This window comes from Pinus tabuliformis, chromosome 4_2 (assembly GCF_031772625.1).
Source record: "Pinus tabuliformis cultivar Carrire ecotype Pingquan chromosome 4_2, CPIR1, whole genome shotgun sequence".
NCBI lineage: Eukaryota > Viridiplantae > Streptophyta > Pinopsida > Pinales > Pinaceae > Pinus > Pinus tabuliformis.
In genome coordinates this window covers 644,831,640-644,975,818 of record NC_142304.1, presented here as the reverse complement: position 1 = coordinate 644,975,818, position 144,179 = coordinate 644,831,640, and positions in this window count along the sequence as shown.

Genomic DNA, 144,179 nt, shown 5'->3' with positions numbered 1-144,179 from the left:
TCCTCAAACTTGTACCTAGTTTTCCTCCCTTATCGCTCTCTTGACCTTCATTGCCTTGGTTTCCTAAGAAATATTTGATGTTGGAGATATTTAGCAGAATTGGATTCCCTTCCAGACCTAACCCCCAATGTAGCTCCAATTGACAATAAAACACAAAACAAAGTTGGAAATGCATAAAACAGAAAGTGGGAAGAACCCAACTTGGTTCTAGGAAAGGACATTAAGCTAAATGACATTCACATGATGGAGGGTTTTACAGTTGTTGGTAGGTTTGATAGCAAATATATATCCATGGGCATTCTCAAGAAATGGACAAAGACAAATTTCTCCTCTCTTAGAATACTCCGCTCACTACTTGATAGTGGCTAAAGGATAGATAGGTTGGATTGTTGACTCTGTAGAGGATGTGGGAAAGATCCTTCAAGGCTGCTAGTCAAAGGGCTCATAGGCACTATTTATGAACAATGGACCATTACTTTCAATGCCCACTCTTTAAAAGAAGATGAAACTGCACAATCACTTATATGATATTCTACTAAATTGTCTTTTCCAGGATGGATTCTAATACCTTATTGGTGACCTTCGTTTGTCCATTCATTTGTGGATGGTGAGGAGTGAACATTAGGTGTTTGATCTTGAGTTGTTCAATGATGGACTTAATAAGTCGAGAAATTCATTGGGTTCCCTAGTCTATAATAATTTTTCGCGGAATGCCATAATGGACGAAGATCTCTTCATAAAAAATTCAACCACTGCTTGTTTTGTTTCTTTTCAGAAGTCATTTGCTTCAACCCTCTTAATTACATAGTCCATGCATACCAAAAAGTACATCGTTTGTCTTGATGGTGGGTTTATGGGTCCTATAAAATCAAGGGCCCGTTTCTTAAAAGGCTCCATCATAACCTTGGGTTGCAATGAAATCTCATCTGTTTATACAGGTCTTCCCATCCATTGACACATTGCAATTGTGGACATACCTCTCGACATCCCTAAAACTAGTGGGCCAATAGTATCCCATGCTATTGGGCCATTAATGCTTACCCCCATCTTATGCCTATAGCATGGGATTCATGGCTTGCCATCGTATGCAGCACCATACCCCGCCCCCATGGCATCCTCCGGCAGTAAATGCAATGCTGCGAATGGATCTGATGTATAGATCCGACCGAGATTTCCGGCTTACCCCAATAGATTTGCGGCTGGCATTTACGACCGGATCGCCGCGTATCTACCAATTTATAATTTTCCCGCCGTCTGATAGCTGAATTCCGCCTTTTAAATAACAGCGGAAGGGCGAAATCGACGTATCCATTTATGCGTCTGCGTTTTGAAACCAGTCTTTCTCAGAGCTGAAGCTGCGTACTCCGACCGCGTACTCAGACCTACTGCTGCGTGCTCAGCCCTGACAGGTAAGTTTATTCTGCTAACATTACGTTTATTCTGCTAACATTACGATTTCGCATAGCCCAATAGCATGGATTCGCAGATCAAATTCCATAGCTCGCCGCCTTTTCAATTTCTTTTTTTCCATGATGAATCTAGCTCGCTGCCTTTTCAATTTCTTTTTTTCCATGATGAATCTAGCTCGCCGCCTTTTCAATTTCTTTTTTTCCATGATGAATCTATTACTTTTGATAGATTATTTTGTTAATTTTGTTTGAAACATAGTTATAAAATAAGAATATGATAGCATATAGTTTACAGTGCTCAAAGGGTTTTTCATAATGCTAAATTCACCTTTAAATTGAAAAATACAACAAAAACATAATATTGAAATTGGAACATCCTATTCTACAGTTTCAAAAACTACAGCTGCTCATACACTCATTACAACAACTGGTTCATCTAACAACAAATTCTGTATTGGCTACTGGGATGGATAAAGCGGCCAATAAAATGTTGTGTATGCAAGGAAGGGCTATTGAAGTGCACTATTGATTGTTTTATAATCTACATGGTTTGTCTCATAGCTTCAGTTTCTTCAAGAAGAAGAAACCGAGTGACCTGTGGGTTTCGTTCTTTGGGGTTGATCCACTGTTGCACTTTAATAAATATGCAAACGACCAAACGAATTATAAAAGTCTACGATGCACAATTTAATCATTTCAGGGTTTATCAACGTTATATATTGACATTTCTGGAAAAGCAAATTAGCACAAATATGTTTGGTTTCAATAGCACAAATACGTTTGGTTTCAAGAACCTTTCGTGCGTAATTTATATATGTTTCGATGTGCTTCGGTTAAAAAATACTTAAGTTTTAAGGGTCAGGATAAGTCGAATAAAGTCATATGTGAAGTTTTTTTGATGATGCGAAGTTTTTGATATTGTTGTTTATCGAGTGTTTAATTTTAGTTTACTAATTTATCATTAACGAAATCTGTTGAAGTATTCCAAGTTTCTGTGCTTTCATTATATATATGAAGTATATTTATAATAATAATATAAGGAGATAAAGTTATAAGTTAATGACTTACAAATATATGTAGAGTAATAGATTTTTTTTGGTGGACTATCAATAAATTATTTTTTTAGTATCCAAATTTTATCTACCCATAATGATGTAAGCTAAACCAATAACCCTAAGTAATGTAAGTTTTTACTTATTCAAGATATAATTTTGTTTATTTAATTGAACACTACATATTTGTGAATGAAAGTTTATAGCTAGCCTCTTAAGAGAAACGAAGTGTGACATCGTTTTTAATTTGTTTTTTTTTTTTTCACAAGTCACATAACTTAATTAGTAAAGGAGTAAGTGGTCCATAATCCACACATATTTTTTTACTAACCAAAGCATTTTTACTTCATTAGCAGTGGGACTTTGAACAAAGGGCATCAAGTTTCAAGAGCTTTTGTTCATAGTTTATTTGAGCTTACTTTTTCACACCATAAGTGAAGGAAGACACCTAAAAGCAATCATAACTTGAACAAACTAAATTTCCCCACAGGGGCCATAAAATAATTTATTTTGTACAAATTGAAATATGTTCCGAAAATACTCTTGTTAATATCTAAATGGAAATTTTGTTATACTAAAATGGAAATAATTCACGTATTTGTCATTGAGATTTTGAAATTTGTTACCAAATGATATAGAACCGGTTATGGTTTATTAAGTTTTATGTCTTAGGAGCCAAATCAATGTTCTTAACATTTATTTATAAGTGGAGAAAGAAATACAACTAACACATTTTAATAAAAGCACACACATATTGAATAAATAAATAACCTACCGAGTTCATCAAATGTACTGACAAAAGTAGGATTCTAATTCTTACAACTAGCCGCAAAGTTTATATCAATATATATCAAAGTAAAAAAAATTACTTCCAAAGCTTGTGTTTTTGAAAAACAATATGTTTGATTAGAAAAGTTCAATGAAACTACTGCAACCATATAAATTAGATGACTAGTAAATAATAGATATCAATTCATAATCAATAACAATAGACACTACTTTAGTATATCTCATTTTATTAAGATTTAAAAAAACATAAAACCCAACTAATCTATAATTGTATTTCCTTCGACCCCTTCCACCTTAACCACTCATCACAAGTTGTACCATGAGACCAACATGGTGACACCACCTCCACAAAGACATCATATGTCATACATGGTTAGTCTAAATTTGTATGAAATCTATAAGTTGATTAATGACCCAAATATTACCTTTACCAAAGTGGTTTACCTGAAAAGTATAAAATAGTTACCTAAAAATGTGATTGCTATTCTTAGTGATATGCATTAATCAAGACCATAATATCTACTCAAACCAAATTATTTTCGATGCAATTTTTATAGGTATTTGAAGAATGAAAAAGTGGGAGAGGATTAATGAGTTGGAAGTTGAATTTTCAGCAGAAGATTTAACATGGACAGAGATTAATGGGGACCAAGTTGCAATTATTCCATATTGTCGACTTGATGATTTTATAAGAGGAGAGGAATCGAGTGAACGGGCACCCACTCAATTTCTTCTTGCTTCTCAACGAAGTAAAAAAGCAGAGGATATCAGACAAACATATTTTTCAACATATCTGGAGTACATGATGTGAGTCTTTATATCTTTTTTCAATATATGTATAATTCTTTTCAATATGCATAAATTTTATATCTAATTTGTTGTAAATGTTTTATATATAGTTATTGGTGTGCATATGGTCCGAAGTGCAACAACAGAATTATGAGTGCATCCTCAGATCAAAACAAAAAACACAATCAACATGAAAGTATTAAAGTTGGTTGCCAATGTCACTTCATTGTGCGGTGACTTCAACTTAGACCAGATGATGCTATAATAATATATACTGCATGTAGGCATATTGATAAATCCAATGTTGTTTGTCATGGAAAATATGCAATTGGTAGGCCTATGAGATTCAGTCATGCACCACATTTAACAAGGGATATGCGATCTATTGTCCAACATTTAATCCAAAGAGGTTTTAATGTTACAATGATATGGGATAAGTTCATCTCTGATGTGAAGGATGGATTCGGTGAGTTATACACAGGGACATCTCGAGATACATACATGACAAGACAAGATATATTAAACATTTACAATGATACCATAAGGCTAGAGTATGTTAAAGATCAAAGTGATCCAATCAGTGTAGAATGTTGGTATAAGGAACACGCTGAGAGCTTTTTCTTCTACCAGAAACAAGATCTTGCTGAAAACATCCCTTTTATCATAGGCATACAGACAAAGTGGATGCGTTCAATGATGCTAAAGTATTCTCACAACAATATAATCTCAATGGATTCAACATTTGGTACAAATAAGTACGGGGTGAGTACAAAATTAGCCTAAATCTAATTCATTTATTCAACACCATTTTAATGCTTGTATCTTATATAAATATAATTATGTACTTTGTTTGTAATGTGGTATCAACTTTACACTTTAATGGTCTTCGACAAACATCACAATGGGGTTCCAGTAGCTTGGGTGATATCATCACGCAACACTATAGTTGATATTTGTAAATGGATGTCAACTCTCTTTGCCATTGGGAAGAAAGAGCAACCAGATTGACATGTTAAAGCCTTCATTATAGATGATGCTACTGCTGAAATTGAAGCATTAAGGTGATGTGTTTATTCTTTTTATAAGAGACATAAAAATATTCTTAATGTATATTCTCTCTAAAAATTATGTTATTCCAGGTCTTCAATCAACTGTACAATATTATTATGTGTGTGGCATGTTCATCGTGCATGGTTGAAGAATGTTGGAAACAAAGTCCAAGGAAGGGAAAACCAAATCCGAATTTTCCGTGCTTTAGGAGAAATCATGCACACATGTGCAGATGATGAATCTGTAAAAAAGGCAGTTGAAAATTTATTTGAAGGATTCAGTGACCATACAAAGTTTTTGGAATATTTTAAAGCAACTTGGTTAGCCAACAACAAAATATGTAAGTTTCTTATAAGTGGCTTTAATGACTCTTTTTTGCATGTCATATGTATAGTTATTAATTCATAACCAATAAATTTCTTTCTACAGATATGTGGGCAAAAGCGTACAGAAATTTTCCACATTCCAATCAAAATACAAATAATGCAATTGAGTCTTACCATCGGTATATCAAGCAGAGGTACCTAAGTGAGAAAAACAATGCATGCCATAGGCGGGTTGATTGGTTGATTTATGTGTTGTTGACAAAGGTTGTATTATATTACAATCATATGCAACATTTAAAAGAAGCTGGTTTTGTACGACCCAGAAAAATTGAGGAACAGTTGAATTCATCCAGGTGTAGAGCTAACCAAATCCCAAATGAAGATTGTGTGCCTGATGAAAAGAGTAACAACGATTATTGGGTTCGTAGCCAAAATAACAATACTCGTGATATTTGGTACAATGTCATATATAAAGATTCCACTCTACACTTTTGTAATTGCAAGTGGGCCTTAAATGGAAACATCTGTAAACATGTATTAAAAGTTGAGATGTTGGCAAGTAACATTAGCTTGGGTGAAAATGTATTCCCTAATGTCACTAATCCTACTACAAAAATTCCTAGAATTTTATTTGATTTGAATGAGTCACCTATATTGGGCCCAGAAATCCAAACAGAGCTTCTACCATGCTTTGATTCTCCTCCCATTCTAAATTATCATAATGAAACAAGCAATGATGATTTAGATAATTTCTCATATAATGTTGAAACGACCAATGTACGACCAGATAGTGCATTATTTGAAGATGATGAGATGAAACGTGTTAACTCATCAACTCATGAGAAATTGAGATCCATAATACCTACAAATTTGGAACAGGCATATGCATTAAACAACTTGGTAGACAAAGTATGTCAAGAATACAACAAAATGTTTTTCAATACTATAACTCCATCCAAGATCACTACCAAGAGAAAACATAGTTTCTTGAGCCCAGTCAATAAGAAAAGGTGTTGTCGTCACAAGTCAAATGCAGGGAAAGATAAACTACAATTTGAAAGGGTTGGACGAGTTCGTGCAAAAAAAAAGAGCATGAATGAACAACTGGAGTTGTCTTCTCAACGACAAAGAACTGTGGACCACGTGCCTGAGTTAGTGCAACATTCTATTATACACAAAAATGGTAAATCTGATGTTATGCATTTTTTCATGTGAAATATGATATACTATCATTTGCAATGCATAGGCATAACTATATGAACTTTTTTTGTTGTTACAGTTGACGGGCCAACTTGTCGACTCCAATTATTTGATGAGCATGTCGATGAAAGAAACTATAGCATTGGGAGCACTTCTCCAATCAGTACTATCCCAATTCCCTCCCCGAGGGTGCTTGCCCCTATTATACAACCAATGGGGATGTATTGTCGGCCACACCCACCACCTTTTTCCTTCATAAATTCTCCCATGCCTATAACCGACTCCCCAAACCCTTCCCAATTCCCACCCCTCCCTTTAACCATCCGCCCTTCTCATTGTTCCAATCATCCACCCTTAACATTCCAATTTCCCCCCCTAGGGTGATCGCTCGCCCTAGGGTTATTCCCACTATCGTACAACCAATGGGGATGTATCATCGCCCCAACCCACTACATTTTTCCAATTTTTCTCCCACCATGCCTTTATCCATCACCCCTGAACCATGCCTATATCCATCACCAAGTGCTCCACCATCTACCCAGGAAGGGCAGTCTTCTCCATTGCCTTAGATCTTCATGGTGAGAATGAGTAGTTGATCAAAAACTTATCATTAATTAACGAAATTGATTATATGCATTTTGGATTTTACAACTAATTGGTTATTGAATTTTTGCAGCAATATCACTTTGGAAATGCACTTGGGAGTGCCAAGAGTGGCGATGGTGACTTATACACCCAATTTCTAGATCAGTCGTGAGGCGGCATTTCCATAATGTCATTCATGGGCATGAACTTCCATTATCTATGTTGGGAATGAAGTTCCATTTTGTAGAAAAGAAAAATGTATAACTAGACAAATTTGGAATACAAATACATGAATTTGAACTTGTGTGTATGACAATGTCTTCATTGACTTTTAAATTCATGATGTGGATTTGATGTTATATTCTATCAATGTTACATTAATTTTGAGGAATGTAGTTAGAATGGATTTATTTGTTTCATGTACAAGTTATCAAGTTTGCAAGTTAAGTTACTTTTATATTTATATCTTACTTAATGTTGCACGCATGAAAAAACATATCATTACCAAGGAACTTTGCTTAGTTATAATAATAGATGTATCATGTACATGAAGAGAGCATATATATGGATTTAGATTTATTTTAATTTTTTATTTATGAAAAAGAAAACTAAAGTTGAATTTATGAAAAAGAAAAGTACACTATACATGCCATATAAGAAAATCTGCAAAAATAGATAATGATTTGAGCCTTTACCACTTAACTACTAACATTTAGAGATGAAAACTTTATTGATAAGTGGTGTAGTATTATTTAAGTTATATATATATATATATATATATATATATATATATATATATTAACAATTCCTTTATTTATCTTTGGAGCCCTGTAACATAATGTACACAACTCAATGCAACATAATGTCTTATGTAAATTCCATTAGGTAGATCAAATTAAGTATCCTATTGAACTTTACAATACCTTATAGAATATGTGCCACATGTCAAGTTTAGGTAGCTCAGAGTGGATAGAGACAAAGAGAGCACAATTGAGAGGGTTTACATTTTGTAATAGCCCATGGACCACATGCCTCAGGTAACTACATAGATAATGTCTTCTCCTTTGCACTTGCATTATTTCAATTCGAGATAAAAGAGGACATAGTAGATTCACCTTTCGAATGAATTTTCTTTTGAAAGGGTTTTCCATAAAATAATTGGCATTCATTGTGGTTTGTGAGTGATTGTGAATACTTTTCTTTATTTTTCACATTTAATTTATTGCATACATAAACAACAAAATTGGTAATAAGGGATCTAGAATCTAAAGGAATTAACCCTTCATAGTATAGATTTATATTTAAGTAACATATATGTTTTGATGGACTATCTAGTGGAATATCCATGATAGTTTATAGATCAACTATGGTTAAGGACCTAATGTACATGAACAAGATAAACAACATGGATGATAAGAGAATCCCCAAAAAAAATTTGAACTCTATCCATTACTATCAACACCTTAAGCAAAGATGGCATCAAGATGATGTGTTGGTTAAATCATTAGGGAATATAGCAGGATGTCATCCTACCCATACGGACAATATTAAAAATATAATTGTATCTAAATTTAAAGAGGATTTGTGGTGCAAAGAAGAGTTAGACATTAAAAGGAAGCCAAGATATTACGAGGGAGTAACTCGGATTCTAAAAGATCAAAAATATCTTTTAGTTCTAACTAGTATAAAAAAGAAATCAACATTACTAAAACAAGAACCAACTCCCATGAACTACATAACTACAATGGTCATTGGGAAAATTCCTAAAACCGTGGGATGTAAAAATTTGTCACCTTTGTGATGGTTGAAGATGAAAATCAATTTCTCAAATTAAAACTCATTTACCTTTCTAACCTCCCAAATCTAAAAAACTATGATAATCTTGGAATGCTTCTCTTACAACTTTTAAAGCATAAAAACAAGATTTCAATGAATTTAAATAAACTTCCCCTTTTAAAAACATTTTTTTTAAAAAATTTAAATAATCTTGGTTTTTAAAAATGAGATAAACTAATTTTGATCTCAATGAACATGAATTATCATTATTATAATCACATTAACATAAACATTATTATTTGGTATTAATATAGATACCATTATTTCCATGATTAAAATCTATTCTTTATATTCAATGTATTTCTTCTTTATAAAAAAAATGATAATAATAAATGAGATTTAAATAATAAGTTTGATGTCTATGTTGAATTTTGTCAATTTTTTTATAAATTATATATAATTTTTTTTATATAAAATTATATCATATCCATATGTCAATAATTATTATTTATAAAAAAAATAAAAATTTAAATTATTATAACATTTTAATTAACTTATAATCTTTAATTCATAAATATGTATTTTAAAATATTTTAAGTAATTGTAAAAATAATTATTTTTTATTAAATATAAATTATATTTTATAACATATTATTTTTAAAAACATTTAAAAACATAAAAGTTTAACAAATATGATACAAACAAAAACCAAATTCCGATTGAATTGACACGTACGATCGGAATGTAATATTTAATGCTATTGCATTCAATGTAATACCTCTCAGGTCACGGGTCCTGGCCACAGGGGCGCTTTAGCAGTAGTGTATAACCCTTGTTGATTCCAGATAACAGAGTACACAACCGTTGTGAAAGAACAACCTCCACTGCAGACACAGAGGACCCCCCCTCACTTGAAACGCAACGTTCCTAATGGATATGACCATGGGAAAGATGAAGAGGGAAGCCAGAAAGAAGATCGACTCAGAAGTGGACCACATCTGGCTACCTACATACCAATTTCCATTGTTTACCACTGGCAAGCAGAACCTGCGACAACAGTGGAAGGGAAACCCTCTATGACGAGCACAAAAGTGCAAGTGAAAGTATGGGGCACCTGGATGGGATCGCTATACTTAGATTTGTCACCATAGGGCACATGGGCAACAGATCGAGCCCCTCCTCAGATAGATCCACCCACTACTGAGGAGGATCTGATACAAATCTTCATCAAAGCACTGGAGGGCAAGACTATTTACTGGAGGATCTGGAAGGGGAGGAGGATTCAAGAGCTAAGGTTAAAAATCGAAAACCACCTCGATATACCAGCATACCGACAAAACCTGATCTACTCAGGCTACAACGTACAGGACCAACACATACTCCAGGACTATGGCATTGCCACAAACTCAACCATCATGATTAACCTGCGTCTGAGGGGCGGATGCACTGGAACTAGCTCAAAAAGCACTGGATCCTTTAAGGACGCAGTTAAAGGTAAGGATAAATCACAAGCCAATACAACAACTCTACCCGAGCTACCAGGACCTTACATCGTAGAATAAAAATCTGAGAATCCTGCTCTCACCCTCGCAATGCCTGAGGTAAACAACCTGTACATAGATCTCTATTCCAAATCAATGATATGCAGATTCAATGGGTTCGAGCCTAAATCTGATATGCTACACCAATGGATATATGATTCTTGGTCACGAGACTGTGAAATATACTTATGCCCCAAAGGATTCTTTATAGTCCGATTCAGAACAGTACAAGAAAGGGAAAATATCCTTAACAAGGGACCATGGTTCTAGGGCAATGCAGGACTTTTTATGACCCCTTGGTTTCCATATTTTGACACCAACACAATGGTAGTATCAAAGATGCTAGTTTGGGTCAAGTTGCACAACCTCCCAGTACATTTCTAGAACCACAATGTTTTAGTCACCATAGGAAATACATTGGGAAAATTCCTTAAAATCGACGAGGACAGACTTACAAGAGGAATATTTACTTTTGCCAGGATATGTATTGAGGTAGATCTCAGTGAAGGATTACCAGCAAGCATAACATTGAACTTTAATAATACACAATGGACACAACAGCTAAACTACGAAAATACAACATTCCGATGTCGTGGGTGTTTACAAACAAGACACCTCCACAACGCATGCCCGAAAGCCAAACAAACACCTAGATGTAACAAGAACCAACAAAAACAACCAAAAGGATGGCAATACACAACCCCCTTGGAGGAAGAAGAAGAATAAGCAAAAACAACAGAATACAAAGCAAAAATGGAGGAGTAAAAGACAGAGAACAACACACCTAATGAGGAGAAAGACCCCAACAACCCATTGCAGCACCAAGAAACTCAACCAACAGGAATGGAAATAATCGGCATCAAGCGAACTCATGGATTAGAAGGATCTGAATCTGACAAAGACTCTCCCAACCATACAAGTGAAAATCATCTTTCCATTGTAACCACTCCCAACACCGGAAGTTGGAGAAAAGTGGAAAAAAAGAAAGGGAGAAAAGAGTAATATCAATTTTATTTTTTTCTTTTTTCTTTTTATTTTTCCAGGGTAGCGCTGCTACTTCGTGTGCCTCATGCACACGAGTCTTGCTACTCTGTGTGCTTCATGCACACAAGTCCTTCGTGACAACTCTGGAATGCTTCATTACATATACTACAATGTAACTCTCCGTTTTAATTAATAGAAAGTTGCTGCCTTTTTCTTTAGAAAAAAAATAGTATGATCTAGTACTAATAACATTAACACTGATATTAAATAAACCATATCTACTACTAGCAATAATAATTTTCTTAATTAATAATCCTAATATAATAATAATAATAATTTTATAAAATAACGTTGTAATAATTATTACTATTTTATTAATTTTTTAATATCATTACAATAATCTATTAACTATTTAATAATTATTTGCGACATTTTCTTTCTTGATCTTACTACTATTATTTCTAATTTATTGTTTTACCATGAATTTTCTTCTCCCAATTTATTTCACCGTTAAAGCTTGTAATTAAATAATTATGTTTTCCTCCTACTACTAATTATTATAATATTTTTGTTATATGTATTTTTATTGTTATATAATTTGCTTTATTAATCAACAATTATTTAATAATGACTTATGACTTTTGTTTTGTATAAGAATTTTTCGGAAGAAATCACATTGAAGATTTTGGTCGACACGTTTCAAACCAATGGTGTGGTTCATCTTCAAGACACGATGATTTCTTCCGAAAAATTCTTATACAATATGATATGGATCACAGAAGCTTGAATTCGACTTTTGTCTTCTCAATCTTACTTATCCTTATTTTTATTTTATTGTTTTATTTTATTTCATCTTTTTTCATTTTTTTTTTTCCAATTTATTTGAGTGTTCAACCTTAAATTTATTTAATCTATTTAAGAATAAATTTTCAAAACATTTTAATTAATCAATTAATTTTTCCTCCCACCACTGATAATTATAATATATTTTTATCATTATAGTGTACTATTTAATTACTTAAAATTATTTAATAATTATTTATGACATTTCTTCTATTAGTCTTACCCACACTTATTTCTAATTTATTTTTTATTCTTAATTGTATTCCAATTTAGTTGAATTTTGAACTCTAAAACTTATTTAAAATTATATTATTTATGAAAAATATTTCAAAACCCCTTTTAATTGATTAATTATTTTTTTTTCCAATGGATAATTAAGGATAATCCTCTTTAAAGTAACTGATCTTGCTCTCTCTTCATCGTGATTTTTTTAAGCTTACAGTTCCTAAATATGGGTGAAGTGTTCACCCAAAATATCGAGCATTATAATTTCTCGACATATAATTTTTCCAAAAAAATTGTCTCCAACAACAAACAATGTTTTTCCACATGCTTCATTCTTCTTTAATATATGAATGAGGTGCATGCATCCTTACATGCCACTATCGTTCCTCAAGAGTGTAATGCACTGCCCAAATATTAATCAACTTAAACAAAAAAGATAAAAGATACCCTTCTTGAAGAAGAGTTGAGGCTTGAGTGTAGATATGTCAATTCTTTTACAACTCCAATTATGATGTTGATTAGGTATATAGATTTTGATTCCATTACTCTTTGGAGAATATATTAATGTATGGGTAGCATGGTGGAAAATATAAAACTCATAATTCATTAGAGAACACTTCGTTTAGGGTTTTCTAATAAATCTACAATATGGTAGAGAAGAGATGGATAAAACTCAATACCTCTCTTTGCATTTCTCTATATGCCCTTAATTCAAAGTGATATATTGAAACACCAAACAAAGTTCTACCCATTGATGATGAATGGGAAAAGCATGGGTTCCTTCTGCCATAAGGAAGATGTATACCTTGATGATGCAGGTGTGATGTGAGTGCAATTTATTGATTTTGTGCCTTAGTTCCTATACATTCACTTAGGATGCAAAGAAGGACATCAAAATTTAAGCAAAAAGGTATCCCATTGGATGGCAGAGAATATATGGGGAAAAGTCCAAGAGATTCAACAACTTGCTTTACACTTGTTATCTCAAGTTGTTAGTTCCTCAATAGATGAAAAACAAATGTCCTCCATAGTGTCACCCACTTTGTTAAGAGTAATATGCTTACCTCTAATATGGTGCAAGAAGTTTACGGTCATAATAGTCTTCAACTTTGTTTAAGTAGGCTACTTAAGTATTTAGAAGGCCATACAGTACAATGGGATGTGGATGTCCAAGATGCTACTTAGATTGATGATAATAGTAATAATCCTTCACTAAAAGAAGACTTGGTGGGCATACCCTTAGCTGACATTTCATTTAATCTTGGAAATAATGATTGTGGTGGTGTCGGTGATGATAGAGGTGTAGCTCGGAGTGAGTCTCAACCTTACATGAATAGCCTTGTTATTGAAGATCAAAATTTATGATAATATTCATTGTTAATGATACATTTTTGGCCTTAGCCTTTGGGAATTTCGGAATACTTATTAATTTGACCATTTTCTAAGTTTTAGACTATACAATATTTCAACCATTTTTTCAAGTTTTGAACCATGTATTACTTTGGGAATTTTATCAATATGATGTGGGTGATTTGTCTTTCTTAAACTCTAATATCATCTTTTGAATAATTCAAAAGCATAAACATTTATCTTTAATATTTAATATTTATGTACTAAATTTTTAACTTGCTAACTATGTTTTTTATATGGTTCCAAATTAGACATCCATACGTAGTCATACTATTTACTTAAGTATTTCATATTTAATTATTTTGATGTTTTCAAACTCCTTTTTCAGATGTTTCAACTTCCAACATTGATTTAATGGACCTACCTAACAGCGCATTCTTGGAATTCATCAATAAACTTGAAAATGAAATTTATGTTCCATAATATTTGTGCAATAAATGCAAAGTCATGTTTAGGGGCATTTACCTCAGGGGTAGCTACCCATTTATAAGGAACACGATTCATGGGATTCAAAAATGTCATTTCTCTGAAGAAAAACTTAATGAATTGTCACAAATATTTGTGCAATGTATGAGTCATGTTTAGGGTCATTTACCTTGCGGGTAGCTACCCATTTATAAGGAACACGAGTCATGGGATTCAAAAATGTCATTTCCCTGAAGAGAAACTTAATGAATTGTTGCAAATTGTTAGGCAATGCCAAGTTGAAGTTGAATTGTTTCCTAATCTAGGCAAAGCAAACAACCATTAATGGAATTTTAGTATTTATTTTCCAAGTCTCCTGACCAAACCAAACAATCATTGATGGATTTTTAGTATTTACCTCTGAAATGTCAATGATGTTTTGAAGTTTGAACATTTGAGATTTACCAAATTTAGTTGTATAAATTATCTCTACCGCATTTTAATTACAATTATGATTTCTCATTTATAGTTTATCTCAGCCCATTTATCACTTCACATAAAACTTATTGAATATAACCTATATTAATTTTAATTATACATATATACATACTTTCATACATTTCAAAATACATGAACTCTATTTTTATTTTGTGCGTATATATAAAATTATATTTTTGGGTATTTATTTCAAAAAAATTTGGGTATTTATTTCAAAAAAACACACGGAGTGGGGATTATAGCCCTTACATAAATATGTTGAGCTCTAATCCCCACTCTATGTGCTTTTTTTGATATATATATAAAAAGAGTTCATGTATTTTGAAATTCAAGTTCTTATGTGATTGAACGTATATATGTATAATTAAAATTAGTATAGATTATATTGAATGAGTTTTTCATGAAAATATTTGAAAACTTAAATATTATATTTAAAATTTTAAAATTTATTTATTATAATAAAATAAATTTCCATAATAAAAAAATATTTTAAATTTTCTTTTTTTAATTAGGTTAATTAAAATGTTCATGTCAATTTATATATATATTTTTAATGGTTATATTTAAGAAGTTAAATATTATATTTAAAATTATAAAATTTATTTATTTATTACTATAATAAAAAATATTATTTCAAATATATATTAAATTTTTATTTTTATTATATTAATTAGGAACCCCATTTGTTGGTAAAGCTTCCGCCAAAAAAATCTTTTTATGTGATTTCTACCAAAAGACTTTGCTTAATTTATTATGGATCAAAAAAACTTGAATACATAAATAAATATTTATTTTTTATTAAAATTTATAATACTCAAAATAATGTTAAATTTACATAATTTATATTTATATTTTAAATATTTAATTTTAATTTTATAAATTATATAAATAATACTAATATAATAATATTTCATTTCTATTTATATTTTAAATTCTCAACCTAATTTCAAATTTTATAAATTATATAATTAATATAATTTAATATTAATATAAATTATTTTATTGATTGTAATTTAAAATCTCTAAATTTATTTATTTCAATAATTAATATAAAAAAATATTTTATTTCAAATTATTTAAAATTCTTTAAAAACACCTTTTTTTATGCTTCTCGTTTCACGCCATTAACAAAGACATATGAAAATATAAACAACGATATCAATACCAATATCAAGCCTAGATGCGAGAACTATTGATATAAAGACGCCACCCGAAACAAAAACCGGAGCTTTGACGGACCATATATTTAATTAAAATGAGTGGAAAAAATTATAGAACAGTAATTTTGTGGTAATTTTATACGATGTAGTTTAAGTAATACATGAAATAGCTTTTAGTAAAATTATGATTTTTTATATTTTTAAATGTTTATATCGATTTAGTAGCTTGAAAAATTTCGGAGACATTCTATTTTTGCTGATTAAACAAGTTGTGATTTTTGAAAATTTTTAACAAAAATGGACTTTAAAAAATAAATTAATATAAACTATGTAATTTTATATCATATTATGGTTATATCATTACATTTATTCAGATATGAGGAAATGGAGATGAGATTATGATTTTTTATATTTTTAAATGTATATGTCGATTTAGTAGTTTGAAAAAATTCCAAAATATTTTATGTTTTAAATTAAACCACTAGTGATTTTTAAAAATTCCTATCAAAAATTGACTTTAAAAAAAATATAAACTATACGATTTTATATCATATTATGGTCATATCACTGCATTTAAGAAAATATAAACTATGTGATTTTATATCACATTATGGTCATATCACTACTGCATTTATTGAGTGGCATGAGATATGGCACGAAACCTGCATAAGCCTCGGAACCTGAAGCTGCAATCTGACAAGGGTCGCCGTCGCCCACTGTACACGGGAAAATACACCAATATACCGTACCAACCCATCGCACGAAACCAGTGATGTGCAGATGCCGTAACCATGGCATGAAATAGCTATGATCATACATAAAAGGGCGTACTATAATGCATTAAAATCCCTATAGCATGGGATTTATGGCTTGCCCATGTATTTACATTCTTGAATCCTCCACTGTCACGGTCACTGTCAAAGCATTCAGTGCCCTATAGAATAGGAAATATGGCTTTCCCTATCGCATCTCTTTAATGAAGTTCAATCCTGCAACAACACGGTCCATACCTTATCAGGAAGCTATGCCTCTCTCCACCACAAAGGGGGCAGGGCAGGGGCAAAGGCACCATGTGATTTTCCGGTAGCATATACCCCAACTGTTTATACTTCTGGGGATTTCACAACGACGCCCAATCCACTTCTGTCTGGATTGAATCTGCTCTTTCTCCCTTATATGCACACAGATTTCTTCATCCCCATTTCTCTGCTATGCGCTGCTCTGCAACTAGCAACCCATGGATCTCATCGTTAAAGTCGTAGCTAATCCCAGGAAAAATTTGTGGTTGTTCCAATCATCGATCTGAATAATGGTGTTATCCAAAAGGACCAAAACCTTGGCCACCTGCTCAATACTGTAATATGTGCATAAAATCCCCTAGGAGACCATCAAGAAATAGTTGCAAATTTCCGTTACATGGGACAAACACACCTCCTGATTCTCGCCCAACCACAACCCCTGTGTCTCTACAGCACTCTCCAAACAAATCAGAGAATGGAACGCATGTCAGCACACGCATGTTCTACACTTCCAAACCTTTGGGTTTGTAGGGTCAGTGATTAAGTATGTTATGGGCAGCTGCACGCGGAACATCGGATAAATTAAGTAGATCGAGTGCTCGGCTGCAGGGAAACGCCTCTCAATATGGTCCATTGCACTTACAGGGTTAGTAAAGCATCATATATTGTGATTGGGTTCAAAGTTTTTAAAATTCTAATAACTTAGACTTGTAATGTGAAAAAAATTTAGAATCCGCCACAAAAATTTACGCCATAGCAAAGTAATATTCTGTAACTAGAGATCCGGGCCAAGCAAGGAGGACAAGAGATCTTGAGACACGAATTTAGGGATGGCTAATATAGAGAAGTACTATTCTCTAATTGGAAATCTGAGCCAAGCAAGGAGGGCAAGAGAGTCTGAGACACAATCAGTAATCCTTATAGATGAAGGGTGGGCATTGTTTAACATTCTGGATTTCTAAAACAACTATGATTCTAAGAAAATTATAGGTGGGTGCAAAGGTTTCTCCCTCGCTATAAAGCTCAAAAAGTATGGATGAGTGTAAAGGTTTGCCGTTGGTAATAAACCTCATGCACCTGCAATGAATATCAATTTGTACAATTGCATACTACTTTATCTTTAATGATAGACTCAGAGCCATTTTTTGCAGTGGCTCTACCTTTGATTCAGAGCTCGATCAACGCCATAGCTCTATCAACGCTTGAGATGGAGTTATGATGCTTTGAAGAAATCCATTTTGAATAAATCTGTGTAGATGTGGATTGCTCTATCAACCGTTAAGATGGAGTTATAATGCTTTGAAGAAATCTTGTGTAGGTGGTGATTGCAAAAGTGTTTAATTAGAAACAAATGGACAACCCATTTAGTAGGCATGGCCATTTAAAAGGTTTCTAGATCATTGTTCATTTAGATACCTAAAACCTGTGACTGCCATAAGGGGTTCTGTCAAGATTTCTAGTTAGTTTCAGCGCTCTCAGGTTGTAGAGTGTGTCATAGACTGAATTTTCCCCCAGATATATGTTATGCCCATGTGAGCGCTTAAAAATGTCAAGTACTTCCGATCTACTTGATTGAGCAGACTCTGATTTAAGGGGAAACTGTTCTTCATTGAGTATGGAACTACATGTGCAAATCAGTGTTTGGAGTCTGAGGGGTCTCATAAATCTGACGGAGCTCGCTGTAACTTTAAACTTTAGTGAAATAAGGTCAGAAATTGAAGGGGGCACAATGGAATCCTACTTGGAGGGCAGGCATTTGTGGTTGTATCCACTGTATTCCCAGGATAGGCAAACACAAAGAAGCTACAAATTTCATGATCAGCCAGTCAGATTGCACTTGCAAATTCGAGCATCTTAAAATTGTAACATTTTACAACTGTTGGCATCTAAAATCAGCTCTCATTGTTGGAGAGGTTGCTATATTTGAAGTTACTGAAGTTGCAAGCCCTCTCTCTGTTGGAGAGGTTGACATACATCAAGTTTCTAAAGTTGCAAGCAAGTACTGATTTCAGGGAATAGGTTGCCATCCAATTTGAGCATATTATTCGGCCAAGTGGATGGGTGACAAAGCATAAATTGAGAAGATGGTGAGATGAAAAACTTACTTGAGAATGGCGAGTACATGCATGGTTTATCTACCCAAAGTTTTACTAAGTTTTGTCTTAAATGTGATGGTGATTAAATCAACGCCACAGGGTCTGAAATTTCTATCTCAAATTAAGGATTCAGTGAAACAATAACTGTATAATATATGATTGTTCTTTGCTCATTGAGATAGTGGGAGTATTTTTGTGTAAGGGATGCCTCCTGTGAAGACTAGATGCAGACTTTGTCTCTTGCTTCTTTGTTCCTTTCGCAAATTCTTTGTACTACTGCAGTGATGTACCATATTTGCCATTGCAGTATTTATACAGTTACAGATTTATCCAAAATATTTAGCATTCTAATTGTTTAGTTTATTTTTCAGAGTCTACTTCTTTTATATATTTATTTATAAATTAGGAGTGCTCTTTCCGTACATTTCATACTTTAATTACTGTATCATTAACAAGAATGGCTCTCCAGTGGAAATACCATTTCTGCTGGGATTTCATTTTTTCCGTTGAAAAGGAGGGAAGATTTATTAATTAAGTTCCTTTTCCAATGGAAGTTGAAAATATTTATTAAAAACACCCTGTAGAATGTTTGAATGGCATGAAGCCAAAATTTGTGATGTTATCCAATGGAATCGCATTTCTTCTTATGTACAAAACTTTAAAAGTGCAAATTTGTAATTTTTCCTCAATGGAATTCCATTTATTCATGGCATTACTTTGGTTTAAGAGAGAAGGATGTCAAGTTTAATAATTGTTTTCTGTATTGAAATAGAAATTGAAAATATTTATCATGACAACCTCTAATGCATGGATATCGTGTAAAGAACTGTAGGTTCTCCCAATATAAGAAGCATCTACCACAAATTAAAGATGCAATGTACCTCAACGTTATCTGGATTCTCATCTCAAAGTTCTAAAACATAAAACATGGAAATCTTCCATGTGTTGGCCTTGGTTTTTACCAGTGTTGTTAAAATCGCGATTTTATCGCGTTTTTTTCAAAAAATCGCGCTTTTTTCACCAGACCGCATAAAACGCGCGTTTTATCCCAAAAAATCGCCGGTTTTTTTTTATAGCGCTTTTTTCAAAAAAGCGCCGAGGGCGCGGGCAGCGGGCTTTTAATAAGGAAAAATGAATTTTTTAAAGTCATTTCTGACTGTCGCCGCGCGGAGGAGGAGGAGAAGAGCTGAAGGAGAAGCGCTGAAGGGTTTGGGTCGACTTTGGGAGCGAATCCAAGTGTTTTTAGGAGAAATCCAAGACAAGATCACCAATTTGTCCATAAAAACGGTATGTAGATTAATTTTTTTTTGTTTTGCTTCTTTAAAAATTTTGTTTTTCATTGTTTTTAAAGAATTTTTTGTAATTTTTCATTGATTTGGGATGGATAATTTGTTATGACTATGAGAACCAATTTTTTATTTTTATTTTTTCATTTTTTTTAAACATTGTTTATGTTTTTTGAATTTTCATTGTTTTTTGGCATTTGCCATTGGCATTTGGTTGGGTAACTTGGGTTTGGAAATTGGGATTTTAGAAATAATTAACTTGTAATTTTGTAAATGCTAAATTGTAATTTGTATTATGTAATCCTAAATTCCTATTTCCTAATCCTTATTTTTCCATAGGTTTGCAAATTCAAAATTCAAAAACAAACATGCCAAGGAAATTGGATCCTTTCTGGGAATATGGTGAACCTAAAGCTCCGAATGATAGACAAAACTTGAATTGCAAGTTGTGTGGAAAGGAGATAAGCGGGGGGGTGTACAGGTTGAAGTACCACCTTGCACAAATCCCTGGACATGATGTGGGGCCCTGTATAAATACAAATCCTGAACTTATCCAAAGAGCCATGAGAGCATTGGGAGAATTAGAGCACACTAGAGAGGCCAAAGAAGAACTCAAAAGGCAACTAAGAAGGTCAGCTGAAGGAAGTGGACCAAGTGGCATTGGTTCTACTGCAGCGTCAGTCAATCCGGTAGCTGCATCATCATTTTTTGTTCCTCGAACCACACCTGGTTCACAACCAACTATCGGTTCAATGCTAAAAAGAACTGAAAAAGAACACGCTGATAGGTTGATGGCAAAATTTCTCCTCTGGAGTGATATTCCTTTCAGCATTGTAAGGAATAATCCATTTTTCCAACCTGCTGTTGATGCTATTGCCAGTGTTGGCTCGGGGTACAAAATCCCTTCTTATCATGATTTCAGAGGCCGGATTTTTCAAGAGGAAAAGCGTGACTGCACCCAAAGATTGGAGGATTTTAGGGCATCATGGGCACAAACAGGATGCACTGTTATGTCAGATGGTTGGACTGACCAAAAGGGGAGAACCCTTATAAACTTCTTGGTTAGTTGTCCCAAGGGGACTATGTTTATCAAATCTATTGATGCAACTCATCAAATCAAAGATGCAAGAACTTTATGTGATTTGCTGGATGTGTTTATTTTGGAGGTGGGTGCAGAAAATGTTGTCCAAGTCATAACGGACAATGCTGCAAATTATGTTGCTGCTGGTAGAATGCTTATGGACAGGCATCCTACTTTATTTTGGACACCTTGTGCTGCCCATTGTATTGATTTGATATTAGAGGACATAGGGAAAATTCCCTTTGTCAAAGATATTGTTGACTCATCAAAAAGCATCACAAAATTTATATATAATCATACATCTGTGCTTAGCTTGATGAGAAGATTCACCAACAACAAAGAGTTGGTGCGCCCCGCCATTACACGGTTTGCGACGAGTTTCATATCTCTTCAATCCCTTTTGAATTCTATGTGGGATTTGAAGAGAATGTTTCTTTCAGCGGAGTGGCGTGCTTCGTCAATGAGCCGCAAACCAGAAGGAGAGGCGGTATGCAGACTAGTTTCATACCAGGAAAACTTCTGGGCGGGAGTGCAGGAGGTGTGCGCCGTTACTGAACCTTTGGTAAAGGTTCTTCGGTTGGTTGATGGTGAGAAGCCCGCAATGGGCTATTTGTATGAAGCCATGGACAGGGCCAAAGAAGCCATTCGGTCCTACTATGATGATAAGGGAGATGATGGGTTTCAGAAACAACTCCTTCTATGGGAAGTGATTGATGAGCAATGGAACAACACACTCCATCGTCCCATTCATGCTGCTGGGCTTTTCCTGAACCCTGCATTTTCTTATGCATGTGGGTTTGATTTTGATGCTGAGGTCGTGGAAGGATTATTAACCTGTGTCCAGAAGATGGTGAGATCTCCAGAACAACGTATAGAGATCTCTAGACAAATTGAGACATATAAGATGTCAGGTGGCACATTTGGCTTTGAGATGGCTGTCACTGATAGGACGATTAAAATGCCAGGTATTTTTTAGTTTGTACTTTGTAACTTTGTTTCAAATTTCATTGTCTCTTCAAATTCCATTTTTTTCTTATTTTTATTTAAAATTTTATTTGTAATTTTGTTGTAGACGCATGGTGGAAGATGTATGGTGGCAGAGTACCCCTTTTGCAAAAGCTTGCCGTACGCATCCTCAGCCAAACATGCAGCTCCTCAGGATGTGAGCGCAATTGGAGTGTATTTGAAAAAATACACAACAAGAAGTGCAATAGGTTAACACTTAAACATTTAAAATATTGCAAATTTCCAAATAAATTTTTGAATTCATTAAAGTTTTAAACAATATTTTTTTTATAATATTAATTATTAATTATTATTTCATGAACTTTGTACAGGTTGGAGTCCCATAGACTTAATGAAATGGTCTATGTCTACTACAATCTTCGATTGTGGGTGAGGCAACTAGAGAGGACACCTGATATGGAAGCCATCTCATTGGATGGGATTGACACCACTGCTGAATGGAGGGTTGAGACCGAGAGGCCTCTCATGGATCCCACTGATGATTGGTTAGTGCAGGATGAGGGGGAGGAGGAGCAGGAGGAGGAGCAGGAGCAGGAGGAGGAGGTGACACCGCCTACCCGGGCTACCACTACCACCAGTAGAGGACGTGGTCTCCGTCTACCTCAGCCTCCTGTAGCTGCTACTACTAGTTCTTCAGCTTCTAGAGCACGTCAGACTCCACTGCCATTTCCACCAGCACAGGCACCAGCTTCTACATCTAGAGGGAAAGAGAAAGTTGTGCCATAAATCAATAGGATTAGACTTTCATTTTATTGTATATGACATTATGACATGATGAGATACATTATCATATTTTTTGTTGATATTTTGAGGCTGAGTTGGGACTCAGGACTTACTATTCAGGACATGATTCAATGTTATGTGTGATTTTAGCGCTAGAAATGATATTAAACATCTTATATATTAGTTTTTTTATCATATTTATGTGTCAATGTATTTATTTTATGTTGTAGATGGTTTAGATATTAAAAAAATTGAAAAAAAATGAAAAAAAAAGAATATTTTTGTGCCAAACGCTTTTTTCCCGCTTTTTTCCGCTTTTTTCCCACTTTTGCCGATTTTTTCCGCTTTATTCCCGGCGCCGATTTAATCCCGCTCGCGCTTTTAACAACATTGGTTTTTACAGGTCAAGCCCAAGAAATTGTAAATTTCAATCTTACTCTTCATACATCATATATAACAAACCTGCTTCCATCTTAGACCTGGCCTTAATTTCAAAGCAATATGATGTCTAATTCAGGGTTTATATCCTTGAGCTAGAAAACTAATTCCTCTTATACAAAGAGGGTTTTCTTTCTCGTAACGGTATTGTTTACGATAATTGTAGCACTACTGAATTTCATTTTCTCAACTAAAATTATTACAGGTTTTATGTTCTTCGATCCTATTATTTCCATGGAATTCAATCTGAACTGGGAAAATTAAATTCCTCTTGGATAAAGAATAATTGAGTAATGTAATTTTAAGTTTATTCTGAAAAAACTTGGTGCACATGTGTTATGAGAACATATATATGATAAGATGAGAGAACATATATATGATAAGATGGGAGTTAACCATATATATGAGTTAACAACAATACAAGTTATACTGGTCAGGTGACATTGGCACCAACATGCCGGCTGAAATTATAGTATTATGGGGACTATTGTGGTGTCAAAAGTTATTAGATGTTCAGATCATTTATATATTTGAAGATTCACAAACTAATTAATGATATGAATGGATCTTCCTCCATTTTCCATCCTCATCTAATGGGTTGGCTCAATCATATTTCTTTAAACATATCCACAGAGAAAGCAACACCACGGTAGAGGCTATGTCAAAGAAAAGACTCAATGCTGCTGCTGGTATAATATATTTTTGTCTTCTGGAACACAACAACATCATTGCTGAGACGCCATCGTTCTCCCTTGGAGCTGAACTTGCCTCTTTTCTTTTGGATGGACTTAGTTTTTTCTGTGTATTGTCTGAGAAACTGTTTACATCTTTTTTGGTTTTTGTTTTATATATGGGACATATCCTAGGTTGGCACAACACATCTATGTTTTGATTTCTGTTTTAATATGTATATTCCAGATTTGAACTCTGGGCAAAATAGGCAATATCTGGAAAACATGTTTGTTTCTACAGACCCTTAGAGCTTTTTCGTATACATGATGTATCAGGAAAATTGGTGACATATGTACTGTCTTACTTTAATACATACCAGTGTGTATTTACTTTTCAAAAAGAATGATGAGAGTTATCAATGACCAAAGGAAGCAAAAATTTCTAAACGTTATTCGGTAAAATTTACAAGTTAATAAAATTAAGATTTATAAGTTAATCATTTAACAAAATTACCTACTTTAATACAAACCAGTGTTCATAACAAAATATTCTAAAATATTCATAGAAAGTAAATTTCTACCATTCACATTATTAATAATTAAATTAAAATTATAAAAACAAATAAACATATTTATTAACATAATTATTATATAAATTTATAAATTAATTTTCAATTATTATTATATAAATTTAAATGTAAAAATAAAACATAAAATTTCTCAATCAATGCCAATCAAATAAAAATACACTTTCATAAACATTAAAATTTTACATAATTATTAATTTAATTTGTATTTATCCTTCGGCTCCTAAAACGAAATAAATTAAATACAATCCACATATATGATGATACAAACAATGATCGAATTTCTAAATAATAAGAGTGCAAAAACATTAAGATTGAGCGTTTTCTTGGAGATCAGATTTAATGAGATACGCTGATTTTGACGATTTGCCTGCAAATGATCAACCTTAGAGGTATTGTAAAGTGTCATTGTCACGATCTCGTGTGTTGAAACGAAACAACATTGTATGCTCCATTCCACAAGTTGGACACGCAATTCAAACCACAGTGTTGCAAGTGGACAGGAATCTTGGAAAGCGTGCTGCAAGTGGCAGCTGTCCGTTAACTGTTGGGATTAAGAGGTTTCAATGGTTTACCCACTCCCTAAACTTTAATCGTCCTTGCCTTAAAATAATGCGTCTTTTAAACCGTCCTTACCTGTAGCGGTCCTTCTTCTGTAGTCATGGGGGCGGGATCGATGACCCTTCCTGATGCACATGGGCGCGGGATGGATGACCCTTCCTGATGCACATGGGCGGGATGCGTCTTTTAAATCGTCCTTACCTGTAGCGGTCCTTCTTCTGTAGTCATGGGGGCGGGATGGATGACCCTTCCTGATGCACATGGGCGGGATGGATGACCTTTCCTTTATGGTAAGCCATGCCATGCTCATGTATTCACATTCTTGAATCCTCCACTGTCACGGTCACTGTCAAGGCATTCAATACCCTATAGCTTAGGAAATATGGCTTTCCCTATCGCATCTCTTTAATGAAGTTCAATCCTGCAACAACACGGTCCATACCTTATCAGGAAGCTATGCCTCTCTCCACCACAAAGGGGGCAGGGCAGGGGCAAAGGCACCATGTGATTTTCCGGTAGCATATACCCCAACTGTTTATACTTCTGGGGATTTCACAACGACGCCCAATCCACTTCTGTCTGGATTGAATCTGCTCTTTCTCCCTTATGTGCACACAGATTTCTTCACCCCCCATTTCTCTGCTATGCGCTTCCCTGCAACTAGCAACCCATGGATCTCATCGTTAAAGTCGTAGCTAATCCCAGGAAAACGTTGTGGTTGTTCCAATCACCGATCTGAATAATGGTGTTATCCAAAAGGACCAAAACCTTGGCCACCTGCTCAATACTGTAATATGTGCAAAAAATCCCCTAGGAGACCATCAAGAAATAGTTGCAAATTTCCCTTACATGGGACAAACACACTTCCTGGATCTCGCCCAACCACAACACCTGTGTCTCTACAGCACTCTCCAAACAAATAAGAGAATGGAACGCATGTCAGCACACGCATGTTCTACACTTCCCAATCTTTGGGTTTGTAGGGTAAGTGATTAAGTATGTTATGGGCAGCTGCAGGCGGAACATTGGATAAATTAAGTAGATCGAGTGCTCGGCTGCAGGGAAACGCCTCTCAATATGGTCCATTGCACTTACAGGGTTAGTAAAGCATCATATATTGTGATTGGGTTCAAAGTTTTTAAAATTCTAATAACTTAGATTGTAATGTGAAAAAAATTTAGACTCCGCCACAAAAATATACGCCATAGCAAAGTAATATTCTGTAACTAGAGATCCGGGCCAAGCAAGGAGGACAAGAGATCTTGGGACACGAATTTAGGGATGGTTAATATAGAGAAGTACTATTCTCTAATTGGAAATCTGAGCCAAGCAAGGAGGGCAAGAGAGTCTGAGACACAATCAGTAATCCTTATAGATGAAGGGTGGGCATTGTTTAACATTCTGGATTTCTAAAACAACTATGATTCTAAGAAAATTATAGATGGGTGCAAAGGTTTGTCCCTGGCTATAAAGCTCAAAAAGTATGGATGAGTGTCAAGGTTTGCCGTTGGTAATAAACCTCATGCACCTGCAATGAATATCAATTTGTACAATTGCATACTACTTTATCTTTAATGATAGACTCAGAGCCATCTTTTGCAGTGGCTCTACCTTTGATTCAGAGCTCTATCAATGCCAGAGCTCTATCAACGCTTGAGATGGGGTTATGATGCTTTGAAGAAATCCATTTTGAATAAATCGGTGTAGATGTGGATTGCTCTATCAACCGTTAAGATGGAGTTATAATGCTTTGAAGATTTTAAGATGGAGTTATAATGCTTTGAAGAAATCTTGTGTAGGTGGTGAGCGCAAAAATGTTTAATTAGAAACAAATGGACAACCCATTTAGTAGGCATGGCCATTTAAAAGGTTTTCTAGATCATTGTTCATTTAGATACCTAAAACCTGTGACTGCCATAAGGGGTTCTGCCAAGATTTCTAGTTGGTTTCAGCGCTCTCAGGTTGTAGAGTGTGTCATAGACTGAATTTTCCTCCAGATATATGTTATGCCCATGTGAGCGCTTAAAAATGTCAAGTACTTCCGATCTACTTGATTGAGCAGACTCTGATTTAAGGGGAAACTGTCCTTCATTGAGTATGGAACTACATGTGCAAATCAGTGTTTGGAGTCTGAGGGGTCTCATAAATCTGACAGAGCTCGCTGTAACTTTAAAGTTTAGTGAAATAAGGTCAGAAATTGAAGGGGGCACAATGGAATCCTAGTTGGAGGGCAGGCATTTGTGGTTGTATACACTGTATTCCCAGGATAGGCAAACCACAAAGAAGCTACAAATTTCATGATCAGCCAGTCAGATTGCACTTGCAAATTCGAGCATCTTAAAATTGTAACATTTTACAACTGTTGGCATCTAAAATCAGCTCTCATTGTTTGGAGAGGTTGCTATATTTGAAGTTACTGAAGTTGCAAGCCCTCTCTCTGTTGGAGAGGTTGACGTACATCAGGTTTCTAAAGTTGCAAGCAAGTACTGATTTCAGGGAATTGGTTGCCATCCAATTTGAGCATATTATTCGGCCAAGTGGATGGGTGACAAAGCATAAATTGAGAAGATGGTGAGATAAAAAACTTACTTGAGAATGACGAGTACATGCATGGTTTATCTACCCAAAGTTTTACTAAGTTTTGTCTTAAATGTGATGGTGATTAAATCAACGCCACAGTGTCTGAAATTTCTATCTCAAATTAAGGATTCAGTGAAACAATAACTGTATAATATACGATTGTTCTTTGCTCATTGAGATAGTGGGAGTATTTTTGTGTAACGGATGCCTCCTGTGAAGACTAGATGCAGATTTTGTCTCTTGCTTCTTTGTTCCTTTCGCAAATTCTTTGTACTACTGCAGTGATGTACTATATTTGCCATTGCAGTATTTATACAGTTATAGATTTATCCAAAATATTTAGCATTCTAATTGTTTAGTTTATTTTTCAGAGTCTACTTCTTTTATATATTTATTTATAAATTAGGAGTGCTCTTTCAGTACATTTCATACTTTAATTACTGTATCATTAACAAGAAGCCCAGTGTAATGGCTCTCCAGTGGAAATACCATTTCTGCTGGGATTTCATTTTTTCCGTTGAAAAGGAGGGAAGATTTATTAATTAAGTTCATTTTCCAATGGAAATTGAAAATATTTATTAAAAACACCCTGTAGAATGTTTGAATGGCATGAAGCCAAAATTTGTGATGTTTATCCAATGGAATCGCATTTCTTCTTATGTACAAAACTTTAAAAGTGCAAATTTGTAATTTTTCCTCATTGGAATTCCGTTTATTCATGGCATTACTTTGGTTTAAGAGAGAAGGATGTCAAGTTTAATAATTGTTTTCTGTATTGAAATAGAAATTGAAAATATTTATCATGACGACCTCTAATGCATGGATATCGTGTAAAGAACTGTAGGTTCTCCCAATATAAGAAGCATCTACCACAAATTAAAGATGCAATGTACCTCAACGTTATCTGGATTCTCATCTCAAAGTTCTAAAACATAAAACATGGAAATCTTCCATGCGTTGGCCTTGGTTTTTACAGGTCAAGCCCAAGAGATTGTGTAAATTTCAATCTTACTCTTCATACATCATATATAACAAACCTGCTTCCCATCTTAGACCTGGCCTTAATTTCAAAGCACATATGATGTCTAATTCAGGGTTTATATCCTTGAGCTAGAAAACTAATTCCTCTTATACAAAGAGGGTTTTCTTTCTCGTAACGGTATTGTTTAAGATAATTGTAGCACTGCTGAATTTCATTTTCTCAACTAAAATTATTACAGGTTTTATGTTCTTTGATCCTATTAGTTCCATGGAATTCAATCTGATCTGGGAAAATTAAATTCCTCTTGGATAAAGAATAATTGAGTAATGTAATTTTAAGTTTATTCTGAAAAAACTTGGTGCACATGTGTTATGAGAACATATATATGATAAGATGAGAGAACATATATATGATAAGATGGGAGTTAACCATATATATATATGAGTTAACAACAATACAAGTTATACTGGTCAGGTGACATTGACACCAACATGCCTGAAACCAACATGCTGAAATTATAGTATTATGGGGACTATTGTGGTTTGCAAAGTTATTAGATGTTCAGATCATTTATATATTTGGAGATTCACACACTAATTAATGATATGAATGGATCTTCCTCCATTTTCCATCCTCATCCTCATCTAAGGGGTTGGCTCAATCAACATATCCACAGAGAAAGCAACACCACGGTAGAGGCTATGTCAAAGAAAAGACTCAATGCTGCTGCTGGTATAATATATTTTTGTCTTCTGGAACACAACAACATCATTGCTGAGACGCCATCGTTCTCCCTTGGAGCTGAACTTGCCTCTTTTCTTTTGGATGGACTTAGTTTTTTCCGTGTATTGTCTGAGAAACTGTTTACATCTGTTTTGGTTTTAGTTTTATATATGGGACATATCCTAGGTTGGCACAACACATCTATGTTTTGATTTCTGTTTTAATATGTATATTCCAGATTTGAACTCTGGGCAAAATAGGCAATATCTGGAAAACATGTTTGTTTCTACAGACCCTCAGAGCTTTTTGGTATACATGATGTAGCAGGAAAATTGGTGTCATATGTACTGTTTACTTTAATACAAACCAGTGTGTTTTGGTGACATATGTACTGTCTTACTTTAATACATACCAGTGTGTATTTACTTTTCAAAAAGAATGATGAGAGTTATCAATGACCAGAGGAAGCAAAAATTTCTAAACGTTATTCGGTAAAATTTACAAGTTAATAAAATTAAGATTTATAAGTTAATCATTTAACAAAATTACCTACTTTAATACAAACCAGTGTGATTTTACTTTTGAAAAAAAAGATGATGAGAGTTATGAATGACCAGAGGAAGCAAAAATTTCTGAACGTTATTCGGTAAAATTTTATCAGTTAATAAAATTAACATTTTTAAGTTAATCATTTAACAAAATTACAGCAACTTGAGAAATTAGGAATGGGATAAAAATAAACTTTATTTTTAAAATATTATTTAAAAAAAAAAATCAAAATTAAAACATATTAACTGTGAAACTTAACTAATAAATATCAAACTAATAGATGTAGTTCTCTGGATATTTTAATCTCCGAACAATGGTAGAATAAATTAAAAAGTAATACATCAAAACATTTTTTTGTTATGCTTCAAATTAGTCTTTGCTTTATTGAGTTTAAACAAACTTGCCCGAATCTTTGACCTATTAAGTTTGACCAAACGTCCCTTGATCCTGTCTAGTCAGTATTCGACTGATTACTCATAATTTGACTTACACATATATAAGCCAATGGTGCTAATAAATTACAATGAGCTTGTTAAGTACATGTCCTGGAGCACTGCCACTTGGCACGACTCCTTATCAGGGCAGTTTAGTTGATGTTGTGGCATCGCAAAGACGTTACAGTGTTGACTTGTAATCTGTGCAGTTTAGTAGACACTGAGATATCACAAAGAAATTACAGTGGTGAGACTTAATTTAGTTATGAAATCTAATAAAAATTTAGAAATTGTATATTAAAATTGTAAATATTAAAATAAATTAAATAATAATAAAATTTATTTGAAGAGGGAATTGTAATTGTAGGGTTATAGGTTTTGTTGTACTAGACATTATTATGGTTGCTTTCTGTAGTAGATTTGTGAGTTTCACACTTAGATTCACCTTACACATTGGCCTTGGTCGAGGAATGGGTGGGCTACTCCCATGATTTGCTAGAAGCACTCAAATCCCGATGTCCCCAACACTCGAACCCTTATTGTAGCCATCCATCTCTCTATTGGTCGCCTTGTCGCATCAACCTTGTCAATCTTCCTTGACCCCCGACAACATCTCTTAATTCTCCATAGTCGAACACTTGGTTGCGACTTGTTGCATTTGAGAATGGGCATCCCAATCACCCTTTCCCCTCACATCTCTCTCAAATATGTCCTCCCTCCTCTCGCTTTCTTAGTATCGACCTTGACGTTTTACTCTCCCCTTGCTCCCTGCTGGAAATTGGCCTTATTTTACCCATTGCTACCTCCTCAAACTTGTACCTAGTTTTCCTCCCTTATCGCTCTCTTGACCTTCATTGCCTTGGTTTCCTAAGAAATATTTTGATGTTGGAGATATTTAGCAGAATTGGATTCCCCTCCAGACCTAACCCCCAATGTAGCTCCAATTGACAATAAAACACAAAACAAAGTTGGAAATGCATAAAACAGAAAGTGGGAAGAACCCAACTTGGTTCTAGGAAAGGACATTAAGCTAAATGACATTCACATGATGGAGGGTTTTACAGTTGTTGGTAGGTTTGATAACAAATATATATCCATGGGCGTTCTCAAGAAATGGACAAAGACAAATTTCTCCTCTCTTAGAATACTCCGCTCACTACTTGATAATGGCTAAAGGATGGATAGGTTGGATTGTTGACTCTATAGAGGATGTGGGAAAGATCCTTCAAGGCTGCTAGTCAAAGGGCTCATAGGCACTATTTATGAACAATGGACCATTACTTTCAATGCCCACTCTTCAAAAGAACATGAAACTGCACAATCACTTATATGATATTCTACTAAATTGTCTTTTCCAGGATGGATTCTAATACCTTATTGGTGACCTTCGTTTGTCCATTCATTTGTGGATGGTGAGGAGTGAACATTAGGTGTTTGACCTTGAGTTGTTCAATGATGGACTTAATAAGTCGAGAAATTCATTGGGTTCCCTAGTCTATAATAATTTTTCGCGGAATGCCATAATGGACGAAGATCTCTTCATAAAAAAGTCAACCACTGCTTGTTTTGTTTCTTTTCAGAAGTCATTTGCTTCAACCCTCTTAATTGCATAGTCCATGCATACCAAAAAGTACATTGTTTGTCTTGACGGTGGGTTTATGGGTCCTATAAAATCAAGGGCCCATTTCTTAAAAGGCTCCATCATAACCTTGGGTTGCAATGAAATCTCATCTGTTTATACAGGTCTTCCCATCCATTGACACATTGCAATTGTGGACATACCTCTTGACATCCCTAAAACTAGTGGGCCAATAGTATCCTAATTGCAAAACCCTATTTGCAGTTATTTTGTCTGTAAAGTGTACCCCACATGGTTTGTCATGACATGCCTTAAGGATGTCATATATCTCGTCTTCACACACACAACATCGGATCAAAAAATCTGGCCTTGTTGCTGAATAAGTACCCCTGAACCCAAGAATACAGGGCATTGTGTCGAACAACCTTCTAATGTTCTCTCTGTGATAAATGTTGTGGAAGCTTTCTAGTAGGAAAATAATTAGCAATATCTGCAAATCAAGGTGTATTAGTAGATAACAAGAACAAATGCTCATCAGGAAAGACATCTTCCATTGGAACAAATTTCTCCTCGTTATTCAACCTAGAGAGAACATTAACTACACCATTCTCTTTTCTAGGTTTGTCAAGAATAATGCTATTGAACTCCTAGAGAAGAAGAAGCCACTTGGTTACCTTACCATTAGCCATAGGTTTGTTCATAAGATAACATATGGTAGAGTGATTAGTGTGTACAAATATTGGGTGTTCGATTATATAATGACAAAATTTGTTTATGGCATGCACAACATCAAGATTTTTTTTTTTTTCAGTCACGATATAATTATATTTAGTCAAGGTAAGGTTTTCACTACAATAATAGATGGCATAAGGTTGTTGTTCCTCCTTTTTGATCGAACACAACTACAATAGTTGTATCAAAAACATTAGTAAAGATATGGAAGGAAAGGGACCATTAGGTCCCCGCAAAATAAGGGTTGTAGACAAATTATCCTTTAAAGCTTCAAAAGCTACTTGACATTTATCAATCTAGCATAATTTTGCATGTTTGCTTAATAAACAAAATAGAGGTAATGATACCTTAGTAAAGTTTTCTATAAACCTACGATAGTACACTGTGTATCCTAAGAAATTGCGGACATCTTTCTGAGAAGTTGGATCTAGGATATTACAGATAAACTTTACTTTATCCCTTCAAAAGACACATGATGTTTTAACAAGATTCCCCCAGTAAGAAGCATTTGGAAATTTCACTAATGAGGGCACGATTAGTTTCCTTGCATTAGACTAAAACCTTTTCAAGGTTGCTTACAACCTCCTCGAAGGTATTTCCATATACGATGAAATCATCCATATATATTTCAACACAATCATTCGTAAGGTCAGTGAATATGCCAAGAGAAACCCTTTGAAATGTGGTAGGAGCTTTACAAAAGCCAAATGGAGGAACTCGATAAGCATATGTTGCACAAAGGCATGTAAATTTTGTATTTCTTGGTCTTTAGGGACCACCTAGCTCTAGTTATAGCCACTTAATCTATAAAGAAAAGAGAAAATTTTCTTCCAAGCCAAGGTATTGAGGAGTTGTTCATTGAATGGTTAAAGGAAATAGTCCTTCAATGTAGCCTTCTTTAACTCTTGATAATATACACAAACTTTTCATTTACCATTGTTCTTAGGCACAATAACAAGAGGTGAAAACCACTGACTATCAAAAATAGGGTAAATGAAACTTGCACTAAGTAATTTTTGGAGTTGTTCTTTAACCACATCCTTTAGAGTAGAATTCATCCTTTACTGGGGTTTTCGGATAGTTCGAGAATCCTCCATAATGTAAATGTGGTGGGAACATAAATTTAGATAGACTCCTTTTATATTAGTATAATCGCATGCAAAAGTTTTGTTATGTTTTCGTAACATTTCAATAAGATGCTCTTGATGAGCATGTTCTAATCCACTATTCATGCTTAAGGTTTTCCGACGATAAATTTCAACAAGGGAATGTTCATTGGAGACATTTTAAGGAGATGTGCAAGAGGTAAGGGGCCAAGTATGTGAGGTTGAGTCATAAAGGTGTGAATCACATTGTCTTCAATATTTTCCTTAATAATTGAGGCTTGGTAAAGAGTAAGGAGAGGTTGTAGCTCCCCTTAGTCATTATTTTCGGGCTAGAGGGGAGTTTCATAATCTAGAGTGCTTTTGGTATGGGGATAAAGAGTCAACTTCTTAGTCGAGTTACGATGAGAAATCACTGTATCCTCGAATCAATAGCTGAAGTATGCATTAGTTGTAGCCAACCACGACCTTCCCAACATCAAAGGATACCCCCCAAGATTAGTTTTAGGTTTTAGAATCATAAAGTGATCAGGGTATTCCCATGAGTCTATAGAAATGAATATATCTTCAAGAACTACTCCTGACTTTACAATGAACTGATCAACCAATTGTCGAAGCACTATTTCAGTTGCTCGTAGTGCTGATCGTTGGAGTTTTTCCATAGTTAATTTTGTTGTGACATCAATAGTTTCTCCCAAATCTATCGAAGTATTAGGTATGGGAACATTGTTAATATTAATGCTCACAACTGGACTTCCAGGGTCCATATATTTAGTTGAGAAAATTTCCAAAACATTAGGTCACCTAATTTTGATATGAAGCAAAATACTAAGAAGAATCAGGTGTTGAACCAAATGATCGAGGCGTCAAAGTTCTTTTGAGTTACAAAATATATATGTTTGATGTCTTCATTAGCTATTGCCTTAATCCCTAGCAAGGAAGGGCAATCTTGAGTTGCATATTTTTGTTCGTAAATGCTATATATCTCGACACCATTTGAAGTATATTCTCGAAGGGGGGCGTTTCTTTCGATATTTGGAGCAAAATATAGCTAAGGCCAACTTAGCTTCTTCCTTGTTCTTTTTCGCTTGTTGGGTGTCTAATTGGGAGCTAAGTGTACTACGAATGTCGGTCTTAAAGTTTTTTAATAAGTTCCCTAGCTCAACTTTAGTTACCCATGTTCCATTTGATCTACTAATTCTAGATATTGTATCTCGAGAATTATTCTCGTATTTAGAACTCCCTCTAGAATATCAATTACATAAATAAAAAATCTGACATATGTTAATTTATAAGGAAATATCTCTTGCTCCCATGAGATATAAAGTATCGATACTATCCTCTCGTATACCTTTAAGGAAGAGGATACATAGTGTTTCATGATCTAAAGTGTTTTTTTTATTGCTTTGTAAATTATATTGAAACCTTTCTACATAATCCTCTAGACTTTCATCATCTTCCTGGGACATTTTGAAGCTCTTGTACAATAGTCTTGATTTTTCTTAAAAAATTTCTTCCTCATCTCGTCCCAAGTTCAGATGGAGTTTCCCCAAGTCCCATAAACCAATGGAGAGCTGCATCTTTTAAGGTCGCATGAAATAATTCCAATTTTTGTGCATTCTTAGAGTAGTCATAGCTATGACAAAGGACATAAAACTCAAATAAAAAGGTATTTGGGTCTTCCTTTACAAGGCCATGAAAGTTTGGAAGGGCTGAGAAGGGAATGATCTTCATTTGAACCAATCCATCATGCTCTTGGACATGTAATTTGAGGGTAACAAGTTCCTTTTGCTTAGGTCTAGTAACTTCTTCATTCCTAATCCTTTCTTCTCTGAATGTTTAGGTTTCTGAGTTCTATTGGAACCCTCAAAACTTTCCAGTTCCTCGTCTGATATAGTTTCTCCTTTATTTGATAGTGGTTCTTCTTTAGGAGGTTTCTCTACTACACTATGTTGAACTTTTATGGCCTCCAAAGGATCTTTCTTTCCTTTCTCACCTGCCAGAATGTTACTTTGGGTGGATCCTACTACACCATGTCATGTTTTAAAGCACTTTTTAGTTTTTTTACCTATGGTGTTTTAATGCATCTATCATTTCCTAATGGATAAGACAATAAGGTCATAGGTTATTTTAAGGGGTAACAATCCCTTTGGTTGCTTCTAACCTTCGTATCTTTTATCCTATTTACGTGAGGATTTTTTATTCTTTTGAGTGTCTCCCCATGGCAATGCCAAAAATGATGGGGTATTTATATGTTTCACATTTTAATTGGGATTTAGGCTACACAGTACATTTAATTTTTCAAACTGAGGTAGGTAAGCTTGTGGGGAAATCTGTGCAGTATACATAAGAGGCAAGCCCCTCATGTTGTTCTTAATGACCTATGTAAGAAAAGTCATGGGGAAACAAATTGGGATGGGAGAGTTAGCTTAAAGATAGCCCCCTACTCAGTTAAATGGCAACTCATGCACAAAGGTTTCATTTAAGGTCATGTAGGAATTTACAGAGCAAGTTCCTCAGATATAACACCAAAGGAAACCGCTCACAAACAGATCCAAGATAAATACACCAGTATTCTTGATTGGTTAAAACCCTCAAGAGGGAAAAAGTTGACAGTCTTATCCAATGCGAGCACTTCAGGCAATTTATTAATGTAAAAGAAAGAAAATTTACATAAGCTTCTCTCATGAATAGTGCCCTTACAAATGACCGTCCATGCTATTTAAATGGAGATCATGGACCAATCGGGTGTTAAGCCACGAAACAAGTGTCAGTAATACCGAAGAGAGAATGACAGTCGGATCACTTCATCACTAGATCATATCGTCACCGTCGGATTGTAAGTTACAAAAGTACATAGTAAAGAAACACACTTTACTTAACTCTACACTAGACCAAGTTATACTTAACTATTTCCTATGTGTCAGAATATCCTAACATCCTCCCTTAAGAACAACTTGGGATAGGATTGAAGGATGTACATATATGACACAATAGGAGAAGGAAGGAGGCATTAGAGCCTATCCCCCCTTAGTGACAACTTCTTGAACTCCAACCATAAATCGAAGTTTAGTAAACTTCGCCTCTGTGAGAGCCTTTGTAAAGATGTCTGCAACTTGATCATCGGTTGAAAAATATTGCACTTCAAGAACATGGTCATGAATGAGCTTTATGATGAAGTGCATGTGTAGTTCAATGTGCTTTCTATGCTTATGTTGGACTGGATCCTTGCATAGTTGAATGACACTTTGATTATCACACCAAAGTGTAGTCGGATGGTGCTGCTGAAATCCAAACTCTGAGAGGATCTGATGAAGCCACGAGGCTTCCTTACTAGCTTCTACGATGCCACGATACTAATTCTACTGAAGAAAGAGAAATGGCACTTTGTTTCTTGCAAGCCCATGTAATATGTCCAGGACCAAGAGTGAATACATAACCTGCTATAGACTTCCGATCATTAGGGTCACTAGCCCAATCAGAATCAGTGAAACCAACCAATAGAGGAGATACTTCTGCACTATAATGAATCCTAAACTAAACTATACCTCGAATGTAACGAAGTATTCTTTTAGCTGCTTTCTAATGACTTTCATATGGGCTTTTCATAAATCGAGCAATAAGGCCAACAACAAAGGAAAGGTCAGGATGGGTATGGGTCAGATACAAAAGTTTTCCTACAAGCTGACAGTATAAGGTAGCATCAACTTCAGGGGAAGTACAAGTGACTGAAAGTTTGAATCCAGATTGTGAGGGAGAAGGGGTTGGCTTACAGTCTTCCATGTGAAAGTGGCGTAGAAGATCACAGGCATACTTGGACTGGGAAAGGGAAATACCTTCCTTGGATTACAAGACTTAAAGACCAAGAAAATAATGCAAGTGTCCTAAGTTTGTCATTTCAAACTGTTTTTTACGGTTGGACTTCACATGGTTTATAAGGTTGGGATCACTACTAGTAAGGATAAGATAATCAACATAAAGAACAAGAATGATAAGAGACTTACCCACTTTCTTGGTGTAGACAATATTTTCATAATGACACCTAGAAAAGCCAGTATCTAAAAGAAAGCTATCCATTTTGGCATACCAAGCTGGAGGGGCTTGCTTGAGACCATAAATGGATTTCATAAGCCGACATGCAAGGCTAGAGTATGTTTGTATAAAGCCAGGAGGTTGTTCCATATGGATTTCTTCATGCAAGTCCCCATGCAAGAAGGCAGATTTAACATCCATATGATGGAATTCCCATTTGCAAGAGGCAACAAGGGAAAGAACAAGGTGGATAGAGTTCATTTTGGCAACAGGGGATAAGGTTTCAGTATAGTCAATGCCTTCAACTAGTGAAAAACCCTTAGCAACAAGACGAGCTTTATGTTTATCAACTTTTCCATCTGGTCCAAACTTGGTTCTGTAAACCCATTTACATCTAACAAGTTTTCGTCCCTTTGGAAGAGGAACAAGATCCCATGTATCATTTGCCAATAATGAACGATATTCTTCATTCATAGTTGCGTCTCAATCTAGATGGCCTGAAGCTTCTGCAAAGGTGTAAGGATCATAATTCGCTGAAGCTTGAGCCAGTAAAGAAGAGGTTCTATCAAACTGGGAACGTGTGTGACGCTGATCTGTAAGATCACCTGCTGCACATCGAGTAGTGCAAACCCATTTTGGAAGCTGAGGAGCTGAAGGAGGATCCCGAGAAGGTGGGCGAGGATTGTCATCCTCGCTGTCATCATCTGAAGAAGAAATATTTTCAGAAGTAGAAGGGATAGAGAGAGGTGGCATATCTGCCAAACTAGGCTCGTAGGCTGATATAATTTCAACAAACTTTACATCTCTTCTAATGATAACATTTTTAGATTTAGGTGGAAGAAGTCTATATCCTTTGACATCTTTAGAATATTCAACAAAAATACATTTTTCACTCTTAGGTTCTAAGGCTTTATGTTTCTCATCGGGAATATGAGCCCATGCTTCACTTCCAAAAACACGAAAGTGACTTACATATGGTTTAATTGAGCTCCATGCTTCTTTTGGAGTGATATTCTTTAAAACCTTAGTAGGAGTGCGATTTACTATGTAATTTGCACAGGTAATTTCTTCTACCCAAAAATCAAGACTAAGTCCTTTAGATTGAAGCATACAATTAGCCATTTCCTTTAAGATGTGATTCTCCCTTTCAGCTACACCATTTTGTTGTGGAGTATATGGAACCATATGTTGCATTTGAATTCCATGCTCAATGCAAAAGATGATGAATTTGTTGTTAACATATTATCCGCCATTATCAGATCTTAACTTAAGAATTTCATGTCAAAATTGTTTCTCAACAAAGGCCCTAAAGGCCAAGAACATGTTAAAGAATTCACTCTTGAGTTTTAAGAAGTATACTCATGTGTGTCTGGATAAATCATCAATGAAAGTTAAGGAATACTTAGCCAGAGAATGAAACAACTAGAAGTGGACCACATAAATCACTGTGCACAAGCTCTAAAGGGGTTGAGGCGTGCCAAGAGGCACGTTTTTCAAAACTATCACATTGATGTTTTTTGAGTACACATCCGGAACAAACACCATCTCTGCAAGATACCATAGGAAGACCTGTCACCATATTTTCCTTACATAGATTTTGAAGGGAGCAATAGTTTAAGTGACCAAATAGCTCATGCCAATTTTTTTTCACTTCATCATTATCAACAACAAATATCGAGGGAATAGTTTATGACCCAAAGTTGTTAAACTTATACAACCTTGTAGAATCATCAGCAATGATAGTAGCTAAAATCTGTCTAGAATCTCTTAGGTCCTTAATTACAACATCATGAGGTAAAAATTCAATGGTTTTACCTTCACCTGAATGAGTTATCTGATATACAGATAGAAGGTTGCAGGATAAGGTAGGAACACATAATACATCATTAAATTGACCATTGTCTAGATGAATAGGTCCAGTCCCTACAATACTAAGAGATCTATCATCACCAACATATATATTTTTGGTGTTACAATCATTTAAACAAGAAAACATGGCTTTGTATTTGGCCATGTGACAAGAAGCTCCATAATCAATGAGCCACTCATGAGAATGAGAAGAAGAAGATACATTTAGTGCATAACCAGACCGAGATGCTTGACAACCACATGCAGAAAGTGTTATTTTTGAAGATGAAGTTGAAGTTGAAGAGTGCTCCAAATGGATGTTATGTTTCTTCATTATTGCTTCCAAGGCTTCCATCTTCTTAAAGCATTTGGATTCTAAGTGGCCATCTCGACTACAAAAGTTGCAATGTCTATCAGTGTTCTTCCCTTTGTTTTTATTTTCCTTATCATTTGGTTGAATTGATTTTTCATTTTGAGAATGAAAGTGCTTAGGACCCTTGGTTGGTTTAGGACCATTCTTTTTAGGATGATTCTTTTTAGGATTCTTTGAACTTGGTTGTTGCTAGGCGGCTAAGGCTTTCTTAGAAGAGTTTCCAAGATTAAGAAGATCAATATGTAAGAGTTTTTATTGTTTTCTTATTAAAGAATTAGAAAAGACATCAAAAGAGGGGGACTTGTAGTCTTGTCATTGAGAAATAAAGGCTTCTCTAGTAGAATGGAAGGTGGAAACAAACATAGAGTAGGCTGGTCCTAACTTAGTAAGAATGGAATAGACAAGACTACCATCTTCTTTCTTAACTTTAACACCTTCCAAGAGAAGTTTAAAGGTCTTGAACTTGGATAAAAAATCTTCAATGGAAGAAAAATTATTGTGGTCCAACGTGAGCAACTCATTTTCGAGTTGATGGGCTCTTATTTCATTTTTAATTCCAAAAACTTTATTGAGTTGTTTCATTGCTTCATCAGGAGCATCAAGTTCTGCGATATGAAATCTAAGGTCTGGAAAAATAGACATCCCTATCAACCCACGTGCTGGATCTTGTCTATTTTCCCATTTGACTTGCTTATCTTCATCTTTAGGTTTAGACTCTTGGTCCAAGGCTATTCTATAAAGACCTTTACTTCTAAGCAAATCCTCCATGTAGGACACCCCTTGGAAGTAGTTGGTGTTGCCAAGAAGAACTTGGCATTTTAATAGAAAATAAAGTTTTAGATACTGAAACTACATGGTCCAATGGAAAGATTTCGAAAAATTAAGCCGATTAAAAAAAACGGCTCTAAAAACAGCTTTCGGATGAAGAAGTTATGACTTTTTGAAGAAAAGTTGTTGAAGATGCCGATGAAATACGTGAATGTGCGGAAGTGAATGATAATGTTGTATTTAAAAAAAAAATCTCCACCCTCTCTTTCCAAAATTAATCTAATTAGCTCACTTAAGAAAAATAAAAATTATGTGACCCATTTTTATAAATAAGTGAAAGTCACTTTTACAATGGTACTTTATGAGCTACCCACTAAATTGTAACTTAAATAAAAGATAAAGAGACTTTAGAATTATAAGTGACTCACTTTTTATAATTGGTGAGAATACTTTTACATAAAGTAACTTTAAAACATAAGTTATATGTGCTTTTTGAAAAAGTAACCCAACAAAAAGAAAGACTTGAACCCGAGACCTCTATTTTCATAAAGTAACTTTGGACCAAGTGAGTTAGTTTAAAATGTTAGTAACTTTTGGAAAAGATATGCCTAGGCCAATGAAGAGTGACAAGAGGCTGAAATTACCTAGCATAAATTTATGGAGAATAGTCTACATTGTATCTTGAAATCAATTTATGGAGGATGCTTTGCATGGAAACAATGCACTTTCCAAAGACCACAACCATAATTGTAAATCCAACTTATATTATACATGTGCGATTCATTGTCACATATACTGTGCAATACATATTATGATTTCCCCTACATTTTCCCTTTAGTTTCTTTTAGTTTTTAGCTATGGTGGATTTTGGCATTGGAGTCACAAACAACATCGTTGACACCACTATTAGTATAGTAATCCAAAAGATGAAGGGTGTCATTAAGATGGAGGAAAATCTTCATGATCTTGATATTGACTTCACCCGTATGGGGTCTTTTTAAGCCTTATTGAATAATTCTCTTGGAGCCCATCCAAAAATGTTTGGAAAGAATGCACCATGCCCTTTGAGAGGTCGATGACTTGATCGTCTGTGCCAAGCGACAACCATGGTGTCTCAGTTATTGTTCCCTCCGCAATCCCAAACTGTCCACCCAAATTAGAGATTGGAAGATAGGATTTGATTGACGCTTTGAAGAACTCAAAAGGGTATTTTCAATATCAGCCAATACTCAATAGGCTCCTATCCAACTTGATTCCTCAGTCAAAGGTGTTTCTTCAACCTGTTCTGGACTCCTGCTTCGTTGGCTTGACCACTGAATCTGCTCAAATGCAGCTGTAGATATGGCTTAGTGAAGCTCATCTCGAATCTCAGATGTTTGGTGTTTATGGCATGGGAGGAGTTAGAAATACGTCGATACTTAAACTGGTCTACAACAATTACAAAGATATGAGCGGTATTTTTGATGTGGTAATTTGACTAATGGTTTCTTAGTAGTATCAGGTTGAAAAATTGCAGCCTCCATTGCTGAGACACTGAAGTTGGATGGAAGTCTTGATAATGATAAAAGGAAGATGGAATTGTTTGAAGCGCTTGGAGAGAATATTTTTTTCTTATAAGCGACTCCATCTGCTATTCCATCTTCTATTTACCTTTTTTTTTCCTCTTTCAAAATAAATTTTTGACTTCAATTGTCTTTTGAAGACCAAGTAAAATTAACTCCATTCTCCATAATGATTTCTTTCTAATTGTCTACCTATTAGTCATCTTGGTTATAGAAATATAACTTTGACAACGACATTTATTTATTCAAAGGAAATCTTCTTGGGTGTTTGTAGGAAGATTTGTCCCAAAATTTAGAAGGTGTAATTAGGATTTCATAGTATTTATGTAAATGTGGTACTAAAAATAACACCATCACTATGAATGCATGTGATATTACTTAATCTACACCATTAATCTTTGCTTATTCTATACCATTAATCTTTGTATCAGCCGAGTTCCTACCCCAAGTTGTTGTAATCAAAATAATCAAATGACAAAGTGGAATCAACTCTTGATTTAAATCCTTTTCAAATCACCATTTAGATTTGTTTCATTACACTCTACCATTGTCAAGCCGACTACTAATTTTTTTATTAATCTTGTTCTTGAATACTTTGACAATAGTGTCATTTCATAACATTCCTAAATGTTATGTGGTGAATATTTTTAGATATGGGAAGAGTGCCCATTGTTCCACAATAATACAAACTTGTGATGGTTTGTTTCGTCATGGCATCTCTCAAATCTTCATTGATCAAACTTACGGAAAATGTCTTCTGAATCTAGATGCTTTCCTTCAAGCAAGGTTAAAGTATCCTACATAATAGTGTGTTTTCTTGACTTAGGATTTGTCCATCTAAGGAAAAGTGGATGCCTAGATGCATCAATCCTTAAGGTACTAGATTCATTCTCCAAACAATTGGTCTTTAAATATGTTGTATTTGACCAGTGAATCACTTTCTTGCTTTTCAGAATTTACAATAAGGTATTTGAATGAGAAACAATTACATCCCTTTGATACACTTTCGACTTTAAAGAGAATACTCACAAATTTATAACTAAGGAGATTGTTAAAAATGTTGTGGAGTAGAGAAATTTCTTGTAATATCAAGGATGTAATGATTTACTAGCTATTTCACTTATCAATTCAAACTAATAGAAATCCCATACACATCCACATACTTTCAATTTCCTTTTATGGCCATATATTAAATTGATTGTAGCACACTTTGTTAATAGTGACATCAACCTCAGTTTTATTCATAGGGTTTTATGCTAGTAAAAGTTTGCATAGTTTATTTGCACAACTTGAAACCATAAATAAAATTGAAAGTTGGTTAGTCTACTTTCATGATACAAATAATCAAACTTATTCCTTGCTTAAAATAGAGTTCAAGTGCCTAACTCTAGAAATTGTCTCAAATCACTGGCTTCATGTCATGTGCAGTTACTTCCTTTGATTTTGTCTTATCTAACTACTAGGTTCTGAATGTGTTGGGTTTTTGAGATTGCATTTATCTTCTTATTGTGGAATCTCTTCTTTTTTGTTTCTTACTTACATCTAGGAAATTAAATAGTATTCCATATTGGTTTGTCAATTCATCTTTTTAATGATGTATTCTCCCAATACATATTTGTATCAAGATCATATCCTTTATAACATGTTCAAAAAAGGGTTGACCGGGATCCTACGATTGAAAATATTGTTTCCATTGCAAAAGGAATATGTATCATAGGAGAAACAATGGATCATACAAAGATGAGAGATGTCAAAGCTATATTCTCTGTTCACTCCCAAATTAAATCCTCCTACACTCATCAACAAAAATATATATCACTAAAACTCTTCACAAATTCATGATGTTAGTTCACAACAAAGATTGTTCTCCTAGTCCCTCAGATCCTATTCTTAAAATTGAATAGCATTTGACAAGGCAATAGATGATGTATTTGACAAGTTCAACAAGATGTGTGTCCTAATTCCCTGCAAGATGACCATTAATGGGAAAGGAGAAGCAAACTTGTTCTTTAGATAGGTTGGGTGCACTTTAGGATACCAAGGAACATCATTTTAGATAGGGACACAAGATTTCTCAGTGCATTTTGGACTACATTGTGGGAGAATATGGAAATAAATTTAGAGAGGTATACAACATTCCACCACAAATATGTGGACAAGCAGAAGTAGTCAAAAGGACTTTGGTACAACGTTTGAGGGGTTATGATAAGAAGTATCCAAAAACTTGTAATAAAAAATTGGTATATATACAACACTCTTATAATAGAGCAATCCACACTTAGTAAATATCCATTTGAAACTTGTTTTGGATATTTGCCACCTTCACCTTTGGATATTGCATATGGGTGGAAAGGAGGGGTGATGAAGGGTCTCACCGGGGGTACCTTAAGGGTGGAAAATTTGTTGAGAAGATCAGGATGATATAGTTATAAGTACATGAGGCACTATATATGCCATGGGAAAAATACAAGTCCAGGCCTGATGAACATAGAATAGATAAGTCATTCAAGGTGGGAGATAGAGTATGGTTATAGTTGAACACGAGGAGGTTATGTAGATATATATTATGAAAGAGTTTTAAAAGACAAGGGTGGGAACATTGAGATTCCTAGTGAAGGGTTTGTATCTGCAACGAGAATCACCACGTACTTGATTCAAGAATTTCTATATTGATCAATACAATATTTCCTATTCATTAGAAATACTAATACATATGATATTAGTACTATTAGTAATTTTATTTGTTGAAGGAGAAAAGTTTATCGTTGCTTTTCATTTGAACAAGTATTGAATATAGCACTTGGGTGAGTTGTGCATACATTTTAGTTTAATGTAGTACATCTTATATATAAAAATGGAAGAGTCGTGGAGGCATTGGGTGTCAAAGCGCTAGAAAATGAAAATTGGAAATGGAAAGGATACCTCTAATGTGAGATATTAACATTATGTGTATCAAGAAGCAAACGCCAAACCGCTACCCACATTCGCTATTGACAGATAGAGATGTAATGTGACACAAAAATTTGAAGGGATCCCTATCTCAAAAACCCATAAGCCTCGCTGGATATTCCACTTTCGCCATTAAACTTCATTTCACCACTGAATCCAAGTAAATTACCCACTCCCACTCTATAACCTTTGACTTTAACCCAAAATTTTAAATAATAAGTATATTATCCCATTTTTTAAAATCCCAACCTTCCAAAATAATGAATAAGCTCCAGTCCTTTGATGATTTGTTTAATCAGATCTTTTTATTAAATGGAACAAGAAATATAGATACTAACAGATTCACAAACTATAACCAACCTTCAAAAATTAAAATTCAATTTTCAATCCACAAATGCCTAATTAATGCGCACACACACACACACACATCCTCTGTATTTATGTGGTCATGGAGAGACTATTTTGAGTGATTCACTCATCACATGATGCTAAGATGAAGGAGAATATGATGTATCTATTTATTTTTTCATGGTTCGTGGTTAAGGCATTATAATTACTAGACCCATACCAAAACATATATTTTAATGGTTAGGTTCACAAAGGAATATTGTAAATATATTATTAATGTATTATTATTTTTTTTAACAGTGGGAAAACCTATCATAATTCATTTGCCAAACCAACGATGTGGACAACCATCATTGTTATTCGCTAATGTAGATTGACTTATCACTGTTATTCAAGGAAAACTACACCACTTGTATGGTGGTTCATAAGGGGGCATGTTTTCACTCTTGCCAGATGCCTCTAGGTCTTGTGCCATTAATTAATTTCCTTAGGAAGACAAGCTCTATATCTTATCACTTATTTAATATTTTTAATTAATATATAAAATAAATGTAATGAAATATATTTATTTTCTAGATTAAGACTTTCAGTTAAATCTTGAAACAAGTTTAAATATAAAATCCTGGATAAGAATGAAAATCCTAAATAGTGATGAAATCTTAAATGAAAATATCAAAAATCATTTTCATTACTAATAAATTGTATTATAAATAATAAATAAATTCTTGTACATTAGAATCAAAGTGAATCAAAGTTCTCTCATAGACCACAACATAAAATAATAATAATTTTGGGATTGATTTTTAAGAGAAATAAGTGTTATAAAATGTTAAAATATGATAGGGTTGGATTAGTTTCTGTTGCACCCTTGGTTCTTGTTTTCTTGGTTCTCGCTCCCTGAAAGTTGCACTCTTGGTTTAGTTTTTTGATGCACTCATGACATAATAAGTTTTTCAATTCCTCTCTTCTTGTTTTTAAATACAGTCATCGGTCATGTAATTCAATATTGTGTATATGGTGATTATAATTTGGATAACGATAGTGAGTCTATCACTTGGTTATTTTGTTCTCAGTCACAAATATTGTAATTCTCTTTTATTTCTAGTGACTACAACTGAATAACATTGATGTCTCTCTGAAGGGGATACATGCATATCATGTTCTCTTTTGTCATGTAATTCAATATTGTGTATATGGTGACTACAATTTAGATAGCAATAGTGAGACTGTCACTTGGTTATTTTTCTCTCAGTCACAGATATTGTAATTCTCTTTTGTTTCTAGTGACTATAACTGAATAACATTGATATGTGTCTTTGAAGGGGATACATGCATATCATGTTCTCTTTTGAGCTATGGACTGATCTAATTTTGGAAAAGACAGGGCTTGTTTGGAACAACTATCAATGTAATATTTTTCTTTATAATAGAAACCATTTGCAGGAATTCACAAAAAAAGAGAGGTTAAAATATGATAGTTATGAATATCTTGTTCACTAAAATTTAATGTAAATGAAACAAGAGGAAATAATTAGATGATATTGAGTATTATAAGTACAGTAAGAGTGTCAATTTCAACAAAAATGTAAAATACAAAATAAAATAAATTGAAAGTTCAACATAGTAAACAAATTGTTGTATAATACAGTTGGTGGGTTTGCAATACATTTAATGTATATAAATATATTACCTTACCAATGGACTACACATAGTTTATCTTTTCAAACACACTTTGTTATTGTTTTGCATAACTATTTAAACTATTTACTAATGCTTTAAAAAAAAAAAAATTGATAGAGTTTACACAACTAATTATATAGACATTGGCATTCCCTACTAAGGTAGGATCTCAGTGATGGATTTGGCCATTGGCCCCTATTAGGTTAACATTGACCAATGCAATTTATAGTGTTTAACTTTGAAAAATAAATATTTTTTCAATATTATTAAAAAACTATTTTTCAACATTTGATTGGACTTTAACTTAAAGGTCTTATTGTAGTCTTTACACAATATAATGTCACGTGGATAATTACCTCACATATTTTATCTCATAATTTCATGTTGAGATATTTAGGCATGATTATTAAATATTTGTGTAGTGATTAGTCTTTGTAAGAAAACCATCTAAAATTAAATTCCTTCAAAATAGTTCATACTTGGGTAAATACATATTTACCATTAGTTACTTCCCACTATAATTTAAACAAGTCTCTACTTAAAAATAAAATAATAGAAATAAAATGTAAGAATTACTTTGCACCATTATTTATGTAGGAATAAAATTGTAAATGTATAAACATCTCAATTTATTACTTTTTTAGAAAACAAAATTAGAGAATTCAATTTACACTGAACAAAACAAGTTATAATATTATGTAATTTTTTGGAAAGTGTAATTTCTAACCTAAGTGATTGGCACTAAAATACCTTATATTCCCTTTCCCTAATTCACATGAGTGATAGTTAATACCTACCCATTTTTTTCCCTCCATTTTTTTCCATTTGTTTGATTATACACGTTGGGCCACGCTCCAACCATGAAAATTGAAAGGTAAATGGAGATTGATGATTATGGTACGAAAGTCCTTAATTCATTATTTGACTCAACACCTAGAATCTTTCAAAACTTTTGGTAATCTTGAAAATGACAGCACCTATTTCCCTTTTTTAAGTCACAGGGTGGCCCTTTTGCATATCTTTAATAAAGTAAATCCTGCCACCCAAACTTTGAGTGACACGGTCCATGCCATCAGGAAGCTGTGCCTCTCTTCACCACAAACAGGCAGGGCAGGGGCAAAGGCATCATCTGATTCTCCCCTAGCATATATCCACAACTATTTATGCTTTGGGATTTAACACCGACGCCTAATCTACCTCCGTCTAGATTAAATTTTCTCTTTCCCCTTATATGCACACAAATTTCTTCCCCTGCTTGCGCTGCTCTTCCACTAGCAACCCACAGATCTCGCCATTAAAATCAAAGACAATCTGAGAAAATCGTTATAGTTATTCCAATAGTTGATCTGAGTACTGATGTTATCCAAAAGGAGAAAAACAGTGACCACCTCGGTAAACCCCTAGCAAACCATCAAGAAATAGTTGCAAATTTCCCTTACAGAGGATAAACAATAGTTGCAAATTTCCCTTAGAAGGATAAACACTTCCTTGATGTCTCCTAGCCACAACACCTGTGTCTCTGCTCCACTCTCCAAACAAATTAGAGAATGGAACGCATGTCACCACAAACATGGCTTCAAATGTTCTACACTTTCTAAACCTCTTAAGTATGTTGCGGGAGCTGCAAGCGAAACATCCAATAATTGAAGTATATAACGAATGTCCGGCTATGGGGAAACGCCTCTCAATATGGCCTACAAAACTTGTAGGGTTAGTAAAAAAATTTATGTTGTGATTGGGTTCAAAGTTTCTCTAAATTCTAATAACTTAGAGTTGTAATGTGAAAACAATAACAAAAATCTACGCCATAGAAAATTACTATTCTGTAACTAGAGATCCAAACCAAGCAAGGAGGGCAAGAGATCTTTAGACAGGAATTTAGAGATGGTAAATATAGTGAACTGCTATTCTATAATTGGAGATCTGAGCCAAGCAAGGCGGGCAAGAAATCCTGAGACACAATAAGTAATCCATGTAGGAGATTTGAGCCAAGCAAGGAGGGCCAGGGATCCTCAGACACAATCAGTAATCCTTATAGACGAAGGATGAGCATTGTTTAATATTTTCGATTTTTAAAACAACTATCATTCTAAGAAAATTATGTATGGGTGTAAAGGTTTGCCGCTGGAAATAAACCTCAAAAATTATGGATGAGTGTAAAGGTTTTCCGTTGGCAATAAGACTCATGCACCTATAATGAATATCAATTTATACAATTGCATACTATTTTACCTTTAATGAGAGGCTTTGAGCCATGTTTTCCAGTAGTTGTACCTTTGATTCAAAGCTCTATCAATGCCAACTCTATCAACGATTAAGATGGAGTTATAACGCTTTGAAGAAATCCGTTGTGAAGAAATCAATATATATGTGGAATGTTCTATCAACCATTAAGATGGAGTTATAATGCTTTGAAGAAATCCCTGTAGATATGGATTGCAAAATGGTTAATTAGAAACAAATATACAACTCATTTAGTAGGCATGGCTATTTGAAAGTTTTTTTTAGGTCATTGTTCATTTAGATGCCTAAAGCTTGTGACTACCATAAGAGGTTCTATCAATATTTCTTGTCAATTTCAACTCTCTTAGGTTGTGGAGTGTGGTGCCATGCACTGAATTTTCCTCCAGACATCTGCTATGCCTATGCGAGTGCCTAAGCATGTCAAGTATTTCCGATCTTACATGATTGAGCAGACTCTGATTTAGCAGACTCTGATTTAGGGGAAGGTCCTTCATTAATTCTGGAACACAATGTGCAAAGCAATGTTTGGAGTCTCGGGGTCTCATAAATCTGAGTGAGCTTGTTGTAATTTTAAACTTTGGGTGAAATAAGCCTTCAAAAAATTGAAGGGGGGAATAGAATCCTAGTTGGAGGGCAGACATTTGTGGTTGTATACACTGTATTCCCAAGGTAGGTAGAACACAAAGGAGCTACCACAAAGGAGCTACATATTTCATGTTCAGTATGTCAGATTGCAATAGCATGTTTGAGCATCTTAAAATTATAACATTTTACAACTGTTGGCATCTAAAAGCAACTTTCATTGTTAGAGAGGTTGCCATATTTGAAGTTACTAAAGTTGCATGCCCTCTCTCTGTTGGAGATATTCCCATACTTTAAGTTTCTAAAGTTGTAAGCCTGTAAGGATTTCAGGGAATAGGTTACCAATAGCCATCCACTTTTAGCATATTATTCGCCCAAATAGATGGGTGACAAAGCATAAATTGAAAACACGATGAGATGAAAATTTTACTTAAGAATGGCAAAACAAGAAGAGGGCCTGAAATTTCCATCAAAATTAGGGGTTTAGCTAAACGAGAATTGTATAATATACAAGTGTACTTTGCCCATTGAGATAGTGGGAGTATAAGGAATGTGTTTAGCTAAACGAGAATTGTATAATATACAAGTGTACTTTTCCCATTGAGATAGTGGGAGTATAAGGGATGCCTCTATAGATTTGATGCAGACTTTGTCTCTTGCTTCTTTGTTCCTTTCGCAAATTCTTTGTACACTAATGCAGTGATGTATTATATTTGCCATTGCAGTATATAGTTATAAATTTGTTTAACATATTCTTCATTCTGTGTTTAGTTTATTTTTCAGATTCGAATTTATTTATTTATTTATAAATTAAGAGTACTCTTTTAGTACATTTAATCCTTTAATTGTTGTATCATTTGCCAGAAAGCCAGTGGAAATACCATTTCCTCTGTCATTTCATTTTTTTTGGTTGGAAGGGGAAGATTTAGTAATTAAGCTATTTTCTCCCCTGCAAATTGAAAATATTTATTAAAAATGCCTTGTAAAATGTTTGAATGGCATGAAGCTAAAATTTGTAATGTTTGTCTGGCATGAAGCCAAAATTTGTGATGTTTTTCCAATGGAATCACATTTCTTCTTGTGTAAACAACTTCAAAAGCTCAAATTTATAATTTATTTTGATATGTCATTATTTTGGGTTAAGAGAGAAGGATGTGTTCACTAATTGTTTTCCGTATTGAAATAGAAATTGAAAATATTTACCATGAACACCTCTAAGGCATGGACGTCGAGTAAAGAACTAGACGTTTTCTCAATCTAAGAGCCATTTACTAAAAGTTAAAGATACTGTGTATATGTTGTTTGAATAGGGGAAATAATGAGGAAAGAAAATACACACATTTAGTTATACATTGACCAAGAAAGATTCATAATTAATTGGAAACTGAAACCAAACACATGCATAAACACATAGGATTTACGTGGTAAAACTTTGACAAGGTGTTAAGGAAACATCCACAGCGCAAGAGATTGGAATCTCTATTAATTCAACAATGATTCTCCATGATTACATTTCTCGGGCATTCACTAGTTTTATACCAGCCTCCTTCGTTACATAACTGCTATTTCGGTATAGAACTAACTAGTTACATTTTTACCCAAATTTACATAATTCGTTGTCAAACTTCCAACAATATCTTAACAATATTTTACTCTTCATACGTCATAAATGGTTACACTTGGATTTGATTCTAAAGTATATATGATTGAGTTGAGAGGTTTATTCTACAGCCAAGTATAATATGCAAGGGTGTCAATCTGTCATCAAAGTTGAAATTTTGCTCATATGGAACACAATAAAAATTTTTAAAAATCTAAAAAAAATAAAAACTATACAAAACATTTAAATAATATCGGTTAATAAAAAAATTTGTACACAAAATTAAATCTCTCTCAACTTATGTTAAATCTGTATTTAAAATAGATCTATACTGATGTTTAATCCAAAATTTATATCCTACAATTTCCTATTTCCATTGAATCTTGACTAATTCCTCTTATACAATTTTTTTTTCTTTCTCGTAATAATACTAATTAAGATAATTGTAATATTTTTTCTCAACTAGAATTATTAGTGATTATGTTCTTTGATCTTTTTATTTCCATGGAACTCAATCTGAACTGGGAAAATTAAACTCCTATTGGATACAGAATAATCGAGTAATGTAATTTTAAATTTATTCCCAAATAAATACTTATTGTACATGTGCTATGAGAATATATATGTTAAGAGTTATGAATGACCAGGGGGAGGAAATTTTCCTGAACGTTATTTGGTAACATTTGTGAGTTAATAAAATTAGAATTTATAAATTGACATATTATCAAAGTTACAGCAACATGAAACTAGGAATGGGATCGGAAAACTTTATTTTTTAAAATATTCTTTAAAATTTTAAAAAATAAAACATATTAACTGTGTAAAATATTAAACTTACATAAGTAGTTTTCTGGAGATTATAATCTCCAAACAATGATATAATAAATTAAAACATATAACGTTTAACTTAAATAATAATAATAAACATTGAATTATAATATGTAGTTATCTGGAAATTGTAATCTCCAGATGATGGTAGAATCTTGAAAAGGTAATACAGGAAATGCTTTTTTGTTATGCTTGAAATTCTTCTCAACTGAAACTTCTATGAGACAATGAGCCCTGCAGCAGAAACAAATAGTAATTTAAAACCCATGTTTTCCTTTTCTTCAGTCTTTTGCTTTATTGAGTTTAACCAAACTTGAATCTTTGGTTTATTAAGTCTGACCAAACTTCCCTTGATCCTTCCTGGTCAAGTTCGACTGATTACTCATAATTTGGCTTATACATATATAACGTCACACGTCAAAGAGTGTCTATGGAATTTATGATTTTTTTAAGGCGGTAGATTTTTATTGGAATTTAGTAATTTTTTTTATTGTAATGAGTGCTAAGTAGACTATTCAAAAATCATGAGAAATTAGTCAATTACTACTAACTTTCAAGGAAATGGTCATAAATGAATAACATCAAATATAAATATTATTAATATAAATTATTATTAATATTTACATTTTAAATTTATAATTGGAGATTTAACTCTTACTTGTCTTGTGTATATTGAATGATATTCCTCATCATTAAATGTAATTGTTGTGTAAGTTATTGGCTGTTAATTAGTTGGATTTTAGAGATTTAATCCAACTAAAACGGCTCCTACTTTAATGTTTGGTTAAGATATTTTCTCAACTAATTGATTGTATGGTTCAGATAAAATTTCTATCTTAAACCAATATTTCTTGTATTTATATGTGATGTTTATTACAACACAAATAAGTTTTTAGTGTGCAATTGGTTTTTCAAATTGGTAACGATGTCAATGACTCTGGGTCTGTGAAAAATGTGAGATTAATTTGTGAATGAAAATAGATTAGTGTAGATGTATGTAAAGAATTTTGTGTTCATGTGGAGTGAGTTTGCTAAAGTGTGTGAGACTGGCCTTGTGTATTTTTATTTATTAGCACTTGTATTACACTGAGATTGGAGCTTTGGATACACGTGAAGTTGCGGAGGAATATGTTAAAAAAGGGGGCAAAGAAATTGTTCATCTCCAAGTTGCTAAGATATCTATCTGTTACGCTCACGATGGAGCCCAATATATTATAGCAATGATGGTTATGCTCGCTATGGATCCCAATTGGACGGAGAGTAACACTGTCAATTTCTTGGCGAGCTTTTCTCATTGTGTTGAAGAACTATGGGAAAATTTCAACTCACTTGGAGTGCAACTTCCCTTAATTGACCCGTAGCACCACTACCTCACGTTCCTCAGTTACTTTGCAACTATGGATTTAAAGGGTCACAGTTCATTTTTGTTGGGTAATCTGTTAGTTTGACAACGAACTTGGTTAAACAAACGTAGTTAAACAGTTTTTTGTAACCAATTTAGATTTTAGTTATGTAACGGTAATGACATGAATATATCGAAATTTCATGTAGATGAAAAGTCATTCTTGAATAAAACACATACACATTCAGTTTCTATTTCTTGGTCTTCTCTCATTTTGTTCTTGCTATTCTTTCTTTCTCTGCTATTATTTCAATAAGTGGTATCAGAGCCTGGACAAAATCCCTGCAGTGCGAACCTGTGATCAACCTGTGGACGGACGGCGTGATTTGGCTGTAATTCTCCTGTGGACGGTAGCAGAATCGTGGACGGCGTTGCTAACGTTGAAGATAAGTGGTGAACCCTGAGGACGGCGTTGCCCAAACGTTGAAGATAGAATACCTGAGGACGACCCTGTGGACGACGTTGTGAGGCTTGAAGAATCCCTGTGGAGCTGGATCCCTGAGGACGGCGATTGCCCAAATGCTGAAGATAAAATCCATGAGGGCTTAGGCCCAAAGTGGACAATATCATACCATTGTGGAGATATGTGGTGTCCAGAGTCCTTACAAGTGGTATCAGAGCCATGCCCCGAAGTTAGCCAAGTGGATGAATCCTCGGAATACCGAACGAAGGTGGTGGGCCCCGGTAATATCACGATGGGATCCGTGGATGAGCTCGGTTAGACAGGTGGTGTGCTCCGGATTCTTCATGGACGTGTCCTGGTCCCAACACGGTGAAGAGGAGTTGACCTGGGATAGAGCAAGCTCTCGAGGCAGGTGGTGCTCCATGTAAGGCGTGTGCTTCCAATGCATTGGAGCGGAGAATCCTGGTTGGTAGAGAGTGGACGGATGGATAATCGTTTGAGGGGAGGCTCGATGGTCCTTTGTTCGAGGGGAGGATTGTTGGGTGAAAGCCTGAAATCCTAGGAAGGAGGGAAAATGGCCAAGATGTCGAATGCAAGATTCGAGGTGGAGAAATTCACCGGAAAGAGCAATTTTGCTCTTTGGAAACTGAAGGTTAAGGATCTGCTTGTGCAACAAGGGTTGCACAAGGCATTGGATGGGGTTAGTAAGAAACCTACAACCATGACTACTACAGAATGGGAGGACTTGGATGCCCGAGCTCTCAGTACCATCCGGCTATGTCTAGCGGATGAAGTTCTCTTCAACATCGTTGAAGAGACCACGGCGTCAGGTTTGTGGGAAAAACTTGAAAACCTTTATATGACAAAATCATTAACCAACAGAATTTATCTGAAACGACAATTATACAGTCTTCGAATGAAAGAAGGTTCAAGCGTTGCAGAACATTTGAATGTTTTTAATACACTAATTTGTCAATTAACAGATATGGAAGTCAAAATACAGGAAGAAGATAAAGCCATAACCTTGCTGTGTTCTCTGCCTGAATCATGGGATCACTTCGTAACCTCAATCAGCTTCAGCTCTGCTGATTCTTTGAAGTTTGAATCAGTCGTGGGAGCTCTTCTGTCTGAAGAAGTACGAAGGAAATCCAGCACCGATACAACTACATCAGAAGCCATGGTCACTAGAGGACGCTCAAAGGAAAGAGGAGACAAACCAAGGGGGTCTTCCAGGTCGAAATCGAAGGGCAAGAAGTGTAAGACAAAATGTTGGAACTGCGGTAAAGTTGGACACTTGAAGAAGGACTGTTGGAAACAGAAGGATTCCGAAAACCTGAAGAACGAAGCGAATCAGGCTGATTCAGGTATTGTAGACGAAGTTTTATCTGCTGAAGAATTGTGTATGATAGATGAAACTTCACTTGAATGTAATGTCTCTCAGAGTTTTGATAGCTGGCTGTTAGACTCTGGTGCTTCGCATCATATGTGCCCACATAGAAATTGGTTTACTTCGTATGAAAATGTAAATGGTAGTTCTGTGTTTATGGGTAACAATATGTCATGTCAGACTGTTGGGATGGGAGATATCAGGATTAAGATGTATGATAACACAGTTAGAACATTAACTAGTGTTAGACATGTACCTGATTTGAAGAAAAATTTAATATCTTTGGGAGTGTTGGATTCAGATGGTTATAAGTTTACAGGTCAGGATGGCGTCTTGAAAGTCTTCAAAGGTGCCCTTGTGGTTATGAAGGCAGAGAAGGTCGGGAATCTTTACAGGTTAAAAGGAAGTACTCAGGTCGGTGAAGCAGCGGTTGCGTCAGAAAAGGAAGAAGCAGGTACTCATCTGTGGCATCAGCGTTTGGGTCATATGAGCGAGAAAGGTCTTCACATACTAATGAAACGTAAATCTCTTCCCGGTCTGAAATCCTTGAATTTAGATTTCTGTAAACATTGTGTGTATGGGAAACAGTGTAAACAGAGATTTAAAGTTGGCAATCATAATAGTAAAGATGTTTTAGACTACATTCATTCTGATCTGTGGGGGCCTTCCCCTGTTATGTCATATGGAGGTGCATTGTATTTTTTAACGTTCATTGATGATTACTCTCGTAGAGTTTGGGTCTATATGCTAAAAAGGAAAGCTGATGTATTCAATGTCTTTAAACAATTTAAAGTAATGGTAGAGAAAAGAACAGGCAAATCTATTAAATGTCTAAGAACTGACAATGGTGGTGAGTTCACTTCTGTTGAGTTTGAACAATACTGTAAGGATGAGGGCATTGTTAGACACAAAACTTCTGTTTATACTCCTCAGCAAAATGGTGTTGCTGAGCGTATGAATCAGACTCTTATGGAAAGAGCCAGAAGCATGATCAGCAATGCTAACTTGCAAAAGGAGTTGTGGGCAGAAGCAGTATCTACTGCTTGTTATTTAGTTAACAGATCACCTTCAGTAGCGATTGATTGTAAAATTCCTGAAGAAGTTTGGACAGGTCAGTCTTGTGACTATTCTCATTTGAGGATATTTGGCTGTGATGCTTATTCTCTTATTCCGAAAAATCAGCGTTCAAAATTAGATCCAAAGTCGAAATGTTATGTCTTTGTTGGGTATGACTATACAGTGAAAGGATATAGGTTGTGGGATCCTACATTGCGGAAGATAGTCATTAGTAGAGATGTAACATTTGATGAATCCTCTTTGTTAAAATCGAATGTTGAAAGAATGGAACAGGAACAGGTATCGCCGAGTCAATGAGTTCAGTTGGAGGCTAGATCTTTCGGTGACAGTCGAAAGGAAGGAGAGACTTCTGGAGACAAAGGTGTTGAAGACACAAAGGAAGCCGTTGAAGCTTCTGAACCAGTGCGAGTTTCTGAACCAGTTCAGCAACCAGTCACTCTGAGAAGATCAACACGGTAAAGGAAAACTCCCAAAAGGTATGAAGATTCTGCTTCATCTTTTGCTTTGGTTACTGAAGATGGGGAACCGTCTTGTTATCAGGAAGCGATAGATGATACAGATAGCGAAAAATGGAAAAAGGCTATGGAAGAAGAAATGGACTCCTTAGCCAAGAACAATACCTGGGATCTTGTAGAGCTTCCTGAAGGGAGAAGTGTTGTTGGATGTAAATGGGTCTTCAAGCTGAAACTGAAAGTTGATGGTAGTATCGAGAGATATAAGGCGAGACTGGTAGCAAAAGGGTATTCTCAGGTTGAAGGTACAGACTTTCATGAGATTTTTTCTCCAGTTGTAAAACTTGTTTCTATACGTACTGTGTTGGCACTAACTGCGTTGCTTAATCTTGAGTTAGAACAGTTAGATGTTAAAACAGCTTTTCTACATGGTGATTTGAACGAAGAGATATATATGGAACAACCAGAAGGTTTTGTACGAGGTCGCAGCAGAAGATTAGTTTGCAAGCTCAGGAAATCATTGTATGGTCTGAGGCAGTCTCCCAGACAATGGTACAAGAAGTTTGATTCCTTCATGGTGAGCCAGAACTTTATAAGAAGTGAGTATGATCATTGTGTGTACTTCAAAAGTTTCAATGGCATATTCATTATCTTAGCTTTGTATGTTGACGATATGCTTATTGCAAGCAAAAGCATGGAAGAGATCAACAGGTTAAAGGCTCAACTCTCTAGGGCGTTTGATATGAAGGATCTTGGAGCAGCAAAACATATCTTGGGCATGGAGATACACAGAGACAGGAAAAATGGTAAGCTTTGGTTATCACAGCAGAAGTATGTGGAGAAGGTACTTGAAAAGTTTTCTATGAATAATGTGAAACCTGTTAATGTTCCCCTAGCTTCCCATTTTAAGCTTTCTTCGGTTTTGAGTCCTAGAGCTGATGAAGAAAAGCAGTATATGTCTCATGTACCATATGCAAATGCGGTAGGAAACTTAATGTATGCGATGGTATCTACAAGACCTGACATTTCACATGCAGTTGGAGTTGTCAGCAGATTCATGGCAAATCCAGGTAAAGAACATTGGCAAGCAGTGAAATGGGTGCTTCGATATCTAAGAGGCACAAGAGATCATTGCATCGTCTTTAATGGTAGTGAAGGATCAGTCTGCGAATATGTAGATGCTGACTATGCAGGTGATTTGGACAAAAGAAGATCTACTACAGGTTATGTCTTTACTCTTGCAGGTGGAGCAATTAGTTGGATGTCAAAGCTTCAAGACACGGTTGCATTGTCCACTACCGAAGCTGAATATATAGCTGCTTCAGATGCCAGTAAAGAAGCAATCTGGTTAAAGGGTTTGCTCGATGAAATCGGAAGAACGCAGGAGAAAGTGAGTGTACTTTGTGACAGTCAAAGTGCTATTCACTTGGCCACAAACCCTGCCTATCACAGCAGAACCAAGCACATTGATGTGAGATATCATTTTCTGAGACATGTGATCGATGGTGGAAAAGTAGCTCTTAAAAAGGTCCACACACGAGAAAATTGTGCAGACATATTCACAAAGCCAGTTACAGTAGAGAAGTTGCGGTGGTGTTTAGCTTCTCTTGGCTTGCAGGAAAGATGATGAATGGGAAAGTTGTTGTCAAGGTGGAGTTTGTTAGTTTGACAACGAACTTGGTTAAACAAACGTAGTTAAACAGTTTTTTGTAACCAATTTAGATTTTAGTTATGTAACGGTAATGACATGAATATATCGAAAGTTCATGTAGATGAAAAGTCATTCTTGAATAAAACACATACACATTCAGTTTCTATTTCTTGGTCTTCTCTCATTTTGTTCTTGCTATTCTTTCTTTCTCTGCTATTATTTCAATATAATCAAGGATTTAGTTGCATTGGGGATGCCAAGGACAAGATGATTAATGACATGAAATATTTGATAATTGCAATCTTGATCGATCAAGGCATAACCTAGAACCATTGTGATTTAGTGACCAACGCAACGTGAACCCAATATGTAGGCATACCTTCCATTTGTGCTATGCGGATGTGCGGCTCTCACAAAATTCCATCTGCCCCATTTTCAAAACAAGTGGAAACAATGAGGAGAAGAATGGTCTAAATAATAATGATGCGATGGCGTTGGAGGAAGAGGAGGCGTGTGATGCATATCCAGAGTGTTGTCCTCGACATCTTGTAGTTGATATTTATTTGTGGATTTTGAAATTGTGAGAGGAAAAAGTGATAAATTCGGCCCAGATAAATTCTCAAAATATAGTATCTAGATAAATTTAGCACTAGACTTGGAATGAGAACTAGACTTAGAATGAGAATTTCATGATTGAGATGAAAATTGCTTGAAGTATTCCAGATCGATCAAGAGATGGTTGAAAAATATAGGATCTACTTCTAATTCCAATCTTGGATTAGATGTCAAAGCTTCACCGAACTAACATGCTTTATCAGAGATTTCTAAGAAAATAACATTCAACCTTATGTTAACAACCAACAAGGGATATTTTTTTGGCTCGATTACCTTGGGCTTGGGTGGTCTCTTTATCCCAGAGCTATCAATGCTGAACTATGGTATTATGGTATCATTATATTATTTTTAAATAAAAGAAATTTGTTTGTAGAATAAATGTATGTGATGATGAACTTCCAAAATTATATAAAGAGGTAATTTTGTAAAATTGACCCTAGATACATTCAATATCTAGACGACTTTCATATACAACTAACGAGTACAATAGTTGGAACTCATGTATCTCGGTAGATGGAAGCTCATTCATAGAATGATTAATAGTTCAATTTTTATTGCAAATAAGTAATTGATTATGTCAAAAGATACTATTTTAAGGGATAGAATGGAAGTAAAACTAGATATGAATGGTTGCCCAAATAGTTTGGTAGTTATGGATCTAGGTAAGGATCCCTCATTTGTTGAAAAAGTAAGTGTTGTCTTCTAGTGAGGTCATGTGACAACTTGGTTACCAAAAGACATTGATAGTCATCAGAAATTTTTTTTCCTGGCTTGATTTAAAAAGGAAGGTGTCATATTTTATCTTTAAAATCATATAATGCCAACAAGGAAAAGGTGAGTGCAAGCACCCAACTGGTTTAATACAACCCATTTTCATTCCAGAATGGAAGTGAGAAGTATCAGAAATATGAAACCGACTACATGAGCTTGTTTATTTCATTACTAAACACTATTATTTATACATTCATAATCCAGAGAATCAGTAGTGATCTTCACCGAATGAAATTTACTTCTTACCAACTCCCGCTGACTATCATCTACCGTCGAATGGGGAACAATGGTCGGCGCCATTGTGATTAATGTTCTAACACCACCCCTTAATCACGACTTATATCTTAACTCGCCTGTTGGTCTCAGTCTTAGCTAGGCTTACAACAATACATAAAAGAAACTTGATAACAGAGCTTCATTTTTTCCTTCTTGCTAAAGGGTCCATGCTTGTTCATTTGTTGGCGCAGTTTCATCTTCACATTTCTTTCCATAAGATAGTGATGGAACTTCTCCTTTCTTGATTGTGTGCTAACATTCTTTGTATTCAACATTGCTACAGGTTCTTGGGACTTATACTTCTCCTTAATGTTTGCAATTTCTTCAAGTTTTATTGCTTCTTCCTAACTATCAATATTTGAACACTTAAAAGAAATGTTAGATTTATATAAAAGATCATAAAAATAACCATACTGATTCTTTTCATCCTGCTCTTTTAAGAGATATTTCCTTCCTTTATTTTTCTCTATTGTCATAGTTGGTTGTTTCATGTCTTCAATCTATTTAATCAATCCTATTGCTGCAAACATGTTGTCCTGCATTTTATTTGTTTATGGAGGTAGACATCTCTTCTCACCAAACAACAATTCATCAATAAACTTATTTTTAGTGATAGCCTACAACATCTTCATAAAACATATATCCATCATCAATTTTTATTGTTGTTGTAAATTCCTCTTTATCAACAACAACCATTGGATGTCATCTCTACTTCAAAGAGACTATTCAATTTCTTCAATTCATCAGTTGTTATTGAGTCCTAAACTTTTCTCTCTACAATCTCTGTATCTTTCTGTAGATCTTCAACATCATCATATTTTTCACTATACTTCATTTCAAGAACATCCAATTTTTTTTTGCATCAAATAGTTCACCAAATTCATATAAAATACTAGACAAGATGTTTTCTTCCAGTGCTGATATAATGAGAAGCAATGATACTGCACTTCTACTCTTACCATGGGAATTTATCTAAGTTTCTTGAACAAATTTCCATAAATCTACCGAACAAATCAGTCCCTCCATTTTAATAACCCAACGCTTAAAAATTTTACCTGAAAAGATAGCAGAACTCACATTAATCGCTTTAATATTGCACCAGTTTCTTTAAATTCTTCATTGATTTGATCCAATTCTGCATTCTGATCCTTAAGTATAGATTCTTCTACCACAAACCTTTCATATTTTTCTGCGACTTCCTTTATCTGTTTCAGTTCTCTCCAAAACTATTTAATTTTCCTTTGTCGTCCCATAACTGCTTTACATGATACCAATCAACTCAAATTAGCTCCACTGAAAAATCCTAAGATTTCATGCATCTCACTTCATATCACAACAAGGAGTAATGGCCTACTTCACCTCACAGCAGCTACACTTCACATCACAATAGGGAGCATCAACCTACTTCACCTCGCAGCAAAAATGGATCTTCAGATACTCTCCTCAATAAACACACAACATATCTTCACTGTTGATTTGATTAACCAAGCACAATTCACGCTTTGGTGCATAGCTTGCACCGTACATGCTGAAGCCAAACTCCAGCTCCAGCTTCAAATCTCCACGCTCATTCTACCATAGGTTTCTAGGCCACCTCTGAAGACCGTTGGAGGTCCGTGCAAGCACAATGGGCTCCTTACGACTCAGGGGTTTTTTTGATGCCAATAGTTTTACACACTACAACCAAATTGATCCTATCTTATGACTTCAATGTAGTGTGCAACAGGTACAAAACTGTGCTCCACGCACGCATGGATGGGCCACTAAGGACGATACCACTTTATGGAAGCAAAATGAACTCCTTCACCGTAATATCTCCACACACGGAGTCAGCTATCAGGCATCAATGCTCATTTCCTTTTACAGGCTTCATGATCCCACGCTCAAAAAATGCTCAACAAATTGCACCAACAAATGCTCAACACACTATGAGTTTCCAAAATGATTTTCATTGGATGGCCGGATCCACGCTCATTGTAGCACTTGCTGCAATTTCTGGTTGTAGGACATTGAGTACCAGATCTCATACTGGCACTCCAAACTTCACATGCAGTAGTCTTCAGCAACTTTTCTACCATGTTCACCAATACTGACTTGATGCCTTCTCTCAACAACGACAGATGCACAAAATAGAGTAACTCTGCAAAATACCCCTTGACACTGCCTCCAAGACAGATAGACAGAGTATCTTCAGTTCACAACACATTCCTCCAATGTGATTATACTCCACACTCCACACGACCCACATAGGGCTTATTCACACACTTCAACCTTGTCTCCAACACATAACAAATTTAACACGGTGTCTCAACAATGCCTGACAGAAAATGTAACACCCCCTCCTTCCAGCTCAACCCAACTAGCCAACCAACCTGCCAAAACATGTGATGAGAGAGGTTACTATAAGGGATTCAATCTCCTTAGTGATATTAAGGAAACAGAATTAACAGAACTCATGAAACACACCCATCCACATCAGCAATTACACCACGAGGAGACATGTTAGCGACTCAGGCATCCTGTCCTTGGGTCCCACAAATGTTTTAAGACTCTTAATCCAAAGTCACTCTCATGCTATAGGAAATACAATGACCAACAACTCAAAGTCGCTCTCATAGGCCTTTGTGCCAGCAACTGTGAACTTTTCTCAACAGATTTGTGCTAGTGACCTCAAGATTTGAGCCACTTTTCTAGCCTAGAATTCAAACCTCTGCTCTTAACTTGCTACAACCTTCAGAATCCATCAAAGACTTGATAACAATGTTGATAAATCAAAATCAACCTCAGGACTAGGCCTGAGCATCCCCAACCGGGACTGACGTTCTGTCAAACACTTGGCATCAATGCAACCTACATGTCTAGGATACAAGACAAATCATATATGACTGAAAGAACTTATGAAACATAACCAGAAGGATCACCTCCTTCTCCATTGAGCTATTATATCATTAATTAGGTCTTGCATCCATCCATTTAACAAAAGTAAATACATGAAATAACCATGACATGAACCAGTCACATAACCATGCTTATAACCGACATTAAACCATATAAATATCAGAGATGACAACCATAAAATCCACATATAAATAAGTACAAAAGTAGAGAACTTAGATTTTATTAATCATAGGAAAATCTGACCAGGTTCGGGACTTCAACATACCACCCGACCATAGATATTGCTGAACCAAATCTCTCTTTTAGCTAGTCACCCACGTTACATTTTCCAAGCATGAGTGTGGGATCTCATAGAACAACCAATCCAAGAACAACCAAGGGAACCAAGAGGTTAAACCACCTCCACCCTCACCAAACCGTGATCACACCAAAACTGGTGCTCTGATCACAACCGAACCGAACTTGGAATGCCATCTGAAATCCATCACTATCATTGAGGAATTTTTTGTCTCCTTGTCTCTCATGCTTTATCGCAATCCAATCCTAAATCGCTAGGCCCTAAATCGAGACCAGTCTCTCAGGATTTACCATGATCCAAACCCGTATCACTAGGACCTAAACCAAGGCTTCTTCCTCAGGCTTTACCTTGTATCTCGACAAAACCAGTCAAGGGGTTCCTAGTCCTTTGGGAATGAACCTTGAGACCACCTCTGCCCTAGATTCTGAAATCCATCCAACAAACCAAGGCTCAAAACTGAAATAAACATTCCAACACCAAGGCATCTGGAAAAAGGAAAGGCTAGGCTGAAAACCACTGCCATAACTCGGAAAAACCATGCTAGCGATAACAAGAGAACCATACACCAACATGCAAAGCCATGCATTTCCAAACTAGCTAGGAAATCACACATAAAGGTTACCTGCAAGTATTCCTGCTGAATCTGCTTGATCCTGATCTTCTTCTTTGATCCTTGCTTTCCTTCCTTTCCCTTTGCTTGCTTTTCCTTCCTTCATTCAAATCTAGAGTGCTCCAAGAAAACACTAAGTGACCAAGAGTGAGAGAGAGAGAGAGAGAATAATGAGAGAGCTCCAAACTTGAATTGAAAAAAGGTGAGAAAAAGCTTGCGCACTGATCCTCATAAGCCTTTTTATGAATGAGGCCTCTATTTTCTTAGTTTTCCATTATTTTCCTTCAATTTCCTCCTCACATGAAACTTGTGACCTTTTACCTTCCTTTTCTCCTAATTTCCCTTATTTTCATAAATAAATGTGCCAAAAATTCATTTTTTCCTTTTAATGCCTTTGCCTTAGCCTTCGCCAATTTTCCTTAGCCAAAACACACATCTAGTGATGCCCACTAGGATATCTTTGCCCAAAATTCTTCTTGTAATAAGTGTCCCTTACTCGTGGTCTTATTTTGCCTTTATTAACTTTTATTACATGAAATTTTCACCAGGGCTATTACAAAACCCTCCCCCTTGGGGAATATTGTCCTCAGTGTTAAATCACACCATGACCTCAGCAAAACTATTGAAAAGAAAACATACCACCCATGAAGCTTTATAACTTAGCTCGTTGCAGTATTTACAATGAAAGACTTGCTTAAAAGCAAAACATCAAGACAACATGACAATATAACAACGATAATAACATGACACCCATACCGCTTATTGGAGCTTTATAACTTAGCTCATGGTGGTATTTTCATCCATATACATTTCATACATATACCAAAACACTAACAAAACATATGCCACACATATACCAACATCAAACCAAAACTTCTTTGCCTCAACCGGAAAACAATGAAGGATATAGGGCCCGCATCTAATCTGCCATCTCCCATGTAGCTTCTTCAGGCCCAAAGTGCTTACACTGCATTTTAGCTTGCTCGATGGCTCTGTTCCTAAGCATGACATGTTTTCGCTGCAATATGGACTAAGGCTCCAACTAAAACTCTCCTTCTTGCTCCACCTGCAATACAGACCAATCAATAACATGATCAACATCCTTTATATACTTCTTAAGCAATGAAATATGGAAAACATCATGTACTTTCACTTTTGGAGGAAATGCAAGTCAATATGCCACTGGTCCAATCCTCTCAAGGATATCAAAAGGCCCACATACCGTGGTGCCAACTTGGCACATGAACCAATCCTCAAAGAGATTTTCTTGGGCTTGATGCACAAATACACATGCTCCCCAACCTAAAACTCCTTGAACGCCCTTGTTCTAATTTGCATAAATCTTTCATCTATCCTGTGTTGCCTTTAGATTCTTCTTTATAACCTAGATTTACTGCTCCATGTCTACCAACATTTCTTGCCCAATAAGTACCATGTTCACTGGATCACTCCAACTGATGGGAGTGTTACAACTCCGTCCATACAATGCCTCGAAAGGACCCATCCTTAATGAATCTTGATAACCATTGTTTTATGTAAACTCAAGCAATGGAAGATACTCCTCCCATTTCTTCTGCTGGTGCATCACGTACATCCTCAACATATCCTCTAATATCTTGTTGACCCTCTCTGTCTGTCCATCTTTCTACAGATGATAAGTTGTGTTGAAGGCCAACTCTATTCCCAAGCCTACAAATAGCTCCTTCGAAAACTTGGAAATGAACTTCACATCCCTGTCTGACACAATCTTCTTTGGAACACCATGTAGTCTCACTATCTCTCTAATGAACACCCGTGCTACCTCACTATCTGAATATGTAGTCTTTACTGGAATGAAGTGAGCTACCTTGTTCGATCTGTCAACCATGACCATAATAGAGTCATGCTGCTTTACCATCCTTGGAAGACATATGATGAAATCCATGGAAATGACCTCCCATTTCCATTCCAGAATCGCTATATGTTGTAGGAAACCACCTGGATGCTTACATTTCGCCCTGACATGTTGAAAATCTAAACATCTAGCCACAAACTCTTCTAATTCCTTCTTCAGATTCGGACAAGAGTAGAAATTTTCTACCGTCGTCAACGTCTTATGATATCTTGGATGACCCGAGTATGGCTTGGTGTGAAACTCCCTCAAGATAAGCTTCTTTAGCTCACTGCAATTCGACACATAGATCCTATCTCTAAACCTGACCAAACAATTTGTTGTGAGATGATAGTTTGCATCCTGATCACCTGTACTTGCATATGTACCCTTACCTATACATGCACCTATACCTATACTTGTACCTACACCTATACCTGTACCTATACCTATGATTTGTTGTAACCTATGCATAATCTCCATGTATTTTTCATCCTGTTGTCCTGCCTGCAAGATCCTACCCTGTACTCTGTCCAATAAGAGCTCATAGATGCTATATGATTTACCTGTACCTTCTTGCTAAGAGCATCCACAACTCAGTTATCCTTCCCTTTGATGTATCTGATCTCGAAGTTAAACTCACTGAGGGTAGCCAACCATCTAGCTTGCCTGGTATTCAGATGCGACTGATCAAACAAGTATCTCAACCCACTGTGATCGCTAATCAATGTAAAACTCCTACCAAGAATATCGTGCCTCCACATCTTCAATGCATGTAAAATTGTTGCTAGCTCAAGATCGCGTGTTGGATAGTTCTGCTCGTGCTAATTCAATTTTCGTGACTCATAGCACACTACCTACCCTTCTTGCATGAGAACTCCACCAAGTCCTCTCTTGCAAGCATATGTTCACACTACAAACTCCTTATCTAGATCCACAATATTTAGCACTGGTGCATGTGTGAACAACTGCTTAAGCTGCTCAAAACTAGCCTCACATTCTTCTATCCATTTGAACTTCTTTCCTTTTCGCTGCAATGACGTGATAGGATATGTAATGCATGAGAAGTTCTTGATGAACCTCCTATAGTAGCCTACCAACCCCATAAATGATCTCACCTCATCCACATTCTTAGGATTTTCCCACTCCATAATAGCCCTTACCTTTTATGGATCCACTGTTATGCCATCCTTGGAGACAACATGCCCCAAATAATGTACCTTCGTCTGAAAGAAGCTACACTTGCTAATTTTAGCATACAACTGATGCTCTCTTAGCAACCTCAAAATTCTTGCTAAATGCTTGGCATGTTCTTCCTCATTCTTAGATATACCAGTATGCCATCAATGAATACAATAACAAACTTGTCCAAATAAGGATGCAACACATTATTCATCAAACACATAAATGTAGTTGGAGCATTAGTCAAACCGAATGGAACAACAATAAACTCATAATGCCCATACCTGGTCATGAACACGGTCTTGAAGATATCCTCTTCCTTGATGCGTATCTGATGGTATCTCTATCACAATTCGATCTTAGAGAACACTGTTGCTCCCTTCAACTGATAAAAAATATCATCAATCCATGGAAAAGGGTACCTATTCTTGATCGTTACCTTGTTCAGTTTCCTGTAGTCAATGCAAAATCTAAGAGTACCATCTTTCTTCTTCACTAAAAACATGGGTTCACCCCAAGGCGATACACTCAGCCTAATGTACCCCTTGTCCAACATTTCATTCAGCTGAAACTTGTAGTGGCTACAACCACCCTCCAAAATTTTGGCCTGCACCCAATTTCGGAGCCTCCCCTTGAGAGTTTCACTTGATGACTGCACACACTCGGGTTCACTCTGTGAGCTTGCGTGAGTCTTCGCTTCATGTGTAATTGTTATGCTCACTATGAAAACATCTGTCACACTCACACACGATAGTGCAAGTGTCATCGCGGTCGACCAACGATTAATAAAAAGTGTCGCACTTGTCGCCTACACCGTCGGCCAGTCATGTTTTACATATGTGTCTAGAAGGTTGGAGTCGTCTTGTCATCGAGTCATGCAAGTGTGTGTTTCAAGATAACATATGCATCTTTCACTCGTTCACACACTTAGTCATTTTCTGAAGTTATGACGACCAGACTCCCCTCTAATAGCCAAAACATCACCTCACAATCGACTTGATTGACTATCACCGAGAACAGTGCAGGAGCACCAAGAAAGTCATTTCAAGTTGCGCTGTCCGCAAGCAATTCAATCAACCTTCATGTTGGCCACCCGAAGAGTTGGACCTAACAACCATCCCAGGACTGACTCCCCTAAAAAATTGCAGAGAGGCTGATGACCTTGCCCACTTTGCTGATTGAGGAAATTGTGCAGACAGGCCGGACAGACACCCAGTGCCTGTCCATGTCTCCCTCAGAAAATTGCACAGTTTTCCCAGCCAGCCCTCCCGACAGTCGATCGACTGCTCATCCAGAAAATTGTGCAATTTTCATGAGAAATCCCTCTACTTCCCAGTGGTCCGCTCAACTCAGAAATTGCGTAGAGATGATCAGCATGTTGGCCTCCTAGCATTAGTGCAATTTCTCTCGCCAACATCTCCTAGTAGTAGACTGTCAGTTCCCTCCAGGAATTGTGTAGTTTTTGCTTCTAAGCTCCCGAAAGCTGACTGCCAGTTCCCTCTAAGAATTGCACAGTTTCTGCTGCCAGTGACCCAACAGCCAGCTGCCAGTTCCCTCTAGGAATTGCTCAGTTTTTGTTGCCAGGCTCCTAGCCAATTCCTCCAAAAAACTATGCAAATCATGTCTGCCAATCCTCCCTACAGCCCAGCCTATTCCTCCAAGAAATTGCGCAAATTTTACTGTTAAGCCCTCGCTGCCCGCTCATTCTAGAAAATGTGCAGATTTGTTCTACCCTGCCTTCCTGCAGCTCAGACTGTTCCTCCCAAAATTTGTGCAGTTTTTCCCTCCAGCCAAGCTAGACCTCGCGAACAATCATTGTCGACTCAGATTGCCCATCTTCATCACTCAATGACCCTTGCGCAGTTTTCATCAGAAGTGCCCGAAGCCATCATCCTGCCTCGCAACCTTGTTGCGTCTCCTATTCACCTACATCCAAAATGATCATGTGTCATGTTAGACTAGGAGGTTTTGGATTTGATGTTGTCTCATCATGAGTGACTACAGGGATAGGTACACCAACAAACATGGCACGACACGAATGGGATGAACGAAGGGAGCACATGTAGAAGGATAGGTTCACCAATGGATGAACGAACAATGCATGTGAAGGGATGTGCCTGCGAATGGATGATCATGCAAAGATGTGTTCACGGATGGACGAATGATCAAACATGCAAGATGTGCTCATGAGCGGACGAACATGCACCTTTCGCGAACAGACGAACCTGTCAAGCCTTCCAACATACAAGCAAGGAGCAACGTGCCAAAGCAACATCAAGCAAACAAATGACCATCGAAGACTCCGCACACCTTGCCATGAGGAGGTGAATATGTGACACACCATGAAGACATCCACCACCCAACAACACTGCAACTCGACATGCACTCCAACAGCAGCACGAATGTAGCAACATTGTCATGTCGAGTTGTGTCATGAGTCATGTCATCCACATCTCTACTATGGGCCATGCTACCAATCAATGTAATGTAACGTGGAAGTCCAAGAGATCCACTTGTTGTACGAAAGGTCATGTAAAGTCAAAAATTCATGGAAGTCAAGTAGTCATGAGGGTATTCGAACAACCACAAGGGTCAGTTTCAACCTTGGCTATGAATACCCCCTAATTTGTACATGCAAAGGAATTTCACCTCAGCTCCTCCCACATAGCCAAGAGAGTTTGTTATCTTTTCATTGAGGAGTAAGCAGTGGCTCCAATGCCCCTCACACGGGGTTAGTGATGTATGGTGTAATGATGTGTCTTGGAACTTTCACTTAATTCAAAAGCCTGCTAATAGGCCAACACATTTTCACACATGTATTATATCTATTGTAAGACTAGTCTTTAACACTTGTAATGCATGTTGCTTGAACCTGTGTTTAACACTTGAACTAATTCACTTGTTGTAATACACATATGTTAATGAAAATGTGTTTTATATGCTATTAACATTGTCTCGCCCATGTAGACTACTCTCCCAAACATTAGACAGGCCTTTCACATAAAACTTTCTATAACAACCATTGCACTCATGTGGACTAATCTGCTGAGTGTTATACGTGTTAGCTTCCATTGTGTGCTGTGACTGCCGCATCTGTGTGGACGGTTCTACCGGAAGCTGTGCATGTCCTGTTGTGTTGTGTGTTCCTAGCAGAGTTGAGACTTCCCCCAACTGACTTGGGGCTCACTCTCACATTCTCTCCCTCTATAGTGAAAGAACCATTGACACAAGTAACATTTACACTCACTAGGCACGCGGACCTCACTTCTTGAAGACAAAGAAGACCACTCTCTTGTGCTAACAAGCAATATTTGAGGCAAATCCTTAATATAATGGAACCCGTGCAATCATATTGGATGGGACTCCCACACCAAATGGTGTGAGGTCTAGTTGGGACTTCATACTGGGGTGATCCCTTGAATGTTGGCGGGTCCAGCACTGTCAACATTTTTGGCACTAGAAGGAGGGAAACCAGTTGTATATGGCTGAAAATCCTCTTACACTCATTCATCAACCATCTAGTCGAAGCAGTAATTTGCACTCCCTCTCACCTACACGCAACTCTGCAGTTGGTTACTCCTCACCTCCCAGGATTGAACATGAGATTTCATATCATCAACTTTGCTCCATCTATCCCATCACCCGCCAGTTCACGAAAGCAGTCGGATCAATCCCAGGCATACAACATCTTCCATATGCGTCAAGAAAGCCAAAAGCCACTCCCACAGGAGTTGTTGTATCATTAGTGGAAGAAGAAGTCCTTGCCACACTTAAAGGTTTAGCAGAATCTATTGAAGACGGAGAGGAACCTCCAGTCTTTTTACAAGGCCAACAAGACACTCTTGTGATCTTGAGATTGTACTCCAATACAGGAGGCGAGGAGGTGGAGGCAGAGACGAACCAGCGGACTCAGAGCCAGACCGTCTGATTCTGAAAGAGAGGAGGAGGACGAAGAAGAAGAAGAGATGATTGACCCAAATCTAGAATGGATGAGTTAGGGACCATTGGCTCTCCCAACTATTTTTCACAAGATGCCTAAGCGAGATGAGAGAATGAACATCAAGTTCAACCCTGATAGCACAGTGGAGGTAGAAAACCATTTGGATAACTTCTACCTGCAGCTGTAGACCCTTGAGGTACGACATGAAAACATAGCTTGTAGATTGTTCCCATGTACCTTGGATGGTCACGCAGCTACATGGTATCAAAACCTTCCACCAAACTCCATACATAACTGGGGTGCATTCAAATGCATGTTCCTTGAAATTTTTGCTGATGACAAGACCCCAATTATGTTACTGAAAAAATTGGGAAGCCTGAAGATGGAGGGTAAAGAAAAGGTAAAAGACTTCAACCAGATTTTTACACACATATTGAAAAAATTTGCAGTGGAGACCAAACCTCATGACTCCATCACTGTTGATTTCTATACATCCTCAATGTCAACCAACATTGCGTAATTTGTCAAGAGAGCTGCGAAACCAACACTTTTGGAAAACTGTGAAGAGGTTATTGCCGTAGAGAAAGACCTACCTGCAATTAGAGTTATCAAGGATGATGAACCAGCAAAAGACTCCAAAGATGCAAGCAGGAAGTCCCAAGCGGTGGCGAGCAGGGGTAGAGACAAGGAATCAAATGATATTGAAATCCTTACTCGCCTCTTCAAGAACTTGACGATAGAAGTGTCCGAGCTTAAACAATGGAAAGCAAATACATCTGCAAAAAACCATCCGCCTAGACAGATACAGGGAAGCAACTCATTAGGCAGCAACTGGTTCTCTCAAAAAACTTTGCAGGAGCAACTGGATGACAAAGATAATGATGAAGATATTGCACCTAATGAAGCCTCAAGTTCTGGGCATGTGGTGAATGCATATAACTTCTCGCAAGCGATGTCAAAGATGAACACCGAGAAGCAACCCCAAAAGAAAAATTACAGTTCCAATATTAGGAGTAAAGGGGCCCCCCTGCACTTGGGGAAATGCAAGAAAAGATGAGACTGCTAATAAGGAATGCTGACCCACCGGCCGCCCCAAAGAAGAAAACACAAAAAAATTCCAGGAAGACAGCAGCAGACAAGAGTACATCCATGAGAAGCACGCTGGAAAACACTCCGCCTGACAACACGAACATCCGTTCTACCCTGGACACCTCGGTGAGTCTACCACCTCTAGAATACAACATTGTAGATGACATGAACAAAAAATAGGTGAACATCAGTTTGTTTGAGTTAGCTAAGATCTAGAGTCAGTGAGACATCTTGTTTCTCGCATTGGGACAAACAACAATGGACTGCACAGCCTCTACGAGCAATGGAGCAAGCACACCTTCCAATTCAGTTTCCACCCTACTCAACGCACTCCGGATGGAAGAAGCGAAATCAGGTTGCCCTCCATTCCTGCTATCATTTGAAATTTTTAACTGCAATGTTTACAACTGCTTGGTTGATTCTGGTGCAATAGCCAATGTCATGCTGCTCTCCATTGCGAAAAGGATCAATGCACAATGGAGCGAGACATCTACGCGGATCATCCAAATTGATCGAACATCGGTACCAACCATTGGTGAACTATGAGACGTGATCATCTGACTATCTCATGAGGGTCCAGTCCACCAATGCATCAACATAGTTGTTGTGGACATCCCAAAAGTATACGGTCTACTACTTAGCAGAGACTGGTCTAGCACGCTGGATGGATATTTTCCTACAGATTGGTTGCACATGTGGATTTCATACAAGGGAAAATGAAACCAAATCTAGGTAGTGTCTGAGAGGTATATGAATCACAATGCCACTCCCCTTAACGGCGAGAATGAACCGTTGACCTTCTCAGAACTCATGTTTAGCAACTACCTCCTGGAAACAACGTTGGGGTGTTATCCTACACGGCTAGCTCCAACCCCACCTGACACACAGTTGGGCCTCCTTCCTTGCCGAACTGATGGTAATGAAACATTTACTGTGCATTGTACCACTAGTAGCAGTAGTAGCAACAGTACTAGCATGCCAAATGGTCAGTGTACAGACAAGCCACAAGCCATGGATTTTGACGAATCAAAGACACATGATGGCTCAAGGACTAGGTGTATCTCAGTCACCCAAAATAACAAAAAATGCATGATTTCAAGATGCCTGAAGTTTGGGCGCACAATGTTATGAAACCAGATCACAAAAAGATAGAAAAGAGAGACATACGCCTTAGGATTCAGCCTCTTCGAGGCGGCAACCTCCTTTACATTACACAAATGAACAATTCTTAGATGATACAAATGACAAAACCTCCTTTATATATATAGGAGTCTAAGGGGTCACAATATAACCAAAGCCGACCTAACAATAATAATATAAGGGCACAAAAATAACAATAGTGGGCTTCTATGGGGCACAATAATAATAATATGGGGACAATAAGGGCACAACAATAAAAATAAGGGATACAATGATAATAGTAATGGGGAATCACTAGTATTATAAGGACTTAACATGCCCCTCTCCTTCAAAAAAGTGTTGTCCTCAACGCTTGAGTAGTTCTAGATGCTTCTGTATAAAATTCATCCTCCCATGTGGAATTTTCAACGGGTAAGTTCTTCCACTTGATGAGATACTCTGAAATTGATCCATTTCGTAGTTGTTGAGTTCTTGTTTCTTTGACTACTTCAGGTTCCAATATGATTTTTCCTTCCTCATCATGTTCTGGAAATATTTTTTGAACTGGGAGCTTGTCACCTATAACCTTCTTTAAGCATGATACATGGAAATCTGGGTGCAATCGGGAAGCCACAAGAAGCTCCAATTTGTATGCTATAGTACCTATCTTTTGCAACACCTTGTACGAACCATAATAATTTGGTCATAAATTATTATCCTTCTTAGCTTTCTTGAGGGACATTTGTTTATATGGTTCTAGCTATAGCAATACCCAATCACCTACATCAAAACTTCTTTCGCTACGATGTTGATATGCCTATTGTTTCATTCTATTATGTGACAAGGTGAGGTTATCCTTCAAGAGTTGGAGAACTTGTTGTTGATGCTCGATGTGATCTTCCACTACTTGAACCTTAGAATTTTCTCTTAAATATGATGTGATGGAGGGTGGATGATATCCATAAAGTGCCATAAATGGAGTCATTTTTTTTGCAGTATGGAAGGAAGTGTTATACCACCATTCAGCCAGAGGCAACCATTTGACCCATTGTGTTTGTTTATCAGATACAAAGCAATGAAGATATCCTTCCAAACATTTGTTTACTATCTTAGTTTTCCCATCAGGTTGAGGATGATAAGATGATCTATGAGCTAACTGAGTACCAAGACAAGAAAATAATTCTGTCCAAGATTTTCCAGTGAAAATGGGATCTCTGTCACTTACAATAATCTTTGGGTTTCCATGTAGCTTTTGAATTGTTTCCATAAATGTAGTAGAAACTGTACTCATTTTAAATGGATGAGATAATGCACAAAAGTGTGCATACTTGGTAAGTATGTCAACTACCACCATGATAACACTCTTTCCTTCGGACTTGGGTAAGCCTGTGATAAAATCCATTGAAACCTCCTCCCAATGTTGGCTTGGAATGGATAAAGATTGTAATAGACTTGGGGTCCTCATTTTTTCAACTTTATTTTGTTGGCAAACCAAACATTCCGCCACAAACTTTTGAATATCTGATTTAAGGCCATCCCAAAACAATTCCTTCTTAACCATGTGGCAAGTTGTTAGAAATCTTGAGTGCCCTCCTAAGGGAGAGGTGTGCAATTCCCTAAGAATCTTTTGTTTGAGTTGGGAATTCTTACATAGGTATAACCGATCTTTGTATCATAGCGGATCATTTTTCTAGCTAAATGTATCATATGTACTGGGATCTTGTGTATATTTTGAATGAGTGCCCACACTTCTTTGTCATTCTTCCATTCATCCCTTGCTTTGTTTATCCAATCTGGTTGGATAATAGAAATGGTGCAAAGAAATGCTTCCACATCCTCATCCTTTCTTGAGAGTGCATCTGCCACAACATTTTTCTTCCCTGTTTTGTAGATGATTTCAAAGTCATACCCCAACATCTTTGTGACCCATTTTTGTTTCTCTTCTAAAGATAATCTTTGTTCTAAAAAGTATTTGAGACTATCATGATCTATTTTTACCTTGAAGTGTCTTCCCGTTAGGTAGGGTCGCCATTTCTTAAGTGCATGTAGTATTGCCAACATTTCCTTCTCATAAATAGCTTTGTGTAAATACTTTCCTTTTATTGGATGACTTTCGAAGGCAATGGGTCTTTCTTCTTGCATTAAAACAACACCAATTCCATTTCTTGAGGCATCACATTCCACAATAAAGGTTTTTTTGAAGTCTGATGTAGCTAAGACGGTGCTTGGCACATTGCCTCTTTAAGGTGTTCAAAGGCATTCATTGCTTCTAGAGTCCATGAAAATGCATCTTTCTTCAATAATGTTGTTAGCGGTGCCGCTATTCTCCCATAATTCTTAACAAACTTGCGATAATACCCTGTCAACCCGAGAAATCCTCGTAGATGCTTTATGGATGTGGGGATTTTCCATTCCTTAATGGTTTTAATTTTGTTAGGGTCTACCTTAACACCTTCATGAGATACAATATGACCTAGATATTCCACCTCTTGTACTCCAAAGAAACATTTGGAGATTTTTGCATATAATTGCTTCTCCTCCAATAGTTTGAGCACCCTGTCAACATGTTGAACATGATCCTTCCAATACTTGCTGTAGATTAGTATATCATCAAAAAATACTAACACAAATTTTCTAAGGAAGGGTTTGAAAATGGAATTCATCAAACCTTGAAATGTAGAAGGTGCATTTGTAAGACCAAAAGGCATGACTGAAAATTCATAATCACCGCCATGAGTTCTAAACGTTGTTTTTGGAATGTCTTCAGTCTTCATTCTAATTTGATGATATCCTGAACGAAGATCCAACTTGGTGAAGTAAATTGATCCATGCAATTCATCCAATAATTCATTAATGACAGGAATGGGAAATTTATCTTTAATAGTGAGCTTGTTGAGCTCCCTATAATTTGGACACATGCGCCATCATCCATCCTTCTTATGAACCAATACTACTGGAGGAGAGAAAGAACTTTGACTAAGTTGAATTATACCAGCCTCTAGCATTTCTGCAACCATACGTTCAATTTCACTCTTTTGGGCATAGGGATATCTGTAAGGCTTGATGTTTGGAGGAACACTTCCTGGAATCAAATGAATAGCATGATCATGATCACGAAAAGGTGGGAGGCCTTTGGGAGTCTCAAATACCTTGGAATGATTGTCCAAGACATTTTGGAGATCTAGAGAAATAGATGATTTCGATGTGGGAACCTCTAGTGAACATAATTATGCAATTATGCCTCGTTGTTCTTCATTTAGAGGCTTTGTCATTTCATTAGAGCTGATTATATTTCTCGGTTTCCTTGCGATACCCCTTAATTCAACTTCCTTTCCTTCTGAAGAAATTTCATGAAAAGTTCTTGAAAATTAAAAGCTATTGTACCCAAGGATTGTAGCCACTGGACTCCTAGTATAACATCAACACCACCCATTGGAATGGAAAGCATTGGGCTATTCAATACATATTCTTCCATGGATAGTTTGATAATATGGCACTTTCCTGAGCAATTTATGGTTCCTCCACTTGCAACCGTCACTTGACACTTTGGTGCTGGATATAGGAAGCAATTCAATTCCTTGGCTATCTTACAATGAATAAAATTATGGGTACTGCCTGAATCAATCAACACTATTACCTTTTTCTTCTTGATATGCCCTTCTATCTTGATAGTTTGAGTAGTAATTCCAACCAATGCATTACAAGATATGGTCGAATTCATTTCTTCTTTCTCTAGGATTTATTCCTGGTGTATATCCTCTTCTTTTGACGTCTCTTGTTCCTTTTCTTCCTCCTCTTCACAATCTATGTAAAATAATTTCTTCTTAGCACACTTATGACCTTTAGTGTATTTGCTATCACAACTGTAACAAAGCCCTTTTGCTATTTTTTCTTCCAATTGTTGTGGTGTCAACCTTGTAGGTTGTGGATGGCTAGGGGTAACAACACTTCCATATTTATGATTGTAAGTGATAGGCTTCCTTGTTGCCATAATTTTGCTTTCCATTTTTCTTGCCAAACTAATGCCTTCTCCAATGAATCATGTTCCCAAAGGCGAACCTCATGTTGGATGCTATCCTTTAAAGTCCCTATGAACACATCAATCCTATGCTCCTCTGGGATATCTTTTACCCTTATATTCAATTTTTGGAAGTCCTCAATGTGCTCCATCATTGAACCCTTTTGTTTGAGATTTATCAATTGGCTAAAAAAAGTGTTGCTTTTTGTATCCTCATAATGTGATATCATTTCATCCGTAAAAATATTCCAAGTGACAATTTGTTTATGAGAGCAAAGCCATCAATACCATACAAACTGATTTGGTTCCAAATATAAAGTTGCAATCTGTACCTTTTGTGTGTTTTGGACATTATGGAGATCAAAAAATTGCTCCATCTGTAGTATCCATGTTACAGGATCCTTGCCATCAAACTTATTCATATCGATCTTTGGAACATGGTGGTTCTTCGATCCAACGTTAGAGTCTATGAAATCAAGATTAACATTTATTTTGTTCTCATCATGAGTTTCCTTTACTACCCTTTCGCCATTAGTAAGCATTTCTTGTAGAAACTTTGTCAAATCTGTCTTCAAATCTTCCATCTTAGCTTCCACGCCTTTCTTTAAATCATCCATATTAGCTTCCACGCCATCCATCTTAGCTTCGATGTCATCCATCTTCGCTTCCACGTCATTCATCTTAGCTTCTACACCTTTCTTTAAACCATCCATCTTAGCTTCCACGCCATACATCTTAGCTTCTATGTCTTTCTTTAAACCATCCATCTTAGCTTCTGTTCCTTTTTGTGCGAGTGAAATTTGTTGCACTTGGTCTCGTAATTTTGATATATCATGTTGCATTTCATCCTCTTCTTCATGAGTCATGCTAGAGCTTTCAGGTTTCTTACTAGGTTTTTCCATTTTATTTCTTCGGGGCATCAATTACTGATAATAATGCTTCACTTGCCCTTTGAATTCCTTCAAACTATTTTTTCAAACCAAACTTATGCAAAAATTTAAAAACAAACTACACATCTTTTTTCACTTTATAGGAGCTCGATATTGAATCTGCTATATCTATGTAATTTTTGATCTCCAAGCTCTGAAATTACTTCCTGCGGTAACCCTCTGAGTACTCTTTCTAAACCCGCAAGTCTGACCAATATTGGATTCTCCAATGAAGAGTTATGCCAAATCTCCCATGATGGCCTAATTATAGACTGCTTCAGTAGAGCGAGATTGTATGAAGTGCCATGTGTAATTGTTTTGACCTTAGGATCTGAAACTGATACACAGAACACTACAGTCCATCCTATTTTTGTAACTTCTTACGAAATTTCAATCTGATGCTCAGAAAAAAAGTTATGATGATTTTCCCCAAGTCACCTGTTTAAGATATAATTCAGGATCCTACAAAAACCCTAACTTCCTTGGATCATATCTTTGAAAATATAGTGATAGAAAATCTAAAATTTGGATCCGTGGTTCAAAAAGATTTCGGCTCAAATGGGTTTTGTTTTTTGCTTATGAAACGTCACAGAAAAAAAAGCTATAGTGAAAATTCCACGATGATCTGTTTGGAGCAACGAAACCCTAGAATCCAAGCTCTAATACCAAATGTTATGAAACCAGCTCACAGAAAGATAGAAAAGAGAGATAAAAGCCTTAGAATTCGACCTCTTCAAGGGGGAAACCTCCTTTACATTACACAAATCAACAATTCTTGGAGGATACAAATGACAAAACCTCCTTTATATATATAGGAGTCTAAGGGGTCACAATATAACCAAAGTCAACCTAACAATAATAATATAAGGGCACAAAAATTACAATAGTGGGCTTCTATGGGGCACAATAATAACAATATGGGGACAATAGGGGCACAACAATAACAATAAGGGATACAATGGCAATAGTAATGGGGGAATCACTAGTATTATAGGGACTTAACACACAAACAATGTTGCTGAGTATGAAGCACTCATGTTGAGATTACAAAGGACCATCAACCTCAACGCGGTTACAATCAAAGTGATACTGCACCCCATGAACAATGTTGATGCTTTCAAGGACGTAACAATTGATGAAGGTAAGCACGAGCAACCCTTGAAAACTTCAGCTGAGGGAAGGAAAGGCAACCCCACCCCAAAGGGTGTGATTTCCCTCAACAAGATCAATGATTTGCATAACTTCTGTTGAGGGCCAAGAAACAGCAGAACCCACAGGTCCACCACTATGAATGAATAGAGAAACTTGGGAACCAATCACGATCTGAAGATAGTCAGTCTTAGTACAAACGACTCACTGCAGTGGCGACAATTCTTTGATTGTTTGATCAAACAGTACTGGGATGTGTCTACATGGACAGATGATGACTTGAGTACACACTATACACGAGCAATCCAACACGGGTTTCTAGGTAGAGGAGGAGTCAAGCCATTGCAACAAAGGCCAGGTAAAACACATATGTCGTTTGAACTCCTTATACAGAAAAAATTGACTAAGATTTTGGATGATTGGATTACTTTCAAAGTTCATCATCATACTTAGGTTTCTAATTTAAATCCCGCATGTAAGAAATCTTGGGAAATCCACTTATGCATTGATTTCAATAACTTGAACTGCTCCCGGAATAAAAACAACTACCTCGTGCCGCCATCTGAGCCTATGTTGCACACAGTATCTGAAGCAGTGGTGCCATATTCACTTAAAGGTATTTTGGAATACCACTAGGTTCCGGTAGTGGAGCCGAGTGGACTTACACTAGTCCATGAGAAACTTGGCGCACACACATGCCGTCTACACTCACTTGACGGGAGGGTTGACAACCTTCCTGTCAATGGACAAGAGCTCAAGCATTACTTCCAGTAGGCCGGGCCGTGGCCCATGCCATGTACATAGTTTGCTTGCTGCTTGTTGTTTTCATCTTGTTTTCTTTGCTTACTATCTTTGTTTTCACTTTGTTTGTTTTGCTTGCTATTTTTGTTTACGTTCGTTTTGTTTGCTTGATATATTACTATTTTTGTTTCCGGAAATAAGTGTTGCCAACTACTATGTTCTGGCTTTTGAATAGAGTATGTGGCTGAAATATGAAGAGACTTGTGACACTGCAACACTTCGCCAATCTTATGTCCATCTTCTCTGTGCTTGGTTAAAACCTTCGGCCATTGGAGTCCTGAAGGAAATATGAACCGTCTACAAGGGAAGTTTTGGTTCAACCATGAGCTTATGTCCACACTGGGAAGCCTCATGCCTACACTCAACCTTCTACTCTCTGTGTTCAATCTCATCCAACTAGTAGAAACGGAGAAGGGGAAAATCTAAACGAGCAAACCTATGTCAGCGGTCTTACATGCTTCTTTGAAGGAACAACCTCTTCTACTCTCAATAAGTCAAGATCCCTCTTCCACCCAAAAATAAATAAGTGCCTATACATAGTCCTCTTGAAAAATACAAAGGTGAAAGAAGAGAAAGGATTCCTGGGTAGAGAGGTGAAGCATGCAACTCCACCGGGGTATTGACTAGGCTTGCTGGCAGTGGAGAAATGCATGTGTTTGTGAGTGACTCCGCCAGGGTATTGTCTAGGCTTGCTGGTAGTGGAGCAACACCAGAGACGAAAACTTATACTCTGAAAATCTTCAACTCGCGAGCTAAACTACCATTCATGAATTCGAAGCACTGAGATCAAGCTAAACTTTTGATTGTGTTAGACTGAGTTGGCAAAAGGTGAACCATGTATGTCCATGGGGTAAATGGGGAAGCCGAAGTAACCCGCATAGTGATTCAATACTCCCCGAAAGACCAAGGCCCTGTGATGTCAATGAATCAAAACAGAGAAGCTGGAATTCTACCAGTGTGTCGCCAAGTGTTGTACTGGCTACAACCACCCTCCAAAATTTTGGCTTGCACCCAATTTCGGGGCCTCCCTTGAGAGTTTCACTTGATGACTGCACACACTCGGGTTCACTCTGTGAGCTTGTGTGAGTCTTCGCATTCAAGTTGCTTGTTCATTTCACCAAGTCTTGCATGTTGATGTCAAAGTCATGCTTGTGACCATGTTCTAGTTATGTTCAAAGTCTTCACTTCGTGTGTACATGTTGTGCTCGCTATGAAAACATTTGCCGCATTCACACACAGAGTCACATTCACTGTCGCGCAAGCGTCATCATGATCGACTAATGATCAGCCATGTTGTACATATGTGTCTGGAATGTTTGAGTCGTCTTGTCATCGAGTCATGCAAGTGTGTGTTGCAAGATAACATATGCATTTTTCAATCATTCACACACTTAGTCATTTGCTGAAGTTCTGATGACCGGACTCCCCTCTGACAGCCAGACCATCACCCCACAATCGACTTGATTGATTGTCACCCAGAACAATGCAGGAGCACCAAGCAAGTCATTTCAAGTTTCACAACCTGTAAGAAATTCAATCAACCTTCATGCTGGCCACCTGGAGAGTTGGACCCGGCAGCCACCCAGGGACTGACTCCCCTCAAAAATTGCATAGAGGTTTTTGACCTTTCCTGCTTTACTGACTGAGGAAATTGCATAGAAAGATTGGACAGACACCCAATGCCCTTCCCTATCTCCCTCAGAAAATTGCACAGTTTTCCTAGCCATCCCTCCCGACAGTCGAACGACTGCTCATCCAGAAAATTGCACAGCTTTCATGAGAAAAACCTCTTTTGCTCGGCGGTCCTCTTAGCTTAGAAATTACGTAGAGATGATCAGTAGGCCACCTCCCAGCATCAGTGAAATTTCTCTTGCTAGCAGCTCGCAATAGCAGACTGCCAGTTCCCTCCAGGAATTGTGTAGTTTCTGCTGCCAAGCTCCCGGTAGCTAACTGCCAGTTCCCTCTAGGAATTACGCAGTTTTTGCTTCCAGTGACCCAGAAGCCAGCTACTAGTTCCCTCAAGGAATTGTGCAACTTTGGCTTCCAGGCTCCCATCCAGTTCCTCCAAAAAACTGCGCAAATCTTGTCTGCTAATCCTCCCTACAGCTTGACCTGTTCCTCCAAGAAATTGCATAAATTTTGTTGTCAAGCTCCCGCTGCCCACTCATTCCAGAAAATGCGCAGATTTTGTCTGCCCTATCTTCCCACATCCTAGACTGTTCCTCCCAAAATTTGCGCAGCTTTTCCCTCCAGCTGAGATAGACCTCGAGGATAATCACTACCAACTCGGATTGCCAATCTTCATCACCCAGTGACCCTTGCACAATTTTCATCAGCGGTGCATGGAACCATCATCCTGCCTCGCAACCTTGTTGCCTCTCCCAGTCACCTGCATCCGAAATGATCAGGTGTCATGGTAAACTAGGAGGTTTTTGGATTTGATGTCGTCTCGTCATGAGTGAGTGTAGGCATAGGTACACCAAGAAACATGGCGTGATCACGAATGGGATGAAAGAAGGGAGCACACGCAGAAGGACAGGTTCACCAATTGACGAACGAACGATGCATGTGAAGGGATGTGCTCGCGAATGGATGATCATGAAAATATATGTTTGCGGATGAACGAACAATCAAACATGCAAGATGTGCTCACGAACGGACGAACGGACGAACATGCACCTTTCACGAATAGACGAACCTGTCAAGCCTTCCAACATACAAGAAAGGAGCAACATGCCAAAGCAACATCAAGAAAACCAATTACCATCAAAGACTCCACACCTTGCCATGCGGAGGTGAAGCTGTGACACACCATGAATACATCCACCACCCAGCAGCACTGCAACTCGACATGCACTCTACCAGCAGCATGAATGTAGCAGCACTGTCATGTCAAGTCATGTCATCCACATCTCTACTATGGGCCATGCTGTCAATCAATGTAATGTAATGTGTAAGTCCAAGAGACCCACTTGTTGTACAAAGATTCATGTAAAGTCGAAAAGTCATGGAAGTCAAACAGTCATGAGGGTAGTCGAACAACCACAAGGGTCAGTTTCACCCTTGGCTATAAATGTCCCCTAATTTGTACATGCAAAGGACCTTTCACGTCAACTCCCCCCACATAGCCAAGAGAGTTTGTTATCTTTTCTTTGAGGAGTAAGTAGTGGCTCCAACGCCCCTCACACAAGGTTAGTGATGTATGGTGTAACGATGTGTCTTGGAACTTTCACTTAATTCAGAAGCCTACTAACATGCCAACACGTTTTCACACATGTATTGTATCTGTTGTAAGACTAATATTTAACACTTGTAATGCATGTTGCTTGAACCTGTGTTTAACACTTGAACTAATTCACTTGTTGTAATACACATATGTTAATGAAAATGTGTTGTATATGTTTTTAATGTTGTCTCGCCCGTGTAGACTACTCTCCCAAACATCAGACATACCTTTCACATAAAACTTGCTATAACAACCACTGCACTCGTGCAAACTAATCTGCTAAGTGTTATAAATGTTATCTTCCCTTGTGTGTTGTGACTGCCACAACCGTGTGAATTGTTCCACTGGAAGCTGTGAATATCCTATTATGTTGTGTGTTCCTAGAAGAGTTGGGACTTATCCCAACCGACTTGGGTCTCACTCTCACCCTCTCTCCCTCTACAGTGAAATAACCATTGACACAAGTAACACTTACACTCACCAGGCATGCGAACCTCACTTCTTGAAGACAAAGCAGACCACTCTCTTGTGCTAACAAGCAAGATTTGAGGAAAATCCTTAATATAATGGAACTTGTGCCATCATACTGGATGGGACTCCCACACCAAATGGTGTGAGGTCTAGTTGGGACTTCATATTGGGGTGATCCCCTGAATATTGGCGAGTCCGACACTGTCAACACAACTTTAACTCAACCAACTCAGGTGTATTCATCATGTAAGGTGCTTCTGGTGTTGGGGCTTCCCCTAGCACCAAATCAATTGAAAATTCTACCTCCCTATGAGGTGGAAACTTTGTAATGTCCTCAGGAAATACATCCTGAAACTGTTGAAAAACCTTATATCTGGTTAACACATCTTCATCCTCAACAAGGATAATTTTAGGGGCGAATGTTCGCCCTTTGGCGAAATTAAGGGGTTTTAAATTTTTAGTGGGCGAATATTTTGTATCATAGTACATTTTTACAAATCACCTCAAATAGCCCACCTTATTTTAAGGGAGAGGGTAAAAAAGGTAAATTTAGCCATTGAAATTAGGACTTACAACCTTTCATTCGCCCATTTTCAAGAATAGGTTTTATTTAAGTGAATCCTATGGGCCAAATACCATATTTATAAAAGAGGTATGGTAAATTAATAAAAATATAAATAAATGAGAGGTATGGTAAATAAATAAAACATTTTTTATATTTACTCCATAAGTCACCTTATATACATGTAAGGGTGTAAACAAATAAAAATATAAGTAAAGTGGAGGTATGGTAAATAAATAAAACGTCTTTTTATACTTACTGAAAAGGTATGGTAAATAAATAAAAATATAAATAAACTAGACGTATCGTAAATAAATGAAACCTCTTTTTATATTTAGTCCATAACCCTAGTTCTATTTATGAAGGCTCAAGAAAGAGGTTTTATTTAAGTGAATCCTATGGGCCAAATACCATATTTGTAAAAGAGGTATGGTAAATTAATAAAAATATAAATAAACGAGAGGTATGGTAAACAAATAAAACATTTTTTTTTATATTTACTTCATAAGTCACCTTATATTTACGAACACTCAAAAATGGGTTATATTTAGGTGAAACCTATGGCCAAAATACTATGGGACAAATACCATGGACTAGATTGTTATTAATACCATGCAAAAAACCATTATTAACCCTAATATTAGAATTAATAAAAATAAAAATGGCACATGGTATTGACCCATGGTATTCACCTGGAATGTAGCCTATTTAAATGGGGGAATTAAACCAACATGTAGCCTATGCTAAGATTCACTAGGACTTTACAAAGTTTTATTATTTAGTGAAATACTCGCCAAGATCTTACAAGATTTTATAATTGAGTAAAATATTCTAATAAAAATAAAAATGGCACATGGTATTGACCCGTGGTATTCACCAAAATGGCACATGGTATTGACCCATGGTATTCACCTGGAATGTAGCCTATTTAAATGGGGGAATTAAACCAGCATGTAGCCTATGCTAAGATTCACTAGGAATTTACAAAGTTTTATTATTTAGTGAAAGACTCTCCAAGATCTTACAAGATTTTATAATTGAGTAAAATATTCGCCATGCCTGGTGAGAGATTCGCCAAAAAATTATATATACATATTATATTATTGATAAAATCGCCTTCCATTTTTCCTATATACCATGGAGATTCGCCCATTTATTATATTTATAAATTTAGGGGGGTTCTTAAAATTTTCCCTGATCCTCAATCTCCTTACCCTTGTCACTAGAAATGTGTACTACAAACATCACACAACCTTTTCTGAAACTACACTTAGCCTTCATAGTGGTAACCATCCTCACTAATGTAGGCTTCTTCTTCCCTTGCAAAGTCCTCTTTTCCCCACTATCATCCACACACTCAATGGCCTTGTTGAAGCAATCCACTTTGGTCCTGTGAAGGTACAACCAATCCATACCCAAAAGCATACTATACAAACCCAATGGTAGTACATTCAAATGTGATGATGTAGGCATACCATTTAACTCAAATGCACAAGCTCTTACCCAGTGGTGAACTCTATTCTTTGTACATGTAGCCAACTTTACCAACTAAGATTCTGCATGCACTTCTTTTCTCAAACCACACTTATCCACCAGGTCATGATTAATATAGCTATAGTTAGATCCAAGATCAATCAAAATAGAAACAACTTGATCACAAAGCTTACTGTCCATCTCAATGATCGATTCTCGATGATCCACCTGCCCGTTGTCCCCAACTGCATAGCTCCGAGGAATGCTATGACCAACATCATCAACTATATGTGCCTCCTGAGAACTGTATATCTGTGGTATACCACCACTTTGATACTGTGGACAATCCCTCTTACGATTATCGTTACCACGTATCCAACACTACAATGGTTCCCTACCACCGCCTCTATCTTGCTTCTCTCCACTTCCTTTCTCAGTTGTATTGAATCTCTTGTAAGGAATTTTATTTTCTTTATCACTTGCATCTTAAGGTCTTCCTCTCATTGGTGGCAATTTTCCTTTAGCTTTCTCATTTCTTTTCAAGTCATGCTTGGGCTCAACTTTGCGCTTCGACTGCTCATAACAATGCTTCAACTTTCATATGGCCTCCTCCAATGATCTAGGCTCATCAAACTCAATCTAGTCTTTGTATGCAAATGGAAATCCACTGATGAATATTTGAACCTTGGCCTCCTCCTCCTTGAGGTAAGGCACACATCTCAGCAACTCTAAAAATCTGCTAGTATACTCATCATCTGTCATAGAACCCATCTGCAACTCATAAAACTCCTTAGCTTTGTCATCATAGTACCTCTCTGACAAGTACTTCTTCTTGAAGAACCTTTCAAATGCATGCCAAGTCAAATCCTCCTCATGTATACCTTTGAAATTATTCACGTATCCCCACCAAATATTTGCTTTACCTTTGAGATTGAAAGTGGTTATCTTTGCTTTCATGTTTTCTGAATAATCATGCAATCAGAAGAATTTCTTCATACCAAGCAACCATGCTTATGCATCTTATGATTTCTTCATCTCTCCATCAAAGGTAGGTGGTTGAGACTTCTTAAACTCATCCAGAACGCATCCCCTATCACTCCTCCTATAAGGATGATGATGACGACGATGATGATGTCTATCAAAACCAGAACTAGAATAGTACCTATGTCGATCACCACTCCTATCTGGAGTGCTCAACAACCTGCCATCTCTGATCGTGTTAAATATATCCGACCTGTGTCTACTAGGAGACCTATTGCCATATGCTCCATTAGTTATGTCCTCATGTCCATGGCTAATCCAAAGTGGTCCATGTCATTGCAAATCTAACAAACTATGAAGTAGTATCACAATCACCTTTCTTTTTTCTCTTGTGCCTCCATGATTTTGTCATTGTCTTCTTTGCAACTCCTTATTTCTTCCTTCAGGCTTCTCAATGTGTCTACCAGGTTAGAATAGTGCCCCACACCACACTTCCCATCTAATACATAAATAGATTCTATGTAGTCTACCACCTTGCTAGCCATCTGATCTCTTTCCTACAAGGTATACTATGTCAGCTAAACCAAATCACAATAAACTTACGTACCTTAGCATAGTTCGAAGAGGATACCTTGTCTTCGAGATCAAAAAATCAATGTGATACATGTATAACATAATCATAACGACATATAGACATATACCAAATAAGTGTATCAATGCATAAATACCATTCCAGCTAGGGTCCAGTCATCAATGCAAGGCCATATCAACAATGCATGCTGTGACCTTATGCATGACAACAACCATTACTCCATTGCACACATTTCCACATGCATAAGTAATGCCTAATCAACTACACATACATATGAATGCATGTATTTGAGCATAAGTGATCAATTCTTGTAATCAACCTACAAGATTGATACATGTAATCAAAATATTCAAGAATGTACTTGACATACAAGGATGTAGTCAAGAAACATATAATAACCATGTAAGTGACATATAACCATATACAACCAGTCATATACTTCCGACGATGCATCCCACAAAATCACATCAAGTTCCTCATGACAACCTTACTACAATCATGATCAACATGATGCAATGCAACAAGCACATGGAATGAAAGTGTAAGAGACACACATGCAACTAACATGCATGCATGACCCAACACCTTCACCCAAGGAGAGCGCAACCACACTCTAATAACAATCTGTAACACCCCCTCCTCCCAGGTCCACCCAATCAGGCAACCATCTGACCAAACATGTGATGAGAGAGGTTACTATAAGGGATTCAATCTCCTTGGTGACCTTATGGAAATGGAATCGACGTAACTCATCAAACAAACACATCCACATCAGCAATTACACCCCAGGAGACATGTCAGCCACTCAAACATCATGTCCCTAGGTCCACCTGATGTTTTAAGCCTCTTAACCCAAATTCACTCTCATGCTATTAGCAAGACAATGACCAAGAACTCAAATTCGCTCTCATATGCCTCTGTGTTAGTGATTGTGGACTTTTCTCAGCAGACCTGTGCTAACGACCCCAATATTTGAGCCACTTTTCTAGCCTAGAATCCTGACCTCTGCCCATAACTTGCTACAACCTTCAGAATCCATCAAAGACATGATAACAATGCTGATAAATCAAAATCAACCTCAGGACTAGGCCTAAGCATCCCCAACCGGGACTGACATTTTGTCAAACACTTGAAATCAATGCAACCTACAGGTCTAGGATACAAGACAAAGCATAAATGATTGAAAGAACTTATGAAACATAACCAGAAGGATCACCTCCTTCTCCATTGAACTATTATATCATCAATTAGGTCTTGCATCCATCCATTTAACAATTACAATTAAACACATAAAATAACCATGACATGAAGCAATCCCATAACCATGCTTATAACCAACATTAAACCATTTAAATATCATATATATGACATCCATTAAATCCACATATAAACTAGTAAAAAAGGAAGAGAACTTAGATTTTATTAATCATAGGCAAATCCGACCGGTTCGGGACTTCCACGTACCACCCGGCCATAGACATGGCTGAAAAAATCTCTCTTTCAGCCACTCACCCCCATTCCATATTCCAAGCATGGATGTGGAATCTCATAGAACAACCAATCCAAGAACAACCAAGGGAATCTAGAGGTTAAACCACCTCCACCCTCACCAAACCGTGAGCACACCAAAACCGTGCTTTGATCACAATCGAACAAAGCTTGGAATGCGATCCAGAATCCATCACTATTCTTGAGGAATTTTATGTGTCCTTGTCTCTTAGGCTTTACCACAATCTAATCTTGGGCCAGTAGGCTCTAAACCGAGACTAGTCTCTTAGGATTTACCACAATCCAAAACTGGATCATTAGGCCCTAAACTGAGACTTCTCCCTTAGGCTTAATCATGTATCCAGCCAAAATCAATCAAGGGATTCCTAGGTCTTTGGGAATGAAACTTGAGACCACCTCTGCCTCGGATTATGAAATCCATCTGGGAAACTAAAGCTCAAAACTGAATTAAACATCCCAACACCATGGCATCTAAAAAAGGAAAGGCTAGGCTGAAAACCATTGTCATAACCCAACAAAACCATGCCACCGACAACAAAATAACCATACACCAACATGCACAACCATCCATGTCCAAACCAGCTAGGAAAGCACACATGAAAAAGGTTACCTGCAAGTACTCATGTTGAAGTTTCTTGATCCTGCTCTTCTTCCTTGATCCTTGCTTTCCTTCCTTTCCCTTTGCTTGATTTTCCTTCCTTGATCCAAAGATAGAGTGCTCCAAGAAAACTCTAAGTGACCAAGAGTGTGAGAGAGAGAGAGAGAGAATAATGAGAGAGCTCCAAACTTGAACTAACAAAAGGTTAGCAAAAGCTTTCCTACTGATCCTCAGAAGCCTTTTTATGAATGAGGCCTCTATTTTCTTCATTTTCCATTATTTTCCTTCAATTTCCTCCTCACATGAAACCTGTGAACTTTTACCTTCCTTTTCTCCTATTTTCCCTTATTTTCATACATAAATGTGCCAAAAATGCCTTTTTTCCTTTTAATGCCTTTGCCAATTTTTCTTAGCCAAAAAAGACATCTAGTGATGCCCACTAGGATATTTTTGCCCAACATTCAGCTTGGAATAAGTGTCCCTTACCCATGGTCTTATTTTTCCTTTATTAACTTTCATTACATGAAATTTTCACCAGGGTTGTTACAGAAAATCTCTCAGCTTCAAACTGGATGACTTAATCCACAACAAAACGCTTACACTTCCGTTGTGTTCCAGTGAAGGCCATAGCCATGATCTGAGAAAATTTATTTTCTAAATAATGGCCCTTGAGTCCTCGATTCTAAATGGCATGGGAAATCTTTCTTGCCCAAGTTTTCGCCTTAGAATACAAGATCTGGCAGCTCCAATGCCGATTCAAGCAGGCTCTATGCCTTTTCTACAACGAATAATCAATCTGATACTTCTAAAACTCCATTCCAACTCGTTCTATTTCCAATGGCCAACTAAAGGACAAAACATTTTATATTGCAATTCCCTTAGTTGATGAGCCTCAAAACTGAACTAAGTGCTCTGGAAACCGAGAAAACACAAAAATATCGAGTCGAGCCTATTGGATCTCCGTTTTGTCTTATTTTTATTTATATCTCTCATGTTGTCTATTGGCTAAATGATTATTTTCAAAGAGTATTTGTTACTTCTTTGTTTTAACAGGATTAAAATAACATTAATGAGAGTTTAATTACGGGTTGTATGTTGCAGGATTAAAAACAGTTTGATCATACTTTGGGACGTGCCTGCACCATTGCATTTACGTGCCTACACCATTTTATGGCTTCCTGCACTATGCTGAACTCAAACCTGGTCTTATGCTCTGTTCATGAAGGCAATGGTATTTTGTTAGCAGCATTCAAACTCTTACACTGATATCATTGTGTTTGAAGTTGTACCTGTACTCAAACCCTCCAGTTCATGGGGCTCGAAATATGGAAAATGTTATTGGTAATCCTATGATAATATTTCTACTATCTCTGCACATTATGGAAGAAGGATTGGGGCGTTGGTTATTTGCCTATCTTCCAGCAGCATTGCCTACTTCAAATGTTAAATAGTGTTGCTGGTTTACATGAGTGGTTCTCTCAAAAAGATGATTGTGATGAGTTGCCACACATCCAAATAATGGTAAATATGTGCTCTAATCTTGTATCAAAGCAAGATCCTCTTGCTTTAGATCTAAGCAGTATGGGAAAAGGCTAGGCATTGATCAATGGTGAACACATTGGACGCTATTGGATTGCTTTTTGTTCTGTCCCAGGAAACTACCCAAATACATGTGATTACCGAGGACGCGATAATAAAATCAAGAAGGCCCAGCTATTACTCATTGGGTTTATTACAAGAGACACATGTTTTTGAAACGAAGAAAGGAGAATGCACAACATTCCTTTCAAATATGGATTTTAAATCTGATGTGACTGTCCAGTTCCGAAACTTAATATATGTCCTGCCCGCATGGTCAATTAGAATACTTCCTGATTGCAAGGCTATTGCATTTGATACTGCAAAGGTAAGTTCTCAATCGAACATTATGGAAATGCTACCAACTAGGGAACTTTATGAAGATGAAAGGTGGGAATTGTTCAAGGAGTAGATTGGAGTTTTGGGAAATGATTATTTTCAGGCAGCGGACCTTTTGGAACATATCAATACAACTATGGACTTATCAGATTACCTATGGTACATGGCCAGTATTGATGTTGGCAATGATGAACCATTTTTGAGAAGTAATGTTCGACCAATGCTTCACATTGAATCGCGAGGTCATGCTATTTGCATATTCATCAACGGTATCTGTGGGAAATGGAAATGGAAATAGCTGAAGGCCTATGTTCAATCATCGACAATGTATCTCCTTATAGTCTGGGAGAAACAATACAGCTCTATTAAGCACGACAATGGGATTACCAAATTCTGGAGCACTTTTTGAGTCAGAGATCATGAACTGGCTCCTATAGGTCTCTTTACATAGAGGGGCAGGCTTTATTGTCATCAAAACAAGACTATGATGATCGTGACATTCTTTCTCTTTCTTCTAGTTGGAGAAAGTGGGATCCTCTTGCAGATTGCAGAGATTTATTCAGGGTTGATTGATTAAGGAGCATGGGAATGACTACATGTTATGTCAAGGGATTTTGTGCTTTGCATAGAGATAGCGTTGCGCCCATCCTACGTGGAGTCTAGAAACAACACTGTTCCAAGAAAAGAGGAATGATTTGCCAGAATCATCCCTGTTTCAACATTCAGTTGCAAACTAATTTTATTCACGACAAATTGTTATGATCGATGATCTGTCTCTTGTGTTTTTAATTGGCTAATTAAGAGTCCCAAATTGTAATATGATGCATATATAATAGATTGCCTAGAGCGGCAAGGGGCAGCTTAATTAGTCAACTAGTCAATCAAGAGAGTTTTAGGGACAGGCACATTGACTGAAGGGAGCGCAAAAGGAAGGAGAAGTTGTCCCCATATAGCAGCACACGGATTCTAGTTGTGGATCGCTTCTCCTGCTTGCTAGAGTTAAGCCGATGTTTGCATCATGTAAAAGATTGTTTTCAGGAGTTAATTGAAGCGATTTTTATCCATGAACTGTCTATTTATTTTCTGCATCTAATGGTGTTAATTTCTGTGTGAACCAAGCACTCAAAGAGGGTGTGAGCTGGCTGGGTTGGCTGCCAAACCGTCTCAACACTGCTATGCGTCTTTTAAACTAAATAGCATCTAAATTATTATTTGTTGTGTGAATTTTATTTGTTTATTTACAGTCTCTTTCTGCCTTCAATTGATGTTATCTAATTTGCTGCAAATGTTTTATTTCCAGTTCTAGAATTAATTCGATTTGCTGCAAATTGTTCCTTTACAAACTATTTCATTTGTTGCATGGTTAATTATATTTTCACTTGAAATATTTTAAATAAACATCGCATCCCTCCATATTGTTTGAATCCACAAGATCGACTTTGCCTTTATGAGCTCTAGCGTGTAACTCGAATTCTGTAAATTAATCCAGATCTATTAATTTATATTTTAGAATACGAGATCAATTAAATGTTTATGGTTCTGAGGTCTTAATGTATTCATTTATTCGATGTTACAGAACCCGTGCATCCCTCAGGAAGCACCAATCACATATATTATCTAAAGCTGCGATTTTTACGCTTGCAGAGCCGACATTTATAAATAAGGAAACTACACTGTGTTTGATATCGATAAATGTTTAATTACCATTATAGTTTCCTTTAACTTTTGGACAGTTTTACAAGATTTATTTTCAGGACAAGGAAGGCGAGAGATTCATTTAATTTCTTTCATAGGCTTATTTACACAGTAAATTTCCTTATTATGTCGCTGATGCTTTTAAGTTAACTTTACACATAATTAGTACAAGCAGAATTAGTGCAGGTAGAAATAGTGCAAGCAGAATGGTTTTGAATTGCTTTTGAATTTATTCTAGCATTTACAGTTTTTTTGTTACTGTGCAAGCACTGCTTGATTCCTAGTTCAGATTTCCCTTTTGTTTGTTCGTAATTAGAATTTCCTTCCGCATTAATTGCTTTTATTTCCCGCATTATTCTAATTGTTTGAATTGGTGTTTCTCGAATTCTATTTTAGTGTAGGATTTCATTTATTGATGAGATTAATATGCAAGATAGACTAGCATTTGTTTTCCAGGTTGCCAGGGGCTTTCTCTAGCATTTCCAGTGCTGCGTCTCGAAGTTCACGAACTTTTCGGATTGACAAATTAAATGTTGGTACATTTATAAGCCCTATACTGCACCCAACATTTTGGTGCCGTTGCTGGGGAGGCGCTTAGGTGATTGACCTTGGTGACCTGTCGCTTTTGTTTTTTCCCCTTACCTAGTTTCTCTTGCAATTTTATGTTCTTTGAATTTATTTCTTTCCTGCACTGTTGCTTTAAGGTTTCTCATTTTCTCTGATGTTGAAAGAACTCCCCACCCTACATATATATATACACCATTGATGTGCTAATGAATGCACCATTTGGCTTGTTAAAAATAGGAAACTGGTATATTAGGGAATCATCTAATGAGGAATTTTTATGCTACTACAGAGCCATACAATTCATCCAATGAAGAATTAACAATTGAAAATTTTAATATTTTGATTAAACATAAAATGATATTATTAAATCTTTGATTTCGAAATTGGATGATTTGCAGGAAGAGTGGGAGCAAGATGAAAACCCACCACTTATTTTTGTGCCAACTGTAGAAAGAAATGCCTCCTTGGAAAGTGTCCACTTAGTAGCCTGAAAATTTGCAAAATTTGTGAAGAGGATCATCTAACGGAACATTGTCCAACACTACCAAGATTACTGCAGATACTCAGGAAATCAAGTAAGGAATCAAATCGACTACCAGGTATAACTCAAAACCCATCACCATTTGATACTTGGAATAATGTTTATTATCCTGAGCAGGTTCCTCAACATGTTTATAATCCTGCAGTTTCATGGCAAACTTTTAATCCTCCTCCAATCGAATATCCTACTACATGGTCACAGTGGCCCTCTCTTTGGCCCTCATCCTCAAGCTAGATATCACCATGGCCTCAAGAATTGTTTGGATCCTTGTCTCTAGGGAAATCTCCCATGCAAATTCAATCATATGAGCACCAACAACAGCCACAATTTCTTTCCAATGCACCATTAAGTTATCCTCCTCCATGGTCCCAACCGCATGTGCAACCTTACCCTAGCCTTAATCCATACTCTACCCCTTATCCTAACCTAACCCTACTCCTTATCCTTACCCATACCCTAGCTCTCATTCAAACCCTAATCCATACCCTAATCCTAGTCCATACTCTAGACCTAACCCTAATCCATACCCTAGATCTAACCCTAGTTCAAAGCCTAACCCCAATCCAAACCAAAACCCTAACCCAAACCATATCATAAACCCTAATCTAAACCGTGAGGTTGCACGACAGTTTCAAACACCTATTCTTCCCATTGAAAAACATACTACATCTTCCATGTTTGGAAAGGGAATGAATTTGGAAATTTCCACCATTACTACAAAGCATTCACCCCGAGAAGATATAATTCTATTCTAAAAATGTTTTTGAAACTTGAAACCCTAGAATCTCTCTCAACCATTCGAAAATCAAATATTTGAGCCTGAACTTGAGGGATTTGTCTTTTGTCTTTCACCAGATTCTTTGTGCCTCCAAGAGAGTGACTATCAAACTGTGGAAGCCTTGCATCAGTTGGAGAATCATACATATGTGGATTCCATTGAATCCTGGTTTCAAGCAGTCATCAAGCCACCTTATTTCCTCATCATTCGGAAACTCTTGGTACCATGTCAATTGAAGCAATTGGTTTCTCATGCTTTGGTATGTCTTGAAGTCTATTCTTTAAAACTAAGTGTGAGTATAATCAACATTTTGTTACGCACATGGCTTCATTGGAAGTATGCCTTCACTTAAAGGTGATATTTCTTTCTTTAAAAATAGGGTAGGGTAATATGAGAATAATGAATAAAGATGTTTAACAACACTCTTGAACTTGTGATTCCCTAAAAGCATAGCTTTTGAAATTTCTATTATTATGTACTCTCATGGTAAGACTTGTAAGAAGAACTTTACACTTACTGCCTCATATTTTAAAGTGACTTTGATTACGGATTAATATGTCAGTGAAGGGTATTGTTTTAAGTTACATGTAATACTTTTCCTATTCTAAAAATTATCATCCAGAAAATCTTTTCAAGTTCCTCTTCGAAGAGACCGGTGAAAAACCTCCTATGGTGGACCGAGCCTACAAAACTCTAATAAGCTTTCATAAAGAACCCTGACATGACCAACTCAAGGAATATTTTTAGTCATTATGTTTTTTAAATAAGTCTTTAGGGTAGCATGACCAACTAGTAAATAATAGTAATTAAAAACTTGTTATGCCATCCTGAACTCTTAAGGAATAGATTTGCTTCCCTACCTATTAGGTAACCTATTTGAGGTTAACCATAATCATAGTTTTTGTTTTAAACATAAATGAATTAATTGAGGGATAGGAGGTCTCATTATGAGCCGACCTAATATGATCATGGGTCCTAAGGAGAATGACATTACCACACTGGTCACCAAGCCAGGGTAATGGCTTTCAGTTGAAGAAGCTAGAAGACAAGAGGTCTCATTGCGAGCTGGCTTGTTCATTCTTGTTAGTTCTCGTGAATGGCACTATCGATAGCTGGTTACCAAGCTAGGACAATAGCCTTCAATTAAACTTCTAAGAGGAGAAAAATGTAAAATGTTCTTAAACAACTCTGAATCTATATCTAATAGGTGGGACAAAAGCATTTCATAAGGTTAAAAGGTATCCCTGTCGAGGCTATAGATGCTTTCTGGTAGCAAGGCCATGCCTGTGGTATTAAAGTTAACTCTACACTATAATTTACTTGGTTGTTTTTGCTTTCCTTGAACTCATTATCAATCTCTTTGAGAATGGATTTAAAATCCTTCTGTTGTTATACCTTGGAGTTCTATCTTTTTGGAATGATTTTTATGGACGTGGGACCCTTAGTGCAGGTAATTCACTGTGCCCAGACAAGAGGAGCTTTAAATATACATGGATAATGGTAAAATGGTCACTGTGGGAAGGTATTACTATGTCTACTTTTAACACCATGGCTTTTAAATCATGTCACTCATATTTATAATGACGATTTTAAAGTGTAACTTCTGATAAGGGATGCCTCCGAGATATTCTTTTGGAAATTTTAAAAGTTAGCTATTTTATTCAAGTAATAACACAATTTGTACAATTTAGTTTTTATGGCAATTTTCATTTTAGGTTTTCTTGAAATCAGTCTAAGCAAATAAAGAGTCAAGTAGACACTATGATTTTAGAGCAAGCTTTAACTAGTGCAGGAAATGTGATCACGCAAAATTGTAGGAACATCATTTTGAATACCTACAAATGTTTCTAATTTTGTTTTTTTTGCGAAGAAGTAACAGTACCAGATTTCCTTGCATGAGGACATGCAATATGGTCAACATGGGGGGATGTTGGGTCTCCATTTTGTCTTATTTTTATTTATTTCTCTCATGTTGTTGATTGGCTAAATGATTATTTTCAAAGAGTATTTGTTACTTCTTTGTTTTAACAGGATTAAAATAGCATTAATGAGAGTTTAATTACGGGTTGTATGTTGGAGGATTAAAACTAGTTTGATCATACTTTGGGACGTGCCTGCACCATTGCATTTACCTGCCCGCACCATTTTATGGCTTCCTGCACTATGCTAAACTCAAACCTGGTCTTATGCCATGTTCATGAAGACAGTGGTATTTTCTTAGCAGCATGCAAACTCTTACACTGATATCATTGTGTTTGAAGTTGTACTTGTACTCAAACCCTCCAGTTCATGGGGCTCGAATTGTGGAAAATGTTATTGGTAATCCTATGATAATATTTCTACTATCTCTGCACATTATGGAAGAAGGATTGGGGCGTTGGTTATTTGCCTAGCTTCCAGCAGCATTGCCTACTTCAAATGTTAAATAGTGTTGTTGGTTTGCGTGAGTGGTTCTCTCATAAAGATGATTGTGATGAGTTTCCACACATCCAAATAATGGTAAATATGCGCTCTGATCTTGTATCAAAGAAAGATCTTGTTGCTTTAGATCTAAGTAGTATGGGAAAAGGCCAGGCATGGATCAATGGTGAACACATTGGACGCTATTGGATTTCTTTTCGTTCTGTCCCAGGAAACTGCCCAAATACATGTGATTACCAAGGACGCTATAATAAACTCAAGAAATCCCAGCTATTACTCATTGGGTTTATTACAAGAGACACATGTTTTTGAAATGAAGAAAGGAGAATGCGCAACATTCCTTTCAAATATGGATTTTAAATCATATGTGACTGTCTAGTTCCGAAACTTAATATATATCTCGCCCACATGGTCAATTAGAATACTTCCTGATTGCAAGGTTGTTTCATTCAATACTGCAAAGGTAAGTTCTCAATCGAACATTATGGAAATGCTACCAACTGGGGAACTTTATGAGGGTGAAAGGTGGGAATCGTTCAAGGAGTAGATTGGAGTTTGGGAAATGATTATTTTTAGGCAGCGGACCTTTTGGAACATATCAATACAACTAAGGACTTATCAGAATACCTTTGATACACGGTCAGTATTGATGTTGGCAACGATGAACCATTTTTGAGAAGTAATGTTCGACTAGTGCTTCACATTGAATCGCAAGGTCATGCTATTTGCATATTCATCAATGGTGTATTTGTGGGAAATGGAAATGGAAATAGCAGAAGGCCTATGTTCAATCATCGACAATATATCTCCTTACAGTCCAGGAGAAACAATATAGCTCTATTAAGCATGACAATGGGATTGCCGAATTCTGGAGCACTTTTTGAGTCAGAGATCATGAACTGGCTCCTATAGGTCTCTTCGCATAGAGGGACAGGCTTTATTGTCTTCAGAATGAGACTATGATGATTGTGACTGTGATCGTGACATTCTTGCTCTTTCTGCTAGTTGGAGAAAGCAAGATCCTCTTGCAGGTGACATAGATTTATTCAGGGTTGACTAATTAAGAAGCATGGGAATGACTACAGGTTATGTCAAGGGATTTCGTGCTTTGCATAGAGACAGCGTTGCACCCATCCTACGTGGAGTCCAGCAACAACACCATTCCAGGAAAAGAGGAACGATTCGCCAGAATCATCCCTGTTTCGACATTCAGTTGCAAACTAATTTTATTCACAGAAAATTGTTATGATCGATGATCTGCCTCTTGTGTTTTTAATTGGCTAATTAAGAGTCCCAAATTGTAATCTGATGCATATATAATAGATTGCTTAGAGCAGTAAGGGGGAGCTTAATTAGTCAGCTAATCGATAAAGAGAGCTTTAGGGACAGGCACACAGACAGAAGGGAGCACAGAAGGGAGGAGAAGTTGTCCCCACGTAGCAGCACGTGAATTCTAGTTGCAAATCGCTTCTCCTGCTTGCTGGAGTTAAGGTGATGTTTGCATCATGTAAAAGATTGTTTTCAGGAGTTAATTGAAGCGATTTTTATCCATGAACTTTCCATTTATTTTTTGTATCTAATGGTGTTAATTTCTGTGTGAACTAGGCACTCAAAGAGGGTGCGAGCTGGCTGGGTTAGCCGCCAAACCAGATCGACACCGCTCTATGTCTTTTAAACTAAATAGCATCTATATTCTTATTTGTTGTGTGAATTTTATTTGTTTATTTACAATCTCTTTCTGCCTTCAATTGATGTTATCTAATTTGTTGCAGATTTTTTATTTCCAGTTCTAGAATTAATTCGATTTGCTGCAAATTTTTCCTTTACAAACTATTTCATTTGTTGCATGGTTAATTATATTTGCACTTGAAATATTTTAAATAAACATCACATCCCTCTAGATTGTCTGAATCCACAAGATCGGCTCTGCCTTTATGAGCTCTAGCATGTATCTCGAATTCTATAAATTAATTGAGATCTATTAATTTATATTTCAAAATACAAGATCAACTAAATGTTTATGGTTATAAGGTCTTAATGTATTCATTTATTTGATGTTACATAACCTATGCATCCCTCAGGAAGCACCAATCACATATATTATCTAAAGTTGTGATTTTTATGCTTGAAGAGCTGACATTTATAAATAAGGAAACTACATTGTGTTTGATATCGATAAATGTTTAATTACCAATATAGTTTCCTTTAACTTTTTGACAGTTTTACAAGATTTATTTTCAGGACAAGGAAGGCGAGAGATTCATTTAATTTCTTTCATAGGTTTATTTACACAGTAAATTTCCTTATTATGTTGTTGATGCTTTCAAGTTAACTTTATACAGAATTAATACAGGCAGAATTAATGCAGGTAGAATTAGAGCAAGCAGAATGGTTTTGAATTTCTTTTGAATTTATTCCAGCATTTACAATCTTTTTGTTACTGTGCAGGCACTGCTTGGTTCCTAGTTCAGATTTCCCTTCTGTTCGTTCATAATTAGAATTTCCTTTCGCATTGATTGCTTTTATTTCCTACATGATTTTAATTGTTTGAATTGGTGTTTCTCGAATTCTATTTTAGTGCAGGATTTCATTTATTGATGAGATTAATACGCAAGATAGACTAGCATTTGTTTTGCAGGTTTCCAGGGGCTTTCTCTGGCATTTCCAGTGTTGCGTCTCGAAGTTCACGAACTTTCCAGATTGACAAATTAAATGTTGGTACATTTATAAGCCCTATACTGCACCCAACAGAGCCCACGATCTCCCGATGAAAAGTGGCCACAATTTTTTTTTACGAATAATCGAACCCTGCTTCTTTTGAAACAAGTTCCAATCTCTAGACAAATCTACTACTTTCTCCACACATGTTTATATGTATGTGCTACACACACACACCCCACGTATTTAAAAAATAATCAACTCCTGGGATTTCTACATATAAATACAACAATGTCTTTACTTGATCCACAACCAAATTGGCTTTGTCGAATTCTTCTTGCTTCCCCCTTGTATTTCTCCCTTGAAATGATGACTGCTACCTCTCTTCACTATTATGGCACAATATTTCGCCATTCGGCTCCTTCTGTCGCTTCTGTTCAAGTGCAGAGCAGGGTAAAACGACAGATCTCCTTCGCACGATGGATGTCAGACCTTGATGGTAGGACTGCATAGAAATCCCTCTAGCAGATCTCCCTTCACTACAACTCGCCTTCACTTTGATGACAAGATAGACTCGAATAGATATCACTCTCCTTTAGCGATACCTTAAATGCCTCCACAGGGTGGAATTTGATTTTCTATCTTCTTCATATCATAGCTTCATAAAATTAGTTTTTTTTTAACACGATAACATAGATGCTGGCCACGTTCCAACACAAAATACAGTTTAGAAAATTCAACACTACTCACAATATCATGTGAGACAACTCCTTAGCATCATATTTCTCCTCAATATCATAGCAGACTTGGCTGCCATCTTCCCTTCACGTCAGGTTCACCACATCGGTAAGAGAAACACTGCTCAAATGACATCTACAACCCTCAGCGCTCTCCCTCGGTGCTCTTCCTCGGAGCTCCTTGGCTTCTAGGCTCCTTCACGCTCAATAGAGCATTATCACACTTCAACTCCACGTTGACAACATCTCCACACATAGAGGCGGGAAACTTCAAACAGGTTGACTACTTCTAACACGGGTTTGTTGCAATCTCTTCACACTATAGGCAGCTTCACACACCAGGGCACACACTTAAATCTCACAAACCCAGCATGATGTTTGAGCTCTGAAACTAAACCGAACCCTCGGCTCTAATACCATATCAGAAATAGGAAACTCATTGCATGAGATTTTTTATTTCATTACTAAACACTATTATTATACATGCATAAGTCGAAGAATCAATAGTGATCTTCATTGAATTAAATTTAATTATTAGCAACTCCCGTCGACTATAATCTAATGTTGACTGGGGAGCAATGGTCGAAGTCGTCGTGATTAATGTTTTGACATGAAGTGATTTCCATGGATTTTATTATAGGGCTATCCAAGACTCCAAAACAACATGATGTAATCATGGCAGTGGTCGACAAGTTGAGGAAGGTGGCTCACTTCGTGGTTGTTAAATCTACAAATCCAATTAGTGAGCTGGCATAAGTTTTCATAAAGGAAATTGTACAAGTGCATGGAATTCCCAAGAAAATTATGTTGAATAGAGATGCCAAGTTTATCTCAAGATTCTAGAGGGAATTATTTGCAGGCTTGGGAAAATAATTGATGTTTAGCATAACATACCATACATAAACGATTGGTAATCAAAAAGAAGAAACACGATTCTTGAGAACATGTTAAGGATGCATGTAATGCACCAACCAAGGAAGTGGGGAGAATACCTTCCACTTATAGAATTTTCATACAATAATGGGTATCAAGAATTGTTGAAAATGAACCCATTTGAAGCACTTTATGGGAGGAGTTGTAACACTCCTATTAGCTGGAGCGATCCAGTAAACATGGTGTTTATTGGACTTGATATGTTTAAGGACATGGAGCAAGACATGCAAACCATAACAAGAAATTTAAAAGTGGCAGAACGTAGGTAGAAAAGCTATGCAAACCAATATAGAATGCACAAAGAGTTTCAAGTAGGGGAACATGTATTCCTACGAGTTAGAACCAAGAAGTGTTCCTTGAAATTTGGGTCTTGCACTGTGCTGGAATCACAATTTTGTGGGCCATTTGAAGTGCTTGAAAGGATAGGATTAGTGGCATATAGGTTGGCTTTTCCACAATCAATTAGATTACATGATTTTTTCCATGTTTCATTTCTTAAAAGATATGTATAAGATGCTAATCATGTGATTGATTGGTCTATGTTACAAGTGGAACCAGAGGGAGAGTTCTAAACGTAACCTCTATGCATCTTGGATCAGAGGAAGCTCACACTCTGAAACCAAGTAATAGAGCAAGTCAAAGTGCAGTGGAGGCACTTTGGGACTAAGGAAGCCACGTGGGAAATGGCTGACTTGATGCATGCATCATATCCTTTCTTATTTGTTGAGTAACACAAATGTAAATACATTGTAAATGCTATATAGAGTTGTGTATATAAAGCTCCATAATCGACAATGCTTGGTCTAAAGCATGTCTGTGGTATATGGTTATTAAACAACAAGGACGATGTTTCCCCCAAGGGGGAGGGGACTGTGACATCCCTAGGTTAATATTTTTCCTTTCATAAATAAATTGTAATTAGCTAAAGGCTAAGAGAAAGGAACACATATTCCAATTTATTGAGGAATGGGTTGTTTTAAATATCATTTCTGGTTGGCTAAGTGGTATTAAATGGGTTGACTATGCCATAAATTAATTGAAAGAGGAAAGGACACGCCTAAGTGTCATTTAACCCTAATAAAAAGTAAGAAAGGACACAAACTTAAAGGTAGCATGGGTTGCATTGTCCTAAGGGGGTTGATTGGCAAGGAGAGAGGAGGAGGATAGACAATTAGTATGTTTGGAAAGAGGGGATTCATTTTCAGACACTCTCTCATGCACATGTGCAAATAGAACACACTCTCACTCTCACGCGTAGAGGCAGTGGAAGAGCACACATAGTGAAGTGCACTGCAAGAAAAGGTTCCTCCCAAGGGCAGAGGTGAAAAATAACAAAAGGGGAGCAATCATAATCCACTGTTGCTAAGCTATGGATAAATTAAAAACTAGCTAAAGAGCCCTCTCAAAGGCTTGTTGGGTGAAAAACATTATAGAGATTAGTGGCTTACTGGTAAGCCTGAAGAACCCCCTAGAAGCTTGTGGATTGATGAACGTGCTAGGTTGGAAAGAATCACTCAGGTGTTTGTGTGGGATGATGAACCACCAAGAGTTTCTTTGGGGCTAAAGCTATGGTGCTTGACTCACTGATGGACCACCTGAAGAGTGATATCTCTACCCATCAATAACTTATCCACTTATGAACTTTCCCTTATTGTGGACTCTCTTCTCTTGAAAGTGATTTGAAACTCTTTGCATTGTAGTATCCCAACGTGGGCATTTATCATGTATGAAAAATCTAAAACTATTGAGTGGAATTTTATGTAGCTCGTGGATGAGGAAACGTGGCCTTGAGACATCCCGTTTTAGTTGTTGTTTTGGTTGAAGTTTTTCCCTCGGAAGCACTCCACCTTAAGCTTTGGAATATGGCTTGGGGGTGACAACTACAATTAATAGTGGTTGCAACTTGTCTATGGTTGGGTGGAAAGTCAAATTCCTGAAATCAGTTCCTTGTTTATTTGGTTATATAAGGTACATATTTTTCTTATGCTTCTTATGTTTGAATACCATGTACAAGTCATTGTACTTGTTGCATGCTTATGATATTTTCTTGTATATGTTAGAGTTTGACTCTCGATGACTTTTGGTCATGAGGAAATGGTAGATATCTATGTTTATTCCTCTAACTTGATGAATGTGCTAGTTAGCATGCAATTTGATTTTTTTATTATTAAATTACCCCGTGTATGTGAGATGCACTCCATGGAAATAAATACTTACTTGTGTAGTGGTTGGGAAACTACATTAATTTCCTTCTGATTCTAAGAAGTGCACTTAGATGCACGTTCTCTATATATTTTTACTAGGAAATTTAATGGCCAAGCTATACTATTTACGGTGGATGTTTTAGAGTATAATTTTTCAGCGAAGTGAAATTGATGTTTTTGAGTGCATTGATTCATGGTTTCCATGGCCATGATGCACCAAAAATAGGTGAAGGACCTTGGTTCTTCATCCTCAAACTTTGATGTCCAATTTTATCTAAGAATTTGAGCCATGAAGGCCTCTGGCCTAGGCCATTCTCAAGGGAGTCGAAAATTTCCAAAGTATAAAGTGACTCGCAAAACAGGTTAGAACCATTAGTGGAATTGCTAGGTCAATGGTCAGGCCAGGCGATATTGTTGGTTGAGTTGGAGCCCGAAAAACAAGCTAGATCTAGAGAAAGTTGGGTGGGACCCACTGAGTTGGGAGTTGAAAGGTCGGCTCCAATAACATAGTCAGGTTGGTTGGGTCCTAGGAGTAAGTTGGGTGTTGGAGGTCGGGCCTCAATAGAGAGTACAATGTGATTTTTTGGCAGAGAAGACGATCCAACCTTCCCAATGACGGGACCCGATATTGGGTGATGTGCCCTCTACGTAGGCTTGCCTAGTGGCATAGCGGCCACATGGACACAATGTGGGGTGCCATGTAGCAAGCCAAATGACATGGCAAGGCCTAAAAGGGTAGTTTTAATCGGTCACATCTTCCGATTGGTAAGTCAGATCGAGGTAAAATTTATGCCATTGGAAGGGTCTCAATGAGACAAACACAATGATTCCACCTGATTTAAGTTTTGAAGTAGTTGCAAGAGGTCAACATTGTTATATCCCGCTTCCATGATGAGACTATGGTAGTTGGGTCAACATAGTAATAGCCTCCTTCTACCCTTAGTCAGGGCGTGGGATATGATGGGGTACGTTACACAAAAACTCCCATGATAGGATTTCTTTCATGAAAAAAGAATCACCAAATTTCGATGAGAAACTGACCATCCAAATAAAATTGTAGCCTCATTAAACAGCACCTAAAAGTATACCATTCTTGGATTGCATATACCACATAGAATACGTTTTTTAAGATGTTTAGCTTATATCAGATACTAAAACTTGTATCATAGAGGATGATGAATATTTATTGATTACATCATAGCTTTGTAACCAACAAACCTTCTAAATCAAAACCACACACCTTCAAATAAAATTGTCATAACAATTTCCCTTATGTTGGAATCAATTAATTGGTGAAGTTATTTTTTTTTTAATTTAATATGGAACACCAACTATTTTATTTTTTTTACATTGTAATTGATTTAAATTGGAGTGAAGTCTGAGGTTAAGATTAATATGGAATACCATTCAACTTTTTTTAATATTATGATTGATTTAAATTTGAGTAAATTATTTGGTTAATCTCAAAGTCCATTCAATTTTTTAACTTTGAGATTTTTTTTTTTTAAATTGCAACACTTTGGATTCATTATAATAAAAGGATTACATAGATTTCATTTCCCAATCCCCCGAAAGTACATAAGAAACTAAAATACACTGAATGCCCACTTAAAATAAATATACAAAGGAGAAAAATGCTCTTTTATTTTAGCAACATTCAATACCAAGGACCTTTCACAGGTGGTTTACAAGCCAACTTCACCATTGATTCATTAACCAAATTAAAACATAATTCTAGGATAGCATTGCCCAAATCGCTTTTGTCCAAGAACGAGAACATGAAATATGAATATTAACCAACGTGAAACCTGAGAAGCAACCAAGACCTAGCTTCCTCAATCATATATATGTTCCCAATATTGGAGCTCTTCCAAATACTAACAATGCCATTACTCCTTAAAACCAACAAGAAATTGCCATAAAGCACCCAAAACCATAATGGAATTTGACATGCCATAGTGCACCCATGTTCAACAAAGAGATTTGATGCCAAGAGGTTCCTCATGCATAGGAGTTGATAAGAACAAATCAAACTCCAAAAAAGAAGCAACAACACCAGAATGTTTCTTAGAACAAATACACCCAGAGCCAAATAGAGAAGCACCACCCAAGGATTCATAACACAAAGGAGCCCACCATAGATTCAAATCCAATTTCAGTTGTGGCATTACTAAGCTAAGTGTCCGTGAGCCATAAAACAACCCAGAAGTGAACAATATGCACCATGGCACATAATTTTCAATGAAAACAAAATATCGTCCTATGGAAAAGCACTGAATCAGATTCACAAATAATTGTAAGGCACAAAAAAGAGAGCTATAATCACATATCTCCAAGACAAAACCCAGAGAGGTTGTAAGATAAAAGGGCCGACTACAAAAACTCAAGGCCATCTAGAGATACACAGGAACATCAATAATACCAACTACACCACTGTGATATCCAAATCTAGAGCAAGAAACTAGATAAATTTCCCCATTATAATCAAGATTATCAATGAGCAATATACTCCAAAGTGATGTACTTCTAAGCCAAACAATAATGAGGAATTCCATGAATAGACCATACCTAAAGAGCACATGCCAAAAATTATGACAAAAAGACATGAAATCCACCATCTCTAGTTGTGATCAACGGGTATTGTAGTATACACGTTAGCACTATAGTTTGAAGGATCTATGAGATCACTAGAGGCAAAATCACTCACTAGAAAGCCTTCTACACAGGCCAAACAAGAATCCAAATTATCTAAGAAGAACCTTTGGTTGTGAAGCACGCATTTAATGTCCTCCAATGAGGAGAATATAAATTTCCACTTGCTTATCTTTGAAAACCAGTCGCAACAAGGTAGCCATTTGTTGGTGTAAAGCCAAAGAATTTATAAAGTGAAGCCGCCTTTTCCTGAATCTACTGGGACCAGACCCATTTCATATCCTCCCCCACCAACTCAGAATCATAGTGATAAGGACGATCCCCTGCCTCTTTACATTCTGGCAATAAAATTTCCTCCCTCACCTTTAGAGGAACAACATCAACGAAGGTAGAAACAATCATAAGATAAAAAATGAACCCTTTTGTACCCTACATTGTCTCCACCACCCCTCCTACTACTCATTCTCTGTCTAGGAAGCATGACCACAACTACATGGGAACATTGAAGACAAACACTAATAGAACCTTTGCCTATAATGCAATAATAAGGATGAGATATGAAACCACGAGCTCCCAAATTCAAGACTACTAAATCGTCACCCAATTCCCACGCTATAAGAGAAAATTCCAGCAAATTCTCAAGCTCACCATAGCCCAGAAACATGACACGTCAGATTCCACACAACCATAAAAAACAATGAAAACTTCTTATGCACAAACATAACACAAAGACGCTATTACAATGCCTTAAACATGGAATGCCATCAACAAACACCAGAATCAGGACAATTTGACCGAATTGGAATTGAGCAAATTTACTAGGACTTAGAGCTGCAAATGCTAAGCACTTCTAAAAAAAATAACAAAAAGAACCCAATATTGCCTAATTTTTAGCACTCACCCCCACTGACTAAGAAATCACCCTCACAAATCTAGACAAACAAAATGAAAGAGCAGACCTACCAAAACAATGATTCTAGAGCAAAAACTGTAAATTTAAGCACGTGACAAATGTTGATGAACTCACCAGAACAATAAGGATGATAAAGGTGCACTCCAGAAGAGTGAAGAACTAGATATCACACTGTTGAAAGTAGAATCCATTATGAAACCCAAACTTCACGAGTAGACTGGAACCATAGATGGAGGCCGAGGAGCTATACTCACCTCCACTCACACTAACCTTGTAACATGGCCACTCCATTACCATGAATGCCAATTTAAAGCAACAAGACCACCTATGAACTACCACGCACCCAACAACTAGCCTCTGCCATGCCTTAACTAGGAAGGAAATTTGGGAGGATGGAACACCCTCTAATGAGACCCTTACATCCGAGACAACACCCCCATCAGGGTAACATTGAGATTCATTTTAAATGAATCAATATCTATAACACAAAGTTTTGTAATTAATGAACCTACAAAACTAAAAATATATTTAAATTTAATTGGATTCAGTACCACTTTTTACATGAAAGTGAGATGTTTTAGTGCAAGATTAAACAAAATACTGGTAATATAATAAAAGGATAATGTCATGTATTCAGTGAGTCTAATGGTGATGGAGATTGATTGAAATGGATGGCGAAATGACTATGTCAAAATGGCCAACATTGCTAAACGTATACCTGTACTAAAGCTTCATATATCTATACTTTAAGTCAAATTTATTTATATCAATATAAATGATCCTATATTGGAAATGAGGTTTTCAATATAGACTATTTTTATTTACAAAACTAAGTGGGTGCCTCAAATTCAATAATTCTAAAAAATATTCATTGTTGTCCCTTTTTTTTTGAAGAAAAAATCGTAATTATATTCAAGCTGAGAACCAAGGAAAAAAATACATCTTGCAAATTCCCAAAAGCATTTGATCAGATCAGCCTTTCAGCTAATGCACAAAAAATGAAAAAAATGAAAATTACATAGTCGGGGCTAAGTTTGATAATAATAATAAGTTGGCTTCCCTTTTTTTCCTTTCTTTTTTTCCACCTTTGGCCAAACTCCTTGATTGGGAGCAGATGATATTATTTCTAGTTGGTTATCTTCCACCTTTAGGGGAACTTTTTTATCTAAATACGAACTCTTAGATGTATGGGTTCACTTCATTATGCCCCCTACTTCCATTCGAAAGGGAATGGCAACCTTCTGCTGCTACGATCTTTGTTGCTCCTTAGATGTTGCTATTTTCCTCATGCTGATTTTCCAGAGTTTGTGTAACACCCCACCACACATTTACTTGCTTTCATAAGCTTTCGATTGTAAACATGATATGAGAGCTATTATGCATGATCCAACATCGAAGTTCCAACTATGGAAGTGGGGTATATTGTCCTGAAACTTATTACTACCTCCTAGGAATGCCTAATCACCCAGATGTCAGATAACATCCACTGGTGATCTTTCCCTGAAATAGAACTATCCTTTTGACTCAATTTACCTCCTAGCCACACACATGTCAACCAATGCATGCATCTATAAGGCTCCATCCGCACGCACAACCCAACCTTCGAGTGCTTACAACCAAAGTTTCCCAGTTCTATGGGTATGGCCAGGGAATCTGTTCCAAATTTTGAGGGCTTGCCTACAAGCCAACTACCCAGACCTACCCATAACTTTTTCGACAGCCTATTTAAGGCTCTAGGCTTTGTTTCTAAGTCTTCGTTCATGCTAAATATTATAAAACATATAACCGTCATTTATCCAAACACTTCGTAAACATAGTGTCTGTAGGTCATGAATGGATATTTGTTCACTGATTCATTAGTTCATCAGAAGTTCTTCAAGAAGGCTTACTTCCCTCTCATAATAGTTGTAACAAACACATATTAGCTCATGGATTCATATAAACAACCAAGAGCCTGACAAACCATGGAATAAAACGATAACAAGAGCACATCATATAATAAGAAATATACCATGCATGTAACCAAAATGAAATGATAACGAACCAATCATAAAATCACATAGTAAACCATAACTTGTGCTCATTAATCTCAATAAGGAATAACACATAATAACATATGCATAATTCCAACCAAGTCAGGGACTTCCACGTGCTAATCGACCATATATTGAGACTGAACCAAATCTTTCTTTTCGCCTAATCACCTCGTGCCATATTCCAAGCATGAATGTGGGATCTTATGGGATTTAAGTGAAACATAACCAAATAGTGAATCCAAAGGTTAAACCACTTCCACCCTCAAGCCACAGTTATCTCACCTAAGTCGGTCGCGAGATCACCAAAACCAATACAAGCTTGGATGTCTCAAAATTTCTTCACCATACCCAGAAGAATTTTCCTACCACCACCCACCTGTTAAAGGGCTTCCTGGAGAAAACCATCTCCACCCTTGACCATTGGGATTTTCTTGAGACAAGCTCACCCAGATCAAAACTATACTGGAAATCCATAGCCCAACCAAAAAGGGAACCGACTACATCATGACTATCCAAGAAATGGCAAAGGCAAGGTTTTGCATCATTGTCAATCCAAAAAAATCCCATGCCAATGACAACATAATAACAAATAAACCAAATGCATGCCCCATGTATTCAAATCCCAGAAAGGAATTAACACATGAAACTTGTTACCTGCAAAATCCTCCTGCTGACTACTCTTTCTTTGCTTGATTTCTACCCTTGCTTACTGTTTTCCATTCTTCTTCTTGCACTCCGTTGCTTTTCCTTACTTGTCCTTTACTTGCTTGCTTGTGTCTTCCTTGTGTCCAAGTGCTCTCTTCTCTTGTTGTAGTGTTCTCTCTGCTTTCGTCTCCTTCCTCCAAGTGAATGCTAGAATATCCAAGGGTGTCCAAAATAGAGTTTTAGAATGTTCTCCCTCTTCTTTTATTTTATTTTCTTTTTCCTTTTTCTTCAATTTCTTATGCATGCATATTATTGTCTCTTCATCTTCCTTTTCTCTAATTTTCCTTTATTTCTTGAATTAATTTCCATTTATTTCCCTTTACCTTTTGCCAATGCCAATGCCAATTTCCTTAGCCAATAAAGAATTAACCGCAAGTGATGCCCAATATAATGTGTCTCCCCTCATTCAACTTAGAATACATGTCCCATGACATTGGTTTAATTTTTCCTGTAACAACCTTGGTTAAAAAATCCATGTACAAATATATAAGGCCATGGTAATGGGACACATATTCCAAGATGAATGGTGGGAAAAACATCCTAATGGGTGTTCATTTCAGTTATTATGGCTAAAGGAAATTGGCAAAGGCAATGACAAAGGCTTTTGAAAGGCAAGAGATATTTAACTGACATTTGTTTATGAAAATAATGGAAATTAGGAGAAAAGGAAGGTGAAAGGTCACATGTTGCATGTGAGGAGGAAAATGAAGGAAGATAATGGAAAATGAAGAAAATAGAGGCCTCATTGATAAAAAGGCTTCTGAGGATCAGTGGGAAATATTAGCCAGTGTAAACCTTTTGTCAGTTTTGTTTTGGAACTTTCTCATTCTTCTCTCTCTCTCTCACACTCTTGGAGACTTAGAGTTTTCTTGGAGCACTCTTGGAGGGTGTGGCATACTTGGAGTTTTGGAGCAAGAAGGAAAAGGAAGAGCAGGAAATTGCAAGAGGACATCGGGATCAATGGCTACAACAAGTTTTTCTTGTAGGTACCGAGTTGCATGTATGTTTTCCTCACTATTTTTGGCATGCATGTCATATGCATGTGGTTTATCGGTCATTATCTGTCATTGGTACAGAGGATTTCCCGGATTGACAGTGGATTTGCCTAGACTTTCCATTTCCTGGATAGCCATGGTGTTGTGGGTTTATTTCCTTGTTTTCTGGTTGGTTCTCATGTTTCCTTAGCTTGGGTTGAGTTACTAGTTCCTAGAAGCCTTAGTTGGACAAATGCTCTGGAAGCCCACAATAAGCTGTGGGTTGAGTTACTAGTGCTGGAAGCCTTGGTTGGAACAAATTCCCTGGAGCCTTCGAAGGCTTGGGTAAAGACCAATTTGATGATGGTTTTGTGATGTCCGACTGTGAGGTGGAACCACTATTTGATGGGTTGACTTGGTTGGCCTACAGAAGCCCTGGATGGTTTTGGATTGATGTGTTTTATGAGATCCCACACTCATGCTTGGAATATGGCACAAGGGTGAATGGATGAAGAGAGATTTGGCTCAGCCATTCTATGGTCGGGTGGAACATGGTAGTCCCATACTGGGTTTGCTTTTGCATCATTAATATGAGGTTATTTCTCCTTGTTATCTCATGAGTATTATACTAGTTTATATGTGGATTATATGGCTATTGTTTCCTTGGTATTTTTGTGGTTATTACACTGGTTATGAATATGTACTAAGATAGTGGCTATGTATGCCTCGCCTCATGGTTTTACTTGTATATGAATGAATAATGTATCTATGGCCTAATGGATGAAAATATAGCTAAAGTGATAAGGGAACAATTCCTCATAGCAAATCTCAGATAAGTATGAGACCCCTATGCTTAGATCTATCATTTACACCTGTAGATCGCATTGATGCCTAGTGTTTGATAGAATGCCAATCCAAGTTGGGGATGGCCAGGCCTAGTCCCAGAGTTCATTTTTGGTTTATTAGTCTTGTCATCATGTGTTTAATGGATTCCGGAAGTTACAACAAGTTCTGGGCAACACCCATAATTCTAAGCTTGAAAAGTGCCTTAAATTCCCTAGACTTTGGCACAAGTATGTTAGAAACAGTCCCTCGATGCAGGCATGCAGGATTATGGGAGCATCCAATGATTTACTAGTTTTAAAACTCAGTAGGACTCAAGGGCTAGTTAGCAGAAAGGTTGGGGTGGTTCTTAGGAGTCCTATTGTTGATATTGAAGGTCTGTATGGTGTGTTTCCGTTGGTTCCACTTCCTTAACGTGACTTAGGAGGTCAAATCATATCATAGTAACTTCTCATCACATGTTTACCCCAGTAGGACAGTTACTTGGGTAGATGTGGGAGAAGGGTGTTACATTTTCCTTTTATAATGTCCCTTTATTTACATGTAACTTTAACCCATGGTTTTTATAGTTTGGATCACTACTAAATTAGTGGATTTTTTGGCATGCTTATAAAGATCCTTCTACTTCTCTTCTCCCTCCTCCACTTGGGAACCTTGTTGATTTTGTTCTTCTGGTTGTTGAAGACTCTCATCCATTTCTTCATCTTTGTCATATGAAGAAGGCAGATCTAGAAATTTCCATCTCTTTGGATTTTAAAATCTCTTCTTTGTCCTTTTTTGTTTTGTTTGAGGGCATGAATTCTACATGTGCTCTGTCTGATGGCAGATCTGACACCTAAATGCAGTATTTTTAATTCTAGAAACTAAGTCCACTTGAAATATTGATGAATCATATGGATGCGATCTGGCAACCATTTGCTTAGGTCTATATCCATGCAGATGCAGACAAAAGTAAATATACCTTTATCCATTCTTTCTCGATCTATCTTTAGAAATCTCCCCAATGAATTTCCAGTACCTTCTAAATCCATTTCTTCATCTTTGTCATCCGAAGAAGGCAAATCTAGAAATTTCCATCCCTTTGGCTTTTATAATCTCTTCTTTGTCCTTTTTTGTTTGTTTAAGGGCATGACTTCTATAGGTGTTCTATCTGATGGAAGATCTGACACCTAAATGCAGTATTTTCAAATTCTAGCCACTGTGTCCACTTGAAATCTTGATGAGTCAGATGGATGCAGTTTGGTAGCCTTTGCTTAGGTCTATCTCCATGCAGATGTAGGAAAAAGTAAATATACCTTTATCCATTCTTTCTTGGTCTATCTTTTGAAATCTCCGTAATGAATTTGCAATGCCTTCTAAAACTTGATGGTGACAAAAAGGAAGCAGAAGATTTTGTAACCTTACACATACTGACATCTTTGTAACCACCAATGTCGCGACATGAAAATTTGGAAACCATGGAGTGGTGAAGAGACTCGCCCTTCCCAAAAACCATGGTCCTCGATTTATGACATAGTCCAGATCTGTCTGATTATCAAATTGAACCACAAAATTTCCCTTTGCACATAGGTAGATATCACAATTTTTAGTCTAGTTGAGGTAGATCCATTGATGTAGATCTTCAAACTTGGACCATAAGCGATTAAATCGACATATCAAAGCTCTTTCTTGGATAACAACGAGAATACAACTCACTTTTGTCAATTTTAATGACATATCTAGTGCTTTCTCCATCTTCTCAATTAGATAAGGCCTTGGGATAGTCATATTTGGGACTTGTGTGGCAACTTTCCCTCTCACTGCATCCTTAAAAGAAATTGGACCATTAACCGCAAAATTTGTTCCATGTGAAATGTTGATCCTGGCGCTCCACCTCGTAATCTCAAATTTATGATGATTGTAGAATTGTGATCGATGACATACTTTTTCAATTTGATGATATCCTACAATAAATTTCCCTCATAAATTAGGTTCTGAACATTTGTTGGCAACCCCATTTTTTCCTGTACATTTTATTTCAAATATGAAACTAGCTGTACTGGTTGAGCTCCTATGAGGATTGATTTCCCGTTTAGGGTCTTCAAAAAAATTTGAAATTCTTCCCCATGATCCATTACCAGATCATGGCTTAGACATTGACTATACATCAAGTCTAGCAAAACAAAATGCTCTACATTCATCTTGGAAAGAAGAAAGGGATTAAGAACCCTTGGCAAAAGAACTCTTGACAACCACTTAACCCAGTCCCCATCCTCTGCTCCAACTACCAAAGAAGTAAACCACCAGCGGTTTGAGACTCTCGCTACCCTTTCCTTATGGCATCCAAATTAGCATGGAAGAGAAGATAACTATGAAAAACCACATGAAAGTGATCCTCACACTTCAGATTTCCATGATTAAGAACAAATCTACAAAGATCATTGTGCGCAGGGTTGAGGTACTCCATATCTGGGACATTTAAGAGCTTGCAAATTGTTGACCCTGAGACCATCGTGGACGGTATGATCGAGTTGGAGCTTCACTAGATCACACCACAAAAAAGTATTCTGGGCAATGAAGAGGAGCTGGAAGTTGACAATGGTGGATTAGCCTCTAAAGACAGGAACCCTAGCCATATTCGCCTTTATAAAAGAAATTTGTCTTCAACGTTGTCAAAGGAGGATACAATTAAATTAAAAATACAATTTAGAGCATTTTAAAATTTAATGGATAGCATTTTTCATTCACAGTAATAGTGGCCAAGTGTGTACTATCCTTGCTATTTGACTTGGCCATTTTAATTTACATGGTAGTTTCAAATTTGCTCTATTTTCAAATTTTTGGTGATTTGCATGTTTGCTACTTTGTTATTTGGCTTGGTCATTTCAAATTTGCATTGCAATTTCTAATTGTGCTTGTTTAGCTGTGATGGAAGTTGATGCCATATTTGTGATGGCCAAATAATTGTAATGGAGGTCGACCATGTAATTGTGATGGCAAGTCATCATTATTCTAGTCTTCATTATTTTAAATAACATTTGATCTCCTTTGGTGAGTGGGGAGCTTTGTACATTCAATACTCAACTAATACTTCTATGCTTTATGAAAATATGTTGAGATATCTCATTTTCTCAATGAATTCATACTTTTATTCTTTATGAAAATATGTTGAGATATCTCATCTTTCCCAATATTAAAATGTACGTGTTTAAGGTTTAAAACTTTTAATTTTGAATATTTTGTTATTTTATATAATTAGCTATATAATTTATAGATAAATTGCATTTTTTGAAGAACTCTTTTTAACAAGATAATTATGATTATCACTGTATAAAGAACATTTATATTGTAATGATTATCACTGTATAAAGAACATTTATATTGTAAAGATGTCCCTTTTGATTGGATAATTACGAATATCACTATATAAAGAACATTAATATTCTAAACTATAAAGAACACAAATATTCTAAACTATAAACTAGCTATTTAGTTTATGGGTAAATTTTCTAGATACCCTTTTAATTGGATAATTATGACCATCATTATTAAATAGCATTAATATTCTTGAAGATGATTAATGTTTAACTTGATTTTCTGTTGGTTATATTGATAAGCGATCTTATATTTGATATTGGGGCTTTAAAAATGATGCTGATATCAACCCAGTAATTATGTGGTTGCGTTGGATATATTTATGGCTTGATTGATTCCTTTAAATCTACCAAGACAGGTGCTTTATTATTGTGCCTGGGGAGGTTGTTGTAATTGATGAAGCTGAATTGTTTTTTCTTTTATGTTGTGATTGGCGAAGGTTAATTGTTTTTTCATATATATTTTTATTTATTTATTTATATTTAGTGAGATAAATTTCAGTGAAATTATTATTTTTAATTTTTTAAAATGTATTTTTAAACCTATAAATAAATTTAAAATTTTGAAGAATTTAAGAAGATTTAATCTATACATATTTAACAATTCAAATATATTATTTTAAATATTTTAATTAAATTTTGGGCAAAACATATGAAAAAATATACTCAACAAAAAAAACATTTATTGGAATTACATATTTAAATGTGACAAGTATTTTTTTTAAGATGTTGGATCTATTTATATATTTTATTTAAAAAACTAAAAACAATAATCTCATAACAAAAATTGCATTACCAAATTCTTATAAAATAGCCAAAATTTAAAATATTTAGAAAATATAAACTTACAACTTATTCACTTATATTCAATTTGAGTGATTTAAATTCTTTGAATTTTTTTTTGGTTATACCTTCCCTAACATCGGCCATATTCTCCAAGTACTTGTAATAACTAATTTTTCTTTTCAATTTTACTGATTTCACTGCCACCACTCCTAATTTTAATTTTTCAAAATTTTAGAAAGAATTGAATAGAGATGATAAAATCAAAGATACTATAACTTCTTAAGGATAAGTGTTGGGATGATAAGGCGCTGGATAGTAAAAAATAAACATCCCTAGGATAAGAACTAATTCTCATGAGCTTCTAAGTGAAACCAATTGGTGTTCTACTCCCAAGACTCTTTGGGATGATAGAATCTTTCAGCTTTGGGATACAAAGAGGGTGGAAAATGAAAAACATTTTCTTTTAGATTGTCTGACTCTTACTCACATCCATTCTCATTTCCCTAGCATATGTCACACTTCCAATCTTATTGACTTGTTAAGCCAGTGCAACTATAGTGATCTTGGAGCCCTTATTTCCTTCCTTTTTGATCATAGAAATAAGATTTCGAAGAATCTCAATTAAATTCTTTTTGTTCTTAAAATATAATAGACTCTATTGGTCTTAGTGGAGGTTAATCATCATCATCATCATCAATAATGTATTACACTTTAAAAAAAATTGAACTATATTTATTAATATATTTTTATTTTTAAATTGTGATATATATATGAAATCTATAAAATCAAAATATAAGAAATTTATAAAATCAAAATGCAATATTCATTTTATTTATTTATTTTCGAGTTTAGAGATTTAAATTTGAATTTGTCTATAGAGGGAGCAAATTTGCGTGGATAAAGAATTTGTGATTTTTTTCTTAAAAAATTCGATGGTAGGAGTGCTTGAATCTTGTTTTTGATAGTGGAAATAGATTCAACATCATCAAACACCCTTATTTTTATAGTGGAAATAGATTCAGCACCATCAAAAACCCAAAAAACACCCAAATTCTTAAAACTTGACAACAATAAATAAGATTTCTAAAAACTTTTGCAGAAATTTACCAAAATCTTACCCAAATTTCCATTATTTCCCAGTCAAATTTACAACATTTTAAAACTATTCGTTTAAGATTTCCTACTTAAATTTTCCATTGCCTTTTTTGTTTTCCTCTAACTTGGTCACCGACACCCGCTATATTTTCATGATACACGTGGCAACTGATTTTCTTTGAAGCTTTAATGGTACCGGCCACCACTCCTTAATTTGTCACAATTTGAAAAAAAGTACATGTAGATAATTATGCACCAAGGTCATCCTCTCTAATTATGTGACTATGTGCTATGCTTTGAAATCTTGAAAAAAATTGACAACCTTCACAATGAGGGAGGCAATATTTTAACTTCACCGACACTCGCTTGTTAATCCTAGAAGTGGCAGCCCGACTTTATTTATCGCTTGGCCTGGGACACTCCCACCACAAAAGTTGAAGAGAAATAGAGATTGATAATTTTGACAAAGAAGTCTTTGATTCTCGGAAAATGTGCCAAACCTATGGAATCTTGAAATTTTTTTATAATTCTGACACCATTGAACCTGTATCCTTCTTTGTGGTCACAATCTCACCTAATTGCGTATCGTATCTTTATTAAAATTGATTCCTGCAACCGCATAGATATTTGTGTGACACTGTCCATACTCACCATCAGGAAGCTACACCTCTTTTCACCACAGAGAGGTGGGGTAGGGGCAAATTCACCTTGTGATTCTACGGTAGCATATACCCACCACTGTTTATGCTTTTAGGTATTTCGCACGGACGCCCAATCTGCCTCTCTGGATTGAATCTGCTCTTTCCCCCTTATGTGCACACAAATTTCTTCCCCTGCTTTCTCTGCTATGGGCTGCCTTGCCACTAGCAACCCCTTGGGTCTCATCATTAAATTCGTAGGCAATCCCACAAAAACTTTGAAGTGTTTCCAATCATCGATCTGAGTAATGATGTTATCCAAATCGAGCAAAACCGGAACCTTCTGCTCGATACTAGTCTGGTCTGCAGAAAACCCCCAGCAGACCATCAAGAAATAGTTGCAAATTTCCCTTACAGAAGACAAGCACTACCTTGATTTCTCCCAGGCACATCACCTCTGTCTTTGTTGCACTCTCTAAACAAATCAGATAATGGAACGCATGGCACCCAAGCATGGCTTCAAGATTTTCTACACTTCCTAGCCTCTGGGTTTGAAGGGTCAGTGATAAAGTATGTTGTGGGCAGCAGCAGGCGGAACATCGAATAATTGAAGGATATCGAGTGCACGACTATGGGGAAACGCCTTTCAATATGGTCTACAACACAACACTTACAGGGTTAGTAAAGCTTCTTATGCTGTGATTGGGTTCAAAGTTTCTCTAAATTATACTAATTCAGACTTGTAATGTGAAAACAATTTTAGATTTAGCGACAAAAGTCTATGCCGTAATTTAAGGAATGCTAAAGATAGCAAAGTACTATTTTGTGACTAGAGATCCGAACCAAACAAGGGGCAAGAGATCCTGAGACAGGGATTTACGGATGGTAAAAGATAGCAAAGTACAATTCTCAAGCCAAGCAAGGAGGGCAAGAGATAGTGAGACAGAAATTTAGGGATGGTAAAGAGAGCAAAGTACTATTCTCTAGTTAGAGATCTGATCCAATCTAGGAGGGCAAGAGATCCTGAGACACAATTAGTGATCTGTATAGATGCAGGGTGGACATTGTTTAACATTTTGGATTTCTAAAATTATTATGATTTTAAGAAATTTATGAATGAGTGTAAAGACTTGCCTTTGGCTATAAGCCTTAAACACACAAATGGATAATTTTTTATCCTTAATGAAAGATGTTGAGTCATCTTTTCAGCTGCTTTACTGTTTACCTAAAGCTCTATCAATAACTCAAATAGAGTTATAATGCTTTGAAGAAATCTATATAGATTGATCGATCATATAGGTTGATAGAAAGCTCTATCAGCGGCTAAAATGGAGCTATAATGCTTTGAAAAAATCCATATAGATGTGGATTGCATTTTAATGGACATAGCCAAAGGTTTTTCCTAGATCATGATTTATTTAGATGCCTAAAGTTTGTCACTGCCATAAGAGGTTCTGTCAGAATTTCTAGTCAGTTTGAGCTTTCCCCGGCTGTAGATGTGCCCTACACTGAATTTGCCTCTAGACATACGCTATGGATATGTGAGCTCCTAAAAATGAGTAGAGTATGGTTCCAATCTTACTTGATCGAGTAGAGTATGATTTAGGGAAAAGTCCTTCATCAAGTCTGGAACCCAATGTGCAAAACAGTGTTTGGAGTTTAAGTGGTGTAAATCTCGATGAGCTGGCTATAAATTGTAACTTTAAACTTGGGTGAAATAAGGTCAGAAATTGAAGGGGGCACAATGGAAGCCTAGTTGGATAGCAGGCATTTATGGTTGTCAACACTGTATTCTCAGGATACGCAGACCACAAAGAAGCTACAGATTTCATGTCAGCCAGTCAAATTGTATTGCAAATTTGAGCATCTTAAAACGGCAACATTTACAACTGCTGGCATTTAAAAGCAGCACCCTCTGTTGGAGAGGTTGCCATATTTGAAGTTTCTGAAGTTGCAAATCTGTAATAATTTTGAGGGAATAGGTTACCATCTAGTCTGAGCATTTTCTTCGGCCAAGTAGATGGGTATCAAAGCATAAATTGAGAAGATGATGAGATGGAAATCTTCCTTGAAAACTTGCTTAAGAATGTACTTTACAGATTTGATGCAGACATGTCTCTTGCTTCTTTGTTCCTTTGCAAATTCTTTACTGCAGTGATGTAGTATATTTGCCATTGCAGAATTTGTACAGTCCTGCACTTCTGTTCCATTGCAATATTAACAGTGCTCTTTCAGTACATTTGATCCTTTAATTGCTGTATCATTAGCAAGAAGCTCACTGTAATACTTTTCTAATGGAAATACCATTTCCTCTTGGAATTCATTTTTTTCATTGGAAACGAGAGAAGATTTAAATAGTAAGTTATATTTACCGGTGGAGACTGAAAATATTTATAAAAACACCCTGTAAAATGTATGAGTGGCAAGAAGCCAAAATTTATGACGTTTGTCGAATCACATTTCTTTTTATATAAACAACTTCAAGAAGTCCAAATTTGTAAATTCAAAGGAATTTCATTTATTCTGACGTGTCATTACTTTGGTTTAAGATAAGGATGTTTAAGTTTAATAATTGTTTTTTGTATTGAAATAGAAATTGAAAATATTTATCATGACACCGGAACTGGACTTTCACCCCATCTAAGTGCCATCTACCAAAAGTTAAAGATGCAGTATACCTCAACGTTATATATAGATTCTCAGCCCAAAATTCTGGAACATTTTTAGTGTAGTGCCCTTGTTATTTACAAGGCAAGCCCAAGAGATTGTGTAAATATCTGAATTCCTTCCCCTTCCTTAATTAAGCTTTCAATCTTACTCTTGATGCATCACACATGACAAACCTGCTTCCCATCTTAGACCTGGCTTTTTGATTCCAAAGCACATTTGATGTCTAATTCAGGGATTATATCCCTTTGATTTTCCTATGTCCATTGAACCTTGTGCTAGAAAACTAATTCCTCTTATACAACGAATGTTTTCTCCGAGGTCTTGTTTAAGATAATTGTAACATTATCGAATTCATTTTCTCAACTAAAATTATTACAGAGTTTATGTTCTTCGATCTTTTTATTTCCATGGAATTCAATCTGAAATGGGAAAATCAGATTCCCCAATCAGACTCCCCTTCTCTAAGGAGTAAATTTTATCCTGTCAGTGTTGACAAAATAAATTAATATATAAATTAAACATAATATACATTTAAAAAAAGTATTTAACAATATGGACATTCACCCTACCTTACCATGTAAGTTCTTAATTTGTAAATAGATTTTGTTACAATTCCATGACTTATCAAGACCACACGCCCAAAAAGCCATAACTCACTTCATATGCTACAAGTGTGATATGAAATGAGTTATGATTTGTTAGACATGTGATATTGATAAGCTGTGATATTGTAACAAAAATGATTTACATATTAAAAATATCTATGATAAAGTGAGAGTGAATCTCCATTTTTAAGAATCTTGTTATCTCTTTATATATGTGTGTGTTTAACTTACATATTTATTCTTTTTATCATTCATAAGTATAATAATAATTTTAAATAAAGTTATCATTTGGTTAATTCTTATAATTATTTATTTATTATTAATTTTAATAATTTGAGATGTATAATGAAATAAGTGTTTTAATGCTTATTATGGATTAATGACTATCAATATTTATTGATTATTTAATTTATACGACTAGGCATAAATCAATATTACATTTACACTTTAAATTTGCACTGATGCTCTTTTATCAAATAAAAATAATAATCAGATATTAACATTTTATCTTTTAATTATAAAATTTGGTGAAGAAGGAGAAAATTATGTGATGAAGATGTGAGAAGTCCGACTTTTTAGGTGAACACTTCACCCATCATTAGAGATAATAAAATGTCAATAATAAGTTATGTTGATCAATTTTATAATTTTTGAATATATATTTCTATAGTTGTTAGTCAGGCTGTAAAAATGAGGATTTTCAAAGAAAACTATGTGATGAATATGTGAAACGTCCGAGTTCTGGGTGAACACTTCACCATCATCAAGGACAAGAAGCTTCTTGTCCCCTTGATGATGGGTGGATTTTCAAAGAAAACTATGTGATGAATATGTGAAATGTCCGAGTTCTGGGTGAACACTTCACCATCATCAAGGACAAGAAGCTTCTTGTCCCCCTGATGATGGGTGGATTTTCAAAGAAAACTATGTGATGAATATGTGAAATGTCCGAGTTCTGGGTGAACACTTCACCATCATCAAGGACAAGAAGCTTCTTGTCCCCTTGATGATGGGTGAAGTGTTCGCCCGAAAGGTCAAACATTAGAAATATACATTAAAAAATTATAAAATTTATAAACATAACTTATTATTAACATTTACACTAACAAATTATCCATTTAAAAAAAAAGGTAAAACAAAGTGTTTTGATGCTTATTATGGATTAATGAGGATATATGACTTATTTAATTTATATGACCATGCACAAATGAATATCACATTTACACTTTAAATTTCTATATTCTCTATTTATCAAATAAAAATAATAATCAAATATTAACCTTTTATCTTATTATTATAAAATTTATCAACATAATTTATTATTAACATTTACACTTTCAACTTATCTCTTTTCCCCAAAAGGGGTAAAAAGAGAAATTTATAAGAATTTTTATCTTTCAAATAAGAAATTTTTTTTTAAGTCAAATATTTCTATAATTCTTGAAAAGACTACATTGTGGGAAGAACTTCTTATAACTAAAGCCTCACCCTTACTAGATTTGTTGGTCATCAAATACAAACAAAAGAACTTCCATATCAAGAAGACAAAGCTATAAGACCAAATATCTATGGCCCAAAAGTGCCCAAAAAACAAAATGTAACTCACTTGCCTCATTACACATTAACATTATTTGGATCTTGAGCAACATTACCCCCCTCACTGGGTCATGGAAAGCATCCTGAACATGTGACTTCATATGTGCCATGTGACCCTGAGGTTCTCCATCCGATCTTTGAGCCTTTTTTGGTCGCGCCAAAGGGAGTCCTTAGAGTCAAGAATGTGCCATTGGTTGTGCATGGGGCTTCACTAGGGACAATACCATATCACATATTACAGAGTGCTATTCCGAAAATCTCTAACGAAGCATTTTGATGCTTATTATGGATTAATGCCTATCAATATATATAGATTATTTAATTTATATGACTATGCCTAAATTAATATTACATTTACACTTTATCAAATAAAAATAATAATCAAATATTACCATTTTATCTTATAATTATAAAATTTGGTGTAGAAGTAATTTACAGAGAAAACTATGTGATGAAGATGTGAAATGTCTAACGTTTCAGGTGAACACTTCACTCATCGTCAGACCTGGTAATGGGTGAAGAGTGTTCACCCGAAAGGTCAAACGCTTCACATCTCACATCTTCATGACACAATTTTCCCCAAAAATAGCTTCTACACCATAACTAACAATTGTGGAAATAAACATTCAAAAATTATAAAATTTATAAACATAACTTATTATTAACATTTACACTATGAATTTATCCATCTAAAAAAAAGTGTTTTGATACTTATTATGGATTAATACCAATCTATGACTTATTTAATTTATATGACTATGCACAAATTAATATCACATTTACACTTTAAATTTCTATTTTCTCTATTTATCAAATAAAAATAATAATCAAATACAAACATTTTACCTTATTATTCTTGAAAAGATTACATTCTGAGGATAACTTCTGATAATAAATCCTCACACCTACCAGATTTGTTAGCCATCAAATACAAACAAAAGAACTTAAATTACGTTTTAGAATGGTAGTAATTTTCATGCTGATTTAAAAAAGTGAGTATTCTGCATCACACCCTTTTTTTAAAAGACCTATTTTTTGACTTGAAATTTTCTAGTGTATGAAATATAAATAATTATTTTCTAAATTTGATAGTTTTTGAAGTGGTCGTTTTCTTCATATTTTCTTGTTTTTTATTTTTATTTTAATTTTTTTTGTAGTGAGGTTTTTATTGTTTTGCATTTTTAAATTAGAAAGTTGGTATTTTGAATTTTAGATAATCTACATATTTATACATCATTAATTAAATTTTCAATCCACATGAAATAATTGTTTCTAAAAAACAATATTTTTTAATAATGGACATAAAAATAACCATTTTTAACATAAATATAACAAAAAAACTACACGTTTTGATAATTTTTTTGCTAGAATTGACATGTCAAAATCATAATTTTTATACGAAAATTTTAACTAAAAATGGTTAAATAATAGTATTTTTTTATGAATTTTATGTCAAAAAAAATAATAATAATCACTTTTTTTTTTTCAAAAAATAATGATAAACTTAAAAATTAATGCGAAAATCACCTATTACAAATATTGAACGCATAACAAATTTAATTGATTGTTTATTCTTCTCATAAAATGTCAAAATCAAAACATTGCGAAGCTTGATTTCCAAGCATAACTTAAATTTAATCAACAATGTCACGTAATCCAAACTCTTCGTCCTCCAGAGTTTCATCATTGTCTTCTTCCACAATATTTTTTGCTTCCTTTTGCTCATTTTCCTCTTCTAATGGATCTTTGATGTCTGCGAATCTCCTAATGTATGTCTTTCCAAACATTCCATGTAATGGTGGTTAAGGTTCCTTTGCATTTTTTGCCACACGTGATTCACTAAAGTCCCCTTTCTTCAAACCAATTTCTTGCATTCCATTTGGAAGAAATTGAAGAGCATTAATTCTTTGCTGAATGAAATTGCACTGTAATGTATCTTTCTCAATTGCAATGCAATTTCTTCTTTTTTGAAGGCAGCATGCTAGTGTTATACCTAATTATCAAGCACAAAAGAAATAATGAAGTAAATTAGTACAATGACATATTAATTAAAAAAGAACATATTGAAATTCAATTCCATATAATAAAACTTACATGAGCCAGAAAATAAATACAGAACCCATTCTCCTTCATTTGAACATGTCTATAAGATAGTTAATCAATAATTGTGGTTTTTGTTAAATGTTAACTATCTCTTCTTTTGTTTTTTTGTCTTCATATGTTAGTTTTTTCACAACAACATCATAAGTCAGTATTTGGCTATGACTCTTTCTGTCCACCCGATTAAAAATCATAAACATATGGTTATCATCTTTTGTCTAACTATCAATATGCATGAACTCACAGTCATTTATAAATTGTTGATCTTCATTGTTAAGAAGATTTGACTTTTGCCCGTAACATGAAATATTAAAAGTTCAATTAACTTGTACATAAATGATTTTTTCAACATTAATCAAATATACATTTTAAACGTATTACCATGTAATCTGCATCCTTGAATTTGTTTTCCCCTTGAAGCTTGACAATATCATTGCCAATTGTGTGTCTGAATGAAATGTCACAAATCTCCATAATGGTGATGACGTCACTTCTACAAATCCCGCAACCACTTTATTAAAGGCTTGATAAGTATAAGGATCACTATCATAGTAAATGTTTGAAATATTGAAACCATGGGGAATATCTGCAATAACTAGGGCATAATCCCTTTTTGGTATGAGTTTAGCAATGTCTTCACAGTCGCCTTGTATTACTTGATATTGAATAGTGTCTAGCCCATTCCAAATGAAATTATTAAGAGTTGGATCAAGTTCAACATTCTTAATACATTGCTTCCTCAGTCTTTCGATCTTTATTTTTTCAATAAAAGTTTTGAAACTGTTTGGTGCTCCATTATATTCCTTCCTCATCTTTTATCAAATAAACAAATATATGTGTAAGTTTTAAATTAAAAATAGTACACATATGAATAAAAATGAATGTATAAATCAAGATACCTTTTTAAATGCAAGATAGAAAGCTTTTAATGTTGATGTAGAACTTGAATCTGGATAGTTGCGTACAACATCATCCCAACTATCTTTATTCAACAATCTAACCATTTGTTCTTGAATTTTCATGTAAACTTTGTGACTGCATAGATAAAGCAAGAAAAAGTTAATATAATGATATGTATAACAAATACTACCAAGAACAACATATTTTATTTAAAAGATAACTATAGTCTAGAAATAAATAAAAATAATTTAGCAAATTTATTTTTGAAATTCTTCAGACATTTCCTCCAATGATAATTCCCTTGACCTCGCACGATATAATATTGTTTTGACAATTTTTTCATCTTTCAATCCTTGCATCGCCCTCCAAGGCGTGATAGTCATATCGTCTAGAAGTTGCTTCAGCTCAGGAGCTGATTTACTGTTGCTACATATCAATGGCTTAGACTTTTTGACCCTCTGGTTTTTAAAGCCAATGTCTTCCCACATGCTAAAAATCTCATCAATCAACTTCCAAACATCTCCAGTTCTAAATGCCAATTGGAAAATGTTATCAACACCTCTGAATAAATCACTATTTTTGTTGCATTTTCCACCTTTTGAATTGGTTTTCTCTTCAATTTGATAGCCTATTTCCATACAACATTCATTTCGGAAATCTGCAGTAACATTTATCCTATTCCCACCACATTTTTCTTGAAATTCACTATGAATAAATCTAACCCTTTGGATGAAAGTCATAGACATCCTATATTCATTATCTGAATTATGATCCCATGCCACTAACTTTGCTTTTGTTTCATTTAAACCAGCATAAATGATACATTTCATTATTTCAAAATGTGGGTTATTAGGATATTCCTCCATCAATTGTCTTTGAGCTTCTACAGAATGGTTCCCCCAAAGCACATAATAATTTTATTCAAAACATTTTGACTTATCAAATGCTTCTTTGTTGGGAACTTGAAGTGGATCAACAAGAAGCACATAACTAACCACATGAGCATATGGATTGTACCTCATCAATTTCTTCAAGTTGTGAACATGCAGATGATGTGGCTTTCTGACTTGATATTGGCATTGTCCTTCACTTGCCTTATAGGTTTGTCTGACATTAAGCTGAAATGTACGACCACCATCAATTAAGTTTCTCTTTGTCAAATTCTGTCGAATGGCATTTTGTTTTGTTTTGATAATGCCATCATCTAAATCAGCTCCTAGTGTAATGATTTCTCTGCTTTCTTTTGAAATTTCACTAGGTTCTTGACTGCTGGTAATGACTAATTCAAAATCTTCAACTTCATTTTTTTTCGTCATAACATTCTCAACAGATTTATTCTTGGGCATTGTTAGTTTTGGTCTTTTACGACTTTTCTCAGTTCCAATGTCATCTTCAATAATGGCAACATATGCTTCACTATCAGTTTCAACTTCATCGTCCTCAAAGGTAACTTGTTTACCCTTGCTAGATTTATCTACTAGAGGCATTTTTCTTCTGATTCTTTGGATGTAGTTTTGTAGCATCATCAATTACTACATTTTTCTTATTTTCCATATCTTCTTCTGACACTAAGTAGAAATTGCTAACAATTTTCATGATATCATGCTCTATGAAATGAATGCCTCCTAACCTAATTGAACAACTTTCAACAAAATTTTGCAAACAAAATATCATATGTCAATAAAATCAAAGTTAAAAAATATAGCGAGACACTTTCAAGAACGCAAAATACAAATATTAATAACAATACTTACGATGTTTTGTGTCATCTCATTTACGATTTGTTTACACAACTTTGTAGATACCTGTCTCGTGTCATATAATGAATATGATAGTCAGTATTTAATCCTTTCATGTGATTTGGGAGCATTGTTGAAAAGTGTGCAACAAGAAATGCTTGTTGAGAATGCAACAAGATGATGGAGCTTAGTGAAAAGAGTCACCTTCACTAAGTGGGCCCGCAAGCAAATTATGGCACAAGTTCTATTTTTGGATCCCAGCAGGGATGATCACAGCAGGAGTGACCACAGCAGGAGTGATCACAGTATGAGTGATCAAAGTCTATTTTTAGACTGGCTGTCAAAAAAAGAAAAGTCAAATATTATTGTCTCATAATAATATTTGGACTATAAACTTGATCTTATTCTCTTGGAGCACTTCAGGATGAGCTACGGATGTGGTACATGCAGATCCCAGAAAGAAATACGTGGTTACCTATGGGATGACTAATATTTGCATGCAGGACTTCAATTAGAACTCAAGTGAGTTTATTTTAGTGGACTGGAGGTGTAGTTGATGGAGTTTTGTTCAGTTTAACTTTGTTAAACTAGTTGTATTTAGTCTAACTGATCAATAGACTAGAGATGAGTTGGGTGAATTAGTTATTAATTAATTCACAAGTTATTAACTCATAATGCAACTATAGAATACATCAGTTAACTCAGTTGCATGTCAGTGCATGTTCAGTTCAACAGGGACAGGTGTTAGAGGATCAGATTGCTATCAGTTGTGACTATAGCTATGCATGATGATTTGCACAATCAGAGGGATTGAGTATGCCAATGAATTGGCCAATACCAAGAATTGTAGCATGTGCTCACGTCCAACACAATGTGAGTGATTATTTGCAGGTCAAATACGAGTTTGGTAAACCATTCTCATCAATTCTTGAGCAAGCATTGAGCAGTGGAGGCAGGCAAGCAGCGGGGGAGATTTGGAGATCAAATCTGAGCTGTATTGTGTGTAGCATGAGGAGATAGTACTGAGTACTTGGGATGAGTATTGTACTATGTATTGTTACATGATTCAATCAATATAATATACAGATAGTCGGGGTTTTTAGCGAGATGCTTTCCCCGGGAAAATACTGTGTTGATATGTGTGATTGATGCTTCTATGTGCGCTTGTGAATGTTTCTGCTTCTGTAAATTGATGATCAACGTAGAGGAGGTTATGTATTATGCATGTTCTGCTTATAAGTGTATAATCAGGATAATCTCTGTGAATATGTGTCATATTATTCAAAATTTCTACAAGCATTTGCAAGTACGTAAACAACTTCAGTGTTCGGTACCGAACACATATCTATGACTCTTCCCATCACCTCAAAATTTACATTATCATTGGGTATATCAATATATAGATATATATTCACATTTGTGCTTTCTCTTTCTTTCACATACCAGACTCTTGATGGAAATTTCACCTCTTTTGAATTCTTCTAGTCTGAAATTATCTTCTTATCACTTGAGGCACTTGAAAGATTTGTAGCCATGAGCTCAGGTGGAGTTCATTCACCAATGTTTTTTGAAGATACACCTTTAAGAGTCTTTGGTCCAGAAAGATTCACAGAAATTTTCTTTGATGCCATTTTCCTGAAAAATAGAAACACATAAATCAGTAAATAACAAAAACATATTAACTTAAATTAACAACGAAAATATATCATAAATTTTTTATTTGTATAATCAGAATCGCCCAGCCACCCCTAACGGGTGGGCGAGTGGGTCGATGGGCGGGTGGGAGGTCGGGTGAGGGACGGCGGGGCTGGGTGGACAGCCGGGCGGGTGGGGGCGGGCGAGCAAGGTGGGTGTGGGCGATAGGGGTGCGCGGGAGCGAACGCGCGAGGACGCTGCAACTGATCCTCTTCCCTCACAGCCACCCGCCTCACCTGCACGTCCTGCCCGCCACTCTCTCCACCCATGTGCCCCCACCTCCCCCCAAACGTGCGCTCCCCTCACCCACCACCTTGCGCCCTACTCCACCCACATCCACCCCCTCCTTCCCCCCACACCCTTTCCACCCCTCACTCCGACCCCTCGCCTCCCTGCCCTTAACCCCCCTCCACCTCCCTCTCCTCCCCCTTGACCCCCCCCCCCCTCTCTCCCTCTTTCCCTTTCCCCTTCCAACCCCCCTTTTCCTACCTCCCTTCTCCACTCCCCCCTTAACCCCCCCTCCCCTTCCTCTACCGTCCCCCTTCCCGCACCCCTTTACCCTAACCCCTCATCCCCCTACCCCTTCCCATCAACCTATGCCTTACCCCCCCGTTACCCCTTCCCCTTCCCCATGCACTCTCCCCGACCCCCATCACCTCTCGCCCCTCCTCTCCCTCCTACCCCTTCCCATCAACCTACGCCCTACCCCATCTGCCACCCCCATTGCTCTCTCCCTCCCCTGCCCTTTCCCTACCCCTCCCTTCCCTCACCTCTCTCCCCACCGCCATGTCCCACCCGACCCCCCTCACCTCTCACTCCACCCACATGCCCACTTCCCTCATCACCCGGCCCCTCTCACCTCTTGACCCCGCTGCCCATACCTCACCCCCCTCCTCACCTCTCTTCCCACCCGCATGCCCCATCCCCCACACCTCTCGACCCCGCCGCCCATGCCTCAGCACCCCCTGTTCCCCCTCACCTCTCTCCCCAACCCCATGCCCCCTGGCCATGCCCCACCCAGCCCCCTCACCTCTCGCCCCACCCCCATGCCCCACCAGGCCCCCCCGCCCATGTCCCACCTAGCCCCCCTCACCTCTCGCCCCACCCCCATGCTCTGTTAGGCCCCTATACTACTAGTATAACCTCTTATTGTTATTAGTACAACCCACTTATTATATTGATGTACCCATGTAGTGCCCATATTGGTATTATTGTGCCACATAGAAGCCCACTATTGTTATTATTGTGCCCTTACATTATTATTGTTATGTCGGCTCTGATTATGTTATGACCCCTTAGACTCCTATATATAGAAAGGAGGTCTTTTCATTTGTATCATCCAAGAATTGTTAATTTATGTAATGTAAAGGAGGTTGCCCCCTCGAAGAGGCTGAATTCTAAGGCATTGATCTATCTTTTCTATCTTTTCTTGCGCTGGTTTCATAACATTTGGTATCAGAGCTTTGGATTCTATGGTTTCGCTGCTCCAAACAGGTCATCGTGGCATTTTTGCTATAACTTTTTTTCTGAGATGTATCAGAAGTTGCAAAAAAAAACCCATTTGAGAAGAAATCGCGCTGAACCTCGGGTCCGAATTTTCGAACTTTTCGCGCTATATTTGCGGAGATATGATCTGAGGAAGTTGGTCTTTTTGCAGACTCCTGAATTACATTCCAAACAGGTGACCTGGGGAAAATTGTCATAACTTTCTCTCTGAGGATCAGATTGAAATTTCATAAGAAGGTACAGAAAGAGAACGGAGTGTAGTTTCTTGTATGCATTTTTCATATCCAAAGGTTGAAACAGTGACTCGTGGCACCTCATACAAGTTCACTCTACTGAACTAGTCTATAATCAAGTCACTGTGGGAGATTTCGCATACCTCTTCCTTGGAGAATCCAATTTGAGTCAGACTTGTGTCATTGGAAAGAGCACACAGAGGGCTACTACAGGTTGCAATTTCAGAACCTAAAGATCCAAAAGTACAGAGTTACAGTCATTTCAAGATCGAGCTCCTAAAATCAAGAAAAAGCAAGATGAGGAAGTTTGATGGCAAGGATCTGGTAAATTGGGTACTTCAGATGGAGCAATATTTTGACCTACATGGTGTACCACTGTTACAAAAGGTATGTATTGAATCTTCATATTTAGAACCGGATCAATTTTTATGGTATAAAGGGCTTTGTTCTTGTAAAAAACTTATTACGTGGTCAATTTTCACGGAGGAAATGATAGCACATTATGAGGATACAAAGAGCAACACCTTCTTTAGAGCAACACCACAACAATTGGAAAGAGTAAAAGGGCTTTGTGACATAGTGGAAAGAAAAGTTATGGAAACCAAGAAGCATACCCCTCACAACTATAAAGGTGGAAGTGCTGTTTCTCCTAGCCTTCCACAACCTACAAGGGTTACACCACAACAATTGGAAGAAAAGAGAAAAAAAGGGCTTTGTTACAATTGTGATAGCAAATGCACTAAAGGTCATAAGTGTGCTGAGAGGAAATTATTTTACATAGAATATGAAGAGGAGGAAGAAAAAGATCAAAAAACATCGAAAGAAGAAGATATACGCCAGGACCCCACCCCAAAGAAAGAAGAAATGAATCAGACCATATCTTGTAAGGCATTGGCAAGAATTACCAATCCTCAAACTCTCAAGATAGAAGGACATATCAAGAAGAAAAAGGTGCAAGAAGTGAAAGATCACATTGAGAAAGAACAAATGAACCCAACCATATCTTGTAATTCATTGGTCGAAATTACCACTCCTCAAACTATCAAGATAGAAGGACATATCAAGAAGAAAAAGGTGAAAGAAGTGAAAGATAACATCGAGAAAGAAGAAATTAATCCAACCATATCTTGTAATTCATTGGTCGAAATTACCACTCTTCAAACTATCAAGATAGAAGGACATATCAAGAAGAAAAATGTTCAAGAAGTGAAAGATCACATCGAGCATCAAGAAATAAATCCGACCATATCTTGTAAAGGATTGGAAGAAATTACCACTCCTCAAAATCTAGAGATAGAAGGATAGATCAAGAAGAAAAAGGTTCAATCAGAGAAAGATCACATCGAGCATCAACAACAAGTTCTCCAACTTTTAAAGGATAACACCACTTCAGTGCAAAATCAAACGAAACAACAGGTAGATCAACATCGTAGTGAAAAATGTTTTGATGTAGGTGATTGGGTATTTTTACTGCTACATCTCAAGCAAGCTATTTATGAGAAGGAAATGCTGGCAATACTACATGCACTTAAAAAATGGTGACCTTACCGAATGGGAAGACTCTTCAAGGATGAGGATGTGGAAGCATTGTTTTGTGCTATTTCTATTATCCAACCAGATTGGATAAACGAAGCAAGGGATGAATGGAAGAAGGACGAAGAAGTATGGCCATTTATTCAAAAGTTGCAAAAGATCCCAATTCAAACAATATTGCCAGAAATTGAAGAAGAAGGAAAAATCATATTGGAACTTGGAGCAGTCATAGAAACAAGAACCCGACAGCTACGAAATCGATCAATTTTAGAGTATCTCATCGAGTGGAAGAACTTACCCGCTGAAGATTCCACATGGGAGGACAAGAATTTTATACAGAAGCATCAAGAACTACTCAAGCGTTGAGGACAACGCTTTTTGAATGAGAGGGGCATGTTAGGCCCCTATACTACTAGTGTAACCCCTTATTGTTATTAGTACAACCAACTTATTATATTGATGTACCCATGTAGTGCCCATATTGTTACTATTGTGCCACATAGAAGCCCACTATTGTTATTATTGTGCCCTTACATTATTATTGTTATGTCGGCTCTGATTATGTTATGACCCCTTAGACTCCTATATATAGAAAGGAGGTCTTTTCATTTGTATCATCCAAGAATTGTTCATTTATGTAATGTAAAGGAGGTTGCCCCCTCGAAGAGGCTGAATTCTAAGGCGTTGATCTATCTTTTCTATCTTTTCTTGAGTTGGTTTCATAACATGCTCACCCCCCTCACCTCTCGGCCCTGCTGCCCATGCCTTAGCCCCCCCTCACCTCTCGCCGCCTATGCCTTACCCCCCCGTTACCCCTTCCCCTTCCCCACGCACTCTCCCCGACCCCCATTGCCTCTCGCCCATCCTCTCCCTCCTACCCCTTCCCATCAACCTACGCCCTACCCCGTCTCTTACCCCCACCGCTCTCTCCATCCCCTTCCCTTTCCCCACGCAACTTTCCCTACCCCCCTCCCCCCCCATGCCCCCATCACCCCCCCCACCTCTCCTCCCCTCCCATGCCCCCTTCACCCCCCCCCCCCATGCCCCCCTCACCCCCCCCCTCACCTCTCTCCCTACCCCCATGTCCCACCTGGCCCCCCTCACCTCTCGGCCCCATTGCCCATGTCCACCCCCCCACCCCTCTCCCCCTCACCTCCCTCCCCACCCCCCCCTCCCTCACCTCCCTCCCCACCCCCATGTCCCACTCGGCCCCCCTCACCTCTCGGCCCCCCTCACCTCTCGCCCCACCCCCATGCCCACTCCCCTCATCACCCGAACCACCCCGCCCATGCCCCACCCAGCCCCCTCACCTTTCTTGCCCCTGCCCATGCCCCCCTACGGCCCCCCCTCACCTCTCGTTCGTCCCCCATGTCCACCCTCCCCTCACCTCTCGGCCTCCCTCCCATGCCCCATCCCCCCCCACCTCACCTCCTCACCCCCTAAGAATTGTTCATTTATGTAATGTAAAGGAGGTTGCCCCCTCGAAGAGGCTGAATTCTAAGGCGTTGATCTATCTTTTCTATCTTTTCTTGAGTTGGTTCCATAACATGCTCACCCCCCTCACCTCTCGGCCCTGCTGCCCATGCCCTAGCCCCCCCTCACCTCTCGCCGCCTATGCCTTACCCCCCCGTTACCCCTTCCCCTTCCCCACGCACTCTCCCCGACCCCCATTACCTCTCGCCCATCCTCTCCCTCCTACCCCTTCCCATCAGCCTACGCCCTACCCCGTCTCTTACCCCCACCGCTCTCTCCGTCCCCTTCCCTTTCCCCACGCACCTTTCCCTAGCCCCCTCACCCCCCTCCCCCCCCATGCCCCCATCACCCCCCCTCACCTCTCCTCCCCTCCCATGCCCCCCTCACCCCCCGCCCCCCTCACCTCTCTCCCTACCCCCATGTCCCACCTGGCCCCCCTCACCTCTCGACCCCACTGCCCATGTCCACCCCCCCACCCCTCTCCCCCTCACCTCCCTCCCCACCCCCATGTCCCACTCGGCCCCCCTCACCTCTCGCCCCACCCCCATGCCCACTCCCCTCATCACCCGGACCACCCCGCTCATGCCCCACCCAGCCCCCTCACCTTTCTCGCCCCTGCCCATGCCCGCCTACGCCCCCCCCTCACCTCTCGCTCGTCCCCCATGTCCACCCTCCCCTCACCTCTTGGCCTCCCTCCCATGCCCCAGCCCCCCCCACCTCACCTCCTCAACCCCCCCCCCCCCCCCCACCTCACCTCTCGCCCGTCCCCCATGTCCACCCTCCCATGCCCCCCTCACCTCCCTCCCCACCCCCCCCTCACCTCCCTCCCCACCCCCATGTCCCACCCAGCCCCCCTCACCTCTCGCCCCACCCCCATGCCCACTCCCCTCATCACCCGCCCCCGCCCATACCCCACCTGGCCCCCCTCACCTTTTCACCCCACCCCCATGCCCACCCCCCTCCGCCCTCGGCCCCCTCACCACTCGCCCCACCCCCATGTCCACCCCCTCACCTCTCGGCCCCGCCGCCCATGCCCTACCCCCCCCCCCTTCACCTCTCGCCCCATCCCCCCACACGCCCCTCACCTTTCTCCCCCTCCCACCCGCCGCTCCTCACTCCGCTCCCCCCCTCCCACGGCCTCCCTCGCTGCCCTCCCCTCCCTCCTCTCCGCCCCCCCTCTGCTCCCACGGCCTCCTTCGCCCTCCCCGGTTGCCCGCGGGCAACCGGGGAGGGTGGAGGAGGCCGTGGGAGCAGAGGGGGGGCGGAGAGGAGGGAGGGGAGGGCAAGAGGGTGGCGGGGGAGGCCGTGGGAGGGGGGGAGCTGAGGGAGGAGAGGGGGTGGGGGAGCGGAGGGAGGAGAGGGGGTGGGGCATGTGGGGGGCCGAGAGGTGAGGGGGTGGGCGGGTGTTGCGGGCGCGGGGGGTCGGGCGGGGCGCGGGCAACCAGGGAGGGCGGAGGAGGCCGTGGGAGCAGAGGGGGGGTGGAGAGGAGGGAGTGGAGGGCAAGAGGGTGGCGAGGGAGGCCGTGGGAGGGGGGGAGCTGAGGGAGGAGAGGGGGTGGGGGAGCGGAGGGAGGAGAGGGGGTGGGGCATGTGGGGGGCCGAGAGGTGAGGGGGTGGGCGGGTGTTGGGGGCGCGGGGGGGTGTTGGCGGGGGGTGGGGAAAGAGGTGAGCGGGAGGTGGGCATGGGGGTGGGCCGAGAGGTGAGGGAGCGGAGGGAGGAGAGAGGGTGGGCGAGTCGAGAGGTGAGGGGATGGGCATAGGGGAGTTGAGAGGTGAGGGGGGCCATGGGGGTGGCCGAGAGGTGAGGGGCGGGGGGTGGGAGAGAGGTGTGGGGGGGGGGTGTAGGCATGGGGGTGGGGCGAGAGGTGAGGGGGGTGGGCATGGGGGCAAGGCATGGGGGGAGCCGAGAGGTGAGGGGGTGGGCGGGTGTTAGGGGGCCGAGAGGTGAGGGGCGGGCCATGGGGGGCGCCGAGAGGTGAGGGGCGGGCCATGGGGGGGGCCGATAGGTGAGGGGCGGGGGTGGGGAGAGAGGTGTGGGGGGGGGCGTAGGCATGGGGGTGGGGTGAGAGGTGAGGGGGTGAGCATGGGGCGGGGCATGAGGGGAGCCGAGAGGTGAGGGGGTGGGGCATGGGGGAGCCGAGAGGTGAGGGGGCGGAGGAGGGGCGCGGGGCATGAGGGGGGTTGAGAGGTGAGGGCGGGGTAGGCATGGGGGCAGGGGTGAGAGGTGAGTGGGGTGGGCGAGAGGTGGGAGGGGATGGCCATGGGGGCAGGGGGTGAGAGGTGAGGGGGGGGGGCAGGGGGAGTGCGGGGCTGGGTGGAGCGAGAGGTGAGGTGGGCATGGGGCATGGGGTGCGGGCCAAGAGGTGAGTGGGGGGGGTGTGTGGGGTAGGGGGCTGGGGCATGGGGTGGCGCGAGAGGTGAGGGGGGTGTGGGGGGTTCGAGGGGGTTGGAGAGGGGGGGTTGGGGAAGGGGTGAGTAGGGGCAGTGGGGGTGGGAGAAGAGAGTTGAGGGGGGGGGGAAGAGTCGGGGGGGTGGTGGTGAGGGGGTCGGGGGGAGGTCTTGAGGTGGATGGGGGTAGAGGGAGGAGTGTGAGGGGGTGGGGACGGTCGCCGCGTGGGGAGGGCACGTGAGGTGAGGTGGTGGATGACGGGGAGGGCGTGCGGGTGAGGGGGCAGGTGCGGGTAGGGATGGGAGTGTTGACGAGTCATGTGGGGATGTGGAGGGGGGTAAGGAGGCAAGGGCACGGGGTGTGGTTGAAGTAGGTCAGAGTGTCGAGAGTGGGGGTTTGGTGATAGGGGGCGAGTCGGGTTGCGGCGTCCACCCCGGCAGCTCGCCCGCCTGCTGCGGGGGTTGGGCGATTCTCAGAATCGCCCAACCCCCGCGGCAGGCGGGCGAGCTGCTGAGGTGGGCGCTGCAGCCCTCACACCCCACACCCCCCGCGCCCTCACACCCCGCCCGACCTCCCCGCCCACTGCGCGACACCACGGTGGCCCACCCACGGCTATTGGGTGATTGAGTTTGATCGGGCCCACCATGCTCACGATGGACGTAATTGTTATTTTGGCTCAGAAAAATTATTAATTTAAAAAAATTCTTCTTCTTCATTAAATTAATTTAATATGAAAATTTTGAAGGAAAAGAATTTAACTTACCTTTCAATTGCGAGAATTCTTCGTTGAATATGTTGTTGATAGCAATATAGCTGCTCCACAAATTCACGAATCTTTCAACGAACTTCAGAAAACCTGGATGTGACGTGAGTAATAGTGATAATGAAATTTAATATATAAGTGAAATTACGGAGATGTTTTTCTGTACGGTTAATGTGGGATAATTTGTTTTAAAATATTATAAAGCGAATATTGTAGAATTGTTTTACAACAGGTTGAATGTGGGATTAATTTGTTTTAGAATATATTATAAAAATTAAAAAAAAAAAATTCACTTGTTTAGTAAATATTATATACTTTAACTATTAGAATAATTAATGTAGAAGTTGTAGTTTACAATTTTAATTTTAGTGATTTATTTCATAAAAAAATTTAGTTTACATTTTTCAATAAATTGTAGAATAAAATAATGAAGGTAAATAAATCTAACAAATTTTTTCGAGGGAAATATTTTCGCAAAAAAATTTCGAGGAATAATTTTGGAGGGAAAATTTCATTCTTTAAGCTATATAATATCCTTAGGAGACTCCATTTGTATCATTCAACATCTTCTATTTGAAAGGGATGGATTGTTCTGATAGTGAAGTTTCGATTTATACACCATCAACATCTTCATCGCGTAACAACTCTATTCATATTGATGAATATAGCGGGAATTCTTCCACTATGAATAGAAAGTCAATTTTTCCACTTAGTCTTGATTCTAAAGACTATGAGAGCAGCACTGATGAAAGAGGGGATGGAGAATTTCAAATAAATAAAGAGTCACAGATTCCACTTAGTCCTAATTCTAAGGACTATGAAAGCAGCGGTGATGAAGAGCATGATGGTGAAGTTCAAAAGAATGGAGTGTCACGGTGTCCACTTAGTCCTAATTCTGAGGACTATGAGAGCAACAGTTTTGAAGAGCATGATGGCGAATTTCAAAAGAATGGAGTGTCACGGTGTCCACTTAGTCCTAATTCTAAGGACTATGAGAGCAGCAGTGATGAAGAGCATGATAACAAATTTCAAAAGAATGGAGTGTCAAAGTGTCCACTTAGTCCTAATTCTAAGGACTATGAGAGCAGCAGTGATGAAGAGCATGATGATGAATTTCAAAAGTATGGAGTGTCACGGTGTCTAGTTAGTCCTAATTCTAAGGACTATGAGAGCAGCAGTGATGAAGAGCGAGATGATGAATTTCAAAAGATTGGAGTGTCACGGTGTCCACTTAGTCCTAATTCTAAGGACTATGAGAGCAACAATTATGAAAAGCGTGATGATGAATTTCAAAAGAATAGAGTGTCACAGTGTCCTCTTAGTCCTAATTCTAAGGACTATGAGAGCAGCAGTGATGAAGGACAGGATGATGCACTTAGTCCTAATTCTAATGAGTATAAAGGTAGCAGTGACAAAGGACAGGATGTAGCATCTTCAATAAGTAAATAGTCACATTTTCAACGTAGTCCTAATTCTATGGACTCTGCGAGTAGCACTGACAATGCACATGAGGAAGAATATCCATTAAACATCGAGTCAAATTTTCCATTCAGTCCGAATTCTAAGGACTATGACAATAGCACTGAAGAAGGGGAAGATGAATAATATCCTCCAAGTCAATATTTGAAAAGCAGAGCTGATAATAGTGTGGATAGCATTCCTCTTAATGAGGATGAAAATCCTTATACAAATGATGATCCAATGATGGAGATGTTGCCAGGAAATATTGTATCGAGGAGTAGGAGCAGATCTTTTCGTATTAATGCAAGCTATTCTAGTTATACAAGGGGTAGAGCAGAATATCTGACGAGAAGAAGTTCTATCAACGCTCTCATTTCAAGTGAATGTTGCCAAAAAAATTGCTTGAAACATATGGATTTCACATTTGCATTAGAAAGTAGGAAGAGATATTTGTCAATGAATAAAAGCGTGCAAAATTCATATTTAGTTGGGTGCATGAAATCTACATTGTCAAGTTATGATTATCATATTAGGAATTTATTTATGTGTAGAAAAGCTTTCAAAATGTTTCATTCGATTGGGAATTTTCGTCTCTCGAGAATTCAAGGAAATTTGGAAAAGGATTCCACATTTTATTCAGAAGTACGTCATAAAAGACAATTTGGGCCATTATGAAATACTGCAATGTCATGGATGATAGATTTCTTTTCAAAGCATGGAGAGTGTATGCCAAATAGAGAGACAATACATATTCCAGATAATTTTTCAAGATGAGAAATCCACAACTTATACAAAGAATATGCAGAAGGCACTGAGGGACATGGCCAGTGTATTACATATCAATATTTTGTGAAGATATGGAAGAAAGAATTGAACAATGTCCGTATTCCTAAGAAGACAAGGATGGGGATTTGCAGTACATGTTCTTCTCTTAAATAAAAAAGGGACAAATGTGAAGGCTTAGAAAGAGGTAAGCATTCATAACTTTAACTTTTAAAATTGTATCGTCATCAACTATGAAAACATATTTCTTAATGAATTTCTTTTATGTTGTGTAGATTTAATTGTCAAAGAACTTCAGGAGCATCACGAACAACAAACAAACGAAAGGAAGAAGTTGTACAAGCATCGAAAGAATTTTTATGATAATCTGAATAAATATTTGGGTTTGATAATTGATGGTATGGACCAGAAGAAAACACTTTTACCACATCTTGTTCGCACACCCAAACATTTACAGGAGGAAAATTTTATTCAGTTTCACTTGGTTGGTTGTATGGTCTTCAATGGGAAAATGTTGCCAAGGATGTACTTCACAGCTCCAAATATTCATAATGATGCAAATCTGACCATAACCATAATTCATGATGTGATTTCTCATTGGTCTGGTAATCTTCCTTAAGTTTTGTATCTACAATTGGACAACACTTGTTGTGAAAACAAAAATCAGGTTGTTTTGGATATCTAAACATGCTTGTTGAATTGAGAATTTTTCAAAAGGTAAAGGTTGGTTTCCTTCTTGTTGAGCACACTCATGACCATATTGATTAGATGTTCAATTGTTTTTCAGTCACATTGAGGAGGAAGGAAGTAGGGATCTTGCCATCACTAATTGAATGTATTGCCATCACTAATTGAATGTATTAAGAAATCATACATGCCAGAGCCTACTTTTGATGTGTTGGAAGAAACTGTTAACATGCGAAGGTTTATTCTGGGATCATATGGTGAGGGGAAATGCATTGAACAACTTAATGGCATTAGCTTCCAACATCAATTTTGTATCAAAAAAATTGATGGGAAAACACTAATATGGGGCAAGAAGTATTCAACTACTACAGAATGGGCAACGTCATCAGGTTTGAAATTTTTGAATTTCATTCCAGATCATCCAATATTTGCATCAAAAATATTGTTATTACAATCAGTTGGTGAAGTTCAGAATGCACGCAGACAGAATAGAGATATAAATTATTCTGATTGCCTAGAAGAAATTAAAAAATGTATTAGATATACATATAAGTACTTTGACATTGCTTCTTCAGTTTGGTGGGAGTCATTTTTCAATAATCAAAGTGATATCATTTCAACAACAACAAATGAAGATATACCTTTGAAAAATCCATTTATTTGGCCACAAAATGTGTCGAATGAACATGAGGAAGTAAACATTGTTGAACAACAACAATCTCAAGGTATTATTAATTCTTCACAGGCAGCGGAAAGAGAGATGTATATTGGTTCCAGAAGATCTCGTGCACAACATGAAGCCATGGAAGACCTTTATAGGGGTTTAGTATAGGATATTAAGGAGGGTTGCATGATTCCAGTGCTAGCAGATGGAGATTCCAATGGCTATCCATTTTGGGTTGCTAAAGTTATAAAGGTCTTTACAAAAAATGAGGATGTTACAAGTGTTGAAGTACATTGGTATGCCACAAATACACACCCATTCAATGGTGTGTATAAGCCAGAGATGGTAGTTGACAAAAAAAATGGTGGAAAAAGAAAAAGAAAGGGTACAAATATAAATCGCCGCCACACAGACATATTAAAATTGGAGGATGTTGACATACTTGTTTATGACTTCAACTTAACAAAGAGAGTAACTCTTTGCTTCAAGACGATAGAGATTCTGAAAAGGTTGTTACCAGAAAGAATAGTGTTGACATAGGAGTCTGATGAAACCAGTCGTAGATCTAGAAGAATTTTGAAACTTGAAATGTTGGGCATGCATGTGGACTGAGATGGGGCACTAGTTGATGAAAGAGAAGAATATGGAACATCTTCGTCAGCATCCAGTCACTCATCTGAAGATGTGAATTCTGATGGTGTGCAAGAAAATATGAGTGATTTTGAATAATTGTTTAAGACAGTTTATATCACTGATGTATGCATCGTATCTTCAAATAAAATTAATTGTTTTCCATATGGTGTTAAATGAGAAGTTATGAGGCATTTTTATGTTGTTGGATTATATGTTTTAATTATGATAAATTTTATTGTTTAAAATATCTAAAATGCAATATTAACTTAGAGATATAATGTATGTTTTATTCAATATACAAATAATGACTTTTGAATTCATTTAGTGATGTAATTTGTTCATAATGTCATGGTTCTTTAATTTTATAGTTGAAAAAAATTCAATTTCTTTTGTATCTAGCATGTTATGGTTGAAAACATGTTAAATTTATACTTAGGAAAGAAAAATGATATTCTACCAAAAACATTAATGTGTTTTTTTCCTCATAAACAACTTTGTTTGACACATCAAAATTTGGTTTTACTAGCATTTTTTTTTAAATTTTGAAAATTGACCCTAAAAAAAAAAATCATTGTTCCAGTATCATCACTTTCATTTTGAAGCTATATTTTGCACGAAAATCTCATAGTAAATTTCGTAGTCACTGCCATTTTTAAAACATGTTCAAAATTGATGCCTACAAAATAAAAACATCGTTCCAGTATACACACTTTTCGTTTTTAGCACTGTTTTTGATGTTTTTTTGAGGTTTTTTGGCCAGAGTTCTCATTTTGAGTTTATAGTTCCAGTTTCAAAGTTTACTATGTTCAAAGCTATAAGACCAAATATCGATGGCCCAAAAGGCCTAAAACTGTGAAAAAACAAAATGTAACCCACTTGCCTCATTACACATTAACATTATTTGGATCCTGAGCAGCATTACCCCCCTCACTGGGGCCGTGGAAAGCATCATGAACATGTGACTTCATATGTGCCATGTGACCCTTGAAGTTGTCCATCTAATCTTGGAACCTTTTTTGGTCGTGACAAAGGGAGTCTTAACGGTCAAGGATGTGTCATTGGTTATGCATGGGGGCTTCACTCGGGGAGCAATACCATATCACATATGTTCATATTGGGGGATATATATTGAGGAAAAAATGACATAATATATTGGGGGATATATAGGGGGTAAAGGGTTTTTATATTAGTAGGTATAAAAAATGGTGCTAAAATTTAATGAAAAAATATAAAAGGGTATAAAAAGTGTTAATGAAAAAATGGATACCTACAATATCTAGTGAAAGTAGGGGTTTTTCAAATTGGTGAGGTGCATTGAGTACATATTGGTAGGGGATTAAATATTGTGATTCTTAGAGGTATTTTCCAATATGTTCTCAAATTAAAGATACTTTTTACTATACCACAAATGCATGTGATATTTTAGAGGTGCATTGAGTGAAGCCCCCATGTGGTTATGCTGAATATCATTGAGAAAAATGATAATTTTGTTCATGTCATTATGGTGATCTTGAGCTTGTTGATCAACTGATGCTTGGACTAGGCGAATTTGAGCTTCTAGGGAGTTGAAAGGAGGGGGAAGTCCAACCACTGAGGGAATACTTTAGCTTGCCTTCGTCAATAGGTGGCACCCCATGAGGATGTTCTCCCTATCCTTGCTTGCCTCTACCTCATCGCAACCTTCCTCTTTGATGTTACATGGGTTGGACTCATATAAAATGACATAGGCCCACAACACACGGCCATACGATAACACCACTATATACACTCCCATCACACATGCACAACCCCTTCGAAGGATGAGAATGATCATTCCTCCAACACCAAATATGTGAGTCAACCAAAAGCTGTCCAACAGGACCCATACCTCTCACATAGATAACACAAAATACTACATCCAACACTCAAATTGGTTGAGGTCAAACTAG